The 144,179-nt window shown below is 43.9% G+C and overlaps 1 protein-coding gene and 1 non-coding gene across 2 annotated transcripts; one reads left to right on the top strand and one right to left on the bottom strand.

Annotated features, from left to right (window-relative positions):
- The first annotated feature begins 53,254 nt into the window (after positions 1 to 53,254).
- Positions 53,255 to 128,565, top strand: LOC126210077 (uncharacterized). Its single transcript, XM_049939204.1, has 6 exons — positions 53,255 to 53,345; positions 69,976 to 70,127; positions 84,035 to 84,611; positions 93,218 to 93,355; positions 114,284 to 114,415; positions 127,913 to 128,565. Exons 2-6 carry the CDS (start codon positions 70,040 to 70,042, stop codon positions 128,205 to 128,207), a joined length of 1,230 nt encoding a protein of 409 aa, XP_049795161.1. The 5' UTR covers positions 53,255 to 53,345; positions 69,976 to 70,039; the 3' UTR covers positions 128,208 to 128,565.
- Positions 92,601 to 92,677, bottom strand: Trnas-cga (transfer RNA serine (anticodon CGA)). Its single transcript has one exon. It is a non-coding gene; the product is annotated as a tRNA-Ser (tRNA).
- Positions 128,566 to 144,179: the final 15,614 nt, after the last annotated feature.

Genomic DNA, 144,179 nt, shown 5'->3' with positions numbered 1-144,179 from the left:
GGTAACCAGTTTGGCTAAGCTATCAGCAAGTTCATTCCTCAGAATCCCAACACAGCACAGTGTCCAAACAGAGGTCACCGAGTGTCCACACTGTTCGAGGGCGTACGAGGTATCCCAGCTAGCCATTAACAATGGTCGAGAGTTTGCCGACTGGTTACAGAGTAACTGTAGATGATAAAGCACTCACCAGTGCAGAAACAGATATGCTCGAGAGCCACTGTGAAAACACTGCAGTCGTCCAATAGGGAGCACAATTCTATATGTCCCATATGAGTATAAGCAAAGCCTACGGGACCGGCAACCCCCAGACCGCCAGTATAGATTACTTCTGAACCTCAGAATGCGCCAAGAATGGAGAAAAATTGGTGGCAGAGGGCCTCAGGCTGAAATGAGTATTTTGGAACTCGTGATAGGTCGAGATGAAGTGTGGCCGAGGGGTTCAGTGTGGAGATGTACGTGAGTGGGCCTGGAGGAGAACTGGTAGAAGGAAATGACTGGAGCTCGAGAGATGAGGGACCAGATGCAGGTGGCTAATATAATCCCTGATCTAGACCGCCACTGTTTGGAAAAAGGAGATAGTAGTTTGGATGCTTAGGAGAGCTGCAGAAGTGTGCAGCATACTCGACGAGTTGTTCTCGGCACCCGATCCACAATGAAGGGACCCCAACCTCCAAAAGTAAACTTCTCAAAGGGCTCGACTGGAGACATCTGATAGGCAACATTCCTCGGCATTTCTTCTCTAGCCTTATGTCTACACCATTTTCGAATGAGTCGACAACCAAATATAAAATCACCAATTTTATTTAACGCTCACTTTACAGTTTGTACATATATAAGGGTTAGGGAAACGGCTACATTTTACTGTGATGTTAACCACAACATATTTTGGCCTGTTAAAGTTTTTGGTTTTGTAACTACTAAGTTTCTGAAGTATTTTATACCTATATTTTCTTTCAGCATATTCTTTTACTGCACATATATTGTCTGTAATGTATGTGAACATATATAATTATTCCGTTTTATTTTTTTGTGTTATTTCAAAGCAATGGAAATGGTTGGATGTACCCCCTGACAAGAATAACTTCGAGACTTGCGCCAAATTTAGTCAGAATTGGAAAGGGAACCATATTGCAACTTGGCCGTATGTCAAGTGAAATTGGTAAGTAAGTCTCAGGCTATATAACTTACTGCGAAGAAATTTTAAGTTTCTGAGAAAGAGTATCAGAAATTTTCTGGTATTACTGGTTTTGGCACAATAGACATAATTTAGGAGTAAAGATGACCACTAATTGAAATGAGAAAAAGATTGAATAATCAACGAAAGGATAACGTTTTACGAGTCGGGGCGTGGAATGTCAGAAGCTTGAACTTGGTAGGGAAACTAGAAAATCTGAAAAGGGAAATGCAAAGGCTCAATCTAGATATAGTAGGGGTCTGTGAAGTGAAGTGGAAAGAAGACAAGGATTTCTGGTCAGATGAGTATCGGGTAATATCAACAGCAGCAGAAAATGGTATAACAGGTGTAGGATTCGTTATGAATAGGAAGGTAGGGCAGAGGGTGTGTTACTGTGAACAGTTCAGTGACCGGGTTGTTCTAATCAGAATCAACAACAGACCAACACCGACAACGATAGTTCAGGTATACATGCCGACGTCGCAAGCTGAAGATGAACAGATAGAGAAAGTGTTTGAGGATGTTGAAAGGGTAATGCAGTATGTAAAGGGGGACGAAAATCTAATAGTCATGGGCGACTGGAATGGAGTTGTAGGGGAAGGAGTAGAAGAAAAGGTTACAGAAGAATATGGGCTTGGGACAAGGAATGAAAGAGGAGAAAGACTAGTTGAGTTCTGTAACAAGTTTCAGCTAATAATAGCGAATACCCTGTTCAAGAATCACAAGAGGAGGAGGTATACTTGGAAAAGGCCGGGAGATACGGGAAGATTTCAATTAGATTACATCATGGTCAGACAGAGATTCCGAAATCAGATACTGGATTGTAAGGCGTACCCAGGAGCAGATATAGACTCAGATCACAATATAGTAGTGATGAAGAGTAGGCTGAAGTTCAAGACATTAGTCAGGAAGAATCAATACGCAATGAAGTGGGATACGGAAGTACTAAGGAATGACGAGATACGTTTGAAGTTCTCTAACGCTATAGATACAGCAATAAGGAATACCGCAGTAGGCAGTACAGTCGAAGAGGAATGGACATCTCTAAAAAGGGCCATCACAGAAGTTGGGAAGGAAAACATAGGTACAAAGAAGGTAGCTGCGAAGAAACCATGGGTAACAGAAGAAATACTTCAGTTGATTGATGAAAGGAGGAAGTACAAACATGTTCCAGGAAAATCAGGAATACAGAAATACAAGTCGCTGAGGAATGAAATAAATAGGAAGTGCAGGGAAGCTAAGACGAAATGGCTGCAGGAAAAATGTGAAGACATCGAAAAAGATATGATTGTCGGAAGGACAGACTCAGCATACAGGAAAGTCAAAACAACCTTTGGTGACATTAAAAGCAACGGTGGTAACATTAAGAGTGCAACGGGAATTCCACTGTTAAATGCAGAGGAGAGAGCAGATAGGTGGAAAGAATACACTGAAAGCCTCTATGAAGGTGAAGATTTGTCTGATGTGATAGAAGAAGAAACAGGAGTCGATTTAGAAGAGATAGGGGATCCAGTATTAGAATCGGAATTTAAAAGAGCTTTGGAGGACTTACGGTCAAATAAGGGGGATAGATAACATTCCATCAGAATTTCTAAAATCATTGGGGGAAGTGGCAACAAAACGTCTGTTCACGTTGGTGTGTAGAATATATGTGTCTGGCGATATACCACCTGACTTTCGGAAAAGCATCATCCACACAATTCCGAAGACGGCAAGAGCTGACAAGTGCGAGAATTATCGCTCAATCAGCTTAACAGCTCGTGTATCGAAGCTGCTTACAAGAATAATATACTGAAGAATGGAAAAGAAAATTGAGAATGCGCCAGGTGACGATGTTTGGCTTTAGGAAAAGTAAAGGGACGAGAGAGGCAATTCTGACGTTACGGCTAATAATGGAAGCAAGGCTTAAGAAAAATCAAGAGACTTTCACAGTATTTGTCGACCTGGAAAAAGCGTTCGACAATATAAAATGGTGCAAGCTGTTCGAGATTCTGAAAAAAGTAGGGGTAAGCTATAGGGAGAGACGGCTCATATACAATATGTACAACAACCAAGAGGGAATAATAAGAGTGGACGATCAAGAACGAAGTGCTCGTATTAAGAAGGGTGTAAGACAAGGCTGTAGCCTTTCGCCCCTACTCTTCAATCTGTACATCGAGGAAGCGATGATGGAAATAAAAGAAAGGTTCAGGAGTGGAATTAAAATACAAGGTGAAAGGATATCAATGATACGATTCGCTGATGACATTGCTATCCTGAGTGAAAGTGAAGAAGAATTAAATGATTTGCTGAACGGAATGAACAGTCTAATGAGTACACAGTATGGTTTGAGAGTAAACAGGAGAAAGATGAAGGTAATGAGAAGTAGTATAAATGAGAACAGCGAGAAACTTAACATCAGGATTATTGGTCACGAAGTCATTGAAGTCGAGGAATTCTGCTACCTGGGCAGTAAAATAACCAATGACGGACGGAGCAAGGAGGACATCAAAAGCAGACTCGCTATGGCAAAAAAGGCATTTCTGGCCGAGATAAGTCTACTAATATCAAATACCGGCCTTAATTTGAGGAAGAAATTTCTGAGGATGTATGTCTGGAGTACAGCATTGTATGGTAGTGAAACATGGACTGTGGGAAAACCGGAACAGAAGAGAATCGAAGCATTTGAGATGTGGTGCTATAGACGAATGTTGAAAATTAGGTGGACTGATAAGGTAAGGAATGAGGAGGTTCTACGCAGAATCGGAGAGGAAAGAAATATGTGGAAAACACTGATAAGGAGAAGGGACAGGGTGATAGGACATCTGCTAAGACATGAGGGAATGACTTCCATGGTACTAGAGGGAGCTGTAGAGGGCAAAAACTGTAGAGGAAGACAGAGATTGGAATACGTCAAGCAAATAATTGAGGACGTAGGTTGCAAGTGCTACTCTGAGATGAAGAGGTTAGCACAGGAAAGGAATTCGTGGCGGGCCGCATCAAACCAGTCAGTAGACTGATGACCAAAAAAAAATTGAACTGAAAGTTAGTTAGTATTTTTGGTTTTGTTTTTGCTAATGCCTACTCTTAATAACCTTCTTACATCCGTGCATCTGTGGAGATTTGCACAATTTACAGAGAGGAAATTGGGAGATACACAATAAACTGACACAAACACATACACGTATATCATACCCTACTATTCCGTCACGTCCGTAGCTTCCTGCGAACAGATCGGGATTAGAGCTGACCGCTGCTAAATCCCAGTCGCAGTCTCGCCCGACTCGCAGTCCAGGTGTGTGAAATTACGAGCTGGAATATTTTCAGTCTAGGGAACTTGGTTAAAAAGGATGAAGAAGCTGTGAAACATATCTGAGACTGTGCAAATATATAGGTAGTCTGTGTGTTAGTGCCTTGTGGTATTTGATAGCATTTTATTATCCTAAGTTGTACAATCCTAGATCTGCCCCGTGCAGCAAAGCGCCAGCCTGGAGGCAGAGTAATGCGGACCCGGTGAGCTGCCACCTGAATCCCCCACAGCATCAGTCGTGCTGCTTGTGTAGGCTGTGCTACGAGACACCTACAGAACGAGCGTCAGCCTTGTCACCTAATCCTTCTATCCCAGATTTTTGTTTATCGCCATGTAGTCTTGCTATCACAGCTTAAAAGCACCGTCCATGGCTTCTCGGGATCCCAGTTGCTATTAAGTTTCACTTCCACGTGCACCTGTTGTCAATATTTTAATTGTCTAAAACCGATAGTTATATCTAGACTCATCAGTGCCTGCAATACGACAAATGATTAGCGTGGACTCGAATATTCCTATTCTCTTAGAATGAAAGATGGCAGTTGTCGTATCATCTGTTGACCACTTCATCAGCTGTTCGCCTGTAATATTTTTCTGATATGTTAAATAGTATATGAATACTTTTATGTTATTACTTTTTGTGCCAAATTACTAAATTTTCCATAGAACTAATGTTAATTATGACATTTGCCCTCATAATTAATTTTGTGAACCTGTGCGTGCTTCTATTTGTGTTTGTGCAGTTATTATTCCAAAACTTCATTTTTAATATTACCTTTCTGCATATTTCTCTTTATCACAAAATTATATTCTCCCTAGTTTTATCATTTGAATACCTCGATAATACGAATTTGTTTCATTGCTTTTTCTCCCTTTTACAAAGAGTTAACAGCAATATTTTGTTTATCTAAAATAAATACTTTTAGGCGAGAGATTGTGGAAGCTTCAGCTACCTGTGTCCTACTGCTACCTTTAAAAAAGTCCACTAACAGCAGTTTTCCTCTTCTGACGTTAGGTGTAGCAATTTATATAATAGAATTTATACTTTCAGTTATAGATATGACATTCATTTGGTACTGCTATAAAATTAAGTTATTAATATGTTTTTGAGTATTACTTTTGTCCATATAACGTAGTAACAAATTGTATTAGTGCCCTGTCCAGTTCATTTTGTGAAAGTATCACTTGTTAAAAATGAAAAGTTCACAACAGTGGAAAATGTGCACTCAGGTGTAAATTAGTTTACAATGAACTTGTGATCAACTTTGTCTTGATTTTGTTTTTTGTTCCTTCTATTTCATTTAAAGTGCTAAGTACCAGCTCACTTTGTACTTTTCTATAGGAGTTAATGTAGGTTTGGTTGTTATTGACTGTTGAAAATATATCTCCATTTCATTGACGCAAATATTTGTAATCCACATGAAACACGCTTCTTAATTAATACTAATCCGCCCTGCCCTACAGGACGGAAAAATTGTTGAATCTTTTGTCCACTCTGTTTTGGTGGACACACTGTATAAGGAACAGGTAATGACTGAAAGAACATAACTACAGACCTTGGAGAAACCAATAAATGAATTTATTGGTGTCGTATTGGAGAACTTGATAGTATTGGAAAAGACATTTGTTCATCTGTAGCAAAATTAGTACTACCAAGAAACAGCCTGATGGCAACAGAAATTCCAATTTTAGAGGATTTTTTGGGAAAAATTACTAGTTGAGGTTCCTGAGTTTCATCAGAACAACCAAGTCACTCTAAATCCTTTTGTGCAGCCTTTTGGACCAGCCCAGTTCATGGGTATGATGACATATCAACAAATTTAATTAAGGAATGCGACTGTAAGTAACATATTAAGCTGTCTGTGTATCCAGTAGTTTATCAGTGTAATATTTCATGAATGGTTGAAATATGCTGAAGTTAAGCCACTGTTTAAGAAGGGAGATAAAGAAATAGCATCAAATTTCCGTCCAATTTCACTTTTGCCAGCATTCTCAAAAATTTTAGAAAAGGTAATATACAATTGGGTTTCTAACCATCTTATCACAAATAAATACTCTCAAAGTCGCAGTGTGGATTTCTAAAGGGTTCTGATATTGAGAAGGCTATCTACACTTACAGTGAAAATGTACTTAATTCGTTAGACAAAAAATTGCAAGCAACTGGTACATTTTGTGATCTCTCAAAGGCATTTGACGGTGTAAATCACAATTTCCTTTTAACTAAATTAGAATATTATGGTGTAACAGTAAATGCTGCAAAATGGTTCAAATGTTATATCTCTGGCAGGAAACAAAGCGTGTTATTAGGAAAGAGATATGTACTAAGCTATCAGGCATAATCCAGCTGGAAACTAATTACATGTGGGGTCCCACAAGGTTCCATTTTAGGGCCTTACTTTTTCTTGTGCTTGTGCATATAAATGACCTTTCATCAGTAACATTACCAGATGCCAAGTTCTATTTGTTTGCTGATGATACCAAAATTGTAATAAATATCAAATCAAGTGTAGTCTTAGAAACATCGGCTAATAAAATATTTGTGGACATTAATCACTGGTTCTTAGCCAATTCTTTGTTACTAAACTCTGAAAAGAAAAACACACTACATGCAGTTCAGAACTTGTAAGGGGTGTCCCACGAGTATATGCCTAACATACAATGACAAGCAGATAGATGAAGTGGACAGTATTAAATTATTGGGATTACAGCTTGACAATAAATTCAACTGGTAGGGGTACACCACAGAACTGATGAAGCGCCTTAACAAATCTCTGTTTGCAATGCGAATTGTGTCAGACATATGGGATATAAAAATGAAAAAGCTGGAATACTGTGATTACTTTTATTCCATAGTGTCATATGGGATTATTTTTTGGGGTAATTCATCAATCCAAGCTACCGTTTTCTGGGCACAAAAACATGCAGTAAGAGTTATATGTGGTGTGAACTCAACAACATCCTGCAGAAACCTGTTTAGGGAATTAGGGATAGTAACTACTGCATGTTCTACATCCTGGAGGACCTCCTCACTACGAATCAATTGGAATGAAAGTAAATCTAATCTAATCTAATCTATGCTATAAACTGACGTTTAGAGGTGAACCTGACTTTGAACCACGGATTTTCGTCAGTCAAATGTGATCAGACTTCCCGACGATAATATCTAGGATTAACGTTTATACAACGCAGATTTCCAGGCTAACTCAATCTGAGGTCATTTTCTGTGTTGACCTAAGAGTAAATGCTTTATTAACTGGCTATTAAAGTAATAGGTGAGTTTTGCTACTTGGGCGGCAAAGTAACTGATGATTGTCTAGTAGAGAGGATATAAAATGTAAGACTTGCAGTGGCAAGAAAATCGTTTATGAAGAAGAGAAATGCAACACCAAATGTAGATTTCAGTGTTCAAAAATTTTTGCTGAAGAAATTATATGGAGTGTAGCCATGTACGGAAGTGATGCACAGACAATAAGCAGTTTAGAGAAGAAGAAAATAGAAAATTTCGAAATGTGGTGTCACAGAAGAATAACAAAGATTACTTGGGTAGATCTCGTAAATAATGAAGTAGTACTGAATGGAATTGGGGAGACAAGAAGTGTGTGGCACAAGTTGACTGATTGCTTGGTAAGATGCATTTTGAAACATCGCGGGATGACTGAAGTGATATGTATCACCAACTTATATACCTGAAATTAAGAAAATTATAGATTCTCTCAAAAATACAAGTTAATATGGTTTTGATGTTTTTTCTAATTGAGTACTAAACTTTGTCCCTATGTAATAAGCCCAGTATTATCTGAAATGTGTAACACATCACTGACTAAAGACGTTTCTCCAGAGAGACTCCCCCAGGTGGCTCACCACTGTTCGATGAGGACACGCTCGGCTGCCACGAAGCCCCGACCTTTGGAGCACTACTTGCTCTTTCTGTTCTGTAAACGTACTCTTAGACTATCTCTTACCTCCTCACTTTCTGAGCAGACCCTGCCTGAACACAGTTCACAATTTTGGTCATTGATTTAGGGTCCCCGTTGTTGTGTTGGCCTGCCATCTTTCTCAAATTTTACAGAAGTGTGTGTCGTCCAGGAAAGGTCCCTCACTGTGGTGTCTGCTTTGCGTCAGCCTTGCACCCTGGCACTCTTCCGTCCCGATGTTGTAGTACACCCAAAACCCAGCACGGTAGCCATCCCATTGCCCATTGTGGGATGGTGGGGGGTCGTCAAGTACCTGGATGGTGGTAACCCATGACCATGCACGTATCACACTGTCGATGCCAGCGCTGCACATTCCCCATGGATGCCACAGAGAATGTGCCTGCAACTATTGTGGCACTGGGGTTCCAGGCAGCCTTAGGTGTGCCTTGGTGGCAACAATGGGGATACTCCCATTCAGAGTGGATGGCACTGTGGCGGATAGTTCGTACATTTCCTACTGCTGGTGGTCACATAGCCCCACCAATTTTCGAATGCTGGACTAGACAACCAGAAGCAAGATCCTCCCCCAGTCTCAACCAGCACCTATTGTGACACCTATTTGACCACAAAACCTTTATTTTTTTGTAGAACACATTGTAGACAAATACAAGGGAGTTGCAGCCATCGTTAAGATGAAGGGCTGATCCCTCCTGGTTTAAGAAACCTTTCGTGCCAAGGGATAGGCCGGCTCTGCTCCACCTCATTCAAACCTCTCCTTACACCAGCAGCATTATTGCCAACTTTCTGTACCATCTTGTCACTCAAGTAGTGTTCCCATCTGTCCCCTCTCTTCCATTGTCTGTTCTTACATCCTTGTTTCTATGTGTAGCAGCGTCCCAGAACTCAGTTACTTGATTCGTAGATACATTATTCGTGAAGATGGATAATGTGAGAATGTTTAGTGTAGTTCGAGCAGCAGCCCAGCCTTTCTGAGGCAGCGGCTGTGGCAGCTGTAGCAGCAGCAGCCGTAGACCAGCACCGACAACTCCGATCAGCAGCAGAAGTAGAAGTCGACAATGGTCACCAGGTATATCGCAGTAGTACTGTGTTGCAATATCAAACGGTTAAGGCCGCACCTGGGAACTGCTGTGGGTAGGCGACTTGGCAGGAAAACGTGGAAATGTGTGAATCTTTTCCAGTCTTTATCTTGTAGAGCATCTGCTTGTGTTTGACTGCAAACTGTAAATATAAATCTTCACGGTGTGCGGGCACCAGTATACAGAATCGCTATGGTCTCAATTAAAAACATTGACTGAGAGAACTGTTATTTATTGGTAAATTCCTTCCCAAAATTATATAACTGGGGTGTATAAATGATTGGAAATCTAGGAAAATGCGGCAATGTTTTATCCAGGGAAAAACCTAGGATTTTCAGAACTCCTGAACTCTTTCATATTTTTTTTGTTTTCAGTTAAATTTTTGTAACTTTGCTTGGTATGGTTTGATACTCTAATAAAGAATTGTACTGCAGTCCTCTACTGTAGAATAATAGTGCAACGATAAAAGAAATGAGAGAAAAACAATGAAATAGGCCGCTTACAACAACAAGTGTGTACATGAGTGCCTGCCAGCAGCAAAATAGACTGAAGACATTAGGACAAAGACTGTGCAGTACTTCCTAACAACAAACTGCTAATGATGAGTGACGTCACAACTGTTTACATTTCTAATAGGACGTGGAAAAGTATTGTGAATGGTGGTTTGAGAAGCGGTGCTTTCAAAATAAGATTCCTTTATACAAGAAGAATTGTGTTACGTGTGAGAATGTGCGATGAATTTCTTATATCGATGTGTGGCACTCATTCAAAACAAAACGCAATTATCTGTGAAAGCTTAAGTTTTCTTACAGCTGTCCTGTACGCCAATTAATCTAAACCATTAACTTTGGCTAATTGCGTGGCTGTCGCACTTTTTTGCTACTGCTTTTGGCTAAGTACTATATCACGTGTCCCGCGCTCTGAATGTCTGGTGTCACTGGCTGGTTAGATCACGGGACGTGAGCTACTATATGTTGACAAAAACGGGTTACACGTGCATTCTCAATTTCAGTGCTGCGGAAGACTCCGTGCAGTATTTGGTGGAATTTGTTTGCGTATTTCCACAAACTGCACGATCGACTTGATTCTGGTCAGTATCTACATAGCGACCTGTAGAGGCTATACCACATGCGAATATGGATTCTTGAGAATTAGTGGATACGTGGATCTCAGGACTGTTAGTGCTATTGATCTGGAAATGTAATCACTTCATGAACTCCATAATCCACATGCTCTGTTGCAGCAATAAATATTGAGTGAATTGGGAACCTCTCAGATGTGTACTAACATCTTTTTCCAACAGTGTAGATGTAAAACAAGGTGTAGATGATAGGCAGAGATATGCTGAATGAAGTGCATTTGGTTGTTAAGAGAGCAGCGAGCCAAGTCTTCAGCGGCTACTGTAATAGAACATCGTTTAATACTGTTTCACCAAGTCTGAAGACATTCTGGTCACATGTAAAGGCTGTTAGTGGCACCAGTTTTACTGTCTAGTCACTTTTTGAGACAGGAAGTGAAATTCAGAGTACAAAGCCAAAGCAGAAAAGCTTAATCTATGTCCTTTTGGAAAGAAAATGAAGAGCCCCTATTTGTTCGACGTACAACTAACATCGTCGGTGAAATAAGTGTGTCAAGAAACAGCTGAAATTGCTAGAACCGACAAAGGCTCTAGGGTCCAATTGAATCTCTGTCGGTTTCAATACTGAATTTGCAGCCGAATTAGCCCCTATTCCATTTATAATCCGTCAGAGATCCTCTAACGAAAAACCATTTCCAGTAGTTAGGAGAAAGCACAGGACGCACCTGTTTAGGAGGAATGTAGTAGAAATCATCCACAAAACTACCATCCAATGTTTTCGATGTTTTAGAAGATGTGAAGAAACAGTATTTATTTCTGCACATGATACAAAACATGAAACTCAAATCTTCACTGCGCTTCTGATAAACTGGTCTAGTGTTCTGTGTAAACTTCATACAGAACAGTAAGGAGAAGTGGGCTGCAGAGTGGTGCAGGAAACGTCGTCGTAGGAAACCTGAACGGGAGCAGAAGTGATCGGTGAACAAGATATCACAGTTACCAGAAGATTTACTTAACTTGTGTTTGTCCAAGTGCACGAAGACTCTTTAGAAATAATGCAGTAAGAAACAGTCCAGGTATCACGTTGTGAATCTGGAAAAGACTCTCTGAAGTATGTATGAGCAGTGGTCTCGTGATTAAGTGGCTCACAGTAGTAGTGAGCTGAGTGGCTTGCGCCGGCCCTCGTATATTACAGCGGCAGAGAGCAGCCGGGGCTGTGGCTAGGTGGATGCCCACAATTGTCCATCAGTTCGGCGTCGGACCGAAACTTGGCATTCCGTTACCAGCCTTGATAAGCTGTTGGGTTGTATCGATGCACAATATTGCATATTTCAGAAACTCAATAGTTTTACTGCAGCAAAACACACGATTTCAGGGGATAAAAGACTGTGCATAATAAGTTTGGTTTCTGTGTACACTAGAAAGAAGGTAATGTTGTGCTCTTTTACAAAAAGATATTATAAATCTACTTACTTAATTTCCTCAGTCAGAAGAGTTAGCTGACAAATGCCAGGGAAAAAGGTGGCCTGACAGGAAGAATTGGGGAAAAAAGGAAAAATTGCAGAAGAGACTAACACTGTTCAATCCAGAGGAACTCCCTGTAATTAGAGAACAAATATCCTAGCAGTAAGATGGATTCCTCAACACTGTCATAACTCTTGATTATGTTTCTGTTTCAGTGTGATGTGGTGGCACCCACTCTGTCAGGAACTCTTCCCTTAAAAATGTATCACCATTTCATTCAGGGAAACATTGGTAGTGCACGTCAACTGTGCTTCCTTTTTAATAAATATAAAATGTGCCCTGCCGTATAGGACTGAAAAAAAATTTTGAAACGGTTCTCCACTCTGTTTTGGTGGACACAATGTATAAGGAGTTGGTAATGACTGAAAGAACATAATTACAGACCTTGGAGAAACGAATAAAAGAACTTATTGGTGTCGTAATGGAGAACACGATAGTATTGGAAAAGACATTTGTTCATTCGTAGCAAAATTAGTACTGCCATGAAACAGTCTGATGGCAACAGAAATTCCCATTTTAAAAGTTTTTGTGGGAAAAATTACTGATTTCTACCCAATATGATGTTCCTGGGTTTCACTGGAAGATCCAGGTCACTCTAAATCCTTTTGTGCAGTGTTTCGTACCGACCCAGTTCAGAGTCAGTGTGCAGAGGCTGGTGAATCACCAGACTGGTTTTGACGACTTATTCTTTCAGCTCAGCAGCTAGTGAAAATCTTAGCATCTCCACAGTCGTGGCCATTTAATGCAGTGGTCCAAACCAAATTTCAGGAATGAGCCCCCATGCAACCGAACCATTCAGAATATGTGCAATGGATTGTCCTGAGGATCTGGATTTATCAGATCTCGAAATTCACAGCTGGGGATGGAATGCGTTGCCGCCTCTGTGGCTTTGGATGACCAAAGTGATTTTAAGCTTGATATGGTACAAGAAAACGTGTATTCCAGACTATGTTCTTACAACTCTGTTTTCTTCCATTTTAAGTTTGTACCACAGTTTCATTGATGTTTATGCATATGAGTGCCAGTGAGAGAAAGTCGTTAGTTGTCCCACTGTTTTTCCTGATAGGGTTTTCAAGGTGCGTTTTATGGAACAAGTTACAAATCGTGATGCAGAGTTACGTGGTGTTACGATGGCATTGGAGAGGATTCACAAGTGTCACGATATAAGGTTTCTTGTCTGTTCAGACTTGCTTGGTGCACTACAAGGACCTCTCCGAATGTATCCAGTAGACAAGTTGAATCAATTCATCCACTACTCCTTACAGGGGCTCCAACGCTGTGGCGAGGAAGTGATCTTATACTGGGTACCTGACCACATTGGGATATTGGAAACGACGCGACTGACAAAGCGGCTGAGGAGGCATGTCGGGATGGTGGTCTCTGGAAAGTCCTATCTCGTTGCACACCGTCATCTCATTTTCTGATAGATGCATCGTGGATGCATCAGTGGGAGACTGAATGGTTGCAGGTGACAGAAAACAAACTGCGGTCTATCACATTGACCACACAGGCATGGCGGACTTCATGTCGGCTTTACCACTGGAAGGACGTTCTGCTTACCAGGATGCACATCGGACATAGCCCTTTAACACGTGGCTTTCTCCTCCGACAGAATGGTCCACCACTTTAAGTTAGTGGAGTGCCACTTTCAGTTCAGTTTATTTTGGCGACATGTGTCCTGTATTCTGATATCAGGGCAGGCCTCAATCTAGATGGAGATCTGCCCACCCTCCTCACTGATACTGAGTCCAGTCTTAAGAGTGGTGACATTTTGTGGACTGTCAGGCCTCATCCCTAAAATGGTGGGGAAGGGAGGCAGACTTTAATGCATTACAAACTGCACAGCGTGTGGAGACAGCTGTTGTCCCCACCGGTGAGACTGCCATGCCGACTTTGTCAGGGCGCTGATGACCGTGATGCTGAGTGCAGCTCACCTCAAAACGCCGCCACCGTGTAAATGCATTTGTTATCCACTACAATGTTTGTGGTTTTGTCAGTTGTGTGTTACTTGCTGCAATTTACAACTATTTAAGCAAGATATTGTCACAGTTCGCTTGTTATGGAGATATTTAATAAAATTCGTCAAAGATAGGTTTCACAATATGGCTAAAATTGTTTTTTCTACTGGTGATGCTTTATCCTAATATAAAAATTGTTAAAACATTTCATATTTATACAGTTACACAGAATAGTTTGCAATAAATGCAGAATGGTACGTTTTTTGCAACCTCTCATGGAAAGGGGCCATGCAGTGGTGTTACAGAACTTTCAACAGACTAGCAACTGGAGTAAATCTCAAATGTCCAAGACAAGATCAAATATCATCTTATCAACTGTATCAATGGGCATCAGCAAGTTTGACAAGTGTAACACTGTTTCTTCTGAAGGAGTAGTACAAAGCTGAGGAACAAATGCTTTGTCCTATGTTCGAACATGCTCACATAGTTCCAGGGACCCTAACACATGGGGGCATTCCACTTTAAAAATAATGTTAAAAGACATTATACTTATGCAGCGCGACTAGTTGTGAAGCCCCTTATGTTGTTAAATGGTAGACCGCAAGCCATCACAACCCGAGTACAGTGTGAGCTTGAATATTTATTATCTTTTTCCACATTTCAGCCAAGGGTCTGCAAAAAATGTAATAGAGAAATCAATATACAACAAAGAGGTTCAAACTTATGTAAGTTTAATTTTTATGAAAATTGTTTATGCTAAATACATGGAAGAAAGGGGTTTTCAAACATTATATTAGTTATTGTTATGGTATTGCTGTATACCTTCATAAACATTCAGCTTCAAAATGAATGATATTTGACTGAAATCAGATATAAGTTTTTCGTACATAACATGGAAATCTAGTTCTGCCTTGAGCAAATGCAGTTCTTGTTGTTTTAATACCCAAACGCATTTTCGAGGAGGTTCTCCATCTTCTGTGAGTTCATTTATTCTCTCAGATAATATATAAAGAATTTTTGCATCATAACACACAAATTTTGAGGTTATCATGTTTACATTAACTGCCTTAACTACTACTTATTGACAGCGCAAGGTGGTGTGGTGTAGTGATTAGCACATCCCACTTGAATTCTGGAGGATGGTGATCCAAACTCGTGTCTGGCAATTCCGATACAGGATTCCTGTGATTTCCCTAAATTGCTCCAGGAAAAACTTGTGACGTTTCCTTCGAAAGGGCACGGGAGATTTCCTTCCCTATCCTTGACACAGTCAGAGCTCGACCTGTCCTTAATGATCTCTATGTCGATGGACTTTAAACCCAGTCTTCCTTCCTACTAAACACTGATGTTCGTGTAGCTGCCTGACATTCACAGTACAGACGTAATTGTTGAGCTCCAGTGACTCAGCTGCCATTAATCAGGTTTTTTTCCAATGTTCCGTAATTTAGCAAATCTTTTTTGTGTTCCATAATACAAAATTTTCGCAGGAGACAGGCAACACTGCATTAGCTGTGCTTTTAAGCAGACTTACAGCTGACATAATGAGAAGGGTCAGAATTGAAAACCCAAGTGATTGAGCTGTCACTGTCATAGTTGCAGTGCAACTTGAATAAATAAATGTTTCTCTCTGGGACTGAAGTGTGATCGCCTCTGAGGTAAAAAGTTACAGGTGTGGATGTACAGGCCACGTTCAGAAGCAATAGTACTGACCCTCATGTTACCGGCCATGTTCAGAAGCAATGTCAATGACCCTCATATTACAAAAGTGGTTCAGAACGGTATATGTGCATGTGATTGCGGGGTAAGAAGTGGGATAGAAAGTGTCGGTATACATTGAACAAAAATTGTCAAGGTCTTTTCACGGAAATAAAGGTAACAGGAAACAAATGAATTATACTAACGCTATTACTCTGTAACAAGCTGTTGGAGACTGTGGGACCATTACACAAAGATATTCAGACGGTACCCCTAGACAACGACTGGAAAATTGTCAGAGTTCTTGTTCACCCTGTATATTATCTCCAACCCTGTCAGCTTAGTTGATGTAATGTTTCTGATTCAGAAAAAAAGTAATCAATAGTTACTATTAATATCAGTCTTGATCGCAAATTTATTTTTTCTGGTAACCGGTTTCGACCACACCTATGGTCACCTTCAGACCTAGAAGTCAAATACAAAGTCTGATCAGAGGGCTACGTACATTAAAGAAAATTATATAAAATTACAAAGTTATGAAACGATGAAATACCAAATGCTGGTAGAGCATCTATCGTTTCCATAACAACATGCTGCTGTTCATGGTACGTCGTCTGACGTGACAGGGTTTGCCTCTCGATATTACAACCTCGTTGGAGAGTAGCCTGTTGCCACATATTTGGAATGGCGTCTATACTTACCATGGCAACCAGTAGCTTCTAAATGGTTCTTCAACAGGCCCAGAGAGGGCAACCCATATACTGTTGAAACGATTTTTATTTATCTCAGATGTTCAATATTTTTACGTATTTTATCTGACAGTAGCTGTTGAACCAGCTTAGTTTCATGTATTTTTATTTTTCATTCTTGTCATTGTTATTTTAATTACAAAATTTATGTTGTTACTTGACTTATAACCTGGCCCGCATCTCGTGGTCGTGCGGTAGCGTTCTCGCTTCCCACGCCCGGGTTCGATTCCCGGCGGGGTCAGGGATTTTCTCTGCCTCGTGATGGCTGGGTGTTGTGTGCTGTCCTTAGGTTAGTTAAAGTAGTTCTAAGTTCTAGGGGACTGATGACCATAGATGTTAAGTCCCATAGTGCTCAGAGCCATTTGAACCATTTTTTTTTTACTTATAACCCTTTGCTTAGCGATGGCATAATCCTGTCAATAAGTGGACGGAGCCTCAAGTATGTAAGTAAGACGTGCACTGCTCTATCTAGCAGTGATTTTCCACCAGAAGGAGGCTCCTGCTCATACAGCATTTGGTAATTCATCATTTCATAACTTCGTAATTTTATATAATTTTCTTTAATGAATGTAGCCCTTTGATCAGACTTTGTATTTGACTTGTAGGTCTGAAGGTGACCACAGACGTGTTCGAAACCGGTTACCAGAATGAATAAATTTGTGATCAAGACTGATTTTAATAGTAACTATTACTAATAACAATCATCACTGTATGCTCCCAAGATGTATTCAAAAGTAAATAAAAAGTAATTAGTTATCTTAAACTTCTATAGTTCAGAAATTAAGATATGTTTTCAGGTCACACACAGCACGAAACTACCAGTAGCACCATCCCTTTAATCAACCAACCAACCACAAAGTTACGGCTCGCTAGTTGAGGGAGAGGCTAGAAATAATCTGGATCAGGAATGGACGGTGTAGTTACGCAATGTAGTCACAAAAGTACACACTGTATTGGTTACAAGGGTGAAAACTGATACGAAATTACTGAAGCGTGGCCTGTAGGATTGCCATAAAAGTGAGTATTTACATTCTAAACTGTTAGCATCTTATGTACACAAAACTGAGCAGTAACCAGTTACTGTGGACCTTCCCTCTGTTGGGGTGGCTTGTGTGCCTTAGAGATACAGACGGCTGTACGGCAGGTACTACAACAATGGTGGGGAATCTGTTGAGAGTCCAGACAAATGTGTGGTTCCCGAAGGGGGGCAGTAGCGTTTTCAGTAGTTGCTGTGGCAACAGTCTGCGGGATAAGCAGATCTTACCCTTACATGAACGAAATTAGCCTTGCTGAGCTGGTACTGTAAACAGCTGAAAGTAAGGAGAAACTGCAGTTGTAATTTTTGCCGAGGGCATACATTTGTTCTGTATCGTTAAATGATTGCATCATCTTGGGTAAAATATTTCAGACATACAATAGTCCTCCATTCAGGACTCCAAGCGGGGACTACTGAGGAGGATGTGGTTTATATATATATATAGGGTGGTCCATTGATCATGACCAGGCCAAATATCTCATGAAAAAAGTGTCAAACGAAAAAACTACTGTTCAACTTGCCGCCCCCAGTCGATGGAGGCGCTGATGTCCTCTTCACACAGGGGCCGCTGCTGTCGCGTTGTCGTCCTGGAGGGAGGTCCAGTCAGCGTGTAATTGACTGACCTCTTCTCACAGCCGTCTCCTCTCTATCGTTCCCGACTGGGGTGCCAGCGCTTGACTTTACACTCTAACAAAAAGTAATCTTTTCACTGCTTAATGTCTTAATGAGTAATCCTGCCCCCAAAATAATACACTGCATATTTTGACTGCAGTTAGTTATTAGCTATACTAAACGTTTCAAATGCTGTCTTTCAGTTTAGCGGAGAACGGAGCAGGGGTGCCGGGATGGGGGGGGGGGGGCGGTACAGCTATCAAGAAAAAAGGAATAAAATATCAAATTTCCTGGTCACAAACACAACATAGACATAAAGTAATAAGCAACAAAGACATGCATCTTTATTAAACGTCTACTAACTTAATACATATAAGCATACTGAGAAGTGTTATGTTCTGTTTTCACCTTGTTCGTTATCAAAGCAACGACACGGTATGACTACCAACCAGCTGTCCACCGAGGTGAATGGCCACCGCCGAAAAAGAGCAAAAAATTCTATCCTGTAGCACAGCATACAGCTGAACATAACAAACATGATTTCAATGGCTGCTTCACTACCCAACCCATCTGGATCCATCCCTCCACCACCGGCCTTCCTGAACTATGCAGATGGGAGTTATCGTTACAACACATTCTCAACTCCTGTAAGTATCCCAGCGTCAAGCTATTTGCAGTCTGGGTCAGTCTCTCGTCCCAAAAACACTAACCATTAAAATATTAACCTTGCCACCGAAGGTGCAACTTGATTTTACCTTCTAAGAAAAGTCTTATGGTGAAATGGTGGCAACTTTATATACTAAAATGATCATTTAAATAAAAGCCCATGAAATGCAATCTTATATACAAGGTTGGCCAAACAATAGTTAAGATGCTCTACAGTACACAGATACCGCCTCTCAAGATCATAGGCAATAATATCAAAGTTTCCAAAGATCAAAACATATTTCAGGTACTAGGCCGTTACGCTCCAAGCAATAAATTCGTTAACACTCTAAATCCGACAAACATGACAGAGGCAGGTACTAACGTACGATAGATTGATAGGGAGATTACCGAACAACCCGAACCGCAGGTTGCTCTAACCCGCCCTTGCTCCACAAGGGAAAAACGGACCACCCAATTTATAAACAACCACCTTCCCGCGGTGGGCAAACGGAGAAGAATGGTGCGACGACCCCAAAGCAAAACGGCTGGTGACCTCACCAAGAAAACAAGTAGAATTTAACAAGAGTAAATCAAACAAGATATCACCAATCACTTCTAATAAACTGCGATTTTTCGAGAAGACCTGGAGCAGCACCCCCAAATCGCTCTCCCGAATCGCCCGCTGCCAGCCGCTTCAACGGACGCAGGAAGGAGCGCCGATCTCCCGTCTCACGGCGTCGCAGCTTGCACCGGTCAGACTGATGTCGAGGGTTGACTCCTGTTGCTCTCGAGTCGACCGCGCTCACTACCCCTCGCTATACGCCGCGGCCCATTGGACTCACGTGGCGACCTCACATGCGCCGACGTTCAAGACGGACAAGTCATCTTGTGTCTCAGTGCGCGACCGACCAACCGATCGATCCAACTGCCAGTGACCATTGCCTGAGCAAACTCGAGCAGACTGGCGGCCTAACGCGCAGACTCAGATGCAGGAACTAAGCCCCGACCAGGCGATCACTCGCTGAGTTCTCTTCCTAGCGGAGTGGAAAGACTCTCATTTTGCCGGCTTTAAAGGTTGATCCGAACGTCAGACATACTAGCACTCCGAACGATAGACAGACACTAACTGCCTAACAAATGCGGACGAGAGACTGACTAGCAAGCTGGGGACGAGAGACTGAACCAGACTGACCGACTGGCGAGCTCATCGCGCCCCTTAAATGCACGTGAACAGGCAACCTTTCTCCTTTCCTACCAGAGGGAGACACCAAAGCTGCGATTGCCACAGCGGCGCCACCGCCAGAAACGGAGGGCGACTGCTTCACACTACGCACTGTGGCGCGCTCTTCAAAACAGCAAGTTTTACCACGGCTCAACACTGTCCCCACACCATCCACCCAACAGTTTCCACCCCCTCCTCATTCTCATTTCCAATGCTGTTTATTTGCCATATTCTGTCAATGCATCCAACTGTCTTTCCCAGCTCCTCTCCTTTTTTCCCCACCTACCCGCTCCACAAAATCCTAACGCTGCCCCTGTTTGCTTTCTAGTCCCTGCACACTTCACCAGACAGCATTCGTCTCTCTCGCCTTCCCCGCCCCCTCCACATTGCTGTTGCTTGCATCGGACGTGACTGTTGCATTCCAGCCCGAGATGCTGGAGTTGGTGGCCATGTGTGCATGATGTGTGCTTGCTTGTGTGTTTGAATGGTGTGTGTCTCTCTTTTAGTCATGAAGGCTGTGGCCAAAAGCTTTATGTAAGTGTCTTTTAGTTGTACCTACCTGCAACATAATGCATCTTCTTTACAGTAAGTAGCACTCTGTCTTTTCATACATTGTTGATATTCGTACCTGGAGTTTCCATCGTTTCATTTTCTAATCTTAACTGCTTTGTGCCTCTCCAGTGTCCTAATTTACAAAACAGTTCATCATTTTTACTAGTTCAAATTTGAACTGCCCCTTTTTAACTGCCTCCTTACAAATTTAATTTTAGCAACATGTATAATGCCACCTATAAAAGTTTCCTTGCATACAGCCAACAAATCCGTTGTATGATACCTGTCCTCTCCATTAAAAGCTCTAGCATATCCCCATAGGATCCCCTAACAAATTATCATTTACAGCTAAGTTCAGTTCTTGGCAACAAGTCTGTTCCTCTTGTTCGGATTGTAGGAATACTTATGTCCCAACGCCCTCTGACCCACAGTCTATTACATCAGCTACGACTGACATACGAAAATACAAACGAGAAATGGGCAACTGCTGTCACAGTCTCTTGAACACCTACAGATATACACATTGCAGAATGTGACACCTGCGAATATTGTCTGCGGTGAAGAGACGCGACGGAAACACTGCAGAGACTATATGATGATGTGGTGATGGCAGCACAGATGGTGGTGGCTACAGCGGCAAGTGTGCACGTCGCTGCAGACAGAGGTGGCGCCGGCTCGGAAGGCTGTCCCGAAGAGACGCTGTGCCAATTGTGTGACGGTGTGGAGGTGCTGTGGCATCTGTGCATAGACATTGCAACAGTGGCAGCAGCTGGGTCGAGTCACGGCGGCTGCGACCGGCCAGTGTGCAGACAGTGCAGTGTCGGTGCGGGCAGGTGCGGCAGCTGCCACACAGTTGGGATGTGGCCCAGGCTGTCCGTGCCGTGTGAATGTGGCGATCCGATGAAAATCTGGAGCAGTCACGCGCAGCGGTTCGGATGGCAGCAACACTATCCTCGCGAGCCAGTGAACACTTGCGTAAATGTGTGGTGGCCAGAAACTCTGTGCAGAGACTGTGGCAGAGTGCAGTGGTACAAAATGCGCTTCGATTTCGTGTGTGCTGTAGCCTACTGCTACACTAAATGTGCTCCCATTCGTGACGATTGCACTGCTGCTAACGCTCCTCCTGCTCTTGCAATGCCTGCGGCTCAGAGCCTCCACATTAACTGTTCAAAGCCATTAACATTTACTGGAACACGAGAACTCTAACTAAATCATGCAATGGAATGCAAATTACAGCACTATCCTGGATGAGCCAATCCAATTTCATCACGTATACTATTGGTGCTTTATTTTCTGATGAAAGCTAACCAATTTCAATGTACCATCCGGTTTGTAGCAATGAAATAAAGTGAAGTTAATCGTCAGGAGATTGTTTGCTGCTGACTACAAACTGTTGGGCAAGCACACATCTGTATAGTAAATTTAGTGTTCTCAGCCAACATAGGTGTCTGATTGTGCAGTGGTGCATGTGCCCGTAAATATTCCTTTAAATAATTTTAAACAACCTAAAAAAATCAACAAATTGATTGAGAAGCACAAATAAATATTAAATAAATAAAGCAAACATCGTACATCTGGACAAGGTTTTATCCTGACACCAGAATTGTATTTAATGTCAATTTTGTGCAAGTCAAGAGAACGAGTTACCTGGACAATTAAAGTCAGCAGAGCAAACACATTTAACATTTAATTTGTGACCGCAGTATATTAATTTGTTAATGTAAAAAAAAATTCCCCACGTCTAACGTTTTAACTGCTGTATGTTACTATATGACATATTGTGTTCTTGGTAAGGTGTTCTTAGTTCCCTGTGATCTCTGTGTGTGTCATGTGTTAGTGTTGCTAGTCCTTTCTTGTGACTGGTAATATATATTTGTTTGTTCTTTTTCAATTTGCTTCTTTTTATTTTGTTGTACAGTTGGTTTATTTGTGTTTTCTACTCTTTCTCTCTTGCCGTCTATTATATTATGTATATTTTCCGTGCATAGCTGAGTTTGTCTAGTGGAGTTCTGTTAAGACTGTGCAGCATGAATCTGAAATTTGAGTGTATGTGTGCCAGTGGCTGACTGTATTGTCTGTGGAATTTCTATCAGTTAGTTCGTGTTTTGTAGGCCCCAGTTGTTAATGTGCGCGTACAATTTATGTAGCAGTAGCAGTAGTAGTAGTAGTAGTAGTGTGTGAGTGTGTGTGTGTGTGTGTGTGTGTGTGTGTGTTGTGTGTGTGTGTGTGTGTGTGTGTGTGTGAGTGTGTGTGGCTAGGTGGTAAGATAGTGCATTTTCAGTTAATTAACAGCCTACTTAAACAGTTGTTTTTCTGTATTTATGGTAAACTATTTAGATGGGGTGCTTTGGGAATCTTTTGCGCCATCTTGAACTTCTGTGGAGGTAATTTTGAGCATTTAAGAAGTTTTGTGTGTGTTTTTTTGGTACCTCATGGCTGGGTCACTGATCAATTTAATGATGTTATCCTGTTCTACAAATTTTATTAAACCGTGAACCATCCTTAGCTACCTTGTGCTTTGCTTTCCAATAGTTGTGTCGGTACAGCCACCATTAGTCAGTCCTGATTAGCAGTAGTTTCAAACTAAACTTTTTTACACTAATGTGCACTTATAGGTACACTCACTTAAGCCTGTGCTACATGAATTATCTATGCAGTAGCACCCCAAGTGTTCATGATTAGAGCTGCAGACTGGCTCATGTCATGTCATTTACAAGATACACATGTGATATTTCTCACAAAAATGCGCACGTGTACACTGTGTGTCAATAATGCACAAAACTTGGAGGAAACTGACTTATTTCTTGTAAAGGCATTGATTCAAATTAATAAATTTCTAATAGCTCAAGGTTCCTATTTATTAAGTAATTATTTAATTTATTGGTATTATTATTATTATTAATTTTTTTTATTAAGTAACTGTTGCTCTCTTATGTGGCTATCACAGAATTATGTTGTTACTGTTCTGAACTAAAGGCTCATTTGTTTATGTTATATTATGTTTACAATAGCATATGTTCAACCAAACTTACATGTATAGATGATGCAGTTATTTTTGGAGCTATTGCCCTGGCAGTGTCTACCCTTAGGATTAGGAGAGCAGAACAATGGAAAGCCAATGCTGAGTTCGAGCCTGGCTGGGAAGAAAGGTTGAAGACATCTGTGGGACTTCCAGCTCTTCGTAACTTGTTTTGACAAACTGGGAGGAAGGAATTCACTGGATATGTAGCCACAACTGTAGGAGAGAATTTTACCGGATTGGAAATAAGAATTACACCATTTGGTTATTCATTTTGTGAACTGACTGTTTCACTGATTGTTGACAGTTTCTCGTTCTTGCTATGTTGAAATAAAGCAAAAGATGTAGTGATATCAAACATGAACATTCGTTGAGACTTTACATGTACAAATCGAAAAATCTCATATGAAAAGTTACATGTATTGAGACGCCCTGCTAAACCTGCAGGACAGGACAGGTAGTTTAAATTGTGGAAAGGGGCCAAAATAAGGGGTTGTCAGTTACACTCGAACATGCAATTTTATTATTTGATCAAACATTACAAAAGTCGAAAAAAAAATTTTTTTTAACACACAGATTTAATCTTTGGGACTTAATTACCAGCTGAAAGCCACTTTAAATTAAAAACGGCTGAAGGCCAATAACTTAAAACGCAAGCATAATCAGAAATTTAAAAGGCAAGCCTTATCTTAAAACAGTTCCTTATTTAGGCTGAAGGCCCGAAGAATCTGAACTTTTCAGACCAAACAATTTGAATTCAAAATCGGCTGAAAGCCCAACACTCAAGGCTAAACAACATATTTTTTTTTAAAAAATGGCCTTGCATAAAACAGTTCTTAATTAGGGAAAACTCAACCAAAACAGGAATTTAAAAGGCAAAGCCTTATCTTAAGACAGTTCTTTAGTTAGGATGAAGGCCTAAAGAATCAGACACTTCAAAAGTAAAGAAGTTAAATTCAAATCGGCTGAAGGCCTAACACCTAAAATTCAACAACATTAAAATTTTTAAAATGCCAAAGGCCTTACGTGATACAGTTCTTTAAATGAGGCTGAAGGCCTAAAGAGCAAAATAACTCAAACTCAAAATCGGATGAAGGCCCAACACTTAAAATTCAACAACTTTAAAATCTCTAAAATGCCAAAGGTCTTACGTAAAACAGTTATTTAAATTAGGCTGAAGGCCAAAAGAATCTTATACCTTAAGGGCAAAACAAACTTAATTTTAAAAAAATCGGCTAGAAGACATACAAGTACGAACAACAAGAATAAATAAAAAAAAGGTAGTACACCCAAGGGCACTGAGATGTTCGAGGGTCGGCCTGGAAGTCAAACACTATCACTTGCTTGGGTGAGACAGGCAGTCGGGCCAACCATTCACGATCCGACGACAACCCAACCGACCAACAGTCAACGGACCCACCGACAAGATAACTTCCACTTCACCCGACCAGGGCACAACAGGGAGTTCAGCGGAACAACGTAGAAGATATTGGCGCCCACAGCCAATAATACATGGAACTGTCAAACTACACACCGTGCTGGACAGCAACAACACGATGAGGAAACTACACTGCCTGAAATTTACGTCACCGGCCAGGGTAGGTAACCGGAACGTTAACGGCCACAAGGCAAAAGATTGCGCTGGTGCACTTCAAATAACCAAATACAGTAAAACTCCACCGGGGGGGGGGGGGGGGGGGCGGGTAGAATCTTCCAACTTGAAAACCACGTTGTTGCTCCCGGGAATATCCCAACAGCCGACAACGAACTCCAAACGACATAATGTGAACAGTCTTGACTTAAATCAAACTCAACTTTCGTGTCCAAGGTCGGTGACCCACGGACCTCGTAGGAATGGGAACAGCCCCACACACTCCGACACCACGTAGAGAATGACAGCGGCCCCAGCCAAACTACATCCCGTGGAGAATTCCTCGCTGCTCCACGCCAACTGACCGACTGCTCAGGCCCGGAAATGGTGAAAGGACCAAGTATACGTCGGCCTATGAGACGACCAACCGAACGACCAACCAACGGTCTTCCTGCTCCAATCTCCCTCCGTCGGACAGTTCATGTGTGTCGCCAGCGGTCGGGGAGCATCGGCTGTCGGCGCCTCACCGACGCTGTGTCCCCCGACTTCACGGCTCCTGCGTCCCGACTGCACTGCTGGTCCGTCCCGAACTGACTGCCAGACACACGACGACCCGGAAATACTGTACTATCGGTCGCTCCAGAGGTGGTACGACAGTGCACTTACCGATATGCACTGCTGCTGCCGCTCACGGGCAAGTAGGGCAGGGAGTTAGTGACGCCAGCAAATGGAATAAGAAAAAGACGCGGCAGTACCGTAATAGAAGATGAGAAACAATAAATGGAATAAATACGTGCCGTGCATGGTTCATGTATGTTTACTCAGAAGTAAATGACTCCTGACAGAGCAGGTAATGAGGATTATAGAGGTGCCTTTCCTCACTAAACACCTGTATTAGGATGCTTGATGCTTGTGTAGTGCATTCCATTTCTAGAATACGTAGCAGTCGGTACAAAAAATGCTTTTTGAAAACAGCTTGTGTACAAGACATATGCTGGCAAAACATATTTATTTTCTTTGATTACTGCATGTATGAAAATTTACCCAGGGAAGATTGCATGAAATATTCAATATTCGATGTCTGTTCAAAAAATTCTGGAACATTCGTAGTTTTGCGCCAGTGGTGTGCTGGAGAGAAATGTGGTTGACATCCCTGCACGTGCCTGTGTTTAATGTGTCACTGCTGGAAGTTTCATTGTTTTTCTCTGTTACTTATTGTTCGCTGCTGTATTGACTAGAACGTTGTGTGACACAATTTGCGAATTTTGAGATAGCAGAGTTAGAGGAGCAACACAACTGCATTAAATGTTGCGTGAAACTCAAGAAAACCTTTACATAGGCACACCAAATAACACAGTAAGCCTACAGTGGTGAGTGCTCAAGCAGTACTCGGTCCTGTGAATGCTTCACATGGTTTAAAAATGGCCAGACAGAGGTAAAAGATGACACTCATTCAGCATGTCCTTCGACATTTACTTACACTCATGTCATAAATGTCAACTAAGTTTTGCATTCCCAAGACTGACTGACTGAGAGAGTGCAGAAAAATGTAGTATTTCAGTCTCGATCATGTCATGAACTCCTGACACAGCATTTTGGAATGCATCATGTTGGTGCCAAGGTAATCCCTCGGCTAATAAGTGAATCTGTGAAGAGCTTTTGGATTGTGCAAACGAGCACAAGATGTTCCTTAAAAGAACTGCGACTAGTGATGAGACGTTGGCCTACAATAGGTTGGGAAAGGTTCTCTCAGACCACAAAAAGTTCATCATGTGAGGTCAAATGCCAAAGCAGTGATGATAGTTTTCTTTGACTTTGAAGGATTAGTTCATCATGAATTGATGCCACAAAGACAGACTATTAATCGATAGTACTATCGGGACTTGAGTGGCGCCTGAAAAAAAAATGTGAGAAGGGAATGGCCTGAAATGTGGCGAGACAATTCATGCCTCTTGCATCACAATAATGCACCCTCACATTCATCCCTGTTGGTGCTTGACTATTGCACAGAAACCGAAATCACTGTGCTGCCTTATCCTCTGTACTCTCCAAATCTGGCTCCTATGGACTGTTTTTATTTCCAAAGTTGAAAACCTCGTTAAATGAATGGAGATTTGCGATAGACAAAAGAAAATTTGCAGACGATGCTTCACGTGATCCAGCAAGAGGCGTACCGAGACTGCTGCCAGAAGTGGGAACAGCACTGGGAGCGGTGATTGAGGAGGAGAGTATTTCCAAGGAGACCATGCACAATAGGTGAAAGGTAAGTCTAGAAAAATTTTGTGGCCAAAATTACAGAATTATTTGAACAGACGTCATAAAACCTGTAGTTTGTGCATGACACAGATGTCATCAATAGCAGTAGACCATAAACAGTGACAATCACAGAGCACATTCAGTGTTCACCCTTCTGCACTTGCACCCGTTATCAGTGTCTAGCACGTATGCACGAATTCATGGGTGTTAGAACTGCTGTCTATTTCCACACGGGGATAATGTCTCTGGTATTTCCCTTTGTTCCATCCTGTCTACCGCCGGGTGGCTGTTGGTTTATACATCTGCCATTCTTGGCGGATTGTCCAATAATATCTGGTCAGATCAATAAATCTGTAGCACCCAATCAGCTTGAGTTGACAGTTCCTTATGATGACATGAATCATGAATCTCTGTGAAAGACAGCAGTTGCTTAAATGCTCAAAACAGATGATTTGTAAGTTTCAAATATTCCAGTTTCTCTTAAACTGCTATGTGTGTTTCAAAGATAGAAATGGAATTGAATCCATTTCCATTAGAACCACAGTAATAGTAGCAGAAATTATTGTAATGTAGTTACAGTTGAAAAGCTGAAATTGACTTAAGGATCTCTTTAGTTTAGTGAGGACTTTTACACAGTTCATTTGGATTGAAACTGAATCACAATATCTTAAAACAGGTTCAGAAATATTTGGCATGAACAGCTTATCTGAATCACGCTGTATATTTTCTATCGTGTGATATTGCACTGTTGTGACAAAACTTTATGATGCAGTTTTTTCTGTAGTTCTACAGTATTATCCCCAATGGCACAGAGGACGACGATAAAACTGGACGCAGTGGCAGTCTGGTTACCAGAGTCAGCCTCCCTGCAGAAATTGGCAACACCATACAAGGCACCATCAAGCAGGAAGCATCTGGCGAGATCAACAGCAGTTCATAATATTTTGAGTACAAGTGCAATAACTGCAAAAATACATTTGCAAGAGTTGAAGAAACACAAACCTGTGGAGGGTCATGATTTTCTGCATTCATGCAGTGTGTGTCACAGAACATTCACGAGTAGTGTTGACTTGAAGAAGCAGTCATATGTGCACACAGATAAACATTCCTACAGATGTGGACTGTGTCACAAGGTGTTCATGAGCCATAATGTTCTGGAGATTCACGTACAAGTGCTCACAGGCTCATACACTCCATACGCTTTTTGTGTGTGTCCCGAGACATTCACACAGAGAAGCCATCTCAATGCTCATTTACAACAGCACACAGGGAAAATGCCCTTTTCTTGCACCAATGTCACTAGCAGTTCTGGTATAGCTCTAGTTTGAAGATCCATTTCCGTGTGCACACTGGTGAAAGCCCATATATCTGTGAGCCTGCCACGAGACATTCACACGCAAATTCTGCCCTGAAGGCTCACTTGAGAATGCACACAGGGGAAGAACCCTACATTTACAGACTTAATCATAAGAAATTTTCAAGAAAAAGCGGTGTGAAGAGTCATGATCGTGTTCACACAGGGGAACGCCCATATAGTTGTGATTTGTGTGAGACACGATTTACGAGAAGTGACTGCCTCAGGCAACTCTTGGCAAGTCACACCACTGGCGAACGCCTGTACAGTTGTGATGTGTCAGAAGAGATTCAAAAGCAGACGCGGCCTCTGGATATGATGTCTGCCGCAATACATACTCAAGAAAGATACAAGCCTGATGCGACAATTGCTCCCACACTTGAGATAATGCCCTTTTGGCGGTGACATATGTCATAACAGGTTAAAGACCAAACATTGTATTAAGACTCCCATTGAATCTCACATCTAGAGAGGTGGAAGAGCTCATTTCACGTCTTGAAGTACTATGTAACTTTTTGTAAAGATTTTTCCACGAATAGCTCTTACTTGCATCTCACATAAGGAAAATAAATGTTATAATAAACTATCTGATTTTTGGACTTCAGATGCAGAGCAACTGAGTCATAAGTGTCCAGTCTATTTGCTTTAAATAGAATGAATATCACAAGCTGCAAAATATAAATACAAAATGTGTGAACATTTTACGTTATTGATATGAGCATCTTCCAGGTACAAATTAATCATTTGATATTACTCTTTAACGAATGTCCAGTGCTCAATGACATGTTCCCTCTCAACTCAGTGTAGTGGGGAACGGACTTGTGCCGTGGTGTGCCTGTCCTTGCCTCACACTGCATCAAAAAGTAATTTGAAAGTACAACAATGCCTGATTGACCACTTACCAAAACAGGTGCTATTCTAAAAGATGTTTACACAAAACGTTTACAGCTTGTTTGTACATTCTCCTGACAAAGAAAGTTTATTTATAGAGACATCAAATAAAAATTTTAATGTGGTAATTTGCAGTTGCATTATTGTATGTTACTCTAGTATTTTCTATGTTATGTGTTGGGTACTAGAGTAACACAACTCATAGCACCAGACTCGTAAGGTATCACAAGTGCACAGCTCGAAAAGGCAACAAAGGAAAACTATGATTCATGTGTGAAGCCACTGGTATTACGTTCAACCCCCACCCCCTGCTGTGTCATGAATTTTCTGCAGCCAAGAAAAAAAGGCATGAGAAAGTAATAGCTTATGGTAGTTGATGTACAAAAATTTCTCGAAATATGCTAAAACTTTTCGTATTGGCTTTGTCAATTCTTTTTTAAATGTATAACTTCAGTACCCGTACAAAGTCACGAAAAAAATAAATACAGAAATTATCCAAAATATATTACATAAAAATCTGTGAAGTGCAAAGTTTTGCCTGAATACTCCGTGACAACTTTATACCTGAATGAACAATTATTCATGAGAAATTATTCTTTAGTGAGTCTAACAATATGAATAAAATACGTGTTTTACAATTTTCTTACTTATTAGTTTACCAACATTCAAACAACCTCTTCTTAAGCTTCACAAATTTCAGTTTAAGTAGTTAACTGAATTTTAAGTAATCATGATAAACTCTACATTCATTAAGAGTACACTAATTAATTTTTAGTTTGCAAATTCTGACACTTATGATTGAGGAGCGTTTGTAATAAAAACCGAAATAGTTGATCCAATAAATTTCTTGTACATAAAATACTCTCGCTCAAACCTCTTTCATTGCCAGTACTTTGTATCCCACACAAGATTGCATTCTTTCTTTTACACCACAAAGCACGTCTGTTTCCAAAATAGCTAACAAAACACATTAATTTCTTTGTCCTTTGAGTCTTTAATGGCAATGTGCCTGGATAAAATCTTCAGTGGCACTTTTCCCCTTACACAGATGCAACTGCAGCATCTGCCACTCTGGATATAAAAAGACAGATTTTTACGCTTGTTGGGCAGTGAGAGCAGCAGTTACAAATATGGCGCCAGGCCCTGGCACCACGTGACACTACTGGTTCCACAGGAGACTCTAACTGCTGCGAGCTGCAAAGCTCGCCTTAGATGCAGGCATTATTTTGTGCCTCTCAGATTGGTGCCAGATGCTGCAATACAGCCAATGTAAGTGGAAAGCCGGCCGCTGTGGCCGTGCGGTTCTAGGCGCTTCAGTCGGGAACCGCGTGTTGAGTACCTATTCCGCGTAGTCAGCGCGTACACAACTTTCCCACTAGAGCGCACCCCGCTAAGCACAACAGCGCAAGCGCAGCGCTCGTCCGTCTCCGCACTACAAGATGGCGCTGTCATAGAGACGGACCAAACTCTGCTTCCGCCGATCCGCGTGTTAATATGTAACGTAGCCAATGAGATTGCTAACGTAGAACCTTTTCTCCTCGCGGATCACACTCACGCAGTGATACCTGAACGTGCGAGGTATTATAACGAGTGTACAGACCTGCAATTAGTCAGTCTGCATTAGTCTGTAGTCAAGTTTCAGTCTGCGCCTAATAAGATTATCATATTCCTGTACATAGCCATGTACATAGCCGGATCTCCGGGCGGGGACTACTCAAAAGGACGTCGTTATCAGGAGAAAGAAAACTGGCATTCTACGGATCGGAGTGTGGAATGTCAGATCCCTTAATCGGGCAGGTAGGTTAGAAAATTTAAAAAGGGAAATGGATAGGTTAAAGTTAGACATAGTGGGAATTAGTGAAGTTCGGTGGCAGGAGGAACAAGACTTTTGGTCAGGTGATTACAGGGTTATAAATACAAAATCAAATAGGGGTAATGCAGGAGTAGGTTTAATAATGAATAAAAAAATAGAAGCGCAGGTTAGCTACTACAAACAGCATAGTGAATGCATTACTGTGGCCAAGATAGACACAAAGCCCATGCCTACTACAGTAGTACATGTTTATATGCCAACTAGCTCTGCAGATGATGAAGAAATTGATGAAATGTATGACGAGATAAATGAAATTATTCAGGTTGTGAAGGGAGACGAAAATTTAATAGTCATGGGTGACTGGAATTCGTCAGTAGGAAAAGGGAGAGAAGAAAACATAGTAGGTGAATATGGATTGGGGGGAATAAATGATAGAGGAAGCCGCCTTGTAGAATTTTGCACAGAGCATAACTTAATCATAGCTAACACTTGGTTCAAGAATCATAAAAGAAGGTTGTATACCTGGAAGAATCCTGGAGATACTAAAAGGTATCAGATAGATTATATAATGGTAAGACAGAGATTTAGGAACCAGGGGCAGATGTGGATTCTGACCACAATCTATTGGTTATGAACTGCAGATTGAAACTGAAGAAAGTGCAAAAAGGTGGGAATTTAAGGAGATGGGACGTGGATAAACTGAAAGAACCAGAGGTTGTAGAGAGTTTCAGGGAGAGCATAAGGGAACAATTGACAGGAATGGGGGAAAGAAATACAGTAGAAGAAGAATGGGTAGCTCTGAGGGATGAAGTAGTGAAGGCAGCAGAGGATCAAGTAGGTAAAAAGACGAGGGCTAATTGAAATCCCTGGGTAACAGAAGAAATACTGAATTCAATTGATGAAAGGAGAAAATATAAAAATGCAGTAAATGAAGCAGGCAAAAAGGAATACAAACTTCTCAAAAATGAGATCGACAGGAAGTGCAAAATGGCTAAGCAGGGATGGCTAGATGACAAATGTAAGGATGTAGAGACTTGTCTCACTAGGGGTAAGATAGATACTGCCTACAGGAAAATTAAAGAGACCTTTGGAGATAAGAGAACCACTTGTATGAACATCAAGAGCTCAGATGGAAACCCAGTTCTAAGCAAAGAAGGGAAAGCAGAAAGGTGGAAGGAGTATATAGATGGACTATATAAGGGCGATGTACTTGAGGACAATATTACGGAAATGGAAGAGGATGTAGATGAAGATGAAATGGGAGATACGATACTGCGTGAAGAGTTTGACAGAGCACTGAAAGACTTGAGTCGAAACAAGGCCTCCGGAGTAGACAACATTCCATTGGAACTTCTGACGGCCTTGGGAGACCCAGTCCTGACAAAACTCTACCATCTGGTGAGCAAGATGTATGAGACAGGCGAAATACCCTCAGACTTCAAGAAGAATATAATAATTCCAATCCCAAAGAAAGCAGGTGTTGACACATGTGAAAATACCGAACTATCACTTTATTAAGTCACAGCTACAAAATACTAACGCGAATTCTTTACAGACGAATGGAAAAACTGGTAGAAGCGGACCTCGGGGACGATCAGTTTGGATTCCGTGGAAATGTTGGAACACGTGAGGCAATACTAACCTTACGACTTATCTTAGAAGAAAGATTAATAAAAGGCAAACCTACGTTTCTAGCATTTGTAAACTTATAGAAAGCTTTTGACAACGTTAACTGGAATACTCTCTTTCAAATTCTGAAGGTGGCAGGGGTAAAATACAAGGAGCGAAAGGCTATTTACAATTTGTACAGAAACCAGATGGCAGTTATAAGAGTCGAGGGGCATGAAAGGGAAGCAGTGGTTGGGAAGGGAGTGAGACAGGGTTGTAGCCTCTCCCCGATGTTATTCAATCTGTATATTGAGCAAGCAGTAAAGGAAACAAAACAAAAATTCGGAGTAGGTATTAAAATTCATGGAGAAGAAGTAAAAACTTTGAGGTTCGCCGATGAAATTGTAATTAAAAAAAAATGGCTCTGAGTACTATGGGACTCTACTGCTGAGGTCATAAGTCCCCTAGAACTTAGAACTACTTAAACCTAACTAACCTAAGGACAACACACACATCCATGCCCGAGGCAGGATTCGAACCTGCGACTGTAGCGCCAGAACCGCTCGGCCACCAGCGGCCGGCCCATTGTAATTCTGTCAGAGACAGCAAAGGACTAGGAAGAGCAGTTGAACGGAATGGACAGTGTCTTGAAAGGAGGATATAAGATGAAAATCAACAAAAGCAAAACGAGGATAATGGATTGTAGTCAAATTAAATCGGGTGATGCTGAGGGGATTAGATTAGGAAATGAGACGCTTAAAGTAGTAAAGGAGTTTTGCTATTTAGGGAGTAAAATAACTGATGATGGTCGAAGTAGAGAGGATATAAAATGTAGACTGGCAATGGCAAGGAAATCGTCTCTGAAGAAGAGAAAATTGTTAACATCTAGTATAGATTTAAGTGTCAGGAAGTCGTTTCTGAAAGTATTTGTATGGAGTGTAGCCATGTATGGAAGTGAAACATTGACGATAACCAGTTTGGACAAGAAGAGAATAGAAGCTTTCGAAATGTGGTGCTACAGAAGAATGCTGAAGATTAGATTGGTAGATTACATAACTAATGAGGAGGTACTGAATAGGATTGGGGAGGAGAGGAGTTTGTGCACAACTTTACTAGAAGAAGTGATCGGTTGGTAGGACATGTTTTGAGGCATCAAGGGATCACAAATTTAGCATTGGAGGGCAGCGTGGAGGGTAAAAATCGTAGAGGGAGACCAAGAGATCAATACACTAAGCAGATTCAGAAGGATGTAGGTTGCAGTAGGTACTGGGAGATGAAGAAGTTTGCACAGAATAGAGTAGCATGGAGAGCTGCATCAAACCAGTCTCAGGACTGAAGACCACAACAACAACAACAGCCATGAAGAGAGATGTATAGACACTTTGTCAAGTATCAGAGATATGTGAAAATAAGATTAATGTACCAAGACCAAAGGAACTACAGATTGTCAATTGTAAATAGCATCCAGAATCAAGTTAAGTAAAGTTTATGATTGTTATTATTTTGATAAATGTGTGCGAAAATTAATCAAGTTCTGTTTAAAGTTGGTCACCGTCAATCTGCTACTCTAAGCGTGCAAGTGGCATTTCTATCGTCTGACCTAACGGCAGATAAACACGCCCCGATAACACCACGTGACATATTGCTGACACTCGCCTACTTCGTTAGTGCGACAAGTCAAATAACCTGATGGTGTGTGTACCGTAGGTCTTACAGTACGCACATCACACCGCGTAACCGCTACGGTCGCAGGTTCGAATCCTGCCTCGGGCATGGATGTGTGTGATGTCCTTAGGTTAGTTAGGTTTAATTAGTTCTAAGTTCTAGGCGACTGATGACCTCATAAGTTAAGTTGCATAGTGCTCAGAGCAATTAGAACCATTTTTTTGTAAGTGGAAAACAGTGCCAGCGCTGGTTCAAATGTTTCAAATGGCTCTGAGCACTATGGGACTTAACTTCTGAGGTCATCAGTCCCCTAGAACTTAGAACTACTTAAACCTAACTAACCTAAGGACATCACACACATCCATGCCAGAGGCAGGATTCGAACCTGCGACAGTAGCGGTCGCGCGGTTCCAGACTGTAGCGCCTAAAACCGCTCGGCCGCACCGGCCGGCCCAGCCCTGGTAATCTTTCTTGCCCATGACAACAATGGTTGAGATAGCTGTTGAAAGCTATAGTGTTTTATTGAAAATGAGTGGCCTGAAAACTGACCCCTTATCTGCTGATTTCACATCCGTCTTCAGCCTCAAATCACCGCCGACAGGCAGCAAAGCTAGGGCTGCTGAGGCACGAAAAATCCTAAGTCTCACACCACCAATACTCTCAATACCTCCACAGCCAGGAATAATCATGGCGAGTCATCCATTATCATGGCTAAGTTTATCGTTATTAAAAAGTGCAAAATTCAAAATACCGACTATAAGAACGCAAGAACAGCCAGGAACAATGCCTTTCACCTTCACTTTATTTTTCCTTGACCCCAGTAATAAAAATTCTAAGTCGCACACCACAGGAAACATACAGCTTTGAGTTGCGATACACAATCGAGCTGCGACTTAGAGAGATGCGAAGGTCGCCTCACACAGAGAGCATTCGTGGGTGCTCCTGAGAGCTACAACACCAACAGACTTCTCGGCTTTTGGCAAGACCGATGTGTAGTTTCTTTTGTGTGGGGGGATCAGAGTTCTTCATTTATGATAATATACAGTCAAATCACCAACAAGGCATACATTCAAAACCTCCATAGCGAGGAATAATCATGGTAAGTCATCCCTTATCATGGCAAAATATATTATTATTACTATTGTTGATGATCCCCCCCCCCACCCAACAAAAAAACGAAATACACACTGATCTTGCCAAAAAGTGAGAAGCGATTCTTGGTGTTTTAACTCACAGGGCAACTGGGAATGCTCTCAGTGTAAGGGAGCACGGTGCATCTCTGTGAGTCACAGCTCGGATGTGTAGCACATAGTCCCATAAGATTTCACACACATTTGAACAATTTTTTGAGAAAATATGGGAAATTAGAAGTCAGATTTGCCGATAATCATTTTTCCCACGCGCCATTCGCGAATGGAACAGGGTAAGGGGACCTTATATTGGTACCAGATATACCCTCCGCAATACACCGGAAATTGAAATGCAGATTACAGATCTAGATGTACGCCTGGCTCAAAATGACTTACAAGTACGTGACGCCCTCCATCGATAATGCTGGAATTCAATATGGTGTTGGCCCACCCTTAGCCTTCATGAGAGCTTCCACTCTCGCAGACATACGTTCAGTCAGGTGCTGGAAGGTTTCCTGGGGAATGGCAGCCCGTTCTTCACGGAGTGTTAAACTGAGGAGAGGTATCCATGTCGGTCGGTGAGGCCTGGCAAAAAGTCGGCGTTCCAAAACATCCCAAAGGTGTTCTATAGGATTCAGGTCAGGACTCTGTCCAGGCCATTCCATCACAGGGATGTTATTGTCGTGCATTATGAAGTGCTGCCCGATCGTGTTGAAAGATGCAGTCGCCATCCCCGAATTGCTCTTCAACAGTGGGAAGCAAGAAAGTGCTTAAAACATCAATATAGATCTGTGCTGTGGTAGTGCCACGAAAAACAACAAGGGGTGCAATCCCCCTCCATGCGAAACACGACCACACCATAACATAACCGTGTCCTAATTTTACTGTCGGCACTACACACACTGGTAGATGACGTTCACCAGGCGTTCGCCATACCCACACCCTGGCATGGGATTGCCACATTGTGTAGGGCGATTCGTCACTCCACACAACTTTTTTCCACTGTTCAATCGTTCAATGTTTACTCTCATTACACCAAGTGAGGCGTCATTTGGCATGTAATAGTACTTGCAGTGGATCGTGATGCAGTTTGGAATTGCTGTGTGGTCTGGATAGATGTCTGCCTATTATACATAACGACCCTCTTTAACTGTCGGCAGTCTCTGTCAGTCAACAGGCGAGGTCGGCCTGTACGCTTTTGTGCTGTACGTGTCCCTTGACGTTTCCATTTCGCTATCACATCGGAAACAGTGGACCCAGGGATGTTTAGGTGTGTGGAAATCTCAAAAAAAAAAATTATATATATATATATATATATATATATATATATATATATATATATATATATATATATATATATATATATAACTACAGGGGAATCTCACTTTTACAAGTCACCTACAAAATTCTCTCAACATGCCTGCTGAAAAGAACACAAGAGCAGCTGGAATGCCAAATTGGTGATTATCAAGCAGGCTTCCGCCCCGGTCGCTCATGCATAGAACAAATATTTAATTTAAAGACAATATTAAAACACAAAGCAATTAGAAATGCCCCCATAATTTGTACATTTGTAGATTTTAAGAAAGCCTATGACTCAATTGACCGGCAATCTTTGTTTAACATTTTAGAGGAACTTGGACTTGACTCCAAAACACTAAGGCTTATCAAAGAATCACTGACAGACACTGTATCTAAAGTTAAATTCAGGGGAGAAATCTCTGAACCTTTTCTCATAAAAACTGGAGTACGTCAAGGTGACGGGCTATGTCCACTTTTGTTTAATATAGTCCTGGATAAAGTCATTAAGGAATGGGAAAAAGAATTAAAAAATCAATCCTGCTGGAAACCAATCCATCTTGGTAGAACCAAAGACAACGTGGAGATATCTTGTTTAGCATTCGCGGACGACTTGGCCATACTTGCAGATGATGAAGAAATCGCCACCAAACAAATAGAGATCCTTAAGGAATGCGCGGATAAAGTAGGTTTACAAATTTCGTTTCAAAAGACAGAATTTTTCTGTACGAAATTCCATATACACAGTTTGAACACAAAATATGGAAAAATAAATAGAGTAAAACATTTTAAATACCTAGGTGAAATTTTGGAGCCAACCGGAGGAGAGAAAGTTGCACAGAAGATCAGACAACAGAAAATGAAGAGAGCATATGGTATGACACATGAAATATACAATAAAAAATGCATCTCCTCGAACACAAAAATCAGACACTACTGCGCAGTAATTAAGCCAGCAGCACTATATGCTAGTGAAACGCTCACACTCCACACAAAATGTGATTTAGAAAAAATACTAAAAGAAGAACGAAAAATTATGAGAAAGATTTTAGGTCCAAAATTAACAGAAGAAGGATACCGGATACAATCAAGAAGAACCACAGAAACTATATCAAACCTGGCAGCAGACATAAGAAGGCGAAGATTAAAATTTTATGGACATGTCACTAGACTTCCCCCCACACGACTCACCAACAGAATTCTGACTTACATAGAAAAAGTCAAATCAACAACACCATGGATTAGCCAAGTAAAATTAGATTTACAAAAAGCAAATATTGAACTTAAAGATGTCAAAGATAGAAAAACTTTTAGAAATAAGGTGGAAAAGTGGAATGTATTGTCGGAGAAGGAAGCACTAAAGAGACCAGGAACAAAATGGACAGAAGAAAGAAAAAGAAAACATGGAGAACGAATGAAAGAAGTATGGAAGAAACGACGTCAGAAAGCTTTGCGTGATCCTTCTGGGTCCATTCGCGATAAGTAAGTAAGTATATATATGTTCAAATGTGTGTGAAATCTTATAGGACTTAACTGCAAGGTCATCAGTCCCTAAGCTTACACACTACTTAGCCTAAATTATCCTAAGGACACACACACACCCATGCCCGAGGGAGGACTCGAACCTCCGCCGGGACTAGCCGCACAGGAAATCTCATGTACAGACGTATGACACAAGCGACACCCAATCACCTGACCACATTCGAAGTCCGTGAGTTCCACGGAGCGCCCCATTCTGCTCTTTCAGGTTGTTTAATGACTACTGAGGTCGCTGACGTGGAGTACCTGGCAACACAACGCACCTAATATGAAAAACGTTTGTTTTTGGGTGTATCCGGATAATTTTGATCACATAGTGTAGATGTAGGTATGTAGGTGAGGATATATGCCAAGAAAAACGCGAGTAGGTTACTTGCTGCTAAAAGAAGAAAGTGTAGGTTACGGCTGTTAAAGATTAGAGAATATGTAAACCATGTTACACTGGGCATCAGCTTAGAAATTTTTTATCTTTAATCGGTCTGCCTGCGTACCTTATAAAATAAACGAAATTAGTCGTGTAACGGTCCTGATTTGCTTTAGTAGTTAGTGCAATCATTTTCTGTGCTTTCTTTTCATCCGAAAATCTGACTCGTACGGCCAGTGACTATTCATTTCATGCTAAGAGGTCCGATTTAGTCACCCTTTTCCGCAAAAGGACTTGCGGAACTTTAAAAAAAAAAGTGGCTATTTTTCGAGGGAGAAGACATTTATAACATGTTACATTCCAATGAACGAGATAAGAAGCAAATTATAATAAATAAAATACCAGAAAACAAACACCCTCAAGGATAAGTTCATTCTATTAACAGGTGAGATGACAGGTTGTTCATCACTGTAGGAGTACGTGATATCAAATCCGGACCAAAAGAAACACACGTGTCTCGCCGAAGGCTGTCCAAGCAGCCTCTCCTTTTCACACCGTACCCCCGTCCCCCATCACTGTTGGCAACTCAGGCATGTATTTCAGCATACAGACGATCACAAAGGTGCCGAGTGACATCCTGTGACGGACTGCCCCAAGCATCTTGCGCTTCAGCAGTGCTTCCTGCAGGCCCTGGAGAGCGACTTCATTTCCCGCTGCATCGTGTCACCTATGCGTTCGGTTGGAGACACCTGGTGATCTTACTGGTTAGGCCAGCCGAAGAACACGTTTCTTTGCTACAGCCTTATGTTGTTGTTGTTGTGGTCTTCAGTCCTGAGACTGGTTTGATGCAGTTCTCCATGCTTCTCTATCCTGTGCAAGCTTCTTCATCCCCTACCTACTGCAGCCTACATCCTTCTGAATCTGTTTAGTGTATTCATCTCTTGGTCTCCCTCTACGATTTTTACCCTTCACGCTGCCCTCCAGTACTAAATTGGTGATTCCTTGATGCCTCAGAACATGTCCTACCAACCGATCCTTTCTTCTAGTCAAGTTGTGCCACAAACTCCTCTTCTTCCCAATTCTATTCAGTACCTCCTCATTAGCTATTTGATCTACCCATCTAATCTTCAGCATTCTTCTGTAGCACCACATTTCGAAAGCTTCTAGTCTCTTCTTGTCTAAACTATTTATCGTCGATGTTTCGCTTCCATACATGGCCACACTCCATACAAATACTTTCAGAAACGACTTCCTGACACTTAAATCTATACTCGATGTTAACAAATTTCTCTTCTTCAGAAACGCTTTCCTTGCCATTGCCAGCCTACATTTTATATCCTCTCTACTTCGACCATCATCAGTTATTTTGCTCCCCAAATAGCAAAACTCCTTTACTACTTTAACTGTCTCATTTCCTAATCTATTTCCCTCAGCATCACCCGACTTATTCGACTACATTCCATTATCCTAGTTTTGGTTTTGTTGATGTTCATCTTATATCCTCCTTTCAAGACACTGTCCATTCCGTTAAACTGCTCTTCCAAGTCCTTTGCTGTCTCTGACAGAATTACAATGTCATCGGCAAACCTCAAAGTTTTTATTTCTTCTCCATGGATTTTAATGCCTACTCCCAACTTTTCTTTTGTTTGCTTTTACTGCTTGCTCAATATACAGATTGAATAGCATCGGGGAGAGGCCACAACCCTGTCTCACTCCCTTCCCAACCACTGCTTCCCTTTCATGTCCATCGACTCTTATAACTCCCATCTGGTTTCTGTACAAATTGTAAATAGCCTTTCGCTCCCTGTATTTTACCCCTGCCACCTTCAGAATTTTAAAGAGAGTATTCCAGTCAACATTGCCAAAAGCTTTCTCTAAGCCTACAACTGCTACAAACGTAGGTTTGCCTTTCCTTAATCTTTCTTCTAAGATAAGTCGTAGGGTCAGTATTGCCTCACGTGTTCCAACATTTCTACGGAATCCAAACTGATCTTCCCCGAGGTCGGCTTCTACCAGTTTTTCCATCCGTCTGTAAGGAATTCGCGTCAGTATTTTGCAGCTGTGACTTATATGGAATTGAATTGTCACGCAGAAATGCACTTCAGTTTCCTGTCGAATAAATGGCAGTATCACGGGGATTACTTTCTGCGCAGTACAGCGGCTGCTCTGTAGCAATAGGAATATGACCGCGAGGTGGAACTGACTGGCCTCTACACCGTGTAGCCTGGGGTCCGACCTCTGTATTGTGGGCGAATGCTCTGAACAGGCTGCTCACAGCTCTACACCATACAGTGCTCGTCCCTCACATGCGTACAGACAGAACCTACCCTCATCACTGGAGACAGCAGAGCGCCGTTACACTCTCCAGTCAGCTCTCTCGCGACATCACAGGAGCCGTGACTATTCGTCTAGTCAGTGGTAGCCTGGCCAGATTGACACATGTCCTGATACAATCAGACGGTTCCGAGAGGTCGCTGATGAGGCAGCAGGTGGAACACGTGCCCAGGTTTTGTCCCTGATGTAAGGTTGGCTACGCTGTTCACATAGTGGGTCGATCTCGAGACGCGTCAGAACGCAGTGCACAGCTGTGGGAGTGTTCCACAGAGCAGCGCCGATGCGCTGTGTTCCATATAGGCAGCACTCCCTCCATATACACTACTAGCCATTAAAATCGCTACACCACGAAGATGACGTGCTACAGACGCGAAATTTGACCGACAGGAAGAAGATTCTGTGATATGAAAATAATTAGCTTTTCAGAGCATTCACACAAGGTTGGCGCCGAAGGCGACACCTACAACGTGCTGACATGAGGAAAGTTTCCAACCAATATCTCATACACAAACAGCAGTTGACCGGCGTTTCCTGGTGAAACGTTGTTGTGATGCCTCGTGTAAGCAGGAGAAATGCGTACCATCACGTTTCCGACTTTGATAAAGGTCGGATTGTAGCATATCGCGATTGCGGTTTATCGTATCGGGACATTGCTGCTCGCGTTGGTCGGGATCCAATGACTGTTAGCACAATATGGAATCGGTGGGTTCAGGAGGGTAATACGGAACGCCGTGCTGGATCCCAACGGCCTCGTATCACTAGCAGCCGAGATGACAGGCACCGTATCTGCGTGGCTGTAACGGATCGTGCAGCCACGTCTCGATCCCTGAGTCAACAGATGGGGACGTTTGCAAGACATCAACCATCTGCACGAACAGTTCGACGACGTTTGCAGCAGCATGGACTATCAGCTCGGAGACCATGGCTGCGGTTACTCTTGTCGCTGCATCACAGACAGCAGCGCCTGCGACGGTGTAGTCAACGACGAATCTGGCTGCACGAATGGCAAAACGTCATTTTTTCGGATGAATCCAGGTTCTGTTTACAGCATCATGATGGTCGCATCCGTGTTTTCGCGACATCGCGGTGAACGCACATTGGAAGGGTGTATTCGTCATCGCCATACTGGCGTATCACCCGGCGTGATGGTATGGGGTGCCACTGGTTACACATCTCGGTCACCTCTTGTTTGCATTGACGGCACTTAACAGTGGCCGTTACATTCCAGATGTGTTACGACCCGTGGCTCTACCCTTCATTCGATCCCCCCGAAACCCTACATTTCAGCAGGATAATGCACGACCGCATGTTGCAGGTCCTGTACGGGCCTTTCTGGATAAAGAAAATGTTCGGCTGCTGTCCTGGCTAGTTCTCCAGATCTCTCACCAACTGAAAACGTCTGGTCAATGTTGGCCGTGCAACTGGCTCATCACAATACGCCAATCACTACTCTTGATGAACTATCGTGTTGAAGCTGCATGGACAGCTGTACCTGTACATGCCATCCAAGCTCTGTTTGACTCAATGCTCAGGCGTATCAAGGCCGTTATTACGGCCAGAGGTGGTTGTTCTTGGTACTGATTTCTCAGGATCTATGCACCCAAGTTGCGTCAAAATGTAATCACATGTCAGTTCTAGTATAATATATTTTTCCAATGAATACCCGTTTATCATCTGCATTTCTTCTTCGTGTAGCAATTTTAATGGTCAGTAGTGCATCCATCCAGCTTCCCACAGGTCCACAATGGCGTCAGATTCAAATGTCTGAAGCTGTTGCAGGAGTCTTTACTTGTCGGACAGGCACGGCTGTACACTAGCACGAACGTAGCGAACACCGTTCACCTCTATTCACAGCACAGTTACCTTCTCGAGTGTCGAAACAGAGGACGCATGGACGGCCGTCCTGAGCGTCACCTGGTCGCCGATGGCCGTCACAAGTGAATCACTAACATTAAAAACCCTCCGTATGCACATATAACAAGCTGCTACCACTCAACACACTCTTCGAGTGCCTCGCATTTTTTCGGCAGTATACAGGTGAATTCTAGCTCCTGTATTTTGGTAGTTTCAAGCAATGGACTGGGGTAGTTTCTGCCACCACAGTACTATTTTCTTGTTTTTTAGCAACATACTTGACAGTTTTACCAGAATTCGGCAGCTATACATTTAATGTTCTCGGCCATATACAAAAAAGAATAATTGAAAGGAAAAGGTAAACGAAAAAGACGTTGTTTGGTATCAACAAATGACGATATAGCTCTAAAACTAAGTAGATATATCTGTCTGGTACAAATGCCCACACTACTCAGACATCGCTCACGTGACCCATCGGACACTGGGATTATAGTTCCTAGTTTCAAAGTAGATACAGCTGTTCACATGTGCCTAAAGTTATTAATTTGCATGCAGTACTACTTGACACATAACGGTACACTATCGTACAAAATATTTTAGTAGTGTTCAATTAATAAGTCATTTCTTCATCAATCTTCTGAATGGTTTGATGCGGTCCACGACGAATTCGTTTCCTGTACTAACCTCTTCATCTCAATGTACCGTTTGCAACCTACGTCCTGAATTACTTGCTGGATGTACTCCACTCTCTGTCTTCCTCTACATTTGTATTCTCTACAGCTCCCTCTAGTAAATCTTATAACACACAGCCCACCATCACGGCTCTTCTTCTTGTCAGTGATTTTCACTTCACAAGTTCGGCGGAGTTTCTCCATATCACGTATGTTACAATTCCATGTAATTTTAAGCATCCTCCTATAGAACCACATCCCAAACACTTCGATTCTCCTCTTTTCCTCATTTCCATCATTCCATGGTTCACCACAACGCCATGCTGTGCTCCAAATATAAATTGTCAGAAATTTCTCCCTCGAAGAAAACCGAATTTTGATACTAGTAGACTTCTTTCAGTCTTCTTCGCCTGTGCTATTTAGCTTGTTATGTCCTCCTTGCACCGTGCGTCATCTGATATTTTGCTTGCAGGGTAGCACAATTCCTTCAGTTCGTATTTTTCTTGGGCTCCTATTTTTATGTTAAGTTCATCGCCACTCTCCCTCCTGCTATTCCCTGTAACCCTCGTCTTTCTTCGTTTCACTCTCAAATGCTATGCTCAATATACTCTCCACCTACCTGCTCTATCCTCGGAGTTTAACACTGCTATTCCAATTGCGCTCTTAGTACTGATGTCCTTGCTTTTAATCTGACAGAGGATTATTATCTGCGTGCTGATTTAGTGTTTCTGACGACCGTTCCTTTTTCGATTTCTTCCATTTTCTTGCATACATTTCACCTTGGCTTCTCTGCTATCCCTAGTTACTTCATTCCAAAGCGATTTATATTGCTGTACTTCCAACTTTTCCTGAACATTTTTGTAATTCCTTCCTTCTTCAGTCAACTGAAGTAATTCTTCCGTAACCCAAGGTTTCTTCGCAGTTACCTTCTTTGTGACTATGTTTCTCTGTCCAACTTCCGTGATTGGTGTTTTTATTGATATACATTCGTCTTCGACTTAACTGACTACTTTGGTAGTCAGTATGGCAATTTCTAACGTCTTACAGAGCTTTAATCATATCTCATTATTTCTCAGTGCCCTAGTATCCTTGCACAGTGATTCTTCTAGATGATTGTCTTAAATTCAGACAACTATCACTAAACTGCATTCCGAGTCTATATCAGATCCGAAAGCGTTAAGTTCCAATATCTGATTTCGGGATTTCCATCTGGCCCTGTTACAATCCAGCTGGAATCTTGCCATGTCTCTGGGTCTTTACAAAGTAAACACATTCCTCTTATCTTGAAAATACGAAATTTATTGTAGAACTCATTTAGCCTTTCTCGTTTCTCATTCCTCCTAGCAAACCCATAATCTCCTGCGTCTCCGTCTTCTGCTTCTTCCCATACTATTCTATTCCAAAACTGCATATTTATTTGATGATCATCACCTTTACGTGCTGTATTACCTGTGCAATATCCTCATATACTTTCTCCATCTCTTCATCTTTTACTTGTGACGTTGCCATATGTATCTGAAATATTGTCGTTAGAGTTGTTTTGCTGCCGATTTTGTTCAGAATGACCATATCACTCCACTGTTCACAGTAAGTGACTCTCTGGCTGTCTGAAAGTTTTTGTAAGCTCTTCATTTCCTTTCTTCATGTGCTACGAAGTACGTTCTTTTTTCAAAATCTATCAGATTCGCTTCACCGAATTAGTCGTCTGCGAATAAATCTCGTTTCTACGGGTTCTAGTGGTTCTACGATACAGTTGTTTTGCAAAAGTAATTGACTCTAAATTTTGTTTCTCTGTGACGGCTCAACCGCAAGCCTTGTAGTGTCGGGTAGATTGGAGATGTTTGAGATATATTTAATTCGTCGTCTGGGAGAAATTTTGCATCAGTACAGATTCAAATCGGAATTATTATGATACTGATCTTTCATTATTTTGCGTGTGTACCTAGGAACGTGTCACAAAATTGTGATTACCAATGTCATCGACAGTAGGAATCAGAAGTAGCAGGAAATTTAAATTACCGTGGCGCAAGCAGGATAGAAAACGGGAAGCAGTCGTTCAGCCAATACGACGCGCAATCGCTTCGAGGAAAACACTGTTCAAGCAAGAGGTTATCTCGGGGTCGACGCTGCCAAATACATTCAGGGTCACCTCCTGCCTCTCCAGCGGGAAACTGTGGGACGCTTTTTACGCGCCTTACGCGTGTATCCACAAGAGATGCGGCCTGTATTTGAAGAAGTATCATGATGATCTCTCCATTGGCAAAAGATTCCGGAATAGTCCCCCATTCGGATCTCCGGGAGGGGACTGCCAAGGGGGAGGTTACCATGAGAAAAAGATTGAATAATCAACGAAAGGATAACGTTCTACGAGTCGGGGCGTGGAATATCAGAAGCTTGAACGTGGTAGGGAAACTAGAAAATCTGGAAAGGGAAATGCAAAGGCTCAATCTAGATATAGTAGGGGTCAGTGAAGTGAAGTGGAAGGAAGACAAGGATTTCTGGTCAGATGAGTATCGGGTAATATCAACAGCAGCAGAAAATGGTATAACAGGTGTAGGATTCGTTATGAATAGGAAGGTAGGGCAGAGGGTGTGTTACTGTGAACAGTTCAGTGACCGGGTTGTTCTAATCAGAATTGACAGCAGACCAACACCGACAATGATAGTTCAGGTATACATGCCGACGTCGCAAGCTGAAGATGAACAGATAGAGGATATTGAAAGGGTAATGAGGTATGTAAAGGGGGACGAAAATCTAATAGTCATGGGCGACTGGAATGCAGTTGTAGGGAAAGGAGTAGAAGAAAAGGTTACAGGAGAATATGAGATTGGGACAAGGAATGAAAGAGGAGAAAGACTAATTGAGTTCTGTAACAAGTTTCAGCTAGTAATAGCGAATACCCTGTTCTAGAACCACAAGTGGAGGAGGTATACTTGGAAAAGGCCGGGAGATACGGGAAGATTTCAATTAGATTACATCATGGTCATACAGAGATTCCGAATGCAGATACGGGATTGTAAGGCGTACCCAGGAGAAGATATAGACTCAGATCACAATATAGTAGTGATGAAGAGTAGGCTGAAGTTCAAGACATTAGTCAGGAAGAATCAATACGCAAAGAAGTGGGATACGGAAGTACTAAGGAATGATGAGATACGTTTGAAGTTCTCTAACGCTATAGATACAGCAATAAGGAATAGCGCAGTAGGCAGTACAGTTGAAGAGGAATGGACATCTCTAAAAAGGGCCATCACAGAAGTTGGGAAGGAAAACATAGGTACAAAGAAGGTAGCTGCGAAGAGACCACGGGTAACAGAAGAAATACTTCTGTTGATTGATGAAAGGAGGAAGTACAAACATGTTCCGGGAAAATCAGGAATACAAAAATACAAGTCGCTGAGGAATGAAATAAATAGGAAGTGCAGGGAAGCTAAGACGAAATGGCTGCAGGAAAAATGTGAAGACATCGAAAAAGGTATGATTGTCGGAAGGACAGACTCAGCATACAGGAAAGTCAAAACAACATTTGGTGACATTAAAAGCAACGGTGGTAACATTAAGAGTGCAACGGGAATTCCACTGTTAAATGCAGAGGAGAGAGCAGATAGGTGGAAAGAATACATTGAAAGCCTCTATGAGGATGAAGATTTTTCTGATGTGATAGAAGAAGAAACAGGAGTCGATTTAGAAGAGATAGGGGATCCAGTGCTAGAAACTGAATTTAAAAGAGCTTTGGAGAACTTACGGTCAAATAAGGCAGAAGGGATAGATAACATTCCATCGGAATTTCTAAAATCATTGGGGGAAGTGGCAACAAAACGACTATTCACGTTGGTGTGTAGAATATATGGGTCTGGCGATATACCATCTGACTTTCGGAAAAGCATCATCCACACAATTCCGAAGACGGCAAGAGCTGACAAGTGCGAGAATTATCGCACAATCAACTTAACAGCTCATGCATCGAAGCTGCTTACAAGAATAATATACAGAAGAATGGAAAAGAAAATTGGGAATGCGCTAGGTGACGATCAGTTTGGCTTTAGGAAAAGTAAAGGGACGAGAGAGGCAATTCTGACGTTACGGCTAATAATGGAAGCACGGCTAAAGAAAAATCAAGACACTTTCATAGGATTTGTCGACCTGGAAAAAGCGTTCGACAATACAAAATGGTGCAAGCTGTTCGAGATTCTGAAACAAGTAGGGGTAAGCTATAGGGAGAGACGGGTCATATACAATATGTACAACAACCAAGAGGGAATAATAAGAGTGGACGATCAAGAACGAAGTGCTCGTATTAAGAAGGGTGTAAGACAAGGCTGTAGCCTTTCGCCCCTACTCTTCAATCTGTACATCGAGGAAGCAATGATGGAAATAAAAGAAAGGTTCAGGAGTGGAATTAAAATACAAGGTGAAAGGATATCAATGATACGATTCGTTGATGACATTGCTATCCTGAGTGAAAGTGAAGAGGAATTAAATTATCTGCTGAACGGAATGAATAGTCTAATGAGTACACAGTATGGTTTGAGAGTAAATCGGAGAAAGACGAAGGTAATGAGAAGTAGTAGAAATGAGAACAGCGAGAAACTTAACATCAGGATTGATGGTCACGAAGTCAATGAAGTTAAGGAATTCTGCTACCTAGGCAGTAAAATAACCAATAACGGACGGAGCAAGGACGACATCAAAAGCAGACACGCTATGGCAAAAAAGGCATTTCTGGCCGAGAGAAGTCTACTAATATCCAATATCGGCCTTAATTTGAGGAAGAAATTTCTGAGGATGTACGTCTGGAGTACAGCATTGTATGGTAGTGAAACATGGACTGTGGGAAAACTGGAACAGAAGAGAATCGAAGCATTTGAGATGTGGTGCTATAGACGAATGTTGTAAATTAGGTGGACTGATAAGGTAAGGAATGAGGAGGTTCTAAGCAGAATCGGAGAGGAAAGGAATATGTGGAAAACACTATTAAGGAGACGGGACAGGATGATAGGACATCTGCTAAGACATGAGGGAATGACTTCCATGGTATTAGAGGGAGCTTAGAGGGCAAAAACTGTAGAGGAAGGCAGAGATTGGAATACATCAAGCAAATAATTGAGGACGTAGGTTGCAAGTGCTACTCTGAGATTAAGAGGTTAGCACAGGAAAGGAATTCGTGGCGGGCCGCATCAAACCAGTCAGTAGACTGATGACCAAAAAAAAAAAAACGCTCGACTAGTAAGTGTTTCACTGTTTCACGTAGTGCGACGGTCGGATCAGCATTTCTTCTTGAGCATTCGGTGGTGTTATCTACCTCTACAACCACATGTACGTCTCCACTCTGCGAGTAACCTGACAGTGTCTAGAGGAGGGTACTTCTGCGGAGTGCGATTGTTCTGGAAAACATGTAATTCTCAGGGCATTACGTTTTATCTGAATCACAAATTTTAAAATGTTTAATATTTGAAAGAATCTTATTTATATGAATATTATTCCGTATAAACTATCAGTATTTAAAAATTGTTTATTGCTAATGTACCTCAGCTGAGAGGAAAAGAAAAGTCGTTATCGTGGAATGCTCCCCATCCCCTGTCACTCATCATTAATTTATCAGGACATTCTTCTTTGCATTTTCCATTTTCGAACGGCACTTTAGAAGACTGAATGTCGGTAAAATTACGTACTAGCTCTAATTCCTCGGGTTTTCTCGCTGTGGTCATTTCGCAAGATGCTTTTGGGAGGACGTAACATGTTCTCCTAGACTTCCTGGTACGCACTCTCTCGGAATTTGGACCACAGTAATACAGTATATCCGTGATGCACAACGCCTCTCTCGCAGCGTCTGCCACCGGAGTTCGCTAAGCGCCCCGCGCCGATCAGAAGATACCGTGGCGAAACGCGCCGCTCTCCGTTGGATCTTCTCCAAATCTTCTATCATTCCTACCGCGTAAGAGTCGCACATTGACAAGCAGTGTTCAAAAAAGCGTGAACGAGTTACATTTCCTTAAGATTCACGCTGTGGATCTCAGTCTGCCATCTGCTTTTCGTACTATTTGTTTTACGCTATCACTTCACTTAAGGTGGCTCTGTTACTCCTGGGTATCTTACGGTTGACACTGTTTCCAACAACTTGTCATCTTCAGTGTTGTTGTACAGTAATGGATTTCTTTCCCTGTGTATACGCAGTACGGTACACTTATATGCGTTCAAGGTCACTGCCAGAGCCTGCACCATTCGTGAATGTTCTGTAGGCCATTCCGGAAAGTGATATTGTGTTTTGGCGCTGCTGCTTTCTTATAGATAATCGGATCGTGTGCGAACAGTCTTATAGAGCTTCTGATGTTTTTTACTAGATCATTTATAAACAATGTAAACAGTAACGGTCCTATTACACTTTCTTGGGCAATTCTGGAATTTACCTTTACATCTTTCGATTTTATTCCGTTGAGGGCGACACACTGAGTTCTGTCTGCGAGGAAGTATTGAATCCAGTCACAAATCTGGAAACCTGGTCAGATATTCGGTGAACTCGTTTCCCGCTAAAGGGCAGTGTGGGACGGCGTCAACTTGAACGCTGGTGTGTACAGCCGTGTGGCTCTCACAGAGGAACACAGCGAACTGAATTTCGCAAGACGGCGTTGACTTTTATAGAGGAGATATCTGTTCTTCGAAAACGACGTAATACTTGAGCCTGGAACACGTTCCATAATTCTACAAGAGATCTCAATTTATTCACGTCTCTGGTCGCAAATTTTTTGTCATCACACTATCGGTTTCGGTCTGTAACGACCATCTTCAGGTCTATTTTATAAAAACACGTCCAATATACATCGTCAAATGCTAAACACAAAAGCAGCGGCAGCATCGTCAAATGCGTGTAAATAATGGTATATACAAGAACCATCTCGTCAGCAGCCCTACTGTTTCAAACCAAACTGCCCAAAGGTATATAAATAACAGTATATACTAGAGTAATCAAAAGCACTTCTGTTCAAAGCAATCTGGGCAGTTTGCTTTGAAAAATAGTGCTGCTGACGAGATGGCTCTTGTATATACTGTTATTTATATACCTTTGGGAAGTTTGGTTTGAAACAGTAGGGCTGCTGACGATTTATACACGTTTGATGATGCTGGCGCTGATTTTGTGTTTAGCATTTGACTTTGCTGCTATGGCTCCAGTATATTAGCAAATGTTTCCATAAAACAGATCTGAAGATGGTCATTACAGAACGAAACCGACAGTCTGGTGACAAAAAATTTATGACCCTAGACGTGAATGCATGGAAATTTATTCTAATTTCGGGTCGCTGTTCAATTCGCGACTACGTCGCAGCTTGTGCTATAAGAGATCTGCGTCAGCTATATAGGCCTATAATTACGTCCATCGGTCCTACGACCCTTCTCGTATAGCGGAATGCCCTGCGATTTCTTCCAGTCACCGTGTGCCCTTCAGTGCTCCAGCGTCCCGCGATACGCTGCAGATAGAAGGGGAAGAAGTTCTTTCACATAATCTCTGTAGAACTCGTAGGTGTCGTGTCGGACAGATGCGTTTCGACCACCTATCGATTGTAGCTGTTCTTCCGTTCCACGATCACTTATCACAATATCTGCCACTTCCTCGTTGATGTAGTGATTGAAAGAAGGAACTGTTTTACCGTCTTCCGTGGTGGAACAGTTCTGGAAGACCGAATTCAGTATTTCGGCTTTGAATGTGCAATCTTCAGCACGGTGACTACGTGACTACGTGACTGACTGGACTGTTCAGACCGCTTATGGTTTTTACACTACTGGCCATTAAAATTGCCACACCAAGAAGAAATGCAGATGATAAACGGGTATCATTGGACAAATATAGTACTAGAACTGACATGTGATTAGGTTTTCACACAATCTGTGTGCATAGATCCTGAGAAATCAGTACCCAGAACACCCACCTCTGGCCGTAATAAGGGCTTGATACGCCTGGGCATTGAGTCAAACAGAGCTTGTAAGACGTGCACAGGTACAGCTGCCCATTCAGCTTCAACACGATACCACAGTTGATCAAGAGTATTGACTGATGTATTGTGAGGAGCCAGTTGCTCGGCCACCATTGACCAGACGTTTTGAATTGGTGAGAGATCTGGAGAATGTTCTGGCCAGGGCAGCAGTCGAACGTTTTCTGTATCCAGAAAGGCTCGTCCAGGACCTGCAACATGCGGTCGTGCATTATCCTGCTGAAATGTAGGGTTTTGCAGGGATCGAATGAAGGCTAGAGCCACTGTTCAAAGTGCCGTCAATGCGAACTAGAGGTGACAGAGACGTGTAACCAATGGCACCCCTACCATCACGCCCTCTGATACGCCAGTATGGGGATGACGAATACACGCTTCCAATGTGCGTTCACCGCGATGTCGCCAAACACGGATGCGACCATCATGATTCTGTAAACAGAACCTGGATTCATCCGAAAAAATGACGTTTTGCCATTCGTCCACCCAGGTTCGTCGTTGAGTACACCATCGCAGGCGCTCCTGTCTGTGATGCAGCGTCAAGGGTAACCGCAGCCATGGTCTCCGAGCTGATAGTCCATGCTGCTGCAAACGTCGTCGAACTGTTCGTGCAGATAGTTGTTGTCTTGCAAACGTCCCTATCTGTTGACTCAGGGATCGAGACGTGAATGCACGATCCGTTACAGGCATGCAGGTAAGATGCCTGTCATCTCGATTGCTAGTGATACGAGGCCGTTGGGATCCAGCACGGCGTTCCGTATTACTCTCCTGAACCCACCGATTCCATATTCTGCTAACAGACATTGGATCTCGAGCAATGCGAGCAGCAATGTCGCGATACGATAAACCGCAATCGCGATAGGCTACAACCCGACTTTTATCAAAGTCGGAAGCGTGATGGTACGCGTTTCTCCTCCTTACACGAGGTATCACAATAACATTACACCAGGCAGCGCCGGTCAACTGCTGTTTGTGTATGAGAAATTGGTTGTATACTTTCCTCATGTCAGCACGCTGTAGGTGTCGCCACCGGCGCGAACCTTGTGTGAATGCTCTGAATAGCTAATCATTTGCATATCACAGTATCTTCTTCCTGTCGGTTAAACTTCGCGTCTGTAGCACGTCATCTTCGTGGTGTAGCAATTTTAATGGCCAGTAGTGTATTTAAGACCAAACTTGTTAGGACTCTCGGCCAAATTTTACCGGCGAAGTCATGAAGCGCCGTCACGGTCACGTGACCCCGGCGTCTGCCTTGTGAGACGTCGAGCAGGAGTAGTTGTCGTGTCAGCCGCGTGGAGAGGCGGCGGCGGAGGCGGTGGGGATCGAGGGGCGGAGGGGCGGAGCACGTGGGGGGCGGCACTCGGGGCTCATAGGCACCAGCGCCAGCTCAAGCACCAGCAGTGCACGGGCGGCCGCGGCGAGGGACGTATCTGGTGAGTGGAGTCTCTGCGTGACCTTCCTCTTGTCACTGTTACCGTATCTTGACAGCAGTGGTTGTTACGACGATGCTAAGGACCAAGTTTTATTTCTCTCTCTTTGTCTTTGAAGAAAGATCGCAACACCGAGAAATAATTAACGCATATTAATGAAAAACATGCGTCCATTTTGTCGTACCAGTGCTGGATGTTAGTTTCATCCGTGTCTCTTGCACTCGATCGATCGATAAGGGAACGGTTAACGCTGGTTTTGGTTGACGCTGGAGTTTCGTTCGATGGTGTCTCACATGTGGTCGACTGGAGACAGGTCTGGTGACGTGCAGGTCGAGGCAGCATGTCAACGCTGTACAGCATATTGGGTTACAGCAGTGCTATGTGGGCGAGCGTTAGCCCGTTGGACAACGCTCTGCAGAAAGCTGTTCGTGAATGGAGGCACAACTCGTCGAATCGACAGACTGACGTACGAATTTGGAATCAGTGTGCGTGGGACAACCCCGATAGTGCTCCTGCGGTCATACGAAATCGCTTCCCAGACCATAGCCCCAGGTTGGTTGATTGATTTGGGGGAAGGGACCCAAACATCAGAGCCGTCGGTCCCATCGGATTATGGAAGGATGAGAAGGAAATCGACAGTGCCCTTTCAGAGAAAGTATCCTGGCATTTTCCTGAAGCGATTTAGGGAAATCACGGAAAACGTGAATCAGGATGACCAGACGCGGGTTTGAACCGTCGTCCTCCAGAATGCGAGTCCTGTGTGCTGACCACTGCGACACCTCGCTCGGTGTAACTCCAGGTGTAGGTCCAGGGTGTGTAGCATGCAGACAGGTTGGTTGCAGGCCCTCAGCTGGCCTCGCAACTAACACACGGCCATCACTCACACCGAGGCACAACCAGTTTGCATCAGAGAACACAACAGACCTCCACCCTGCACTCCAACGAGCTGTCGCTTGACACCACTGCAGTCGCAAAAGGTGGTGGTTTAGGGGCAGTGGAATGCACACTGGTTCGGAACTGTCTTTGAAGTGAAATATAACAGTTCCCTGTGTCTCTCTGGTGCACAAATTGCTGCTGCAGATGCAGTACTACTCGCCGAGGGCCATAAGCCGAACACGACCGTCTTCCTTCTGTGCACTGCCATGTGGCCGTCCGGAGCCCGGTTTTCTTCTTACCGTGTTGTTGTTGTTGTGATCTTCAGTCTTGAGACTGGTTTGATGCAGCTCTCCATGCTACTCTATCCTGTGCAAGCTTCTTCATCTCCCAGTACCTAGTGCAGCCTACATCCTTTTGAATCTGCTTAGTGTATTCATTTCTTGGTCTCCCTCTACGATTTTTACCCTCCACGCTGCCCTCCAGTACTAAATTGGTGATCCCTTGATGCCTCAGAACATGTCCTACCAACCGATCCCTTCTTCTAGTCAAGTTGTGCCACAAACTCCTCCCTAATTCTATTCAATATCTCCTCACCAGTTATGTGATCTACCCATCTAATCTTCAGCATTCTTCCGTAGCACCACATTTCAAAAGCTTCTATTCTCTTCTTGTCTAAACCATTTATCGTCCATGTTTCACTTCCATACATGGCTACATTCCATACTTTCAGAAACGACTTCCTGATTCTTAAATCAATGCTTGATGTTAACAAATTTCTCTTCTTCAGAAACGCTTTCCTTGCCATTTACATATCCTCTCTACTTCGACCATCATCAATTATTTTGCTCCCCAAACAGCAAAACTCCTTTACTACTTTAAGTGTCTCATTTCCTAATCTAATTCCCTCAGCATCACCCGACTTATTCGACTACATTCCATTATCCTAGTTTTGCTTTTCTTGATGTTCATCTTATATCCTCCTTTCAAGACACTGTCCATTCCGTTCAACTGCTCTTCCAAGTCCTTTGCTGTCTCTGACAGAATTACAAAGTCATCGGCAAACCTCAAAGTTTTTATTTCTTCTCCATGGATTTTAATACCTACTCCGAATTTTCCTTTTGTTTCCTTTACTGCTTGCTCAATATACAGATTGAATAGCATCGGGGAGAGGCTACAACCCTGTCTCACTCCCTTCCCAACCACTGCTTCCCTTTCATGTCCCTCGACTTTTATACCTGCCATCTGGTTTCTGTACAAATTGTAAATAGCCCTTCGGTCCCTGTATTTTACCCCTGCCACCGTCAGAATTTGAAAGAGGATATTCCAGTCAACATTGTCAAAAGCTTTCTCTAAGTCTACAAATGCTAGAAACGTAGGTTTGCCTTTCCTTAATCTTTCTTCTAAGATAAGTCGTAGGGTCAGTATTGCCTTACGTGTTCCAACATTTCTACGGAATCCAAACTGATCTTGCCCCTTACCGTACATTCCCATTATCATCCTTGCCAGCGAATGATGTGCAGTGGCTACATTCCCGCCACGTGTTTCTACAATATCACAGAACGAAGCTCCAGCTTCTCGTAGTCCAATTACAAGACCTCGTACAAAGTCAGTGAGGCGTTGATGATGTTATCTTTGTCACCTTACAGGCATTCTTGACTAATATCATTTCACCACGTCCAGTCTGTAAGGTGACAAATGCTCATGACAGTTAAGGCGTGTGTTTAAGGCAAACGTTATTTGCATCCTCATAGCGACGCTCCTAGCGCCACTGTTACGTGAATGGCACGAAATCTGAACGGACGTCATCTTCCAGATATAGAAACACGCCTACCTAGTTTCTTTTTTATTGTGAGTCTCCTTGGTGCTGCGATTTTTTCCCCCGTCAGTGTATTGTCCGTGACCTGTGGAGCAGCGAGGCATCCCTGTATCGTCCTGGGGGTGGTCTGGTGTTCCCTGTGCCAGCCTACTGCGTCTGACAGCTTAATTAAAGTTATGTTACTGCTCCTACATACTTACTATTGTTACATGTTGCACGTTTTTTAAACAGGTTCCTGAACGAATGAGTCTCTTACTGTAACAGTAGAAACAGTTGAGTTTGTCGGGACCGCTTCGTAAAGAAGCCACATACACTGCTGGCCACCGTAAATGCAACACCCTGAAGGAAGCATCCGAATCGAGTGAAATTTACACCATGAGTTTGCAGCGATGAGATATGCAACTGATTAGAATTTCAGCGCAGACGCACATCACGCGCGCCTGTGGCTCCACCTCATAGCGCCATTTAAGGCTTGGCGATTTCGACGAGTGTACGTTCGGCACGTGTGTTTACCTTGTGGTTGTTTCACAAGACGATCAGTTATGCCTCGTAGACAACAGCGAACATCGTTTGATCAAGTATCCGAGTTCGACAGAGGAAGGATAGTGGCTTACCGAGATTGTGGATTATCATACAGAGAAATCGCTAGTCGTGTTGGACGTAACCAAACAACTGTAATGCGGATATGTGACCGTTGGATGCAGGAGGGTACGACGGACCGACGTGGTCGATCGCATTCACCTCGGTGCACCACTGCACGTGCTGATAGGCAAATTGTGCGCATGGCAGTGACGGATCGCTCAGTGACATCCCGAACCATAGCACAGCACATTGCGTCTGTAACGCATCATCCAGTGTCTGCGCGTACCATTCGACGCCGTTTACAGCAGGGTGGACTGTCCGCAAGACGTCCATTGCTTCGTCTACCATTGACAGAACCACAGACGTCTCCGTCGCCAATGGTGTGATGACAGACGGATGTGGACGGCAGAATGGAATGACGTTGTCTTTACCGACGAGGCACGCTTCTGTCTGCAGCACCACGATGGTCGGTTTCGAGTGTGGAGACACCGTGGAGATAGGATGCTAGACAGCTGCATTATGCACCGCCACACTGGTCTTGCACCGGGTATTATGGTATGGGGCGGTATTGGATATTACTCTCGCACGCCTCTAGTACGCATTGCCGGTACTTTAAATAGCCGGCGCTACATATCCGAGGTGCTGGATCCAGTTGTCCTTCCTTACCTTCAGGGCTCGGCCACAGCCATATTTCAACAGGATAATGCGCGACCACACGTGGCACGCATTGTCCAAAGGTTCTTCGTCAATAACCAGATTGAATTGCTTCCCTGGCCGGCTCGCTCTCCGGATCTTTCGCCGATAGAAAACATGTGGTCCATGGTTGCTCAACGAGTGACCCAGATTACATCCCCAGCTGCCACACCAGATGATCTTTGACAACGTGTGGAAGCTGCTTGGGCTGCTGTACCCCAGGAACACATCCAACGTCTCTTTGACTCAATGCCGAGACGTGTGGAAGCGGTGATCTCCAGCAATGGCGGCTACTCTGGCTACTGATTCTGGCAGGAACCACATGTCACAGACGTCTGTAAACGTAATCATTTGATACTTGGTCAACATGTTCTCTACAAAATAAATTTTGTTGTGCTACCTCTTGTCTTTCTTGGTGTTGCATTTACGGTGGCCAGTAGTGTATATGAGCTGTATTTGCCAATTCGCAGAACACATCGTACAAAGCGTTCATCATTGTTTTTGCTAAATAAGTAAAAATGTGGAAGAAAGTTTGACATTGGTTGTATTACAGTATACATGGTGACTCTCAAGATTGGGCACAAAGTTGATACAGGTCTTAAAAGACAAGCTTGGGGGTAGGAATTTAAGGTCTTGGAAGGAATCCTGTCACAGGGAAAGCTTTCGATCGTCAGGAACCACACGGACAATCAACATATGCGCTCCTCAAGTTCAGAAAAGATAATGTACTGCCTACTGAACAATTTTGACGTTCCAGGAAGTTTTCATAATGGCGACTTGGTGGAGCGCCTGCACACATTTCTTTGCGTGTTTGAAATCACGTAATGTGAATCAGTGCCCAGTACATATCGTTGTGGGGCCTCATACGTTAGTTTCAAGCCATACTGATGTTAGTTTCGTGCCTGTAACATCCTGTGATTTCTGTTATGAAGTTGAGACACCATCTGGGGAGAAGGGGTGCATTAATGCCAGAACTCATTAGTTTGCCAAGTGGAATAATGTGATCCACACAATCGAAGACTTTGGGAAGGTCACATAATATACGAACAGTATAATTTATCTCGCTTGACTCTGCAGTCGCTTAATTTGCGAAGTGCTGTACTGATTTTTCTGGAGAGAAATATTCACGAAAGCCAAACTGTGAGGCAGTAAAGAAGTTTTGGTCATTTAAATGAGTTAGTATTCTGTCACAGCCACTTTCTCATAGGAGGAGTTAAATAAGTCTGCTATTAAAGATATTTTCCTTACTTGCAGTTTTATAAAGCGCTGTTCCTACGCACATTTATATCTGTAATCATGTCATATGATATCTCTATGTATTAGTCGTTGCTAAATCTATATCATAATGTTTGTATACTGCCCTAGTGCTTACATTGTACGATGCCAAGCTACTGTCTGTATGTTAGCTGTTGACGGGAACTGTTTTCCTTAACACTACATTTGAGGGATCTTTGACTAGCGTAAACACTTGTGTGTGTCTGTAGTTGCAAAAGTCTTTCAAATAGTGGTTCACAAGTTACCGTTGTATAGATAAAGTAACGGAAATCGCTCAACAGAGGAAAGACCATTGCACTGACAGGATACCAATACGTGTCTACGTAGAGTATGCGAATGAATCCATCCCTCTTCTAGCAGCACTATGCCGTAGGTCTTTGGAGCAGCGAAGTGGTTCTGACGATTGGAAAAAAAGGATAGGTGACTCCCATTTTCAGGAAGTGTCGTCAAGAAGACACACAAAACCATAGGCCTATATCTGTGACGTCGGTCAGCTGTAGAATTTGGAACGTGTTTTATGCTCGCGTACGAGAGTAGTTTCAAAAGTTCTCGGAACAGAATAGAAAGAAAGTACTTAGATCAGTGGAACTTCTTCTGTTTTTTAATGTAGTCTGCTTGTAGATAAATGCACTTGGTCCAACGATGTTCGAGTGCCTTGATCCCATCTCGAAAATGTGTTTCCTCCAGGCCTGCAACATAGTTGTCAACTCCGGCTATCAGTTCTTCGTCTGAAGTGAGTCTTCGACCACCAAGCAAAATTTCAGTTTTAGCAAGAGATGAAAGTCTGACGGAACCATATAAGGTGAATAAGGTAGGTGTGGCAACAATCCATACCTTAGTTCGTGTAATTTTGCCTTGCGACGGCACATGTGTGCGGGCGCGAATTGTCTTGATGGAAGATGACTTTCTTTCTTGCTAAACGTGGCTTTTTTTCCCGTATCTTTTGTTGCAATTTGTCCAGGAGTTAGCATAGTATTCTCCAGTAACTGTTTGGCCAGTGGAGAGATAATTTAGGAACAGAACCCCCTTCGCATTCCAGAACAATGATGCCACGACCTTTCCCGCCGAAGGAATTGCCTATGCTTTCTTTGGTGGCGGAGAATCAACAGTTTCCACTACTTTGACTGTTATTTTGTCTCTGGGGTTTCATCTGTGGTCACAAACCGGTGTAAAAAATTTTGTTCGTTTCTCCTGAAACGGGCCAAACATTGTTCCGATGTGTCCATCCTCATGCGTTTTTGTTACAGCGTCAAGAGTCGCGGCACCAATCTAGCAGATTTTTTCATTTATAAATAAAATATTTGCCACCTTTTGGCTGGTCGTCGATCACAGAATCGAGACGCACGAACTGCAGTATTTCTCAAACGATTTTACAGAAACTACATAGTAAAAAAAAGTTTTTGTTTCACTCATAGCTTTATATGCAAGGATCATGATGATGCGCCCATCATTTTGTTAACGGTCATAGTTATTGTGATACTTACATGGAATTAACACACTGTGCGAAATTCGAAAAAGTTTGCAATGAAAAATGGGGGTCGCTATGGTTTTGCGTCTTGTAAAAATTACATAATATATTGCTGCGTATGAAATTTCGCTAACATATCGAATTCTTCTTAAGACTTGGGTGGAGGTCTCTATCTGTCACGAACCTCTAGAAAGTTGATCTGATGTAGCACAGTCATTTGCGATCGCACCACGTCTGCGATGAATCCAGAATGAAATATCCACAACATTCTTCATATTTCATAAACGGTTTCAAATGCTCCAAACGGCTCTAAGCTCTGTGGGACTTAACATCTGTGGTCATCAGTCCCCTAGACTTAGAACTACTTAAACCTAACTAACCTAAGGACATCACACACATCCATACCCGAGGGAGGATTCGAACCTGCGACCGTAACAGCAGCGCGGTTCCGGACTGAGGCGCCTAGAACCGCTCGGCCACATGGGCCGGACATACTGGACTGTAACCACATGTCAGTTCCAGTACGGTTTGAGATATCGAAATGAGATTTTGGCAAATGATAGCACAGAAAGAGGAAGGTATTTTCTCCATTCGGTTATTGTGCAAAAGTTCATTCTCTGCCATGTTATTCCACTAACTACAGACTTACTCGATGAAAGAATGTAATGTTTAGGGGCCATCAATAGCTGTTGAAACGAGAAATTCTATGGGTTTTGGAGCAACATAAGTCTCTATACGTTTATTTTTTTCGAAGATGTGCTTTTTCGATAAAATACTGACATTACTTTTCCTCAGTTCCACACATAATAAGTCACTGTTTAGAATTCTGTCGCAGTTGCCTCTGCACATGTTGGACAGGTGACACTGTGTAGTGACACTGTGTACGTATACTATGCTGTGCTGTGGCAAAATAAGCAACTTCTAACATGGCAACCAGAGAAATGTGTCAAGTATTACTCAAAATTCGCTTCTGTGAAAGGTACAAATGATTAACAAGCCAAGTGAAGATAAATCGCTGTGTTTTCAGGGGAATTCATTTTAGAAGCAGAATTAATACACTACTGGCCATTAAAATTGCTACACTACGATGATGACGTGCTACAGACGCGAAATTTAACCGACAGGAAGAAGATACTGTGATATGCAAATGATTAGCTTTTCAGAGCATTCACACAAGGCTGGCGCCGGTGGCGACACATACAACGTGCTGACATGATGGAAGTTTCCAACTGATTTCTCATACACAAACAGCAGTTGACCGGGCGTTGCCTGGAGAACCGTTGTTGTGATGGCTCGTGTAAGGAGGACAAATGCGTACCATCACGTTTCCGACTTTGATAAAGGTCGGATTGTAGCCTATGGTGATTGCGGTTTATCGAATCGCGACATTGCTGCTCGCATTGGTCGACATCCAATGACTGTTAGCAGAATATGGAATCGGTGGGTTCAGGAGGGTAATAAGGAACGCCGTGCTGGATCCCAACGGCCTCGTATCACTAGCAGTCGAGATGACAGGTATCTTATCCGCATGGCTGTAACGGATCGTGCAGTCACGTCTCGATCCCTGAGTCAACAGATGGGGACGTTTGCAAGACAACAACCATCTCCACGGACAGTTCGACGACGTTTGCAGCAGCATGGACTATCAGCTCGGAGACCATGGCTGCGGTTACCCTTGACACTGCATCAGAGACAGGAGCGCCTGCCATGGTGTACTTAGCGACGAACCCGGGTGCACGAATGGGAAAACGTATTTTTTTCGGATGAATCCAGGATCTGTCTACAGCATCATGACGGTCGCATCCGTGTTTGGCGAAATCGCGGTGAACGTACATTGGAAGCGTGTATTCGTCACCGCCATACTGGCGTATCCCCCGGCGCGATGGTATGGGGTGCCATTGGTTACACGTCTCGGTCACCTCTTGTTCGCATTGACGGCACTTTGAACAGTGGACGTTACATTTCGGATGTGTTACGACCCGTGGTTCTACGCTTCATTCGATACCTGCGAAACCCTACATTTTAGCAGGATAATGCACGACCGCATGTTGCAGGTCCTGTACGGGCCTTTCTGGATACAGAAAATGTTCGACTGCTGCCCTGGCCAGCACGTTCTCCAGATCTCTCACCAATTGAAAAGGTCAATGGTGGCCGAGCAACTGACCCGTCACAATACGCCAGTCACTACTCTTGATGAACTGTGGTATCATCTTGAAGCTGAATGGGCAGCTGTACCTTTATACGCCATCCAAGCTTTGTTTGACTCAATGCCCAGGCGTATGAAGGCCGTTATTACGGCCAGAGGTGGTTGTTCTGGGTACTGATTTCTCAGGATCTATGTACCCAAATTGCGTGAAAATGTAACCACATGTCAGTTCCAGTATAATATATTTGTCCAATGAATACCCGTTTATCATCTGCATTTCTTCTTGGTGTAGCAATTTTAATGACCAGTAGTGTAGTAGATTCCTTGGAATGGTCAGCTTGCAGCTGTGGGCATGGAGCCCCCCCCCTTCCCCCGCCTTAACATTCACAGAAAGTGTGAGCCCAGGCTAGAGTTTAGCTTCCCCTACGGCGGCTGCCGCAGCCCCACGCGTGCCCTGCCCACTCCACATCTGCCGGTCGCAGTACTCTGCGAGATCTGTACCACTTGTGAGACGCAGCTGACACCACGAAAAGGGCAGTACTACTGGCAACCAACAAACAACAAAAGCGTTGATTTCGCTATGGTCAGCCACTTGTCCGCGAAAATTCACTATTTGTAGAAACAGTACAAGAAAATTTGCGATTTTTCATAGCTAGCGTGTATTTAGATATCACTGTAGGTAGTGGGGCCCGGCGTGGTAACTACGACGATAAACCATCACTCGCACTTCTGTCACTCACTATGAATACTTTTATTCTCACAGCGTATGCGCAATGCGTCAAGCAAAGAGCGCGTTCTACAGAGAACTGATCTGGCAAAGATACAGCTGTTCGTGCTGTGGTAGAGCAGCCATATTATTGGGGGTGGGGGAGGGGGGGGGGGGGGGGTACAGCCAGTGGTACTACGTCCCGACATCACAAAACCCATCAAAGACGAACTGAGAAAAACTGACGCCGTGGCAGCGTACAATAAAGGAGTTTGCCGCGCAGGATTAGCCGAGCGGTTTAAGGCGCTACAGTCATGGACTGTGCGGCTGGTCCCGCCGGAGGTTCGAGTCCTCCCTCAGGCATGGGTGTGTCTGTTTGTCCTTAGGTTAATGTAGGTTAAGTAGTGTGCAAGCTTAGGGACTGATGACCTTAGCAGTTAAGTCCCATAACATTTCACACTTTTTTTTTTAACACAAAGAGACAGTGTGGCGGATTGGAGGCGCTAGGACTCACTCGACAGACAGAACAACACTAACGAGAAAAACTTCACACAAGCGACGCTGCGGCAAGTGAAATAAACAAGAACCTTCGTGCCCGGCACTCGAAGCGGAACTGTGCTTATTAGACAGAAATGCCAAACATTACACCACCGCAGCACTACGGTCAGTGTTGCTGACGAACGACAGAAGACCATCATTATCGTAGATAAAGACGAGACTTAAATGTCTCGGGGAAAATCTCTATAAGATCAGCTACGGTATACGATTTTCCCATTACGTCCAATGTCGGGGTGCTATTCCAATTACGGAGAGCCCTGGCAATAGTGGCAATGTACGGGGAAATTAAGATGAAGGTATGAAGTTTGTGTTGGAGAGGGCAGTGGACTTGAGTAGTTCGTGTAGAACTGCTGGCCATAGCGCTGTGGTGGGGTAATGGTTAGCATCTCTGCCTTAGTAAACAAGAAGATTTGGGTTCGCGTGCCGGCCGTGGCAAAAATTTCAGATCCTTTCTTCAGCTTCCGTCATTATCGTAGGGAGACCTTTCTCTTTCGAATTTGTTCAATTACTGAAACGTACATTTTCTTCATGTTGACAGAGTAGAAAACTACGTATTTCGTTGATTTTTGATGAAGCACTTGTTTACATATACGAAATGATCATTCACCCTAGAAATTTATAGGCTGGTTAGTGAATTATTTAAAAAATTAGTTGAGTTAATACATCCAATAGGAATAGCAATGTTTACTAGTGCAGTACTATTGTAATTCGAATGTAGTAAATGTTTATTGAAATTCTGCAAATATCACTACGAAAGTGCACTTGAAAACATCCAGACTCAAGAAGCACTGAAATTTCCTGACAGATTAAAACTGTTTACGAGACCGAGACCGAGACTCCCGAGTTCGAGTCTCGGTCCGGCAAACAGTTTTAATCTGCCAGGAAGTTTCATATCAGCGCACACTCCGCTGCAGAGTGAAAATCTCATTCTGGAAACATCCCCCAGGCTGTGATTAAGCCATGTCTCCGCAATATCCTTTCTTTCAGAAGTGCTAGTTCTGCATGGTTCGCAGGAGAGCTTCTGTTAAGTTTGGAAGGTAGGAGACGAGGTGCTGGCAGAAGTAAAGCAGTGAGGACGGGGCGTGAGTCGTGCTTGGGTAGCTCAGTTGGTAGAGTACTTTCCCGCGAAAGGCAAAGGTCCCGAGTTCGAGTCTCGGTCCGGCACACAGTTTTAATCTGCCACGAAGTTTCATATCAGCGCACACTCCGCTGCAGAGTGAAAATCTCATTCTGTCAAGAAGCACTGTTCCTGCATTTAACACGACGCCGGAGACTGAGACATAATTTACACTAGCTACTTTCGTTTACATCTTGTTGAGAGGAAATGAGTTGTATTTATTCACAAAATTACAGGTTGCTCAAGAGCGTGCAAATGCTGAAGATATTTGGCGCGGTCAATCAAAAACAGTTGTAGCAAAACTGTCTACGTCCATTGCTGCGTCGCTTCTCACAATTGCAAATTTAAATTTCATATAAGTTGGGAAGGAAAACATAGCTACATAGAAGGTAGCTACGAAGAAACCATGGGTAACAAAAGAAATACTTCAGTTGATTGATGAAAGGAGGAAGTACAAACATGTTCCGGGAAAATCAGGAATACAGTAATACAAGTCGCTGAGGAATGAAATAAATAGGCAGTGCAGGGAAGCTAAGACGAAATGGCTGCAGGAAAAATGTGAAGACATCGAAAAAGATATGATTGTTGGAAGGACAGACTTAGCATACAGGAAAGTCAAAACAACCTTTGGTGACATTAAAAGCAACGGTGGTAACATTAAGAGTGCAACGGGAATTCCACTGTTAAATGCAGAGGAGAGAGCACATAGGTGGAAAGAATACATTGAAAGCCTCTATGAGGTTGAAGATTTGTCTGATGTGATAGAAGAAGAAACAGGAGTCGATTTAGAAGAGATAGGGGATCCTGTATTAGAATCGGAATTTAAAAGAGCTTTGGAGGACTTACGGTCAAATAAGGCAGAAGGGATAGATAACATTCCATCAGGAATTCTAAAATCATTGGGGGAAGTGGCAACAAAACGATTATTCACGTTGGTGTGTAGAATATATGAATCTGGCGATATAACATCTGACTTTCGGAAAAGCATCATCCACACAATTCCGAAGACGGCAAGAGCTGACAAGTGCGAGAATTATCACACAATCAGCTTAACAGCTCATGCATCGAAGCTGCCTACAAGAATAATATACAGAAGAATGGAAAAGAAAATTGAGAACGCGCTAGGTGACGATCAGTTTGGCTTTAGGAAAAGTAAAGGGACGAGAGAGGCAATTCTGACGTTACGGCTAATAACGGAAGCAAGGCTAAAGAAAAATCAAGGCACTTTTATAGGATTCGACAATATAAAATGGTGCAAGCTGTTCGAAATTCTGAAAAAAGTAGGGGTAAGCTATAGGGAGAGACGGGTCATATACAATATGTACAACAACCAAAAGGGAATAATAAGAGTGGACGATCAAGAACGAAGTACTCGTATTAAGAAGGGTGTAAGACAAGGCTGTAGCCTTTCGCCCCTACTCTTCACTCTGTACATCGAGGAAGCAATGATGGAAATAAAAGAAAGGTTCAGGAGTGGAATTAAAATACAAGGTGAAAGGATATCAATGATACGATTCGCTGATGACATTGCTATCTCGAGTGAAGGTGAAGAAGAATTAAATGATCTGCTGAACGGAATGAACAGTCTAATGAGTACACAGTATGGTTTGAGAGTAAATCGGAGAAAGACGAAGGTAATGAGAAGTAGTAGAAATGAGAACAGTGAGAAACTTAACATCAGGATTGATGGTCACGAAGTCAATGAAGTTAAGGAATTCTGCTACCTAGGCAGTAAAATAACCAATGACGGACGGAGCAAGGAGGACATCAAAAGCAGACTCGCTATGGCGAAAAAGGCATTTCTGGCCGAGAGAAGTCTACTAATATCAAATACCGGCCTTAATTTGACGAAGAAATTTCTGAGGATCTACATCTGGAGTACAGCATTGTATGGTAGTGAAACATGAACTGTGGGAAAACCGGAACAGAAGAGAATCGAAGCATTTGAGATGTGGTGCTATAGACGAATGTTGAAAATTAGGTGGACTGATAAGGAATGAGGAGGTTCTACGCAGAATCGGAGAGGAAAGGAATATGTGGAAAACACTGATAAGGAGAAGGGACAGGATTATAGGACATCTGCTAAGACATGAGGGAATGGCTTCCATGGTACTAGAGGGAGCTGTAGAGGGCAAAAACTGTAGAGGAAGACAGAGATTGGAATACGTCAAGCAAATAATTGAGGACGTACGTTGCAAGTGCTACTCTGAGATGAAGAGGTTAGCACAGGAAAGGAATTCGTGGCGGGCCGCATCAAACCAGTCAGTAGACTAATGACCAAAAAAAAAAAAAAAATAATAATAATAATAACTGCTCAAAATCGCTCACTGAGGCAAACAGTTGTAGCAAAACTGTCTACGTCAATTGCTGCGTCGCTTCTCACAATTGCAAATTTAAATTTCAAATAACTGCTCAAAATCACTCACTGAGGCTGCGTTGAGAGTATTTCTAATCCTGCTGAAAGCGACGATGTGAGGCTGAGCTCAGTTGAATTACGCCAAGTTCGACGCTTCGCACACGGAAAGCGCTACTGTCAACCCGCACAGCCGCCTCGCCGCCCAGACACGGCCTGCAGGATTACTGCGCATCAGCTCCCCGGAATGACTCGCCGCCAGGAGACACCCCTGCCGAACCCGAACGTCGGGAAGACACGGAAAGCGGAGAGGACGGCGGTCTGCGGCTGTCGCTGCCCTCCGTCACGTCTCACACCGCTGCGTCCCAGTTTGATTCCGAGAGACACACTCGGAATTAAAGCTTGCCTCAAGTAGACATCACATTACAATAACTTTACTTTCATCACTGTCATTTTGTGGCCTCTCTAGACGTGAAATACACAATATTGCGTAAGATATGAACGAGAATCGTGCTCACATTCGGTTTTTAGCACACAGAAAGTACGCTAAGTAAAGTTGTTGTTGTTGTTGTGGTTTTCAGACCAGAGACTGGTTTGATGCCGCTCTCCATGCTACTCTATCCTATGTAAACTTCTTCATCCCCAAGTACCTACTGCAGCCTGAATGTTTCTGATTCTGCTTAGTGTATTCATCTCTTGGTCTCCCGGCCGGCCGGTGTGACCAAGCGATTCTAGGCGCTTCAGTTTGGAACCGCGCAACCGCTACGGTCGCAGGTTCGAATCCTGCCTCGGGCATGGATGTTTGCGATGTCCTTAGGTTAGTTAGGTTTAAGTAGTTCTAAGTTCTAGGGAACTGATGACCTCAGATGTTAAGTCCCATAGTGATCAGAGCCATTTGAACCATTTGAATCTTGGTCTCCCTCTACCATTTTTACCCTCCACACTGCCCTCCAGTACTAAATTGGTGATCCCTTGATGCCTCAGAACATGTCTTACCAACCGATCCCTACTTCTATCAAGTTGTGCCGCAAATTCCTTGATGTGTCGGCAGCTGGGCCAACACCTTGTAGATCGAAGTGGCTTAATGCACGCTAAACTAACGCAGACGGGCGTGAAGTACTGGAACAGGATACGTAATTAATGATATGAAGAAAAGTACGTAGCTGGAATAATATACTTAACTTTAATATCTGGTGTTGTGGTACATCGCACAAAGGAGACTTAAATTACAATCACTGTAAGTCTAATGGCGCCTTGCTAGGTCGTAGCTATGGACTAAGCTGAAGGCTATTCTATCTGTCTCTCGGCAAATGAGAGGAAGGCTTCGTATGTCTAGTCGCAAGCAATGTCGTCCGTACAACTGGGACGAGGTCTAGTCCGTGTCTTGTGACCTGCCATGTGGTGGCGCTAGGTTTGCGATCACACAGTGGCGACACGCGGGTCCGACATGTACTAAGGACCGCGGCCGATTTAATCTACCACCTAGCAAGTGTGGTGTCTGGCTGTGACACCACATTCCTCTTCTCCCCAATTCTATTCAATACCTCCTCATTAGGTACGTGACCTACCCATCTAATTTTCGGCATTCTTCTGTAGCACCACATTTCGAAAGCTTCTATTCTCTTCTTGTCTAAACTGTTTCACTTCCACACATGGCTACACTCCCTACAAATACTTTCAGGAAAGACTCCCTGACGCTTACCGTAAATCTATACTCGAAGTAGCAAATTTCTCTTCTCCAGACGAGCTTTCCTTGCCATTGCCAGTCTACATTTTATATCCTCTCTACTTCGACGATCATCAGTTCTGTTGCTCCCCAAGTAGCAAAACTCATCTTCTACTTCAAGTGTCTCATTTTCTAATCTAATTCTCTCAGCATCACCTGATTTAATTCGACTACATTCTATTATCCTCGTTTTGCTTTTACTGATGTTCATCTTATATCCTCTTTCCAAGACACTGTCCATTCCGTTCAACTCCCCTTCCAGGTCCTTTTATGTCTCTGATAGAATCAAAATGTCATCGGCAAACCTCAAAGTTTTTATTTCTTCTCCATGGAATTTAATTCCTACTCCAAATTTTTCTTTTGTTCCCTTTGCTTCTTGCTCAATATACAATATACAAATAAAGTCATACGAATACATGTGGCAAGCTTATAAAGAGCATCCCTCCGCCCTCCACTCATTTGTGCTTTTAGATTTCACATAGCGTGTAGCATTTGATTTTTATTTAGCAATTTTAGCAATCCCCATTTGCATAAACAATGAACTAATGATTAAATACCATTAAACTTTCAATATTCATCATCTGGAATAGCTAGTAACGGAACTGGATAAGTCATACTGCCTTTCTATTACATTCAGCCGTGGCAAATTCAGAATAATGACACATTTCCCCTACGATACTGTTATAAAATCGGCTGTACTTTTAGATTAACTAATATAAAAGAAATGTGACTTCTATAGTTTTTACAGACACTCTCAGCTTTCATGTGATACCCCATATTCTATGGCAGTTAAAATAGTAGCCATTAATTTTCTATTGCCTGTCACAATATCCGTAATCACAAATATTGGTAACTCTTCTCATATTTATTGCAAAACAAGCTCGTATCGTCGACACAATCTCCGTCGTGTCTTTGTTTCTCTTTCTGTGTATTTAGAGGGCGGCAACAGTCGTACTAGAATCAGCTCTCTGTAGCTGCCAGTATATGCCTCAGGCCGTAGTTTCCCCCTCCACTTTGCGCTGTTCTTGCCTGCTCAAGGCTCGCTGCTGCTTTAAGTAAAACACACCAGCATCCCCTCATCAGCTCGTAATTTCATTTAAGACAATTTCACTCGATGTCATTTCATTTCCGAAATACTTGAGGCAAACGGCTTAGCTGAGGCAGAAACTATGTATTGGGCAGAACGAAGTGAAAATTCATTTTTGAAACAGATCTTATCCACTTTAGCTTTATAGTTTAATTTACACTAGCCACTTTCCTTTATAGCTTGTTGAAATAAAATGACTCATGTAATTGTATTTGTTTATAAAATTACAGGATACCCAACAGCGTGCACGTGCCGAACACATTTCGACGGAGAAGACACTTTTTCTCCTCCATCATGTCTTGCAGAAGCACTAGTTGGCTCATCTGCGTCTTTATGGCAGTAGCCATAGCAGCTGACTACAGTGGCTCGAAGTCCAGGACAGGTAAAAAATTTACTTTTTTCAATTGATACACGCTGAAGCGCCAAAGAAACTGCTATACGCATTTGTATTCAAATACACAGATATGTAAACGGGCAGAATACGGCACTGCGACCGGCAACGCCTGTATAAGACAAATGTCAGGTGCAGGTGTAAGATCGGCTGCTGCTGCTATAATGGCAAGATTTAGGTGAGTTTGAACGTCACGTTATAGACGGCGCATAAGCGACGGGACACAGCATCTCCGAGGTAGCGATGACTTGGGAATTTTCCCGTACGACCATTTAGAGAGTGTACAGTGAATATCATGAATGCAGTAAAGCTTCAAATCTCCGACATCGATGCGCCAGGCCAAAGATCCTACAAGAACCGGACCAACGACGACTGAAGAAAATCGTTCAAAGTGATAAAAGTGCAACTCTTTCACAAATTGCTGCAGTTTTCAGTGCTGCACCACCAACAAGTGCCAGCGTGCGAACCATTCAACTACACATCGTCGATATGGGCTTTCGGAGCCGAAGGCCCACTCGTGTACCCTTGATGACTGCACGCCACAAAGCCTTACGCCTCGCCTGGGCCCTTCAACACCGACATTGGACTGTTGATGACTGTAAACATGTTGACTAGTCGGACAAGTCTCGTTTCGAGTGGATGGACGTGCACGGGAATGCAGACAACCTTATGAGTCCATGGATCCTGCATGTCTGTAGGGGTCTGTTCAAGCTGTTGGAGGCTCTGCAACGGTGTAGAGCGTGTGCAGTTGGAGTGATTGGGATCCCTGATACGTCCAGACGCGACTGACAAGTGACACGTACGTAAGCATCCTGTCTCATCATTTGCATCCATTCATGTCCATTGTGCATTCCTACGGGTTTGGGCAATTCCAGCAGCACAATGTGGCACCCTAGACGTCCTGAATTGCTACAGAGTGGCTCCAGAAACGCACTTCTGAGTTTAAACACTTCCGCTGCTACCAAACTCCCCAGACATGAACATTTTGGGCATATGTGGGATGCCTTGTGACGCGCTGTTCGAAAGAGATCTCCAATCCCTCGTACTCTTAGGGATTTGTGGACTGCCCTGTAGAATTCATGGTGTCAGTTCCCTCCAGCACTACTTCCGACGTTAGTGGAGTCTAGATGCGATTCTGACAAGTGACACGTACGTAAGAATCTTGCTTCAGAACTCTGCGTTCTCACAGGGGTTATCCACAATATTAGTAGCAGTTTCTTTGGTTCTTCAGTATATATCCCGTTATGATAATGATTAACAGATTTATAGTAAATGAAGCTCAGCTTGGATTCAGGACAAATGCAGGAACCCGCGAGGCAATACTGACCCTACAGCTTCTCATAGTAAAGAAAAGGCGAACATATGTTTAAAGCATTTGTATAATCAGAGGAAGCTTTTGACAATGTTGACTGAATGCTTTCTTTGAAATTCTAAAGGGGGCAGGAGTAAAATACAGGCTACGAAAGGCTATTTACAATTTGTTCAGTTATAAGATTCGAGTGGCACGAAAAGGAAGCAGTAGTGGGGAAGCGACTGAGACAGGGTTGTAACCTATCACTAATGTTATGCAGCCTGTAAGTTGACCAAGCAGTAAAGGAAACAAAAGAAAAATCTGTAGTAGAACTGAAAATCCATGGAGAAGAAGTAAAAACTTTGAGGTTTGCCGATGGCATTGTAATCAGATGAACGGAATGGACAGTGCCTTCAGAGGAGGATATAAGATGAACATCAACAAAAGCATAACGAGGATAATGGAATGTAGGCGTATTAAGTCAAGTGATGCTGAGGGAATTAGATTAGGAAACGAGACACTTCAAGCAGAAGATGGATTTTGCTATGTAGGAAGAAAAATAACTCATGATAATTAAGCTACGAAGGATAAAAAATGCAGACTGGCAATGGCAAGAAAAGCGTTTCTGAAGAACAGGCATTTGTTAACATCGAGTATAAATTTAAGTGTCAGGAAGTCCTTTCTGAAAGTATTTTGAAAGGAGTGTAGCAATCTATGGAAGTCAAACATGGCCAATAAATGGTTTAGACAACAAGAGAACGAAGCTTTTGAAATGTGATTCTACAGAAGAATGCTGTAGATTACACGGGTAGATCACGTAACTGATGAGGAGGTACTGAATAGAGCTGGGGATAAGAGAAATTTGTGGCACAACTTGACTACAAGAAGGGATCGGTTGAAAGGATACATTATGAGGCAACAAGGCATCACCAGTTTGGTACCAGTGGAAAGCAAGGGGACGGGGGGAGGCGGGTAAAAATCATTGAGGGAGACGAATAGGTGAGTACTACAGTAAGCAGATTCTGAAGGATGTAAGTTGCAGTAGTTACTCGAAGCTGAAGAGACTTGCACAGGATAGAGTATCATGGAGAGCTGCATCAAACTAGTCTTTGGACTGAAGACCACAACAACGACAGCAGTAAGTGATATAATACAGATCCAATATTTTCTCATTGAGATTTATGTGAATTTCTTTTTTAGGATCTGATCATGCGGTCACAGTCAATAGTTTAAGAATCGACAATCCTGAGAAGTATTTACTCTCCATTTTTCTTAGAGACATTTTATGGTTCAAGATATTCATTTGATGCTGACTTATCTCATTAGGTTAATCTTACCTCTTGATTTAACAACTTCTTTGCCTACAGGTGCAGATGTTACATTGTAAATGTAACGAACTGTAGAACATCATTCACTTTCAGCATATCACTGCTTTTGATGCTGTACACTACACTAGTTGGAATGACATTTACTTACTTGTTGTATACAATTTCCATAGATCATTACAGCGAACTCGTCACTGAGAATTACGTGTGCAACCGATGTCAGTATAGAACGCCAGCAAACAATAGGACTGAAGACGCTACTGTCTTACGAACGCAGTGCTAACATTCATGCATTGCGAACTCTTCCAACATTACGGTTGCACATGTATAACCTATGCAGTGACTCCATAATAAGCACCTTAAGTACACAATAATTACATAGCCAAATTGAAAATACAAAGCTGATAACGGCAATAATTTATTTTGCACTGTTGTTGTTGTTGTTGTTGTTGTTGTTGTGGTCTTCAGTCCTGAGACTGGTTTGATGCAGCTCTCCATGCTACTCTATCCTGTTTAAGCTTCTTCATCTCCCAGTACCTACCACAAGCTACATCCTTCTGAATCTGCTTAGTGTATTCATCTCTTGGTCTCCCTCTACGATTTTTACCCTCCACGCTGCACTCCAATACCAAATTGGTGATACCTTGATGCCTCAGAACATGTCCTACCAACCGAGCCCTTCTTTTAGTCAAGTTGTGCCACAAACTCCTCGTCTCCCCAATTCTACTCAATACCTCCTCATTAGTTATGTGATCTACCCATCTAATCTTCAACATTCTGCTGTAGCACCACATTTCGAAAGCTTCTATTCTCTTCTTGTCCAAACTATTTATCGTCCATGTTTCACTTCCATACATGGCTACACTCCATACAAATACTTTCAGTCGCGACTTCCTGGCACTTAAATCTACACTCGATGTTAACAAATTTCTCTTCTTCAGAAATGCTTTCCTTGCCATTGCCAGTCTATCCTCTCTACTTCGACCGTCATCATTTATTTTGCTCCCCAAATAGCAAAATTCCTTTACTATTTTAAGCGTCTCATTTCCTAATCTAATGCCCTCAGCATCACCCGACTTATTCGACTACATTCCATTATCCTAGTTTTGCTTTTGTTGATGTTCATCTTATATCCTCCTTTCAAGCCACTGTTCATTCCGTTCAACTGCTCTTCCAAGTCCAGTGCTGTCTCTGACATAATTACAATGTCATCGGCGTACCTCGAAGTTTTTATTTCTTCTCCATGGGTTTTAATACCTACTCCGAATTTTCCTTTTGTTTCCTTTACAGCTTGCTCAATATTCAGATTGAAAAACATTGGGGAGAGGCTACAACCCGGTCCCACTCCCTTCCCAACCACTGCTTCCCTCTCATGCCCCTCGACTCTTATAACTGCCATCTGCTCTCTGTACAAATTGTAAATAGCTTTTCGCTCACCGTATTTTACCCCTGCCACCTTCAGAATTTGAAAGAGAGTATTCCAGTCAACATTGTCAAAAACTTTCTCTAAGTCTACAAATGCTAGATACGTAGGTTTGCCTTTCCTTAATCTTTCTTCTAAGATAAGTCGTAAGGTCAGTATTGCCTCACGCGTTCCAATATGTCTACGGAATCCAAACTGATCTTCCCCGAGGTCGGCTTCTACCAGTTTTTCCATTCGTCTGTAAAGAATTCACATTAGTATTTTGCAACTGTGACTTATTAAACTGATAGTTCGGTAATTTTCACATGTGTCAACACCTGCTTTCTTTGGGATTGGAATTATTATATTCTTCTTGAAGTCTGAGGGTATTTCGCCAGTCTCATATATTTTGCTCACCAGATGGTAGAGTTTCGTCAGGACTGGCTCTCCCAAGAATGTCAGTAGTTGTAATGGAATGTTGTCTACTCCTGGGGCCTTGTTCCGACTTAGGTCTTTCAGTGCTCTGTCAAACTCTTCACGCAGTATCATATCTCCCATTTCATCTTCATGTACATCCTCTTCCATTTCCATAAAATTGCCCTGAAGTACATCGCCCTTGTATAGACACTCTATATACTCCTTCCACCTTTCTGCTTTCCCTTCTTTGCTTAGAACTGGGTTTCCATCTGAGCTCTTGATATTCATGCAAGTGGTTCTCTTTTTCTCATAAAGGTCTCTTTAATTTTTCTGTAGGCAATATCTATCTTACCCCTAGTGAGATAATCCGCTACATCCTTACATTTGTCCTCTAGCCATCCCTGCTTAGCCATTTTGCACTTCCTGCTTCATTTACTGCATTTTTATATCTTCTCCTTTCATCAATTAAATTCAGTATTTCTTCTGTTACCCAAGGATTTCTACTAGCCCTCGTCTTTTGACATACTTTATCCTCTGCTGCCTTCACTACTTCATCCCTCAAAGCTACCCATACTTCTTCTACTGTATTTCTTTCACCTATTCCTGTCAATTGTTCCCTTATGCTCTCCCTGAAACTCTCTACAACCCCTGGTTCTTTCAGTTTATCCAGGTCCCATCTCCTCAAATTCACACCTATTTGCAGTTTCTTCAGTTTTAATCTACAATTCATAACCAATAGATTATGGTCAGAGTCCACATCTGCCCCTGGAAATGTCTTACAATTTAAAACCTGGTTCGTAAATCTCTGTCTTACCATTATACACTCCTGGAAATGGAAAAAAGAACACATTGACACCGGTGTGTCAGACCCACCATACTTGCTCCGGACACTGCGAGAGGGCTGTACAAGCAATGATCACACGCACGGCACAGCGGACACACCAGGAACCGCGGTGTTGGCCGTCGAATGGCGCTAGCTGCGCAGCATTTGTGCACCGCCGCCGTCAGTGTCAGCCAGTTTGCCGTGGCATACGGAGCTTCATCGCAGTCTTTAACACTGGTAGCATGCCGCGACAGCGTGGACGTGAACCGTATGTGCAGTTGACGGACTTTGAGCGAGGGCGTATAGTGGGCATGCGGGAGGCCGGGTGGACGTACCGCCGAATTGCTCAACACGTGGGGCGTGAGGTCTCCACAGTACATCGATGTTGTCGCCAGTGGTCGGCGGAAGGTGCACGTGCCCGTCGACCTGGGACCGGACCGCAGCGACGCACGGATGCACGCCAAGACCGAAGGATCCTACGCAGTGCCGTAGGGGACCGCACCGCCACTTCCCAGCAAATTAGGGACACTGTTGCTCCTGGGGTATCGGCGAGGACCATTCGCAACCGTCTCCATGAAGCTGGGCTACGGTCCCGCACACCGTTAGGCCGTCTTCCGTTCACGCCCCAACATCGTGCAGCCCGCCTCCAGTGGTGTCGCGACAGGCGTGAATGGAGGACGAATGGAGACGTGTCGTCTTCAGCGATGAGAGTCGCTTCTGCCTCGGTGCCAATGATGGTCGTATGCGTGTTTGGCGCCGTGCAGGTGAACGCCACAATCAGGACTGCATACGACCGAGGCACACAGGGCCAACACCCGGCATCATGGTGTGGGGAGCGATCTCCTACACTGGCCGTACACCACTGGTGATCGTCGAGGGGACACTGAATAGTGCACGGTACATCCAAACCGTCATCGAACCCATCGTTCTACCATTCCTAGACCGGCAAGGGAACTTGCTGTTCCAACAGGACAATGCACGTCCGCATGTATCCCGTGCCACCCAACGTGCTCTAGAAGGTGTAAGTCAACTACCCTGGCCAGCAAGATCTCCGGATCTGTCCCCCATTGAGCATGTTTGGGACTGGATGAAGCGTCGTCTCACGCGGTCTGCACGTCCAGCACGAACGCTGGTCCAACTGAGGCGCCAGGTGGAAATGGCATGGCAAGCCGTTCCACAGGACTACATCCAGCATCTCTACGATCGTCTCCATGGGAGAATAGCAGCCTGGATTGCTGCGAAAGGTGGATATACACTGTACTAGTGCCGACATTGTGCATGCTCTGTTGCCTGTGTCTATGTGCCTGTGGTTCTGTCAGTGTGATCATGTGATGTATCTGACCCCAGGAATGTGTCAATAAAGTTTCCCCTTCCTGGGACAATGAATTCACGGTGTTCTTATTTCAATTTCCAGGAGTGTATAATCTATCTGATACCTTCTAGTATCTCCAGGCTTCTTCCAGGTATACAACCTTCTTTCATGATTCTTGAACCAAGTGTTAGCTATGATTAAGTTATGCTCTGTGCAAAATTCTACCAAGCGGCTTCCTCTTTCATTTCTTACCTCCAATCCATATTCACCTACTGCGTTTTCTTCTCTCCCTTTTCCTACTATCGAATTCCAGTCACCCACGACTATTAAATTTTCGTCTCCCTTCACTATCTGAATAATTTCTTTTATCTCATACATTTCATCAATTTCTTTGTCATCGGCAGAGCTAGTTGGCATATAAACTTGTACTACTGTAGTAGGCGTGGGCTTCGTGTCTATCTTGCCCACAATAATGCGTTCATTATGCTGTTTGTAGTAGCTTACACGCACTCCTATTTTTTTATTCATTATTAAACCTACTCCTGCATTACCCCTATTTGATTTTGCATATATGACCTTGTATTCACCTGACCAAAAGTCTTGTTCCTCCTGCCACTGAACTCTACTAATTCCCACTATATCTAACTTTAACCTATCCATTTTCCTTTTTAAATTTTCTAACCTACCTGTCCGATTAAGCGATCTGACATTCCACGCTCAGATCCATAGAACGCCTGTTTTCTTTCTCCTGATAACGACGTCCTCTTGAGTAGTCCCCGCCCGGAGATCCGAATGGGGGACTATGTTATCTCCGGAATATTTTACCCAAGAGGATGCCACCATCATTTAACCATACAGTAAAGCTGGATGCCCTCGGGAAAAATTACGGCTGTAGTTTCCCCTTGCTTTCAGGGGTTCGCAGTACCAGCACAACAAGGCCGTTTTGGTTAGTGTTACAAGATCATATCAGTCAATCACCCAGACTGTTGCCATTGCAACTACTGTAAAGGCCGCTGCCCCGCTTCAGGAACCACACGTTTGTCTGGCCTCTTAACAGATACCCCTCCGCTGTGATTGCACCTGCGGTACGGCTATCTGTATCGCTGAGGCACGCAAGCCTCCCCACCAACGGCAAGGTCCATGGTTCATGGGGAGAGGGGGGGGGGGGGGATTTTCTTTCCACTCGTGTTTACAAATTCACGAATGGAGTACAAGAAGCTATCATACAGGAAGAATTGCATTTAGGTAATGCCTTCTCTGTTTCTGACACATTTGAGTCCAGTCGGTGCAGAATTGTGGTACCATTACATCTAAAGTCTTCATTCACCAGCGGCAGATTTTCGTGTCTGTAGTATGTGCCGTTACTGTGGCTCACGTGGACTTTTGCTTTCATATACATCAGAGTTCGTGACAACAATCCTGATAAATTGTGAAACAATGTGAAGAATTCTCAACTGTTAACAGAATCTTCCGTCGATTCTTGGTAGAACTACATTATAATAAATGAAAAGCACCAGTTTGCTTTTGTTTATCTGTTCTTTTATAGAACAAAAGCAAACTGCTGCTTTTCATTTATTAATTCTCAACTGTCTACACGATTCGCACCAAGAGGTCCTTGGACTTATTTTACAAATTATTCTACTCACTATTTTCTACATAATGAAGATTATTTGAAAAAGAAAAGTTTTTCCTTAAAATTATTTAAGCACCACACAGTGGAATGCACACTTTATGACTCCCTGATCACTAACGATATAAAATCAATGAAAAACCAAAATCCATCAGCTATCTTGTTCAGAATGTGGAGTATGATTTGTTTCCTGTTTTGTTTTTAACCTGATGAACTTTTTGCGATGACCTTACCGTACGTAAGTTCTTCTAGATTTTTCTTGCCAGGGAGAAACTGAATGTCGTTGATGTGACTTATGTTGGTTGAAAGGGAGCTTACAGTTAACATGATGGAAAACAGGGAAAAGAAGTTACTGGTGTACGCATCTGACACATTTTTAAACACCATATTGGTCTCATCTGTAAGGAAATAATTGAATTCACAGTTTCATAACGTTGCTGTGAGCGAGTTGCTACCAGAAATTGTAAACAAAAGGAAAGACACGACGGAACACAAAAATACATAACTCCCTTGTCTGATGCCACATAGCGTCGGTTTCAGCGAGACGAGATGTCAGAAGTGTAGCTGATGAGCCACTGACGCTATAGTGTTGAGTGTTTGCTAGTAGCAGTTCGTGACCAACACAGAGCGCCAGTCAAATCACAGCATGTACCTACTGCCAACCAATCTCTAGTCAGGCTCTCTGAGGTATCATTCACAGCTGTAAAGACGAACATCCTTAGGAAAGCCAAACTGTCTTTTTTTTATTAATTATTACAAAACATTCTTCTCGTATGAATTAGTCATTCGCTTAATTTTGAAAAGATATTAAGAATCGAGACGAGTCGGTAATCGGAGGTCCACATAGGTGTTGTACTTTTCGTGTGGTCGTCTTGCGAAACCCGAGAGGTACTCAGGAGTAACACTGCGTTTATTGCCTCAGTGAGGTTCAGACGCTGATTATGATGTGCCGGGATATCACTTCTTCACGCATTGATTGTTGCTGATGTTTCTGTTAAACTTCAGCCTACCCTTCATGATTACTAAATTGTGGTCTGAGTCCATCTGCTCCTGATTATGCCTTACAGGCCAATAACTGATTCGAAATTACTGCCCCACAGTGACGTAATCCGGCTGGTGTCTGCCCGTGCCTCCAGGGCCTCCCCCAGTATACAAGTCTGTCTTCTGTACTTACAGTTACTGATTGAATTTTATTGCAGAACTCAGTTGGTCTTACCTCTGCTCTCATTTCTGCCAACAAACCCGTATCCTTGTGTACGTCTGTCTCCCGTTCCTTCATATAGTAGTACTTCGCTCTAATCCCGCTCTGTTACAAATGTTTCATGGTCCTTCACACACACAGTTACCCGTTCAGTATCCTCTGACTCTCTCCACGTCTTCATCTTCTGCCAGTGATGTCGACACGTATAGCTGAACTATCGTTGTTAGCGTCCCCAGATCACTGTCGACTCTGATAAAAGTCCTGTCTCTCAACTGCTCACAGCAGCTCACTCTCTGCCCTAACTTCTTGTTTGTAGTGAGTCCTGCTACAGCTATACCATTTTCTACTGCAGTTGACGTATCCTACATTCGCAGAAATCTTTCCTTCCATTGTCCTTTACTGAGCCCCGTTATAGCTACGAAGGTTGTTCAATAAGTAATGCCCCACATTTTTTAAAAAAAAGCTATTAATAAACATAGACCAACGTCCTTGTTGGTTCTTCACATTTGATGTTTGTCCTGTGCGCCGGTGAAATTTCGCACCGTTGTGGCAGGTTGTAGAGCCGTACTACAGCGTCAAAGTGGCGTCTACATACGACTCACGTTACATGCAGCGTGGTCTAAGGCGCTGCAGTCATGGACTGTGCGGCTGGTCCCGGCGGAGGTTCGAGTCCTCCCTCGGGTATGGGTGTGTGTGTGTTTGTCGTTAGGATAATTTAGGTTTAGTAGTGTGTAAGCTTAGGGACTGATGACCTTAGCACTTAAGTCCCATAAGATTTCACACACATTTTACATTGTTATTGAATTCTTGTGTATTGGAAAATAAAACCATAGTGAACATCCAAAAACATTTGTGTGCAGTATGTGACGATGCTGCAGTTGATAGGAGTACAGTTGCCGCCCAGTATTCATACTGCGCGGTTTCACGCATTGCGCGGCCCCTCCCGCCGAAGGTTCAAGTCCTCCCTCGGGCGTGGGTGTATGTGTTGTTCTTAGCATAAATTAGTTTAAGTTAGTTTCAGTAGTGTGTAAGTCTAGGAATAGATGAGCTCAGCAGCTTGGTCGCTTAGGAACTCACATACATTTGAACATCTTGAGTACAGTTGGGCGACAGGTAAAGAAAGTTACAGTCTCAGGAAATGAAGAAACAGATCAGCCACGCTCGGAACGTCCTGTCACAGCCACTGCTCCAGACATGCTGAATGGTGCGGATGCCATTATTCGTGCCAACCGGCGCATCTCAACTCGACAATTTCCTCTACAGTTGTCGGCCATTATTGGAAGTGCGTCTGAAATGATCGAGACTCTCGGATATTCAAAGAGGTGCTCACGATGGGTTCCACGAATGCTCACAGCGGACTACAAGATTCACAGAAAGGCCATTTCATCTGCATTGGTGGAGCGTTTTGAGACCGACAGAGAAGCTTTTCTGTCACGGATCGTTTCGGGGGACGAAAGCTGGGTGCACCACTTTGCACCGGAAACAAGAAATGAGTGGCATCATCTTCATTCACCACAAAAGAAGAAAATTCAAGACAGCCCCATCCGCCAAAAAAGTCATAGTGACATTGTGATGACATTCTCGTGCATGTGATGCCAAGAGGGTCAACCATCAATTCAGAGGCATACGTGAGGACTCTGAATCAACTCAAGAACAGTTTCGGACGTATTCGATCGGACAAGAACCCATCAGAAATCTTGCTCAAACACGATAATGCACGCCCACACACAAGTCTGAGAACCCGGGAACACATCGCCAAATTGGGTTGGACATCACTGCCTCATCCACGCTGCAGTCCAGTCCTGGCATCCTTGGACTTCCATGGCTCTGGCTCTGAGCACTAAGGAACTCAACTGCTGAGGTCATACGTCCCCTAGAACTTAGAACTACTTAAACCTAACTAACCTAAGGACATCACACACATCCATGCCCGAGGAAGGATTCGAACCTGCGACCGTAGCAGTCACGCGGTTCCAAAATGAAGCGCCTAGAACCGCTCGGCCACCGTGGCCGGCTGAGATAATTGGTCCTTAGCATTACACACTTCTTAATTTAACTTACACTAAGGACAACACACACAACACACCCATCCCCGAGGGAGGACTCGAACCTCTGATGGGGAGAGCCGTGTGAACCGTGACAAGGCATCTTGGGATGCCTGTGAATGGTGCGAAAATTGGCACTTCACCCAAAATAACAAAAGTGTGAGGTCAACCACATGAGTGTTAAAAGAAATCCATTAAACTTTGGTTACATGATAAATCAGTCAAATCTAAAGGCCGCAGATTCAACTAAATACCTAGGTATTACAATTACGAACAACTTAAATTGGAAGGAACACATAGAAAATGTTGTGGGGAAGTGTAACTAAAGACTGCGTTTTATTGGCAGGACACTTGGAAAAAGTAACAGATTTACTAAGGAGACTGCCTACACTACGCTTGTACTTCCTCTTTTAGAAAGCAGCTGTGTGGTGTGGGATCCTTACCAGATAGGGTTGATGGAGTACATCGAAAAAGTTCAAAAGAAGGGCAGCACGTTTTGTATTATTGCGAAATATGGGAGAGAGTATCACTGAAATGATACAGGATTTGGGCTGGACATTATTAAAACGCGTTTTTCGTTGCGATGTAATCTTGCCTTTCACGGGCAAGCGCTCAACCGTGAGAGCTTCTGTAAAGTTTGGAAGGTAGGAGACGAGGTACTGGCAGAAGTACGGCTGTGAGGACGGGGCGTGAGTCGGGCTCGGGTAGCTCAGTTGGTTGAGCACTTACCCACAAGAGGCAATGGTCCCGAGTTCGAGTCTCGGTCCGGCACACAGTTTTAATCTGCCAGGAAGTTTCATATCAGCGCACACTCCGCTGCAGAGTGAAAATCTCGTTCTGGAAACCTAGAGCTTTTCGAGCAAACAAGCAGTAAATACAATAAACGGTTTAGTTTAAGATTTTGCAGCTGTTCGCCTGTGCCACCTGTTTAAGACATAGAAAAGATATCACACACTTACAGCACAGAGCAACTTTTGCTAGATGTTGATCTGCCTGTGGCTCGAGCAGGTGCAGACGGCACTGTGTAAAGGTCGGGACACACACGTCCGGGCCGTGTCAGGGCCGAGCGTCGGACGAGTGACGGCCGTGCTCCGGTCCGTTCCTGCAGGGGCCACACATGACCGGGGCACGTCCGTGTCTCTGTTGTTCCTTGTAGTGACTCGGACGCGGTGATCTGGGTTTCTGTTTGTGAAATCTGTAAAACATGTTCACTAATTTTCGTAATAGTGAATTAGGACTAGATGGAAAGCACGTAACAATACAGGCTCCAAACAACTCAGTAAGTCTCTATTGGAATTACAAAAGAACATATTCCATTGTGCTTCTTGCTCTGGTTGACCCATGTTATAATTTTATTGCAATAGACGCGGGAGCGTACGGAAAAAACTCTGATGGAGGCATTCTAGTAAATTCAAACCTTGGAAAGTCATTGGAAAACAATACACTTAGTGTCCCATAGAGTAAAACCTTACCAGGAACTGATGTTGAACTTCCAATGGTAATTGTAGGCGACGAAGCTTTTCCTCTCAAAACATACTTGATGGGACCATATCTCGGCAGGAACTTAACAAATGACAAGGCTATTTTTAATTTATCGTTTGAGTCGGGCAAGAAGAATATCCGAAAATGAATTCGGTATATTGCAACAGAAATTTCGAATATTTAGAAGAATCCTTCAGGGAGATCCTAATAACCTTACAATGATTGTGACGGCTGCGTGTGTACTGTACAACTTTATTCGAAAAATGGAAGGTTATAGGGTGCCCGAACAGATGATAGATCAAAAGGAAACTGCTTAGGGATCCGGAAGATCATCAAATCTTCGAAACCTACCTCGAAACAGACGCTGCATTTGCTGTACGAGAACAACTCAAAAAATTCATGAATTATCCACAAGGGACTGTGGAATGGGAAGAACATGTCACCTTGGCGATATAACGATGACATAAACCAAACATCTGTTTGTAAAATAAAAAGTAAATAAATATCTTTCGGGTATTAAAAGTTGTATAGTTTTTTTCTTACCTTTGGCTTGTAGATCTGTTGCAATTGTCTTCCAAACTCTGTCTTTGTACTCGATATTCCTGTAGTTTTCACTTCCCTGATCGTAAAGAACAGGAAACTTACGAACTTCTTCTATTAGTCGTTCCACATCCATGTTTTGTACACAGAACAGTCTTGCGCAGTTGCAAAGCTCACAAGACAATTCTACCGTCAGGCCGTGTCCGTCACTGAAAAGTTAAACACGGCGAATCCCGCCCGGCACGGCTCTGGCCCGTTGACGTTCCCCGTGCACGGCCCGGTCAAGTGGGGCCCGCTACATTCGTTTTAATGATGTATTTCGTTGTCCAGGTGACGGCCGATACTCGGACGTGTCTCGGTACGGACACGGTCCGGACATGTGTGCCCCGACCTTAAGGGAAGAGAGCTGCTCAGTGACGCCGTGTTTCAGACTCGTCCACCGTGTCAGCAGTCGGTGAGGACGGGGAGACGGCGGCCGCGGACCTGGCTGCCCTGCTGGACGCGAGTAGCGGCGCTGTGGTGACTCTGGTGGCGGGCGAGACGCGCCTGGTGGCGCACAGGGCTGTCCTCGCCGCCAGGAGCCCCGTGTTAGCCGCCATTTTTGCTCACGACGCGACGAAGGCCGGCGGCGGCCAGGTCAGCATCGCGGACGTGGAGGGCCCGGCGCTGCGCCACCTCGTGGCCTACTGCTACACCCTCCGGGCCCCCCAGCTGCGCGGCACGGCCCACCAGCTGCTGGCCGCCGCCGACAAGTTCGGCTTGCCAGCTCTCAAGTCTGCCTGCGAGCAGCAGGTGGCCGCGCAGCTGTCCACGGAGACGGCGGCGGCCGCAGCTGTGGTCGCAGTCAGGCACGGCACTGACAGCCACAGGCAGGCCGTCGTGGCCTTCGTAAAGGCCCACCTGCTCCACGTGGTGGCCACCCGGGGTTGGGCAGAGGAGATGCGAAACCACCCCGAGGACTTGCTCGAAGTGATTCGGCTGATGTCTCGTCTGTCAAACGAGACCGAGTAAGCATCCGACGAGCCACCCTTCTGCAGTTTTACAGATGTGTGCATTTCCATACCTACAGTTTTTGCTACTAAGTTTCCCCAGATGAGCCAGTGCTCTAAAATACACCACCATAGATCATTACGGTTTTATCGATATTTCAGTCCGCAGCTCGTGGTCTAGCGGCTAGCATCGCTGCCTCCGGATCGGACGGTCCCGGGTTCGATTCCTGGCCGGATTCCCGCTTTCCTCTGCACAGGGTCTGGGTTTTTGTGTTGTCCTCATCATTCATCATCATTGATTGGATTGGATTGGGTAAAAACTGGACTGTGCAAAAATTGGGACTGTGTAGTTGAGGGCCCTACAAACCAAACATCGCCACTGACATGTCGTAATAAGGTCATCATTACGGAGCAGTGTTTACCAACAAATAAGTTATCAACTGTTTTGATCTACATCTACATCTACATCTACATGATTACTCTGCAATTCACATTTAAGTGCTTGGCAGAGGGTTCATCGAACCACAATCATACTATCTCTCTACCATTCCACTCCCGAACAGCACGCGGGAAAAACGAACACCTAAACCTTTCTGTTCGAGCTCTGATTTCCCTTATTTTATTTTGATGATCATTCCTACCTATGTAGGTTGGGCTCAACAAAATATTTTCGCATTCGGAAGAGAAAGTTGGTGACTGAAATTTCGTAAATAGATCTCGCCGCGACGAAAAGCGTATTTGCTTTAATGACTTCCATCCCAACTCGCGTATCATATCTGCCACACTCCCCTATTACGTGAAAATACAAAACGAGCTGCCCTTTTTGCACCCTTTCAATGTCCTCCGTCAATCCCACCTGGTAAGGATCCCACACCGTGCAGCAATATTCTAACAGAGGACGAACGAGTGTAGTGTGTCTCTTTACTGGACTTGTTGCATCTTCTAAGTGTCCTGCCAATGAAACGCAACCTTTGGCTCGCCTTCCCCCCACAATATTATCTATGTGGTCTTTCCAACTGAAGTTGTTCGTAATTTTAACACCCCAGTACTTAGTTGAATTGACAGCCTTGAGAATTGTACTATTTATTGAGTAATCGAATTCCAACGGATTTCTTTTGGAACTCATGTGGATCACCTCACACTTTTCGTTATTTAGCGTCAACTGCCACCTGCCACACCATACAGCAATCTTTTCTAAATCGCTTTGCAACTGATACTGGTCTTCTGATGACCTTACTAGATGGTAAATTACAGCATCATCTGCGAACAACGTAAGAGATCTGCTCAGATTGTCACCAAGGTCATTTATATAGATCAGGAACAGCAGAGGTCCCAGGACGCTTACTTGGGGAACACCTGATATCACTTCAGTTTTACTCGATGATTTGCCGTCTATTACTATGAACTGCGACCTTCCTGACAGAAAATTACGAATCCAGTCCCGCAACTGAGACAATATCCCATAGGCCCGCAGCTTCATTAGAAGTCGCTTGTGAGGAACGGTGTCAAAAGCTTTCCGGAAATCTAGAAATACGGAATCAACTTGAGATCCACTGTTGATAGCGGCCATTACTTCGTGCGAATAAAGAGCTAGCTGCATTGCATAGTAACGATGTTTTCTTAAACCATGCTGATTACGTATCAATAGATCGTTCCCTTCGAGGTGATTCATAATGTTTGAATACAGTATATGCTCCAAAACCCTACTGCAAACCGACGTCAATGATATAGGTCTGTAGTTCGATGGATTACTCCTATTACCCTTCTTAAACACTGGTGCGACCTGTGCAATTTTCCAATCTGTAGGTACAGATCTATCGGTGAGCGAGCAGTTGTATATGATTGCTAAGTAGGGAGCTATTGTATCAGCGTAATCTGAAAGGAACCTAATCGGTATACAGTCTGGACCTGAAGACTTGCCCGTATCATGCTAGCAGCTGTTCGTGTTTCAAATTCTGGAATATTCCATTCGTCTTCCCTGGTGAAGGAATTTCGGAAAACTGCGTTCAATAACCCTGCTTTAGCGGCACAGTCGTCGGTAACAGTACCATCGGCACTGCGCAGCGAAGGTATTGACTGCGTCTTGCCGCTTGTGTACTTTACATACGACCAGAATTTCTTCGGATTTTCTACCAAATTTCGAGACAATGTTTCGTTGTGGAACCTATTAAAAGCATCTCGCATTGAAGTCCGTGCCAAATTTCGCGCGTCTGTAAATTTTAGCCAATCTTCGGGATTTCGCGTTCTTCTGAACTTCGCATGCTTTTTCCGTTGCCTCTGCAACAGCGTTCGGACCTGTTTTGTGTACCATGGGGGATCAGGTCCATCTCTTACCAATTTATGAGGTATGAATCTCTCAATTGCTGTGAAACTTCCTGGTGGATTAGAACTGTGTACCGGACCGAGACTCGAACTTGGGACCTTTGCCTTTCGCGGGCAAGTGCTCTACCAACTGAGCTACCGAAGCACGTCACACGCCCTGTCCTTACGGCTTTCCTTCTGCCAGTACCTCGTCTCCTACCTTCCAAACTTTACAGAAGCTCTCCTGCGAACCTTGCGGAGGCCCTAGTCACACGACATATATATTTATTTATTCCTTTCCCTCAGCCCATATTCACCTACTACTTCTCCTTCTCTTCTTTTTCCAACTATCGAATTCAAGTCCCCTAGCATAATTAAAGTTTTGTCTCCCTTAACTATCTGAATAATTTCTTTTATCTAATAATATGTTTCCTCAATCTTCTGCTCATCTGCGGAGCTAGTTGTCATATAAAGTTGTACTATTGTGATGAGTGTGGCTATGTGTCTATCTTGGCTACAATAATGCATTCACCGTGCTGTTCATAGTAGCTTATCTGCATTCCTTAATCATTATCAATCGTACTACTGAATTACCCCCATTTGATTTTGTATTTGTAACACTGTATTCGGCTGACCAGAAACATTCCACGCTCTGATGAATAGAACGCCAGTTTTGTTTCTGTTTTGTTTCTCCTGATAACGACATCCTCCTGGGCAGTCCCCCCCTCCCCCCGCTCAAGAGATCCGAATGGGGGTTCATTTTACCCAAGAGGATGCCATCATCATTTACCCACACAGTAGAGCTACATCCCCTCTGGAAAAATTACAGCTGTAGTTTCCCCTTACTTTCAGCCATTCGCAGTACCACCACAGCAAGGCCATATTGGTGGTTTTAACAAGGCTAGATCAGTCAGTCATCCAGATTATTGCGCCTGCAACTACTGGAGAGGCTGCTGCCCCTCTTCAGGAGCCACACGTTTATCTGACCTCTCAACAGATACCGCTCAGTTGTGGTTGCACCTATGGTATGGCTATCTGTATTGCTGAGGCACGCAAGGATCCCCACCAATGCCAAAATATATGGTTCATGGGGAAGATAATACACTACCTAAATTAAATAGAGTCCCTCCAGTAATTCCTGATCGTCATCTACTTCATTGCCTCAGGCTTCACAAATTTTTGAATGGTCAGCTTATTGAAAAAACAATTTCTCATACAGCTTCTGTTCCCATCTTCAGGATCTACGTGATAGGCTTCATGTTGAGTCAATCGTAAATTCGTAGCACAGTAACGTCCCACAGCTTCAATACCATACACGAATGTCTCTAATGGTTAGTGTCATTAAATATTGCTTCTATAGTATTTACACAACTTTTAACTGTTTATTTTCTTTTGCCATGACTATACTGCTTCATTATTAGCACATTCATGAATTATATGTTTAATTATACTATCATCCACATTCATCTTACAGTTGTTTCTGCTTGTCAAAACATTACATACAAACTTCCGTCAAGTGGCTTACTTAGTATAGCTCCCTTGTCAAAAATTCCTACTGTGCTTTTGCACTGCACTGAGAGAATAACTGCCAGTCCCATACTTCGTAACGTCTTACCTCGAACGCATTAGTAGCATTAATTTATTAACTACTGATACAATATATGTGGTCTACTGACAAACCTACAGTAGTCACGTGACTGAGCACACAATATGCACAAACTTATTTTTATATACCTTACAATAGCCACATTCAAATGACACGGGTGAAATGCTGACCTTCAAAGTGGAACTCGAAGCTGCAGCAACTCACGTCTGCAGACCCACAGAGGCGACTACACGACTAAAAGGAAATCGCCTATTTTCGACGTCAACGTGCAACACCCAGGCTGCGGCATAAGCTGTGGAGGGCAAATGAAACGTGTTGAATGAACGAGGAAACAGTACAGTCGCTACCACAGTGTAGAAAGGGAGCGATTTATCTGACGTCCAAACATGCACGAGCATTGGCTTTCCGGCCAAGAAGCATTTTCGAAACTGCCAAGTTTGTAAACTGTATGTGTGCTATCGAGTTATTATTTCCAAAAAGGAAAGTTTTCTCTATTGTGGGTAGTGCTCTTTAGTGGTAATGGAAAAATACATTTTGATAAGAGGAAATTAACTGGAGTGCCATTAATTAAAAGAAGCAGCCAAGTAAAAAGAATGATATGACAGCAAACGATATGTCCGGCAGTCTCGCAGTTCTCCTAACTGAGACATAGACAAGTTGGCAGGCGTGGCTAATGTTGTTGAAATGAAACATTGATTCATATACTGACGATACCTTTACATAGATAAGTACTTTAAACACCTTGAAAATATCTTTCAAGTTCAACTGCCTACCACAAAATCATTCGAGAGAGCGACCATTAAGAGCGATCGACAAGAGCGGAGACACCGGAAGAGAGCGGGCCTCAGGAGAGAGAGATATCGAGAGAGACCGATCCAGACTCCGCTCGTGTTTATATACAAATAGACAACTGAAGGCAACTCCACTGTCATTCTTCCTCAGCCTCTTACTGCTCTGGAAGTCTCTTGCGGGGGAAAATGTTCGAGAGACTTCGCTGCGCACCTTTCCGGTGCGACCGATCGCATCAAATTTGGTTGTTGACGCCGCTTGCGTTGCATTTGATGCATTATTATCAATTAAAAAATACAGTTGCTCTCTTTCGCTAGTTTTGACATCTGTATGCTCTCTCACATTTAAGAATTAATTGCAATTTTACATTATAAGACAACATAGAAACAATACGCGGAATTCATACAAAAATACGACGTTTCTGACGCAGGTTTACATAAATTATTCAGTTTTGGGACTGAAATTTATTTACAAATGAAAAGAAACATTTCACCGTCCTGGTTAAAGCACAACCTGCGTGGCATAATGGCGCAATCCAAAACAGGTCCGGGTTCGATTCCCGGCGGGGTCGGGGATTTTCTCTGCCTCGTGATGACTGGGTGTTGTGTGCTGTCCTTAGGTTAGTTAGGTTTAAGTAGTTCTAAGTTCTAGGGGACTGATGACCATAGATGCTAAGTCCCATAGTGCTCAGAGCCATTTGAACCATTTCCAAAACAGGTGCCAAGGGAACTGTGGTGCATTGCCTGCCATGGATGACAGTGGTGAATGATGGCTGCAGAGACGTGTATGAGCTGACAGATATGCAGCCATTGAGCAGTTGACTGCCCAAATGAACTAAGGGGATATCAACAGTGCTTATTCAGTGATCACTCAGCGAATGTTGGTGCATATGGTCCTGCTGTTCATCAGTGACAAAGGATGGAAGTTGCATGGGAGCACCAGAACTAGGTGTACACTGAATGGCGACAGGTGGCTATTTCGGAGAATGTTTCCGTTGCACTCATTGGATGAACTCGTCATTCTGGAAGGCACAAAGGATCGGCACAAGTATGCATCTACCCTTGGGGATCATGTCCACCCCTACAAGCAGTATTTTTTTTTCCTCGTCATGATTGCATCTACCAGTAGGACAATGCAACCTGTCACACAGCTCGCAATATATGTACATGGTGTGAAGAACATCAGGGTGAGTGGCCTGTAATCCCCTCACCATGAAACTAGCGGATTTCAAACCAAACGAGAATGTACGGGACCACTTTCATCAGACAGTCTGTGCCACGGATTGTCAACTGAGAAACCAAGCACAGACGGCCACGGCATGACAGCAAGTGCCTCTTGGAGCCTTTCGGAACGTCATTGGTTCTCATCCTGCATGTCTCGCAGTTGCCCATGTGGTTATTTACCCTATTCAGTGTTTTGACAGGTGATCATATTAATGTAACTGGACAGTGTTGCATGTATATAACACAGAGTTTAGGGGTACGACTGCAAACATTTTTATTGATGACTGAGGTTAGTGAATGCACAATATTGTGCAGTATTTAATTCATTTGCAGTCTAATAATAACAAATATTAGGAATAATATGGTTTTAGGTTGGTTAGTATGTCCAAGTAGATGTGTCAAGAGCAGCAAGTCAGGTGCTGAAGTGTGGTCATGTGGATGCAAATGTTGAGTCTATACTGGCAAGTGTAGTCCACTTAATGGTGCAGCAGTTGTGGCCATGCGAAAACATCAGGAAGTACATTATGTGACTTATTTTTGGGAATACTGTTAGACACAGAGGAAAAATAACTAGCACACAGGAGTGGGTAGACGTTAAGGTATCAATGATCACAATATCTGCTCTTTATACCCATTGCCAAGCGTAAATGTATATATGCGTTGTCTCTGTTTTCTTTACTGACCTTACTCAGACACTTTGCAGTCAAAGGATATTCAACATTCGCCTGTTCATTGAGGGTACTCGTTGGCTAATATTAATCAAATACAGGCTGTTGTGTACATAGTTCCGTGTAGTCAGCGCGTACACAACTTTCCCACTAGAGCGCACCCCGCTAAGCACAACAGCGCAGGCGCAGCTCTCGTCCGTCTCCGCACTACAAGATGGCGCTGCCATAGAGATGGACCAAATTCTGCTTCCGCCGATCGTCGTATTAATATGTAACGCAGCCAATGAGATTGCTGCTTACGTAGAACCTTTTCTCCTCGTGGATCACACTCGCGCAGTGGTACATGAATGCGCGAGGTATTACAATGAGTGTACAGACCTCCAATTAGTCAGTCTGCATTAGTCTGTACCAGTCTGCCTTTGTCTGCACCAGTCTGTACCAGTCTGCATTAGTCTGTACCAGTCTGTACGAGCTCTACGTTTGTCTGTACCAGTCTATAGTCAAGTTTCAGTCTGCACCTAATAAGATTACCAAATTAGTGTACATATCAATGACGATAAATGTATAGACACTTGTCAAGTAGGCCTATCAGAGATATATGTGAGAATAAGATTAACGTACCAATACCAAAGGAACTTCAGATTGTCAATGGTAAATAGCATCCAGAACCAAGTTAAGTAATTTTTATGCTTGTTATTATTTTAATAAATGTGTGTGAAAATTAATCAAGTTCTGTTTAAAGTTGGTCACAGTCAATCTGCTACTCCAAGCGTACAAGTGGCATTACATCGTCGGACCTAACGGCAGAAGATAAACACGCCACGATAAGACAACGAGACATATTGCTGACACTCGCCTACTTCGTTCGAGCTACTAGTCAAATAATTTGATGGTGTGTGTACTGAAGGTATTACAGTACGCACACCACACAGGCACTGGGAAATGTTTCAATTTCTGTGATAATAATTCTTGCAACAATTAAATGGTTTACTGGAGGGCTTCATAATATCGCTAATTTTGTACCCCTTGCTTCCCTGGACGTCCTCCCCACTAGTTCAAAAGCTGCTCTCCTCGTTTTGCACCTGTGGCTTTACAGCCCGTCCGTGACACATGTGCTGGGAACGTCATTCAGTGACTACAGTGTCCAGTCAGTTTATTTAAAGTTGTTCCAGTTCTAGTTTCTGTTTTATTGTTGTTTTTATGTATTCAAACTGTGCTGTGCAATAGTTATATAACTCCACGATAACTGTTGCCCCTTGTATGTACCTCTCATTTGCATATTATTTTGTACAACATGTATTTTGCTATGCAACGGAATTGTTGTGAGAATCTGAGGAGAAGCAGTGTGTGAAGTAGAACGATATTTTCACTCTGCAGCGGAGTGTGCGATGATATGAAACTTCCTGGCAGATCAAAACTGTGTGGCGGACCGAGACTCGAACTCGGGACCTTTGCCTTTCGAGGGCAAGTGCTCTACCAACTGAGCTACCCAAGCACGACTCACGCCCCGTCCTCACAGCTTTACTTCTGCCAGTACCTCGTCTCCTACCTTCCGGCACACAGTTTTGATCTGCCAGAAAGTTTCATATCAGCACACACTCCGATGCAGAGTGAAAACCTCATTCTGGAAACATCCGCCAGGCTGTGGTTAAGCCACGTCTCCGCAATATCCTTTCTTTCAGGAGTGCTAGTTCTGCAGGTTTCGCAGAAGGGCTTCTGTAAAGTTTGGAAGGTTGGAGACGATGTACTGGCAGAAGAAAAGCTTTGAGGACGGGGCGTGAATCGTGCTTGGGGAACTCAGTTGGTAGAGCACCTGCCTGCGAAAGGCAAAGGTCCCGATTTCGAGTCTCGGTCCGGCACACAGTTTTGACCTGCCAAAAAGTTTCAGTGTCTGAAGTGATTAGCTCGATGGCATTCACCTTTGTGGTCACACTACAGTCGTTGTTCCATTGTTAAGAATGACAATCCGTTAGAAGTAGTTCTTGTAGTGAGGTGCCCCCCGGCCTCCTCGCTAACACGGTGTCTCCCTCTGTCCAGCTCTCCAGCCACTGGAGACAGCAGGGCCACGGCGGCTACCAGCTCCAGCGAGAGCAGCAGCACTCCCATGGCAACCGCGCCACCAGTGGAAGCCGGCACCACTCCACCTCCTGGTGACGCTGAAGTCTCTCGCATGAGGTGAGTTCCGTCGCGACGTCTCTACGTTTTCCACGTTAACAGGGGGCGTCAGCCAGTAGTGACAGACAAAAAATCACACACCATTTTATTGCGTTTTTTAATAAGGGAGAGGGGAGACTCTTAACAGTACTTGTTTCAGTCGATCTCTACATACTTCTTTGCGTTCACAGAGTCAGTAGCATTCAGCTTGAAGATTAAATGTCAACCTTTGAATAACCATGTATATTTCTCAATTCACCATTAGATTAGATTACATCCGTAATTCCGTGGATTCTGTTAAACGCTTTGATAGCTTCAGGTTGGATGAGTCAGATATCATGGTGAGTTTTGACGTCGTTTCCTTGTTTACGAGGGTACCCCTGCGAGAGTCAGTAGAATTGATTAGTCAGACGTTTGACGAGAAGGCCACTGAACTTTTTAGGCATGTCTTGATTTCCACGTATTTTCTTTTTAATGGAGAATACTGCGAACAAGCGGAGGGGTCGTCATGGGTAGCACACTCTCACCGGTGGTAGCGAATTTGTACATGGAGAACTTCGAGGAGGAAGTCCTGTCGTCATCCGAATGGAAACCTACTTGCTTTTTCCGTTACGTGGACGACACGTTCGTCAACTGGCCACATGGTATGGATAAGCTCCTTGACTTCCTTACACATCTAAACTCCATACACCCCAACATCAAATTCACTATGGAGACTGAAACGGAGGGTAAATTACCTTTCCTTGACATCTTGGTCAAGAGAAGGGCTGACGGCACCCTAGGTCATCGGGTGTATCGGAAGACAACGCACACTGATCCGTATTTGCATGCAGACAGCTGCCACCACCCATCACAGAGGAATGGGGCACTTAAAACTCTTGTACATAGGGCGCGCACTATCTCCGACGCAGAGAGTCTACCCCAGGAATTGGAACATCTGAGAACTGTATTTCGAAAAAATGGGTACTCAGAGTGGCAGATTCAACGTGCTCTCCGCCCACCCACTACAGCACAAACTGTGGAGATGGATGAAATCACGAGGGAGGAGGTAGGCACTGCGTTTATTCCATATACAGGCGCACTCTCGGGGAAAATCGCCCGCATTTTGAAGTAACACCCGGTCGGAACTGTGTTTTGTCCTACAAATAAAACTCGTGCATTGGTGGGGAGCGCCAAAGATGACCTCGGTTTGAGGAAGGCCGGCGTGTACCAGGTTCCGTGTCAATGTGGCAAGTCGTATATTGATCAGACGATGCGTACCGTCGAGGATCGATGCCGTGATCACCAGAGGCACACTCGACTGATGTATCCGAGCAAGTCGGCGGTCGCTGAACATTGTTTGTCGGAAAATCACGCTATGGAGTATGAACGCACGAGGATTCTGGTACAGACGTCGAAATACTGGTACAGCGTTGTTAGAGAGGCCATCGAAATTCGCACCAATGACGACCTCATAATCCGTGACTGTGGCTATAATCTTAGCAAGGCTTGGGAACCAGCGATTGGGTTAATCAAGAGTAAATCGAGCAAACGTATAGTTGTGACGACCACGGTGGACAGAGCCATCACTCCGACGTCTTCTCAAACGCCGTCGCAATCTGTTCCACCGCGCGACCGTGGCGCGGGGCGCGGACAGCGGAGGGAGCGACCCGCGGGAGGAGGGTATTTAAATCGGCCGCCGCCGCGACCGAACCCAGTTCCCTCCGAGGAGTCATAGCGTACGGATCTCCGTGCCGGCACGTTCACAGGAGATCAGTCCGTCAGTTCACCTGATGATGGAGACATGTATGATCGCCGAAATATTGTGCCCGTTGGACACTAGACCGTCAGTACGCCCGTGGATATTTTGATTACATTAGATTAGTACTTGTTCCATAGATCATGACTACGACACTTCGTAATGATGTGGAACGTGTCAGGTTAATAAAAGGTGTCTATACAAGATTTTACATTAGACAAAATATTACATGACACTCAATATTTGTAATTATTTTTTGTTGTGGGGTTTGGGAAATTACCCACTTACTATATCCAAAAACTCATCTAATGAGTAGAAGGAGTTGCCATTAAGAAATTCTTTTAATTTCCTTTTAAATACCATATGGCTATCTATCAGACTTTTTATGCTATTAGGTAAGTGACCAAAGACTTGTGGCAGCATAATTTACCCCCTTCTGAGCCAAAGTTAGATTTAACCTTGAGTAGTGAAGATCATCCTTTCTCCCAGTGTTGTAGCCATGTACACTGCTATTACTTTTGAATTCGTTCGGATTGTTAATAACAAATTTCATAAGTGAATATATATATTGTGAGGTTACAGTGAAGATTTCTAGCTCTTTAAATAAGAGTCTGCAGGATGATCTTGGATGAGCTCCAGCAATTATTCTGATTACACGCTTTTTTGCACTGAACACTCTTTTACTCAGTGATAAGTTACCCCAGAATATAATGCCATACGAAAGCACAGAATGAAAATAGGCGTGGTAGGCTAATTTACTCAGATGTATATCGCCAAAATTTGCAATGACCCTAATAGCATAAGTAGCTGAACTCAAACGTTTCAGCAGATCTTCAGTGTGTTTTTTTCCAGTTCAACCCTCATCAATGCATACACCTAGAAATTTTGAATATTCTACCTTAGGTAATGATTTCTGATCAAAGTCTATATTCATTAATGGGGTCATTCCATTTACAGCGTGGAACTGTATATACTGTGTTTTGTCAAAGTTTAATGAGAGCCCATTTGCAGAGAACCACTTAATGATTTTCTGAAAAACATCATTTACAATTTCACCTGTTAATTCTTGTCTGTAGGGTGTGATAGCTATACTTGTATCATCGGCAAAAAGTACCAGCTTTGCATCTTCATGAATATAGAATGGTAAGTCATTAATATATATTAAAAACCGCAGAGGACCCAAGACCGAACCTTGCAGCACCCCATTCTTGATTGTTCCCCAGTTTGAGAAATCACCAGTTTTTTGCATATTATGTGAACTGTTTATTTCAACTTTCTGCACTCTTCCAGTTAGGTATGATTTAAACCATTTGAGCACTGCCCCATTCATACCACAGTACTTGGGCTTATCTGGAAGTATTCCATGATTTACACAATCAAAAGCCTTTGATAGATCACAGAAAATCCCAATGGGTGACTTCAGGTTACTCAGAGCATTTAATATTTCATTTGTGAAAGTATCTATAGCATTTTCCGTTGAACAACCCTTCTGGAAACCAAACTGACATGTAGTTAAAACTTTATTTTTACAAAAGTGTGAAGCTACTCTACAATACATTACTTTTTCAAGAATTTTGGATAAGGCAGTCAGAAGAGAGATTGGGCAGTGGTTGTTGACATCAGACGTATCCCCTTTTTTATACAGTGGTTTAACAATGGCATACTTCAGTCTATCTGGGAAAATACACTGCTTCAGAGAGCTATTACATATGTGGCTAAGAATCCCACTTATTTATTGGGAACAAGCTTTTATTATCCTGCTGGAAATGCCATCAATTCCATGTGAGCTTTTAGTCGTGAGAGAGTTTATTATCTTCCTAATGTGGATGTGTAAACTGCCTCCAAAAATGTTCAAATGTGTGTGAAATCTTATGGGACTTAACTGCTAAGGTCATCAGTCCCTAAGCTTACACACTACTTAAGCTAAATTATCCCAAAGACAAACACACACCCATGCCCGAGGGAAGACTCGAACCTCCACCGGGACAGGCGGCACAGTCCACGACTGCAGCGTTCCAGACCACTCGGCTGATTCTGCGCGGCAAATTGCCTCCCCTCTGTTGTTTTATAGTATGCAATGTTTGTAAACAACATCAGGTCTTGACAGACCATGTTTATCCGTTGCCTGGCCCTTATCCTCGTGGGTCATTAAAGTACCAACACGAAGGAAAAAGGCTTGCTACAGCCAGCTATTGCTTCAGTGGCTGAAACTCGTGGAGGCTGAAAAACTGGCCATGGATGGAAGGTCACTGAAACATAATTGTTTGGTGTTATATTGAAACGTCCCCTTAGAAAAATTTATGAATGACTGTGCTGATAAACCTCTTACGTTATTTGATTTTCAAACAGCTGAGCAGAACTGAAAGTACTCAGACATTTCTCTCTTCACTTATTCTGATCAACACTAAACTGACACAATATTTTTAGCGCAACGCAGTCTGACTTTCAATAATCCCTATAAAAGAATGGCCCTGACTAACATTAACCTATATCTTGCACGAATCACTTACCTCACAAAAATCTTAGTTACTCGAACTACTGCAATACAGCGAGCGCCACTACTGCCAGCTAAATAAAAGATTCTAACTAATGAAGGCACTAACTACTGATAGGCACACTCAGCAAATGAAACATTTTGATAGAGAACAAACAATGTATTTACCTTAATAGTGTTCAAAAGTCATTATATGCTCTCTCTGATGGACACACGTCCAGATCATCTGCTCCGCCACCTCACTCCCCACATCCACCACTGCTGGCGGCTCACCTCCAACTGCGCAACGCTACGCGCTGTTCACAGCCAACTGCCCAATAGCGAATATTACAACAATGCCAACCAGCCACAGATTGCACAAAGCACAACCAGTGATTTTCATACAGAGCGCTAGGTGACGTTACCAACATAAAAACCTAAACAGCCTACTTACAATATATCTGCTTCTAGTGCAGGATAATAGATTTTTTGTATTCTAGGATATGTAAATTGAGACTTTGTTGTTGTGGGAAATGAGGCACAAGTGGCAGGACAGAAATGTCACGTTCGATGGCGCCAGTGTGTTTGCCACGAAAGCAGCGGCTCCCACTGTGCACGGACATAGACGTCACCTGCTTTTTGTGTTGAGTCATCTGGCTGGCCTAGTGGCGCCACCTGTGCAGCCTCTGGGTTGTTTGTCATACGTCCACATCCCAACTGGTGTCCGGAATGCGTGGCGTTTGGCGCTGCCGCCATCTCGGTTCCAGGGGAGAACTGGCTGCAGTCCCAGTATGCTGTCGCGGCACGCAGGTCTCGCTGGCCGTTTCTTGGGTCACCAGTAGTGTCAGGAAGCGACGTCACACAACATCCTATCACTGGTACAATTTACCCATTCGTATTTTTATTTCCCATTTTTTCGTAGTTTGTATTATTTTGCAGTCTTTCTTGCATCCTTCTACAGCCCGGTTCTCGATAGAAGCTGCAGACACCATCGGAAGATCGTAGTACCAGTTAAGTTCATCTAAATGTTCTTGCCGGTCCACCGTGACATTGGATGCCGCCAGGTGGGGTTGCGGGCACGCGATGCGGTAGCAAAGGTATGTAAGCAGAGCAGAAGCGGAAAGGGGAATACACTAGCGACGATAGGGGCTCCAAATGGGAAAATCCGTTGAGACAAGCGACATTGACAAAGAGCAGATTATACTAATGGCCATTAAAATTGCTACACCACGAAGATGAAGTGCTACAGACGCGAAATTTAACCGACAGGAAGAAGGTGCTGTGATATGCAAATGATTTGCTTTTCAGAGCATTCACACAAGGTTGGCGCCGGTGGCGACACCTACAACGTGCTGGAATTAAGGAAGTTTCCAACCGATTTCTCGTACACAAACAACAGTTGACTGGCGTTGCCTGGTGAAACGTTGTTGTGATGCCTCGTGTAAGGAGGATAAATGCGTACCGTCACGTTTCCGACTTTGATAAAGGACGGATTGCAGCCTATTGCGATTGCGGTTTATCGTATCGCGACATTGCTGCTCGCGTTGGTCCAGATCCAATCACTGTTAGCCGAATATAGAATCGGTGGGTTTAGGAGGGTAATACGGAACATCGTGCTGGACCCCAACGGCCTCGTATCACTAGCAGTCGAGATGACAGGCGTCTTATCCACATGGCTGTAACGGATCGTTCAGCCACGTCTCGATCCCAGTGTCAACAAATGAGGACTTTTGCAAGACAACAACCATCTGCACGAACAGTTGGACGACGTTTGCGTGGACTATCAGGTCGGAGACCACGGCTGCTGTTACCCTTGACGCTGCATCACAGACAGGAGCGCCTGCGATGGGTTACTCGACGACGAACCTGGGTGCACGAATGGCAAAACGTAATTTTTTCGGATGAAGCCAGGTTCTGTTTACAACATCATGATCGTCGCATCCGTGTTTGGCGACATCGCTGTGAACGCACATTGGATGCCTGTATTCGTCATCGCCATAATGGCGTATCACCCGGCGCGATGGTATGGGGTACCATTGGTTACACGTCTCCGTCACCTCTTGTTCGCATTGACGGCACTTTGAACAATGGACGTTACAGTCGAGATGTGTTACGACCCGTGGCTCTACCCTTCATTCGATCCCTGCGAAACCCTACATTTCAGCAGGATAATGCACGACCGCATGTTGCAGGTCCTATACGGGCCTTTCTGGATACAGAAAATGTTAGACTGCTGCCCTAGCCAGCCCATTCTCCAGATCTCTCACCAATTGACACTTCTGGTCAATGGTGGCCGAGCAACTGGCTCGTTACAATACCCCAGTCACTACTGTGGTATCGGGTTGAAGCTGCATGGGCAGCTGAGCCTCTACACGCCATCCAAGCTATGTTTCACTCAATGCCCAGGTGTATCAAGGCCGTTATTACGCCAGAGGTGGTTGTTCTGGGTACTGATTTCTCAGGATCTATGCTCCCAAATTGCGTGAAAATGTAATCACATGTCAGTTCTAGTATAGTACATTTGTCCAATGAATTCCCGTTTATAATCTGCATTTCTTCTTGGTGTAGCAATTTTAATGGCGAGTAGTGTATTATTACACAGAGCTTGTGAACGAGTACCTCGGAAACAGTGAAGCTGGTCGAATGTTGACGTTCTACTATTGTGAGCATTTACAGGAAGAGGTAGAAGGACGGTTAAAGTACCACTAGGCGCTAAATGGTTGGTTGTCCACGACCATCCCCAGAACGTGGGGTTCGGAGGCTTGTCTGCTCTGTAAAGTAACGTAGATAGCTATCTGTTGCATCTGTGCCGAAAGAGCACAATGCAGGCGTATGCTCAAGTGCTTCGGAGCACACCATTCATCGTACATTGTTGGACATGGAGTTCTGCAGGAGACCACCCCTACGTGTTCAAATGTTGACCCAGCTACATCGTCAATTACGATAGCAGTGGGCACAGAATCTTAGGAATTCGACAGTCGATCAATCGAAACGTGTCGGCTCCTCGGGTGAATCAGAGTTTTCCTACACGAGGTCCCTGGTCGTCTCCATTAACGCCGTCTTCGAGGTGAACGGCGGCTCGAAACGTGTAGCGCGCTACGGGCGCAGGCTGTTGGGAGCAGTATTATGCTACGGGAGACATTCTCCTGCTCTTGCATGGGGCCTGTGGTAGTAATCGAAGGTGCGCCGACAGCTGCGAACCACCTGCATCCCTTCGTGCTTGCTGTCTCCCGCGACGGCGATGTCATCTTTCAGTAGTATAATCGTCCCTGTTTCGGAGCCATAATAGAGCTGCAGTGGTTTGAGGACCAGCATAGTGAAGCCACGTTGATGCCTCGGTGGGAAAATTCGCTTGATGTAAATGGTGTTGTGTTATGTCCGCACTATAACACAAGAAATATTACGTGATAACCAAATTTATTTGACCTTCTGTCACTCAAAACAAAACAAGTTCGACTACACAACACTTCGCTGGCTGTTGCGCCAAGGAGAAATCAGAGTCACTAGTAGAGAATACAAGTCCAAACCACTGCCAACAAGTAGAGAATACAAGTCCAAACCACTGCCAACAAGTCGATACCCACGCGTCGCAAGTTTCCAGCCAGGGAGGCCACAGTACGGTTCGGTCGTCGTGAATCCAGCAGCCGGATGGTAACACAGTCATCGGCGAAGATTGAACTGGTTAAACGGGCTCAGGGAGCTCGCATAAATCCGCAGGTCCGGCCATTCAGAGTGTTAGTAGATGGCGCCCTTGTACGGTTGCAAGGGCAGCGCCGCCAGGGTAATCCGTGTCGATAGTGGTGTGTACGCTGCCGCTAACCCCGCGACGACGCGTTCACTTGCGCCAGTTGTTGACATCGTGTGCGGCGGCAGCGGTGCTCGCTGTGTGCCGCGCGTGTTGTAGCACGCCGCGCCGAGTTGACGGCTGCTGTGCGGCGGCCGATACGACACCGTGGAAACCATCTGGACCGCTATCAGGCTAGATCACCGCGTTCGCAAATCAGCGGCTGGTTATTTAGGCGAATTTCATGACCTGCGTGCAGACAGCTAATGCCACATACGTCCAAAAACCTACGAACAAACTGATACGCACAATCTGTGTTGTACTCCGGTCCAAAGAAGGAAAAATAACCTATTTTCGGTCATCAGTGTATATTTAGTTTCAGAAAGAAAGTGTACGATATTGGAGGGGAATAGATGGTAGAGGAATGACAAGATGCGAAATAATAACATTGTTGCGAGTGCTGTATCTCTTCTGGTCTAAGAAAGAAAACTACACTGATGGCATAGAACTGTGGACAGCAGGTGGCACAGGTATGGAGATTACGAGAGCTGTGTTGTGCTACAGAAGACTTCTGTTGCTTTTAAACTGTACTTGTTTTGACAACAAGATCGGAAGACAAGAAAGAAGGGTAACTGACAAACTTACAGTATTTCAATAACGAAAATACGACTTTGTGGTTTAAGGAGTGACTAGCGAAAATCAGTGTGGCTACACGGAGCAATGACGTCCAAATGTTCCACCATAAAATGACTCCCCATTTAGAGCTAGTCCAAGTACTCATCGTAAACATGCACGCCAGGGTAAGCTCCCGCGCTCTCCTCAGGATTCCAGATGGGCACGACTCGTGACTATGTTGACGGGTGACTGCTTCCGCACTCCAGTTCCACTGGCCGCCGGAATGTCAGCCCGTGCGTCCTCGCAGTACACCGAGAGCCGGCTGACTACTCGCGGTGCTCCGTGCTTTGCCTGCCCTCTGTCACTGCCGTCAACCTACTCTCTTCACCTCGTGAGACGTGGCCGTCCTTCACAGAGGGCGCTAGCCAACCAAGACGCCGCAAAGCGCGTAACTATCCTGCCGAGAGCATCGCGAGAAGTCACGGCTCATATAACAAACGTAGCGAGGTTTCAGGAGTATTTGTTCTTTTGTTCAGCATATCCCGGACAGGATGAAAGGAGAAAATACAAAAATGCACTAAATGAAGCAGGCAAAAAGGAATACAAACGTCTCTAAAATGAGATCGACAGGAAGTGCAAAATGGCTAAGCAGGAATGGCTAGAGGACAAATGTAAGGATGTAGAGGCTTATCTCACTAGGGGTAAGATAGATACTGCCTACAGGAAAATTAAAGAGACCTTCGGAGAAAAGAGAACCACTTGCATGAATATCAAGAGCTCAGATGGAAACCCAGTTCTAAGCAAAGAAGGGAAAGCAGAAAGGTGGAAGGAGTATATAGAGGGTCTATACAGGGGCGATGTTCCTGAGGACAATATTATGGAAATGGTAGAGGAAGTAGATGAAGATGAAATGGGAGATATGATACTGAGTGAAGAGTTTGACAGAGCACTGAAAGACCTAAGTCGAAACAAGGTACCGGGAGTAGACAACATTCCATTAGAACTACTGACAGCCTTGGGAGAGTCAGTCTTGACAAAACTCTACCATTTGGTGAGCAAGATGTATGAGACGAGCGAAATTCCCTCAGACTTGAAGAAGAATATAATAATTCCAATCACACAGAAAGCAGGTGTTGGCAGATGTGAAAATTACCGAACTATCAGTTTAATAACTCACAGCTGCAAAATACTAACGCGAATTCTTTACAGACGAATGGAAAAACTGGTAGAAGTCGACCTCGGGGAAGATCAGTTTGGATTCCGTAGAAACGTTGGAACACGTGAGGCAATACTGACCCTACGACTTATCTTAGAAGAAAGATTAAGAAAAGGCAAACATACGGTTCTAGCATCTGTAGACATAGACAAAGCTTTTAACAATGTTGACTGGAATACTCTCTTTCAAATTCTGAAGGTGTTGTTGTTGTTGTGGTCTTCAGTCCTGAGACTGGTTTGATGCAGCTCTCCATGCTACTCTATCCTGTGCAAGCTTCTTCATCTCCCAGTACCTACTGCAACCTACATCCTTCTGAATCTGCTTAGTGTATTGATCTCTTGGTCTCCCTCTACGATTTTTACCCTCCACGCTGCCCTCCAATGCTAAAGTTGTGATCCCTTGATGCCTCAAAACATGTCCTACCAACCGATCCCTTCTTCTAGTCAAGTTGTGCCACAAATTCCTCTTCTCCCCAATTCTATTCAATACCTCCTTATTAGTTACGTGATCTACCCACCTTATCTTCAGCATTCTTCTGTAGCACCACATTTCGAAAGCTTCTATTCGATTCTTGTCCAAACTGGTTATCGTCCATGTTTCACTTCCATGCATGGCTACACTCCATACAAATACTTTCAGAAACGACTTCCTGACACCTAAATCTATACTCGATGTTAACAAATTTCTCTTCTTGAGAAACGCTTTCCTTGCCATTGCCAGTCTACATTTTATATCCTCTCTACTTCGACCATCATCGGTTATTTTACTCCCTAAATAGCAAAACTCCTTTACTACTTTAAGTGTCTCATTTCCTAATCTAATTCCCTCAGCATCACCCGACTTAATTTGACTACATTCCATTATCCTCGTTTTGCTTTTGTTGATGTTCATCTTATATCCTCCTTTCAAGACACTGTCCATTCCGTTCAACTGCTCTTCCAAGTCCTTTGCTGTCTCTGACAGAATTACAATGTCATCGGCGAACCTCAAAGTTTTTACTTCTTCTCCATGAATTTTAATACCTACTCCGAATTTTTCTTTTGTTTCCTTTACTGCTTGCTCAATATACAGATTGAATAACATCGGGGAGAGGCTACAACCCTGTCTCACTCCCTTCCCAACCACTGCTTCCCTTTCATGCCCCTCGACTCTTATAACTGCCATCTGGTTTCTGTACAAATTGTAAATAGCCTTTCGCTCCCTGTATTTTACCCCTGCCACCTTCAGGATTTGAAAGAGAGTATTCCAGTCAACATTGTCAAAAGCTTTCTCTAAGTCTACAAATGCTAGAAACGTAGGTTTGCCTTTTCTTAATCTTTCTTCCAAGATAAGTCGTAAGGTCAGTATTGCCTCGCGTGTTCCAACATTTCTACGGAATCCAAACTGATCATCCCCGAGGTCGGCTTCTACCAGTTTTTCCATTCGTCTGTATAGAATTCGCGTTAGTATTTTGCAGCTGTGACTTATTAAACTGATAGTTCGGTAATTTTCACATCTGTCAACACCTGCTTTCTTTGGGATTGGAATTATTATATTCTTCTTGAAGTCTGAGGGTATTTCGCCTGTCTCATACATCTTGCTCACCAGATGGTAGAGTTTTTTCAGGACTGGCTCTCCCGAGGCCATCAGTAGTTCCAATGGAATGTTGTCTACTCCCGGGGCCTTGTTTCGACTCAGGTCTTTCAGTGCTCTGTCAAACTCTTCACGCAGTATCTTATCTCCCATTTCATCTTCATCTACATCCTCTTCCATTTCCATAATTTTTTCCTCAAGTACATCTCCCTTGTATAAACCCTCTATATACTCCTTCCACCTTTCTGCCTTCCCTTCCTTGCTTAGAACTGGGTTTCCATCTGAGCTCTTGATATTCATACAAGTGGTTCTCTTCTCTCCAAAGGTCTCTTTAATTTTCCTGTAGGCAGTATCTATCTTACCCCTAGTGAGACAAGCCTCTACATCCTTACATTTGTCCTCTAGCCATCCCTGCTTAGCCATTTTGCACTTCCTGTCGATCTCATTTTTGAGACGTTTGTATTCTTTTTTGCCTGCTTCATTTACTGCATTTTTATATTTTCTCCTTTCATCAATTAAATTCAATATTTCTTCTGTTACCCAAGGATTTCTATTAGCCCTCGTCTTTTTACCTACTTGATCGTCTGCTGCCTTCACCACTTCATCCCTCAGAGCTACCCATTCTTCTTCTACTGTATTTCTTTCCCCCATTCCTGTCAATTGTTCCCTTATGCTCTCCCTGAAACTCTCTACAACCTCTGGTTCTTTCAGTTTATCCAGATCCCATCTCCTTAAATTCCCACCTTTTTGCAGTTTCTTCAGTTTCAATCTGCAGTTCATAACCAATAGATTGTGGTCAGAATCCACATCTGCCCCTGGAAATGTCTTACAATTTAAAACCTGGTTCCTGAATCTCTGTCTTACCATTATATAATCTATCTGAAACCTGTCAGTATCTCCAGGCTTCTTCCATGTATACAGCCTCCTTTCATGATTCTTGAACCAAGTGTTAGCTATGATTAAGTTATGCTCTGTGCAAAATTCTACAAGGCGGCTTCCTCTTTCATTCCTTCCCCCCAATCCATATTCACCTACTATGTTTCCTTCTCTCCCTTTTCCTACTGACGAATTCCAGTCACCCATGACTATTAAATTTTCGTCTCCCTTCACTACCTGAATAATTTCTTTTATCTCGTCATACATTTCATCTATTTCTTCATCATCTGCGGAGCTAGTTGGCATATAAACTTGTACTACTGTAGTAGGCATGGGCTTTGTGTCTATCTTGGCCACAATAATGCGTTCACTATGCTGTTTGTAGTAGCTAACCCGCACTCCTATTCTTTTATTCATTATTAAACCTACTCCTGCATTACCCCTGTTTGATTTTGTATTTATAACCCTGTAATCACCTGACCAAAAGTCTTGTTCCTCCTGCCACCGAACTTCACTAATTCCCACTATATCTAACTTTAACCTATCCATTTCCCTTTTTAAATTTTCTAACCTACCTGCCCGATTAAGTGATCTGACATTCCACTCTCCGATCCGTAGAACGCCAGTTTCCTTTCTCCTGATAACGACGTCCTCTTGAGTAGTCCCCGCCCGGAGATCCGAATGGGGGACTATTTTACCTCCGGAATATTTTACCCAAGAGGACGCCATCATCATTTAATCATACAGTAGAGCTGCATGTCCTCGGGAAAAATTACGGCTGTAGTTTCCCCTTGCTTTCAGCCGTTCGCAGTACCAGCACAGCAAGGCCGTTTTGGTTAATGTTACAAGGCCAGATCAGTCAATCATCCAGACTGTTGCCCCTGCAACTACTGAAAAGGCTGCTGCCCCTCTTCAGGAACCACATGTTTGTCTGGCCTCTCAACAGATGCCCCTCCGTTGTGGTTGCACCTACGGTATGGCCATCTGTATCGCTGAGGCACGCAAGCCTCCCCACCAACGGCAAGGTCCATGGTTCATGGGGGGGATTCTGAAGGTGTCAGGGGTAAAATCTAGGGAGCGAAAGGCTATTTACAATTTGTACAGAAAGCAGATGGCAGTTATAAGAGTCGATGGACATGGAAGCATTGGTTGGGAAGGGAGTGAGACAGGGTTGTGGCCTCTCCCCGATGCTGTTCAATCTGTATATTGAGCAAGCAGTAAAGCAAACAAAAGAAAATTTCGGAGTAGGAATTAAAATCCATGGAGAAGAAATAAAAATTTTGACGTTCGCCGATGACATTGTAGTTCTGTCAGAGACAGCAAAGGACTTGGAAGAGCAGTTGAACGGAATGGACAGTGTCTTGAAAGGAGGGTATTAGATGAATATCAACAAAAGCAAAACGTGGATAATGGAATGTAGTCGAATTAAGTCGGGTGATGCTGAGGGAATTAGATTAGAAAATGAGACACTTAAAGTAGTAAAGGAGGTTTGCTATTTGGGGAGCAAAATAACTGATGATGGTCGAAGTAGAGAGGATATAAAAAGTAGACTGGCTATGGCAAGGAAAGCGTTTCTGAAGAAGATAATTTTGATAACATCGAGTGTTGATTTAAGTGTCAGGAAGTCGTTTCTGAAAGTATTTGTATGGAGTGTGGCCATGTATGGAAGTGAAACGTGGACGATAAATAGTTTGGACAAGAAGAGAATAGAAGCTTTCGAAATGTGGTGCTACAGAAGAATGCTGAAGATTAGATGTGATCGCTCTAAGCTTGTTGATACCAGTGCCTACCAATTTTAATTGTACACTCCTGGAAATTGAAAAAAGAACACCGTGAATTCATTGTCCCGGGAAGGGGAAACTTTATTGACACATTCCTGGGGTCAGATACATCACATGATCACACTGACAGAACCACAGGCACATAGACACAGGCAACAGAGCATGCACAATGTCGGCACTAGTACAGTGTATATCCACCTTTCGCAGCAATGCAGGCTGCTATTCTCCCATGGAGACGATCGTAGAGATGCTGGATGTAGTCCTGTGGAACGGCTTGCCATGCCATTTCCACCTGGCGCCTCAGTTGGACCAGCGTTCGTGCTGGACGTGCAGACCGCGTGAGACGACGCTTCATCCAGTCCCAAACATGCTCAATGGGGGACAGATCCGGAGATCTTGCTGGCCAGGGTAGTTGACTTACACCTTCTAGAGCACGTTGGGTGGCACGGGATACATGCGGACGTGCATTGTCCTGTTGGAACAGCCCGTTCCCTTGCCGGTCTAGGAATGGTAGAACGATGGGTTCGATGACGGTTTGGATGTACCGTGCACTATTCAGTGTCCCCTCGACGATCACCAGTGGTGTACGGCCAGTGTAGGAGATCGCTCCCCACACCATGATGCCGGGTGTTGGCCCTGTGTGCCTCGGTCGTATGCAGTCCTGATTGTGGCGCTCACCTGCACGGCGCCAAACACGCATACGACCATCATTGGCACCAAGGCAGAAGCGACTCTCATCGCTGAAGACGACACGTCTCCATTCGTCCCTCCATTCACGCCTGTCGCGACACCACTGGAGGCGGGCTGCACGATGTTGGGGCGTGAGCGGAAGACGGCCTAACGGTGTGCGGGACCGTAGCCCAGCTTCATGGAGACGGTTGCGAATGGTCCTCGCCGATACCCCAGGAGCAACAGTGTCCCTAATTTGCTGGGAAGTGGCGGTGCGGTCCCCTACGGCACTGCGTAGGATCCTACGGTCTTGGCGTGCATCCGTGCGTCGCTGCGGTCCGGTCCCAGGTCGACGGGCACGTGCACCTTCCGCCGACCACTGGCGACAACATCGATGTACTGTGGAGACCTCACGCCCCACGTGTTGAGCAATTCGGCGGTACGTCCACCCGGCCTCCCGCACGCCCACTATACGCCCTCGCTCAAAGTCCGTCAACTGCACATACGGTTCACGTCCACGCTGTCGCGGCATGCTACCAGTGTTAAAGACTGCGATGGAGCTCCGTATGCCACGGCAAACTGGCTGACACTGACGGCGGCGGTGCACAAATGCTGCGCAGCTAGCGCCATTCGACGGCCAACACCGCGGTTCCTGGTGTGTCCGCTGTGCCGTGCGTGTGATCATTGCTTGTACAGCCCTCTCGCAGTGTCCGGAGCAAGTATGGTGGGTCTGACACACCGGTGTCAATGTGTTCTTTTTTCCATTTCCAGGAGTGTATATTACAGCACTGAGGATGGTCACTAAGTGACCGAAAATCGATTTTGCGGATAATAAACAAAAAAATACGACCAATGCTCTTTCTCCTTCCAATTGTTGTGCACAGAATACTCCATGGAGTCACCAATCAATTAGATGAGTAGATCACATAACTAATGAGGAGGTATTGAATAAAATTGGGAAGAAGAGGAGTTTGTGGCACAACTTGACTAGAAGAAGCAATCAGTTGGTAGGACATGTTCTGAGGCATCAAGGGATCACCAATTTTGTACTGGAGGGCAGCATGGACTGTAAAGTCCGTAGAGGGAGACCAAGAGATGAATACACTAAGCAGATTCAGAAGGATGTAGGCTGCAGTAGGTACTGGGAGATGAAGAAGCTTGCACACGATAGAGTAGCATGGAGAGCTGCATCAAACCAGTCTCAGGACTGAAGACCACAACAACAACAACAACATGAGTGCTGTCGAGTTATTATTTCCAAAAAGCAAAGTTTTATCTATTTTGAGTGGTACTCTTTACCGGTAATGTAAAAATACATTTTGATAAGAGGAAATTAACTGGAGTGCCATTAATTAAAAGAAGCAGCCAAGTAAAAAGAATGATATGATAGCAAACGATATGTCCCACAGTCTCGCAGTTCTCCTAACTGAGTCATAGGAAAGTTGGCAGCAAGGTTAATGTTTTTGAAATGAAACATTTGTTCATATACTGACTATACCTTTACATAGATAAGTACTTTACACACCTTGAAAATATCTTTCAAGTACAACTGCCTACCACAAAACCATTCGAGAGAGCGATCATTTAGAGCGATCGACAAGAGCGGAGACACCGGAAGAGAGCGGGCCTCAGGAGAGAGAGAGATATCGAGAGAGACCGATCCAGACTCCGCTCGTGTTTATATACAAATGGACAACTGAAGGCAACTCCACTGTCACTCTTCCTCAGTCTCTTACTGCTCTAGAAGTCTCTTGCGGGGGAAAATGTTCAAGAGACTTCGCTGCGCACCTTTCCGGTGCGACCGATCGCATCAAATTTGGTTGTTGACGCCGCTTGCGCTGCATTTGCTGCATTATCATCAATTATAAGATACAATTGCTCTCTTTCGCTAGTTTTAACATCTGTATGCTCTATCCCATTTAAGAATTAATTGCAATTTCACATTATAAGACAACTTAGAAACAATACACGGAATTCATACAAAAATACGACGTTTCTGACGTAGGTTTACATAAATTATTTCAGTTTTGGGACTGAAATTTATTTACAAATGATAATAAACATTTCACCGTCCTGGTTAAAGCACAACCTGCGTGGCATAATGGCGCCACCCAAAACCGGTGCCAAGACAACTGTTGTGCACTGCGTGCAATGGATAAGAGTGGTGAATGATGGCTGCAGAGACGTGTATGAGCTGACAGATATGGAGCCATTGAGCAGTTGACTGCCTAGATGAACTAAGGGGATATCAACAGTGTTTATTTAACGACCATTCAGCGAATGTTGGTACGTATGGTCCTGCTTTTCTTCAGTGACGAAGGATGGAAATTGCATGGGAGCACCAGAACTAGGTGTACACTGAATGGCGACAGGTGGCCATTTCGGAGAATGTTTCCGTTGCACTCACTGGATGAACTCGTCATTCTGGAAGGCACAAAGGATCGGCACAAGTATGCATCTGTCCTAGGAGACCATGTCCATCCCTACAAGCAGTTTTTTTTTCCTCGTCATCACTGCATCTACCAGTAGGATAATGCAACCTGTCACACAGCTCGCAATACATGTACATGGTGTGAAGAGCATCAGGGTGGGTGGCCTGTAATCCCCACGCCACGAAACTAGCGGATTTCAAACCAAACGAGAATGTACGGGACCACTTTGATCAGACAGTCTGTACCACGGATTGTCAACTGAGAAACCCAGCACAGATGACCATGGCATGACAGCACATGCCTCTTGGTGCCTATCAGAACGTCATTGGTTCTCTTCCTGCATGTCTCGCAGTTGCCCATGCGGTTATTCACCCTATTCAGTGTTTTGACAGGTGATCATATTAATGTAACTGGACAGTGTTGTATGTATATAACACAGAGTGTAGATGTACGACTGCATATATTTACACTCCTGGAAATTGAAATAAGAACACCGTGAATTCATTGTCCCAGGAAGGGGAAACTTTATTGACACATTCCTGGGGTCAGATACATCACATGATCACACTGACAGAACCACAGGCACATAGACTCAGGCAACAGAGCATGCACATTGTCGGCACTATTACAGTGTATATCCACCTTTCGCAGCAATGCAGGCTGCTATTTTCCCATGGAGACGATCGTAGAGATGCTGGATGTAGTCCTGTGGAACGACTTGCCATGCCATTTCCACCTGGCGCCTCAGTTGGACCAGCGTTCGTGCTGGACGTGCAGACCGCGTGAGACGACGCTTCATCCAGTCCCAAACATGCTCAATGGGGGACAGATCCGGAGATCTTGCTGGCCAGGGTAGTTGACTTACACCTTCTAGAGCACGTTGGGTGGCACGGGATACATGCGGACGTGCATTGTCCTGTTGGAACAGCAAGTTCCCTTTCCGGTCTAGGAATGGTAGAACGATGGGTTCGATGACGGTTTGGATGTACCGTGCACTATTCAGTGTCCCCTAGACGATCACCAGTGGTGTACGGCCAGTGTAGGAGATCGCTCCCCACACCATGATGCCGGGTGTTGGCCCTGTGTGCCTCGGTCGTATGCAGTCCTGATTGTGGCGCTCACCTGCACGGCGCCAAACACGCATACGACCATCATTGGCACCGAGGCAGAAGCGACTCTCATCGCTGAAGACGACACGTCTCCATTCGTCCCTCCATTCACGCCTGTCGCGACACCACTGGAGGCGGGCTACACGATGTTGGGGCGTGAGCGGAAGACGGCCTAACGGTGTGCGGGACCGTAGCCCAGCTTCATGGAGACGGTTGCGAATGGTCCTCGCCGATACCCCAGGAGCAACAGTGTCCCTAATTTGCTGGGAAGTGGCGGTGCGGTCCCCTACGGCACTGCGTAGGATCCTACGGTCTTGGCGTGCATCCGTGCGTCGCTGCAGTCCGGTCCCAGGTCGACGGGCACGTGCACCTTCCGCCGACCACTGGCGACAACATCGATGTACTGTGGAGACCTCACGCCCCACGTGTTGAGCAATTCGGCGGTACGTCCACCCGGCCTTCCGCATGCCCACTATAAGCCCTCGCTCAAAGTCCGTCAACTGCACATACGGTTCACGTCCACGCTGTCGCGGCATGCTACCAGTGTTAAAGACTGCGATGGAGCTCCGTATGCCACGGCAAACTGGCTGACACTGACGGCGGCGGTGCACAAATGCTGCGCAGCTAGCGCCATTCGACGGCCAACACCGCGGTTCCTGGTGTGTCCGCTGTGCCGTGCGTGTGATCATTGCTTGTACAGCCCTCTCGCAGTGTCCGGAGCAAGTATGGTGGGTCTGACACACCGGTGTCAATGTGTTCTTTTTTCCATTTCCAGGAGTGTATATTGATGACTGAAGTCAGTGAATGCACAATATTATGCCATATTCAATTCTTTTGCAGTCTAATTATAACAAATATTACGAGTAATATGGTATTAGGTTGGTTAGCACGTCCAAGTAGATGTGTCAAGAGCAGCAAGCCAGGTGCTGAAGTGTGGACATGCGGATGCAAATGTTGAGTCTATACTGGCAAGTGTAGTCCACTTAATGGTGCAGCAGTTGTGGACATGCGAAAACGTCAGGTAGTACATTATGTGACTTATTTTTGGGAATACTGTTAGACACAGAGGAAACATAACTAGCACACAGGAGTGGGTAGACGTTAAGGTACCAATGATCACAATATCTGCTCTTTATACCCATTGCCAAGCGTAAATGTATATATGCGTTGTCTCTGTTTTCTTTACTGACCTTACTCAGACACTTTGCAGTCAAATGATATTCAACATTCGCCTGTTCATTGAGGGTACTCGTTGGCTAATATTAATCAAATACAGGCTTTTGTGTACATAGTTCCGTGTAGTCAGCGCGTACACAACTTTCCCACTAGAGTGCGCCCCGCTAAGCACAACAGCGCAGGCGCAGCGCTCGTCCGTCTCCGCACTACAAGATGGCGCTGCCATAGAGATGGACCAAATTCTGCTTCCGCCGATCGTCGTATTAATATGTAACGCAGCCAATGAGATTGCTGCTTACGTAGAACCTTTTCTCCTCGTGGATCACACTCGCGCAGTGGTACATGAATGCGCGAGGTATTACAACGAGTGTACAGACCTCCAATTAGTCAGTCTGCATTAGTCTGTACCAGTCTGCCTTTGTTTGCACCAGTCTGTACCAGTCTGCATTAGTCTGTACCAGTCTGCACGAGCTCTACGTTTGTCTGTACCAGTCTATAGTCAAGTTTCAGTCTGCACCTAATAAGATTACCATATTAGTGTACATAGCAATGACGATAAATGTATAGACACTTGTCAAGTAGGCCTATCAGAGATATATGTGAGAATAAGATTAACGTACCAATACCAAAGGAACTTCAGATTGTCAATGGTAAATAGCATCCAGAACCAAGTTAAGTAATTTTTATGCTTGTTATTATTTTAATAAATGTGTGTGAAAATTAATCAAGTTCTGTTTAAAGTTGGTCACCGTCAATCTGCTACTCCAAGCGTACAAGTGGCATTACATCGTCGGACCTAACGGCAGAAGATAAACGCGCCACGAAAAGACAACGAGACATATTGCTGACACTCGCCTACTTCGTTCGAGCTACTAGTCAAATAATTTGATGGTGTGTGTACTGAAGGTATTACAGCACGCACACCACACAGGCACTGGGAAATGTTTCAATTTCTGTGATAATAATTCTTGCAACAATTAAATGGTTTACTGGTATGGCTTCATAATATCGCAAATTTTGTACCCCTTGCTTCCCTGGACGTCCTCCCCACTAGTTCAAAAGCTGCTTTCCTCGTTTTGCACCTGTAGCTTTACAGCCCGTCCGTGACACATGTGCTGGGAACGTCATTCAGTGACTACAGTGTCCAGTCAGTTTATTTAAAGTTGTTCCAGTTCTAGTTTCTGTTTTATTGTTGTTTTTATGTATTCAAACTGTGCTGTACAGTAGCGATATCGCTCCACGATAACTGTTGACCCTTATATATACCTCTCATTTGCATATTATTTTATACAACATGTATTTTTGGTATGCAACGGATTGTTGTGAGAATCTGAGGAGAAGAGGTGTAAGAACTGATTAGCTCGATGGTAAGGGATTCACCCTTGTGGTCACAGTACAGTCGCCGGCAGTGTGTGTTCCATTGTTTAGAATGACAATCCCTTAGCAGTAGTGCCTGTAGTGAGGTGCCCCCTGGCCTCCTCGCTAACACGGTGTCTCCCTCGGTCCAGCACTCCAGCCACTGAAGACAGCTGGGCGACGGCGGCCGGCACCTCCAGCGAGCAAAGCTGTACTCCCGTGGCAACTGCACCACCAGCCTGCCCCACTCCACCACCTAGTGACGCTGAAGTCTCTCGCATGAGGTGAGTTCCGTCGCAACGTGTCCACGTTTTTCATACTCACAGTATGAATTACGGGGGCGTCAGCCAGTAGTTACAGACAATAAATCACACACCATTTTATTGGATTTTTCAATAAGGCAGAGGGGAGACTCTTAACAGTAAAGCACTTGTTTCAGTCGATCTCTACATACTTCTTTGCTTTCACAGAGTCAGTAGCATTCAGCTTGAAGATTAAATGTCAACCTTTGAATAACCATGTATATTTCTCAATTCACCATTAGATTAGATTAGATTAGATTAGATTAGTACTTGTTCCATAGATCATGAATACGACACTTCGTAATGATGTGGAACGTGTCAGGTTAATAAAAGGTGGCTATACAAGATATTACATTAGACAAAATGTTACATGACACTCAACATTTGTAATTTTTTTTGTGGGGTTTGGGAAATTACCCACTTAGTATATCCAAAAATTCATCTAATGAGTAGAAGGAGTTGCCATTAATAAATTCTTTTAATTTCCTTTTAAATGCTATATGGCTATCTGTCAGACTTTTTATGCTATTAGGTAAGTGACCAAAGACTTTTGTGGCAGCATAATTTACCCCCTTCTGAGCCAAAGTTAGATTTAACCTTGAGTAGTGAAGATCATCCTTTCTCCCAGTGTTGTAGCCATGTACACTGCTATTACTTTTGAATTCGTTCGGTCTGTTAGTAACAAATTTCATAAGTGAATATATATATTGTGAGGCTACAGTGAAGATTTCTAGCTCTTTAAATAAGTGTCTGCAGGATGATCTTGGATGAGCTCCAGCAATTATTCTGGTTACACGCTTTTGTGCAATGAACACTCTTTTACACAGTGATAAGTTACCCCAGAATATAATGCCATACGAAAGCACAGAATGAAAATAGGCGTGGTAAGCTAATTTACTCAGATGTATATCGCCAAAATTTGCAATGACCCTAATAGCATAAGTAGCTGAACTCAAACGTTTCAGCAGATCCTCAGTGTGTTTTTTTTCCAGTTCAACCCCTCATCAGTGCATACACCTAGAAATTTTGAATATTCTATCTTAGCTGCCGATTTCTGATCAAAGTCTATATTCATTAATGGGGTCATTCCATTTACTGCGTGGAACTGTATATACTGTGTTTTGTCAAAGTTTAATGAGAGCCCATTTGCAGAGAACCACTTAATGATTTTCTGAAAAACATCATTTACAATTTCACCAGTTAATTCTTGTCTGTGATAGCTATACTTGTATCATTGGCAAAAAGTACCAGCTTTGCATCTTCGTGAATATAGAATGGCAAGTGATTAATATATATTAAAAAACAGCAGAGGACCCAAGACCGAACCTTGCGGCACCCCATTCTTGATTGTTCCCCAGTTTGAGAAATCACCAGTTTTTTGCATATTATGTGAACTGCTTATTTCAACTTTCTACACTCTTCCAGTTAGGTATGATTTAAACCATTTGAGCACTGCCCCATTCATACCACAGTACTTGAGCTTATCTAGAAGTATTCCATGATTTACACAATCGAAAGCCCTTGATAGATCACAAGAAATCGCAATGGGTGACTTCCGGTTACTCAGAGCATTTAATATTTCATTAGTGAAAGTATCTATAGCATTTTCCGTTGAAAAACCCTTCTCGAAACCAAACTGACTTGTTGTTAAAACTTTATTTTTCCAAAGGTGTGAAGCTACTCTACAATACATTACTTTTTCAAGAATTTTGGATAAGGCAGGTCTCGCTGGCCGTTTCTTGGGTCAAGTAGTGTCAGGAAACGACCTCACACAACATCCTATCACTGGTACAATTTACCCACTCGTATTCTAATTTCCCATTTTTTCGTAGTTTGTATTATTTCGCAGTCTTTCTTGCATCCTTCTACAGCCCGGTTCTCGATAGAAGCTGCAGACACCGACGAACGATCATAGTACCACTTCAGTACATCTAAAGGTTCTTGTCGGTCCACTGTGACATTGGATACCGCCTGGTGGGGTTGCGGGCTCGTGATGCGGTAGCAAAAGTATGTAAGCAGAGCACACGCGGAAGTGGAAATACGCTAGCGACGATAGGGGTTGCAAATGGGAAAATCCATTGAGACAAGCGACTTTGACAAAGAGCAGATTCCACTATTGGCCATTAAAATTGCTACACCATGAAGATGACGTGCTACAGACGCGAAATTTAACGACAGGAAGAAGATGCTGTGATATGCAAATGATTACCTTATCAGAGCGTTCACACAATGCTGGCTACGGTGGCGACACCTACATCCTGCTGACATTAGGGAAGTTTCCAAACGATTTCTCATACAAAAAACAGCAGTTGACCGGCGTTGCCTGGTGAAACGTTGTTGCGATGCCTCATGTAAGGAAGAGAAATGCGTACCATCACGTTTCCGACTTTGATAAACGTCAGGTTGTAGCCTATCGCGATTACGGTTTATCGTATCGCGACATTGCTGCTCCCCTTCATCGAGATACAATGACTGTTAGCAGAATATGAAATCGGTAGGTTCAGGAGGGTAATACGGAACGCCGTGCTCGATACCAACGGCCTCGTATCACTAGCAGTCGAGATGACAGGCGTCTTATCCGCATGGCTGTAACGGATCGTGCAGCCACGTCTCGATCCCTGAGTCAACACATGGGGACGTTTGCAAGACAACAGCCATCTGCACGAGTAGTTCGACGACGTTTGCAGCAGAATTATCAGCTCGGAGACCATGGCTGCGGTTACCCTTGACGCTGCATCAAAGACAGGAGCGCCTGCGATCGTGTACTCAACGACGAATCTGGCTGCACGAATTGCAAAACGTCATTTTTTCGGATGAATCCAGGTTCTGTTTACAGCATCATTATGGTCGCATCCGTGTTTGGCGACATTGTGGTGAAAGCACATTGGAAGCGTGTATTCGTCGTCGCCATACTGGCGTATCATCCGGCGTGATTTTATGGGGTGCCATTGGTTACACGTCTCGATCGCCTCTTGTTCGTATTGACGGCGCTTTGAACAGTGGACGTTACATTTCTTATGTGTTACGACCCTCACTTGATCCCTGCGAAACCCTACATTTCAGCAGGATAATGCACGACCGCATGTTGTAGGTCCTGTCCGGGCCTTTCTGGATATAGAAAATGTTCGACTGTTGCCCTGGCCAGCATATTCTCCAGATCTCTCACCAATTGAAAACGTCTGGGCAAAGGTGGCCGAGCAAATGGCTCGTCACAATACGCCAGTCACTTCTGTGGTATCGGGTTGAAGCTGCATGGGCAGCTGTACACGCCATCCAAGCTCTGTTTGACTCAATGCCCAGGCGTATCAAGGCCGTTATTACGCCAGAGGTGGTTGTTCTGGGTACTGATTTCTCAGGATCTATGCACCCAAATTGCGTGAAAATGTAATCACTTGTCAGTTCTAGTATAATATATTTTAATGGCGAGTTGTGTATTATTACACAGAGCCTGTGAACGAGTATCTCGGAAACAGTGAAACTGGTCGAATGTTCACATTCTACTATTGTGAGCATCTATGGTAAGAGGTAGAAGGACGGTTAAAGTACCACTAGGCGCTAAATGGTTGGATGTCCACGACCGTCCCCAGAACGTGGGGTTCGGAGGCTTGTCTGCTCTGTAAAGTAACGTAGATAGCGATCTGTTGCATCTGTGCCGAAAGAGCACAATGCAGGCGTATGCTGAAGTGCTTCGGAACACACCATTCATGGTACAATGTTGGACATGGAGCTCTGCAGGAGACCACCCCTACGTGTTCAAATGTTGACCCAGCTACATCGTCAATTAAGATAGCAGTGGGTACAGAATCTTAGGAATTCGACCGTCGATCAATCTCAACGTGTCGGCTCCTCGGGTGAATCACAGTTTTCCTACACGAGGTCCCTGGTCGTCTCCATTAACGCCGTCTTCGAGGTGAACGGCGGCTCGAAACGTGCAGCGCGCTACGGGCGCAGGCTGTTGGGAGCAGTATTATGCTACGGGAGACGTTCTCCTGAACTTGCATGGGGCCTGTGGTAGTAATCGAAGGTGTGCCGACAGCTGCGAACCACCTGCATCCCTTCGTGCTTGCTGTCTCCCGCGACGGTGGCGTCATCTTTCAGTAGTACAATCGTCCGTGTCTCGGCGCCGGAATAGCGCTGCAGTGGTTTGAGGAGCAGTATAGTGAAGCCACGTTGATGCCTCGGTGGGCAAATTCACCTGATGTAAATGACACGGAAACCATCTGGATCGTATCAGGCGACATCACCGTGTACGAAAATGAGCGGCTGGTTATCTAGGCGAATTTCATGACCTGCGCGCAGACAGCTAATGCCACATACGTCCAAAAACCTACGAACAAACTGGCGGATCCCTGATACGCAGAATCAGTGTAGTACTTCGGTCCAAAGACGGAAAAATAACTTGTTTTTGGTCATCAGTGTATATTCAGTTTCAGAAAGAAAGTGTACGATATTCGAGTGGAACAGATGCTAAAGGAACTACAAGATGCGAAATAATAACATTGCTGCGAGTGCTGTATCTCTTCTGGTCTAAGAAAGAAAACTACACTGATGGCATAGAACTGTGGACAGCAGATGGCACAGGTATGGAGATTACGAGAGCTGTGTTGTGCTACAGAAGATTTCTGTTCCTTTTAAACTGTACTTGTTTTGACAACAAGAGCGCTAGACAAGAGAGAAGAGTAACTGACAAACTTACAGTATTTCAATAACGAAAATACGACTTTGTGGTTTAAGAAATGACTAGCGAAAATCAGTGTGGCTACACGGAGGAATGACGTCCAAATGTTCCACCATAAAATGACTCCCCATTTAGAGCTAGTCCAGGTACTCATCGTAAACATGCACGCCAGGGTAAGCTCCCGCGCTCTCCTCAGGATTCCATATGGGCACGATTCGTGACTATGTTGACGGGTGACTGCTTCCGCACTCCAGTTCCACTGGCCGCCGGAATGTCAGCCCGTGCGTCCTCGCAGTACACCGAGAGCCCGCTGACTACTCGCGGTGCTCCGTGCTTTGCCTGCCCTCTGTCACTGCCGCCAACCGAGTCTCTTCACCTCGCGAGCCGTGGCCGTCCTTCACAGAGGGCGCTAGCCAACCAAGACGCCGCAAAGCGCGTAACTATCCTGCCGAGAGCATCGCGAGAAGTCACGGCTAATATATCTAAATAAGCGAGGTTTCAGGGGTCATCGTTCTTTTGTTCAGCATATCCCGGACAGCAATAGGGGAAAGGAATACAGTAGAAGAAGAATGGATAGCTTTGAGGAATGAAATAGTGAAGGCAGCATAGGATCAAGTAGGTAAACAGACGAGGGCTAGTAGAAATCCTTGGGTAAAAGTAGAGATACTGAATTTAATTGATGAAAGGAGAAAATACAAAAATGCACTAAATGAAGCAGGCAAAAAGGAATACAAACGTCTCAAAAATGAGATCGACATGAAGTGCAAAATGGCTAAGCAGGGATGGCTAGAGGACAAATGTAAGGATGTAGAGGCTTATCTCACTAGGGGTAAGATAGATACTGCCTACAGGAAAATGAAAGAGACCTTCGGAGAAATGACAACCACTTGCATGAATATCAAGGGATCAGATGGAAACCCAGTCCTAAGCAAAGAAGGGAAAGCAGAAAGGTGGAAGGAGTATATAGACAATCTAGTGTTAACATATGGTGTAAGAAAGCCTCTCCTTCGCTCTCATAGCGCTCCAAGTGCGTCTGAGCAGCGTCGAAACGCATCCATTTCTTCATTTCCGTCAATTCATGCTGAACCCATCCTGATGCAATTTTTCGTATGCCCAGGCGTTCCTTCAGCACCCGAAGCACCGTCGTATGCGCTAATCCGGCTTCATGGGCGAGCTCACGAATCGTACGGCGTCCATCACTGCTCACTAACGCGGCTACAGCATGCACTTCTTCTTCTGAGACGCTAGGACTATCTGTCCGATGCATGTCTGCCACAGTTTGCCGACCTTCGTTGAAGGCTTTTACCCAACGTGGCACTGTTTTGAACGGCAATGCCGATTCCCCGCACGCCTCTTGAAGACCTTGATGACATTGTCGCGCTGTACGAACTGTGGCACATTCAATCTTGATCCAACTCCGTGCGCATGCCGGTGACGTGGGACGGGCGAGTCCATTTACTCGGAGGTAAGGTAGGTATGTCAACAACGTGTGCTATCAGCGACAATAGTAGATTCCATTGCATAGTGTCTCGACAGCAGTGTTGGCACTATTTAAGTTCCAGCCTACGTATTAAGCTGCAGGTGCAACGTTTGCACTGGCATCATTTCATTTCAGTGCACATTCACTGGTTCCATCGCCAAAGACTTATTCGTCAGTTTTCAACGCATTAAAATGAGTTCACTTATATTACTGCTTGTGTAAGGTACCGCTTCTCGGTACAACTCAACACAACTGAATGATATCTTAGCGTTTGATGCCTGTAATTATGACAGCAACAACTGTATAACATTCTACACTAGTGTAGAGAGGAAAACTTGAGCCATACTTTATAAATGAAAAAAAAATTGTTCCCAGAGTATCATCAATTTTTTATGTAGTGTTCTTGGTACTTTTTCTGATGAAATCCTAAGATACACCCATCTCGTATTAGTGTTCCTACATACATTAAACCAAATATAGCAGAGCCACCTGGAATATGTACACTCATGTTCAGAGAAAACAGAACATCTTGAGCGACTACAAGTAGGACGTTCATATTCACAGGATATGTACGTTACTATGTTCTGCAGACACGATTAGCATTTGAACCATGTCGGCCAGCAGGTTCAAGGCCAACATCGATATCGCGTCGCAACACCACCTACCGGTAAAGTATGCCTGCCGCTCTCGTTGTCGCTATAAAATAAACGTAAAGGATCAGTGTAACATGATCAGACGTGCAGGACGCCTCGCAGACGTATGAGCGATCCGTACCGTCAAATCAGTGAGTTTGAAAGAGGGCGCATTATTGGTGAGAGAGAACGTGATGCATCAATGCGGGAAATTTCTATTCGTGTGGCAATGCAGGACAGACCTGCATCCTTCTCGGCTCCGCATCAACAGTGGAAAAGTGTAACAAATCGTACACTACCAGAGGTGACAGACCGTCGCCGTTTATTACAGCATGAGTTACGTGCGCGTCGTCCACTTTTCTGCCTGTCTTTGACGAATGTGCAGAAAGGTTCTAGACGTGAATGATGCATGGACCGACGTCGCTGGCGACAAGAATGGCATCCGATAGTGTTTTCTGACGAATCTAGTTTCTGTTTGTCTGAAAGTAATGGCCGCATTTCGGTTCGCTCCAGAGAGGGGGAGGCGGCATCACAGTGACTGCATTGGCACGAGACTTTCACGGCCGACTCGAGGCCTTATGGTGTGGGGGTGGTGTTGGGTACAGCCATAAATCACAGTTTGTGTGTGTCCAGCACACTGTGACTGTAATGCCACTTCCTCGGACGAGAAATAAAAAATCAAAAATTAGCTCCCAATACCCCAAAGATTTCCCCCCAAGCCCCAAATTCCCAGAAAAGTGAATAAGCGAACGAAGTTCCATTTATCACTATGATTAGGACAATAACAAGTAATTAAATCAGGAATCAAAGACTTGACAATTTAGCAATCTACGAAAGAAAGATTAAATTTCAGTAAAATTAAAATCAAAATCATAATAAATCGCAGAATTAGCATAAATTAACATTCGCAAAGTAGAACCAACGATCCCAAAGAATGCTCCGTGTGAGTGCTCTTTGGGAATCGTGAGTAATGACTAAGTATAATTCAATGCATTGTCACTACGTTACGAGAGTTAGCCGAAAGAGGTCATATATCTGAATGCTCGTACATGTAGGCGCGCTTAGAATGTTTTTGAAATTGAATAATTGCGATCTATTATGACGCAGTAATACGATCTTCTGACTTCAAATATCACGGCATTATAATTCGAACGGAGGACTTTTATCCACTACAATAAAGTGAAATTTTAACTAGATAATTGAACTAAACATTACTTAGACAGTGATTTAGGCAACGAACACTGATAGACAATTTTCATTCATAATAGCCAGTGGTTTATGGAACTTCAGGGATAGGTCCGAAGCATATAATTTGAATCCCCCCAACACCTGGGAAAGTTTTCTTCTCAAGGCTCGGTTAGGAAGTGTCTGATATTGTGCAATAAAACATCCTCTCGTGCCAAGTCGTGCATTTGTGATTTAAAATTCTATCAAATTCTTGACAAGAAATTCCCGAGTAATAATTACGCGCGGCGATAATATTTGACTGTAGCGTTCGGCACTTGTGTAGAATCTTTGACTCAAATAACAAGCCCACAGTTACGATTTCTTAGATACTTGAAATTACGACCAGCTTGTAGGGAATTTGTTGTGGATGTGACTGTATTGGTTTTATCATTAATATTTCATCATTAATCAGTTAAACATCGATTACGAACGATTAATTACGATTATTGGTGAAGTAAATATCTCACGCACGTCGACATTTCGTTTGTGTACCGTCGTCATCGTAACTTGATAACGATCTCAACACTGTACCGACTGTCGCCGAGTTTTAGCCGAGTCCAAGTACAAATCAAACCAAATCATAAAGAAGAAGAGCCGTTATATGACCTTCGTGAATGACATTCTGCGACCCATAGCTGTACTCTTTGTACACACTGCCCCAGGCACCATTTTCCATCGAGATAACGCACGACCACATTTTGCTGCATGAACGTGTGCCTTCTTGGTGCCGCAGGATGTCAGCCTTTTGCTCTGACCCGCCAGATCAGCAGTCTTGTCGCCAATCGAAAACGTGTGGGATGTGGTGAAGCGACGGGCGCAGCGCCATCACCCAGTGTCGACCACCATAGATGAACTTTGGAACCAGGTGAATGAAGTGTGGATGGCTATGCCACAGGACGCCATTCCCGCCTTATATGCCTCGATGCCATCACGCATGGAACAAGTTATCAGGGCCCATGGCGGACCCTGTGGCTACCAGGCAGCAGGACATGTGCTGAACTCAGGCGACTGAAATGCTAATCAGTTCTGCAGTACATACTAGTGTACATGTCCTATGAATATCACATCTCTAATCAATGCGGGAAATTTCTGTTCGCGTAGCACTGCAGGACTGACCTGCATGCTTCTCGGCTCCGCATCGACAGTGGAAAAGTGTAACAAATCGTACATTACCAGACGTGACAGGCGTTCGCGTCTTACAGTTTTTAAAGCAATAGACAACATTTCTATTACTACCAAGGATTTCGTAGACGCCCAAGTCATCTTGTATGGTCCATCGGTGTTTTGCGGTGGAGTTTTGAACTTCACTCTCGCTAACAAGGACACGAATGAACACTGTAACGGTTGGGTCACCGTTGCTCTCTTTTCTGCGCACGAGGGTACAAGCATACTGGTCATTACAATGTAATATTTTGGACTGAATCATTGTTACTAATGAAGTTGATATCCATGTGGTATCTGCGAAAATTTTTACAGAAAGTGCTAAGCAACCTCTCAATCTAAGAATTTTCATTTTTATACGGTACATACACTACTGGCCATTAAAATTGCTACACCACGAAGATGACGTGCTACAGACGCGAAATTTAACGGATAGGAAGAAGATGCTGTGATATGCAAACGATTAGGTTTTCAGAGCATTTACACAAGGCTGGCGCCGGTAGCGATACCTACAACGTGCTGACATCAGGAAAGTTTCCATCCGATTTCTCATACACAAACAGCAGTTGACCGCCATTGCTTGGTGACACGTTGTTGTGATGCCTCGTGTAAGGAGGAGAAATGCGTACCATCACGTTTCCGACTTTGATAAAGGTCGGATTGTAGCCTATCGCCATTGCTGTTTATCGTATCGCGACATTGCTGCTCGCTTTGGTCGAGATCCAATGACTGTTAGTAGAATATGGAATCGGTGGGTTCAGGGGGGTGATACAGAAAATGTTCGACTGCTGCCCTGGCCAGCACATTCTCCAGATCTCTCACCAATTGAAAACGTTTGGTCAATGGTGGCCGAGCAACTGGCTCGTCACAATACGCCAGTCACTACTCTTGATGAACTGTGGTATCGTGTTGAAGCTGCATGGGCAGCTGTACCTGTACACACCATCCAAGCTCTGTTTGACTCAATGCCCAGGCGTATCAAGGCTTTTATTACGGCCAGAGTGGGTTGTTCTGGGTACTGAATGGAATCATCGGACAGGAACTCAAACCCGGATTTCCCGTTGTATCGGGAGCGGTCGCCTCACCATTTGGCACGACTCAGGACCAGCCCCAAACCCACATATGTCGTCAACCTCGCGTCTACGACCTGTACTCGTACATCCGTTATTTATATTCCCGCTTGCCCGGTATCGGCGGATAAATATGATACTGCAGTGCGCGTGTTACTCTGATTACGAGCAAAGTTCCTTTGGAAATGTTTGCAGGTCTGGAGGAATGTCGGCGTTCTGGCTTTGATCTCTGTCAGTGTGTTTTAAAGCTATGTGGCACCATTACTAGTATTCTGTGTCAGACTGTGGGTCAGTGTTGACAGTAATTCACATCAGAGGCAGGCAGAGGTGCATGGTCTCACCTTTTAAAGCACTGTGCAACCTTTCGTCGTTGGCCACTGTAGAGGCATCGTGAATTTACATTTTTTGCTTCGTCAGTGAATAGGAAAGATGAAGAATCGAGAAACGAACAGCTGTGAGAACACTACGATCCATTTTGAGTATATGCAGTGTACGACTTTCACTTGAAACAGCGGCATCAGCACTTTCATTTGGGCATTATATTTTATACCAGTAAAAAGTGGCCATTTGATTGGCTGACTGAGGGTGGGTTTCTCATGTGCAACACTTCACTCGGCAGAGTAACAAAATAAATTTGCTGTTAACTCCATTCACTTATAAAGAATTTGTTACATTTTACATCTGAGGAAAAGCAACACTCAGCTGTTACGGTCGTTGCACAGGGGGCTTCACATACTGATGACATGACGTCCATCTTTTCTCAGTATCTACAGCGGCGTGAGAGATCTCCGAGGTGTTCAGGAAGCTCAGATTCACTTCGAGCAAATTTTCATATCGTAAATTAGACAAATGAATGAAATGTGCATTTACTCTTATGACCTACATGGTTTGCTGTTACCTTGAGAGGCATTGCCATCACAAGAATTAAGGCTGCAAGTCTGTCTGTGTGTGTGTCCTATTATTGTGCAGACGCTTTTATCTGTGCAAAGTGCACGTGTGCATGCGGCAACATGTGTGTTTGCGGAGGGATAGTAGAGGAGAGTTAGTATTGTTGCTAAATGTGAATCATTTTGGCTAAATGGTTTCTTGTATCCCTGATGATGGTGTGTCAAGATATTTGCGAATAAAGGAGCTGATTTTTTTTCTACCACGACAGAATAGTTTTTGTAAAAACCTGGAGATGTGATCAGCTTCGTCACATTTCCAAGTGTCGTAAGGGATTACTACAGGCAGTATCGGCTGCGTGCTCTTTCACTGGAGGCCAACGACTGCTTAACAGTGACATCCAGAGGGCAAAGGAACATAGTGGCAGCAATCAGCATGACAAAAGTGGGACAACTGAATTAGATGGAATGTAGGACTTTTCAGCGTAGAGTGGATGAAGAATTTGTGAGGGAGATACATTTGTACCTTAATATACAGAGGAAGTCCCAGTGCTCTGCATCACTGAAGGGAGAGAATTGTAGATTCATCGTTTGTCACTGCAGATGTATTGGTTGATTGGTTGATTCGGGTTAGGGAACTAAACAGCGAGGTCATCAATCTCTACGGATCAGGGAAGGATGGGGATGGAAGTCGGCCATGCCCTTTCGAAGGAACCGTCCGTGCATTTGCCTTAAGCTACTTAGGGAAATCACGGAAGACCTAAATCACAATGGCCGGGTCAGTGTTCGAACCGCCGTCCTCCCAAATGCGAGTGAAGCGTGCTAACCTCTGCGACACCTAGCTCGGTTTGCACATGTGTGCTTTTACACTACTGGCCATTAAAATTGCTACACCAAGAAGAAATGCAGATAATAAAGGGTATTCATCGAAAAAATATATTATACTACTATTGACATGTGATTACATTTTCACGCAATTTGCGTGCATAGACCCTGAGAAATCAGTACCCAGAACAACCACCTCTGGCCGTAATAACGGCCTTGATACGCGTGGACATTGAGTCAAACAGAGCTTGGATGGTGTGTACAGGTACAGCTGCCCATGCAGCTTCAACATGATACAGTTCATCAAGAGTAGTGACTGGTGTATTGTGACAAGCCAGTTGCTCAGCCAACATTGACCAAACGTTTTCAATTGGTGAGAGATGTGGAGAATGTGCTGGCCAGGGCAGCAGTCGAACATTTTCTGTATCCAGAAAGGCCCGTGCAGGACATGCAACATGCGGTCGTGCATTATCCTGCTGAAATGTAGGGTTTCGCAGGGATCGAATGAAGGGTAGAGCCACGGGTCGTAACACATCTGAAATGTAACGTCCACTGTTCAAAATGCCGTTAATGCGAACAAGAGGTGACCGAGACGTGTAAACAATGGCACCCCATATCATGACGCCGGGTGATACGCCAGTATGGCGATGACGAATACACGCTTCCAATTTGCGTTCACCGCGATGTCGCCAAACACGGATGCGACCATCATGATGCTGTAAACAGAACCTGGATTCATCCGAAAAAATGACGTTTTGCCATTCGTGCACCCAGGTTCGTCGTCGAGTACATCATCGCAGGCGCTCCTGTCTGTGATGCAGCGTCAAGGGCAACCGCAGCCACGGTCTCCGAGCTGATAGTCCATGCTGCTGCTAACGTCGTCGAACTGTTCGTGCAGATGGTTATTGTCTTGCAAACGTCCCCATCTGTTGACTCGGGGATCGAGACGTGGCTGCACGATCCGTTACCGCCATGCCGATAAGATGCCTGTAATCTCGACTGCTAGTGATACGAGGTCGTTGGGATCCAGCACGGCATTCCGTATCACCCTCTTGAACCCACCGATTCCATATTCTGCTAACAGACATTGGATCTGGACCAACGCGAGCAGCAATGTCGCGATACGATAAACCGCTATTGCGATATGCTACAATCCGACCTTTATCAAAGTCGGAAACGTGATGGTACGCATTTCTCCTCCTTACACGAGGCATCACAACAACGTTTCACCAGGCAACGCCGGTCAACTGTTGTTTGTGTATGAGAAAACGGTTTGAAACTTCCCTCATGCCAGCACGTTGTAGGTGTCGCCACCGGTGCCAACCTTGTGTAAATGCTCTGAAAACCTAATCATTTGTATATCACAGCAGCTTCTTCCTGTCGGTTAAATTTCGCGTCTGTAGCACGTCATCTTCGTGGTGTAGCACTTTTAATGGCCAATAGTGTAGATCTGTCCGTAGTTCTGCTTCCGTCATCAGATGTGTGTATGGTAACGTGTGAGAATGTCTTTTTTTTCGTGCAGGAGACTTTCGGGAAGAGAGAAGGGCAGGAGGCTGCTGGAAGCTGCTCAGCAGTCACGAATGTCAGAAATGCGAGCCCTTGCTGGCTGCAGGTGCGGACGTAGGGGTGACGGACAGCGACGGTTGGACCGCCCTGCACTGGGTGGCAAGAAATGGAGAGGTGGATATGGTCAAGTGTCTACTGGCTGCAGGGGCAAACGTCGAGGCCAGGGGTCAGTGGAAATGGACCGCCCTGTTCTGGGCAGCACGACAGGGGCAGGTGGAGGTGGCGAAGACTTTGCTTTCCGCAGGGGCTGACCTGGGGGCGAGGGACATGTGGCAGAACACGCCCCTGTTCCTGGCTGCAATGACTGGACACACGGCTGCCGTGCGCTTTCTGGTGGCGTCCTGTGCCGACCCCAACGCCACGGAGGAGAATGCGACGACTCCGCTGCACTGGGCAGCGTACAATGGGCACGCAGATGCAGCAGCTGCACTGTTGGAGGCAGGAGCCGACAAGGGGGCCAGGAATAGATTTGGCCGCACCCCTCGGGATGAGGCCAGGAGATGGAACGACCGGCAGCTGATAAACATGCTTAGCTGAAGCCAGCACTCCAGAAAAATGTCTGTTGTGTATAAACATCTGCGTTTTTTTGAAATAAATTATACAAAAATATTAACCTGTTCTCAATATTTGCACCCACATTTACATAGTACATGTGTGTAACAAGATGGCAACAAAAGGGACGTAGGAGATTTCTATTTCTTGGTTCTAAAAGGGCCAATGTCAAGAATCTTAGTTTTATAAGTTTCTGAATATTTTCTGTCATTTTCTGACAACTATTAACAGTATGAAACTTCCTGGCAGATTAAAACTGTGTGCCCGACCGAGACTCGAGCTCGGAACCTTTGCCTTTCGCGGGCAAGTGCTCTACCATCCGAGCTACCGACCGAGCGTGAGTCGTGCTTCGGTAGCTCAGATGGTAGAGCAGTTGCCCGCGAAAGGCAAAGGTCCCGAGTTCGATTCTTGGTCGGGCACACAGTTTAATCTGCCAGGAAGTTTCATATCAGCGCACACTCCGCTGCAGAGTGAAAATCTCATTCTATTAACAGTGTATTTGGGGCTAGTTCAAAAATGGTTCAAATGGCTCTGAGCACTCTGCGACTTAACTTCTGAGGTCATCAGTCGGCTAGAACTTAGAACTAATTAAACCTAACTAACCTAAGGACATCACACACATCCATGCCCGAGGCAGGATTCGAACCTGCGTCCGTAGCGGTCGCTCGGCTCCAGACTGTAGCGCCTAGAACAGCACGGCTACTCTGGCCGGTTTTTTTGGCTATTTCTTACCATCATTATAGTAAATCATCTTAAGTAAAGCTTATTTTTAAATAATAAATTTCTAGAATATTCAACTTCAGAATTAAACGACTGCTTTAAAATCATGAACTTACTTAAATTATTTGACATTGCCCATTTGGACATCAGGGTCAGGTACACTGAATAACCAGAAACAGGTAATTTTAAGATTAATTAAATCACTTTATTCATTCCTCTGCAATTTAATAACTGATAGCAACTGTTACATGTTCCAAAAGTCACATTTTATCTCCGTAAATCATGAAAACACTGTTTGGTCTCGTAAGCAGCGAGGAAACTTTATTCAAAATTCTTAATATCATTCAAATAATTTGGATACACTATGGTTGACACTATAGAAGGGGAGACAGAAAAAACATATCACTCGGTTCCGTCGTCACCATCCTCATCCTCCCTTCGTAAGATATCTGTTTATCTCTTTCATCTGACTGTCTATTGGCTCTCATTTGATTGATGAACTGCATGTAGAATGGACGACTGCTTACATTGATGTACGGAAAGAGATCCCTTAAGTCCTATAATTTCTTTTCTGAAATGGGTATGATGTCGTCAGAAATAGGTGCAAGTTTTGGCATAGACAAGCATCGAGTTTCTTTCTGTTCAGATTTATAATCCTGAATGGTTCTTCTGAGGAGTGACTGTGTTTATAGGAGACAATTCCTGGCATACCTGAGTGATACTTCATATATTTTATCTTTTTTCAAACAATAGGATTCCTTCTGTGTTAATTTTCTTGCAGATAATGACTTCTCATCAGGTCTTTAAATTTGTAGAGGTCCTTTTGTTCCAGGTCTATTGCAGTTATGGGTGGCTTTCGGGGAACCATGCGTATTAATTTGGCCCAGTCTCTTGGCAGTTCTACTTCAACAGTTGTTGTTTTCTTTGTCTTCTCAATGACTGCGTGAATTGAGTCAACTTCCAAGTCAGTATGTCCAAATTCAAGAAACTTGTAGTTGATTTCCAAACGTCTTCCCTGAATCATGAATTCTTCCACTACTCTCAGAAACATGATGGCAATAAAAATATTACTGTTTTGTGTGGTCCATGAATCGCTGTACAGGTGTACCTTTCGTTGGCCAGTTTCATCAAATAAGAAGCTATTTCTTGGTCACTTCTTCCTGCCACTGTTTCATTCCAAATGTAACATACTGGAGAACATTCTTTATGTCTCTTTACTTAGATGGGCAAGCTGAAGGTCCAAAGTTGTCTTTTGTAAAATGCCACTCCACAACGTAGAAAAGGAGTGGGTAGACATTTCTGCAAATCAAAGGCCAGGGTTACTATATTGGAATTCTGCTCAGCTTTCTTTTTATTACTGTCTTTCTGATCGTAAGCAGCCTGGGATAAATCCAAATGTTGCTGTCCCATTTCAACCTTACAACTTTCAGCATCATCAGTACAATTCTCGAGCATCATAACGTGTTTGTCACATTTTGCACAAGTGTCAGTCTTCGGTTTGTGGAAGCTAAAATTGAAACAGGTCAATAAAACTCTTCGGTAACACGCTTCACTTCTTGGCTTCATACCTTTGGTTTTGAAAAATTCTTGACACAGCCGGTACCTACATTGCTGAAATATTCAAGTCTGGAGACAAATATTTTTTAGAAGAATGAGATCGAGAATAATGGCTTTCGCAGGAAGGAAACAGGTTAATGTGTTCCTTTATGAAATCAATGTCGTCAGATGGAACTTTCGGATGATTAGAATGTTTACCACGTCCATCTCCAGAACATACTCCTCCTTCAGAGCCGCGTCTTTTCTCCTCGATTATTCTTACCTTCTGTTGTGTTAAAAAAAATGTGCTAAGGAACATATCCTGACATACTTCTATCTTAGTCTGCAAAGAAGGACTGTAAAGAAAGTACTTCCCGGAATATTTTCGCCTGCTTGCAGTTCCTTCAGGTTTGTTCCTTAAACGCTCCACATGTTTCTTTTCCTCAGACACATATAACTGTGAAATGATTTTGAGCTTCTGGGGACAATTCGTAATATTCTATGAACATTTTCTCTCTCTCATCGTCATTTACTTTTCCTCCACAATTTTTCCTGGACTTGCACGATGGTTTCAGAACTTTAGCAGGTATAACTTTCATTTCGACGTTTTTTATGGCTGATCCTCTGGACCACATTTCTTCCTCCCCCTTCCACTGAACTTTGTTATTTCATTGCCAGGCTGCGGTTGAATTAGATAAATTTCTTGGTCCTTGAAGATTTTTTAACTTTTTGTACGGCTATATTCCCTCAATCATTGCTTACATCACTACTTTCGCCACCACTTGGAACATATTCATCAGAATCTTCAAAAACATCTTCATCAGAACTTGAAATCACGTCTGCCAATAATGACGACCATGAATTTCCTTCTGACTGGGATGACCTTAAAGAAAATAAAAATGAAATAAATTTAAAAGGCGGTTGATAATATTTTAGATTGGTATTAAATAGAGATACCAGTCAATTTATGGTCTTGTTTTGGAAAAATTAGGGATTAATGCTCCTGATACTGGTTTATTTTAGTAAACTTACCTTCAAGGCAAAGAATGACATCAGCGGTGATATTTCAGATGTAGTTTGTTCCTCAAGTTCTTCCTTATCGCCTCTGTGAAACATGTTTGTGTTCACCATGACTGTCTAGACTCCTCACTAACAATGTGCCGAATGGTAAGGGGAATTGTTGAAGGAACAACTCTTATTATTGTGTATTCCCGCCAGATTTAAGTCCAATGCCACAGCACTGTTTCAGTTGTTGAAACCATCCGTCAGCAAAAAAGGCCAAGGGCAAGATTGGCCGTTTTATGCCGATTGGAAACTTAATAAAACACTTTGGGGCTTACAACTTAAAACCCCTAGTATCTCTCATCCCATAGGGCTTAGACATTGGCCGTTTTAACAATATGAAGGGCATGTGAAACTATATAGCGTACACCAATAAAACCAGTTTTGACGAATATTGACATTGGCCCTTTCAGAACCAGCCACGGATTTATAAGAATTAATGTAAAAACAGCCAGGCTACCTGTTTTGAAAACATCAAAAATGTGTGAGTACTCAATTACTAACAAACACTGGTTTTCTACGTACAAAACTTGTTTACTGAAAACTAGTTGCCAATAGCTTGTTTGGTGCCATGTCAGACTACTAAAAAATGGCTCTGAGCACTATGGGACTCAACATCTTAGGTCATAAGTCCCCTAGAACTTAGAACTACTTAAACCTAACTAACCTAAAGACATCACACACACCCATGCCCGAGGCAGGATTCGAACCTGCGACCGTAGCAGTCCCGCGGTTCCGGACTGCAGCGCCAGAACCGCTAGACCACCGCGGCCGGCTGTCAGACTACTGTAGTGGTATAGGTATGGGCATTCTAGCACAGCTACAATCCATACAGACACAATCTTGAACTCAGTCATGGAGCTTTTTTCAAGATCATACATGTTACTACTAATGACCTCAGATGGATGGCTTTATAAGTTCTATTATCGTCCATATCAGTGGGAGACCACAACCTCTGCCCCCTCCTCAGCCATGGTGCGCCTTTTCTGGCACCCCAGATCTTTGGCACGACTATCGAGTACCCGGGTGTACTACGTCCTTTGCCTCTGTTGTGATCTGGTGGCGGGTATTTGTGGTTGGGGAGTTGGAAGTCGGACTCGTTACGACTTTCTAAGTCACAATTAGTAGCAGAGCGTGGTATCGATCCACGGACATCTACATCCATACTCCGCAATCCACCTGACGGTGTGTGGCGGAGGGTACCTTGAGTACCTCTATCGGTTCTCCCTTCTATTCCAGTCTCGTATTTTTCGTGGAAAGAAGGATTGTCGGTATGCCTCTGTGTGGGCTCTAATCTCTCTGATCTTATCCTCATGGTCTCTTCGCGAGATATACGTAGGAGGGAGCAATATACTGCTTAACTCCTCGGTGAAGGTATGTTCTCAAAACTTCAACAAAAGCCCATACCGAGCTACTGAGCGTCTCTCCTGCAGAGTCTTCCACTATCATCTCCGTAACGCTTTTGCGATTACCAAATGATCCTGTAACGAAGTGCACTGCTCGCCGTTGGATCTTCTCTATCTCTTCTATCAACCCAATCTGGTACGGTTCCCACAATGCTGAGCAGTATTCAAGCAGTGGGCGAACAAGCGTCCTGTAACCTACTTCCTTTGTTTTCGGATTGCATTTCCTTAGGATTCTTCCAATGAATCTCAGTCTGGCATCTGCTTTACCGACGATCAACTTTATATGATCATTCCATTTTAAATCACTCCTAATGCGTACTCCCAGATAATTTATGGAATTAACTGCTTCCAGTTGCTGACCTACTATATTGTAGCTAAATGATAAGCGATCTTTCTTTCTATGTATTCGCAGCACATTACACTTGTCTACATTGAGATTCAATTGCCATTCCCTGCACCATGCGTCAATTCGCTGCAGATCCTCCCGCATTTCAGTACAATTTTCCATTGTTACAACCTCTCGATATACCACAGCATCATCCGCAAAAAGCCTCAGTGAACTTCCAATGTCATCCACAAGGTCATTTATGTATATTGTGAATAGCAACGGTCCTACGACACTCCCCTGCAGCACACCTGAAATCACTCTTACTTCGGAAGACTTCTCTCCATTGAGAATGACATTCTGCGTTCTGTTATCTAGGAACTATTCAATCCAATCACACAATTGGTCTGATAGTCCATATGCTCTTACTTTGTTCATTAAACGACTGTGGGGAACTGTATCAAACGGCTTGCGGAAGTCAAGAAACACCGCATCTAATTAGGAACCCGTGTCTACGGCCTTCTGAGTCTCGTGGACGAATAGCGCGAACTGGGTTTCACACGATCGTCTTTTTCGAAACCCATGCTGATTCCTACAGAGTAGATTTCTAGTCTCCAGAAAAGTCATTATACTCCAACATAATACGTGTTCCAAAATTCTACAACTGATCGACGGTAGAGATATAGGTCTACAGTTCTGCACATTTGTTCGACGTCCCTTCTTGAAAACGGGGATGACCTATGACCTGTGCTCTTTTCCAATCCTTTGGAACGCTACGCTCTTCTAGAGACCTACGATACACCGCTGCAAGAAGGGGGGCAAGTTCCTTCGCGTACTCTGTGTAAAATCGAACGTATCCCATCAGGTCCAGCGGCCTTTCCTCTTTTGAGCGATTTTAATTGTTTCTCTATCCCTCTGTCATCTATTTCGTTATCTACCATTTTATCATCCGTGTGACAATCCAAAGAAGGAACTACAGTTCAGTCTTCCTCTGTGAAACAGCTTTGGAAAAAGACATTTAGTATTTCGGCTTTTAGTCTGTCATCCTCTCTTTCAGTACCATTTTGGTCACAGAGTGTCTGGACATTTTGTTTCGATCCACCTACCGCTTAGACATAAGACCAAAATTTCTTAGGATTTTCTGCCAAGTCAGTACATAGAACTTTAATTTCGAATTCATTGAACACCTCTAGCATAGCCCTCCTCACACTACATTTCGCTTCGCGTAATTTTTGTTAGCCTGCAAGGCTTTGGCTATGTTTATGTTTGCTGTGAAGTTCCCTTTGCTTCCGCAGCAGTTTTCTAACTGGGTTGTTGCGCCACGGTGGCTCTTTTCCATCTCTTACAATCTTGCTTGGTACGTACTCATCTAACGCATATTGTACAATGGTTTTGAACTTTGTCCACTGATCCTCAACACTATCTGTACTTGAGATAAAACTTTTGTGTTGAGCCGTCAGGTACTCAGAAATCTGCTCTTTGTCACTTTTGCTAAACAGAAAAATCTTCCTACCTTTTTTAATATTTCTATTTACTGCTGAAATCATCGATGCAGTAACCGCTTTATAATCGCTGATTCCCTGTTCTGTGTTAACTGTTTCAAATAAGTCGGGGTTGTTTGTCACCAGAAGGTCTAATATGTTATCGCCACGAGTCGGTTCTCTGTTTAACTGCTCAAGGTAGTTTTCAGACGAAGTACTTAAAAAAGATTCACTGGATTCTTTGTCCCTGCCACCCGTTATAAACGTTTGAGTCTCCCAGTCTATATCCGGCAAATTAAAATGTCCACTCAGAACTATAACATGGTGGGGAAGTCTACTCGAAATATTTTCCAAATTATCCTTCAGGTGCTCAGCCACCTCTGGGTTATGGGCCCAGCATGCTCCCACTGCGCCACTCTGACTTTTAAATGTCAAGCCCCAGTAATGTCACTCCTTAAACACAACTAATAAATAAATAAATTAACAATTTATTCAAGACCACATTTATAAAACAGCTAACATACAATCAACACGTGGCTGTCTTAAAAACTATATCGAAAATGACTAATAGTTTCCTTCTCAAGAAAGCAGAAAATTAGAATTACTTAATGAACAATAAATCTGAAGTAATTTCAAAAGGTGGATCAGATAAAAATTTTCTCTGAGCAATAACGCAACCAGCACAATAAGTTACACTTAATATAATTCATTGGTAAACAAAATTAAAATTATTTTTTTAAGTACATGAGAGATGATAAATGTTTATCAAATGGGCAGTGATGCGAGGGTGCCCTGGGCAAAAGGTGACTTAACTTAAAATACCGGAAGTAGCAGATCAGCCGTCCAAAACAACACCTAAACGCCACGGCCCATTAGACGGCACGTCACAACTGTTGTGCACCGAAGCGGAACGTGGCGCCGCTCCCACACACCCCAACTCGCACAAAACACGGCAAACACCTAGCAAACATCAATTAATATAAGTTAAGAGATCAATAAACAATGTTGTTGTTGTTGTTGTGGTCTTCAGTCCTGAGACTGGTTTGATGCAGCTCTCCATGCTACTCTATCCTGTGCAAGCTTCTTCATCTCCCAGTACCTACTACAGCCTACATCCTTCTGAATCTGCTTAGTGTATTCATCTCTTGGTCTCCATCTACGATTTTTACCCTCCACGCGTCCCTCCAGTACTAAATTGGTGATCCCTTCATGCCCCAGAACATGTCCTGCCAACCGATCCCTTCTTCTTGTCAAGTTGTGCCACAAACTCATCTTCTCCCCAATTCTATTCAATACCTCCTCATTAGTTATGTGGTCTACCCATCTAATCTTCAGCATTCTTATGTAGCACCACATTTCGAAAGCTTCTATTCTCTTCTTGTCTAAACTATTTATCGTCCATGTTTCACTTCCATACATGGCTACACTCCATACAAATATTTTCAGAAACGACTTCCTGACACTTAAATCTATACTCGATGTTAACAAATTTCTCTTCTTCAGAAACGTTTTCCTTGCCATTGCCAGTCTACATTTTATATCCTCTCTACTTCGACCATCATCAGTTATTTTTCTCCCCAAATAGCAAAACTCCTTTATTACTTTAAGTGCCGCATTTCCTAATCTACTTCCCTCAGTATCACCTGACTTATTTCGACTGCATTTCATGATCCTCGTTTTGCTTTTGTTAATGTTCATCTTATACTCTTCTTTCAAGACACTGTCCATTCCGTTCAACTGCTCTTCCAAATCCTTTGCTGTCTCTGACAGAATCACAATGTCATCGGCGAACCTCAAAATATACACTCCTGGAAATTGAAATAAGAACACCGTGAATTCATTGTCCCAGGAAGGGGAAACTTTATTGACACATTCCTGGGGTCAGATACATCACATGATCACACTGACAGAACCACAGGCACATAGACACAGGCAACAGAGCATGCACAATGTCGGCACTAGTACAGTGTATATCCACCTTTCGCAGCAATGCAGGCTGCTATTCTCCCATGGAGACGATCGTAGAGATGCTGGATGTAGTCCTGTGGAACGGCTTGCCATGCCATTTCCACCTGGCGCCTCAGTTGGACCAGCGTTCGTGCTGGACGTGCAGACCGCGTGAGACGACGCTTCATCCAGTCCCAAACATGCTCAATGGGGCACAGATCCGGAGATCGTGCTGGCCAGGGTAGTTGACTTACACCTTCTAGAGCACGTTGGGTAGCACGGGATACATGCGGACGTGCATTGTCCTGTTGGAACAGCAAGTTCCCTTGCCGGTCTAGGAATGGTAGAACGATGGGTTCGATGACGGTTTGGATGTACCGTGCACTATTCAGTGTCCCCTCGACGATCACCAGTGGTGTACAGCCAGTGTAGGAGATCGCTCCCCACACCATGATGCCGGGTGTTGGCCCTGTGTGCCTCGGTCGTATGCAGTCCTGATTGTGGCGCTCACCTGCACGGCGCCAAACACGCATACGACCATCACTGGCACCAAGGCAGAAGCGACTCTCATCGCTGAAGACGACACGTCTCCATTCGTCCCTCCATTCACGCCTGTCGCGACACCACTGGAGGCGGGCTGCACGATGTTGGGGCGTGAGCGGAAGACGGCCTAACGGTGTGCGGGACCGTAGCCCAGCTTCATGGAGACGGTTGCGAATGATCCTCGCCGTTACCCCAGGAGCAACAGTGTCCCTAATTTGCTGGGAAGTGGCGGTGCGGTCCCCTACGGCACTGCGTAGGATGCTACGGTCTTGGCGTGCATCCGTGCGTCGCTGTGGTCCGGTCCCAGGTCGACGGGCACGTGCACCTTCCGCCGACCACTGGCGACAACATCGATGTACTGTGGAGACTTCACGCCCCACGTGTTGAGCAATTCGACGGTACGTCCACCCGGCCTCCCGCATGCCCACTATACGCCCTCGCTCAAAGTCCGTCAACTGCACATACGGTTCACGTCCACGCTGTCGCGGCATGCTACCAGTGTTAAAGACTGCGATGGAGCTCCGTATGCCACGGCAAACTGGCTGACACTGACGGCGGCGGTGCACAAATGCTGCGCAGCTAGCGCCATTCGACGGCCAACACCGCGGTTCCTGGTGTGTCCGCTGTGCCGTGCGTGTGGTCATTGCTTGTACAGCCCTCTCGCAGTGTCCGGAGCAAGTATGGTGGGTCTGACACACCGGTGTCAATGTGTTCTTTTTTCCATTTCCAGGAGTGTAAGTTAAAAAACCGGTAAGTGCTTTCAATAGAAACTACTTAAATTTTGCAGCAATATCAATGCTGTAAAACATTTAAACTAAGACTTGTACACAAATGCAATGCTGTAAAATAATATGAGACCTTTACACTCATAGTTTACCCAACAATATTTACACATATGATTAAGGCCGACAATGTGTACAAATAGGACACGGAAATAATTTAAAGATAATATTACATTATTCAAATGCACAACTGCACAACAAAACTAGGTTTGAGCACTTTAATTTGGTTGCATAGGTCTGTAATGTAACTGGCAATTGTGTAAGCTTGGTATGCATAAAATCAGAACTAGACTATGAGCTAGTATCTTCAATACCTTACAGTTACTACATATTTTGGGGACGCTGGTGTCCTTAAAGGAGGTAGTGACAGCTGGTCTCCATGCGATCACACACCTTGCTCTTACTTCAACAGCACATACATTAGAGCAACCAACAAGTGATAGTCGCTACAACGCAAAGGCACCAAAACCACTTCCACCTTCAATGGAGAAGCGTTGTTCGAGATAGTCTCGTGGAATGTGTCTGTCCGAGAAAACAGGCACCAACGCAATGCGACGAGCATCTCCCGGAGTTGACATCAGGCAAGGGCCACACAAATTCCTGACCGTCCTGCAAGGTAGACCGCTGCTGGCTGCCCGTGTTTTACTCCTTCGTCCCCTCAAGCACGTCCTAGCGCCTCATAGCGAGTCCGACGACCAACTCCCTGACCGCAGATACCCACCACCAGATCACAACAGCGGCAAAGGTCGTAGTACACCCGGGTAAGGCCGGTATTACACTATCAAATTTCTTTGTCAAAGATTTGATCAAGGATGTGATTAAATATTTCGTCAAATATATTTGACAAAATCTTTGACGTAGCGCTAGAAGGGGTATTACACTCTCATCATATTTTTCGTCAAAGTTCAAGATGGCTGACAACAACAACTTGTTATTAACCGCAACAGTTGCATGTACCGCAATTGCACTGTGTGCATACGCAGAAAAGAAACAGGGGAAAGAAAAGGAAACATACCTGGGTGAAGCCGTGGGTTTTACGACGACACGATAAAAGCATTCAACAAAACTTGTTACGTGAGCTTATAGTGAAGGACGTCAAGTCGTACATCAATTACTCAAGAATGGATGAGCATACATTTCTGTATGTGCTCAATGAAGTGTATCCTCATATCACAAAGCACAATATACACTTAAGAACTGGTACATCTGCAGAAGACTCTGATTCCTTGCTACAGGAGGGTTAGGTTAGGTTACATCAGGTCTCCAATCTTCGTAATCTATTTTTGTATTCAGCGTGCCTCACTTTGTAAAGTGCCTCATCAGCTTCATACATCTCTATTAATTTTGTAGTTGTCGGCACACATCAATTGTATTTACCCGCAATGTTTATAAAAATACTACAGATGACAGAATGCAGCGATGCTAGCGCTCCATGTGGTAACATGTCACATTGCAGTGAACAGAAGACAAGCGACTTATTTGATCAAATCTACAACGAGGCCCTAGATTTGATCAAATATTGGACGACATTTGACAAAGTTCCCTATTACACCATCAAATATCTTTGACAAAGATATTGGACAAAGATGTTTGACATAGAAATTTGATAGTGTAATACCAGCCTAATGGATAGTCGTGCCAAAGACCTAGTGTCCCAGAAAAGGTGCACCACGGCTCAACCTCCCCCGCTCAAACCTGACCAGCCTCCTCCCCCTTTGTCTTACCACCACAAAAAGAAGGAAAAGAGACTTATCTAACAGGCTTGATTTGACTAAGGTGCACTCTGAACCTCTTCCCCATTGCAAGCTCCTTAACGAACAACTTAACAGGACCTAAGATTCTAGTGACAACACATGGTCCCAAGTAACGCTGCACAAATTTACGAGTTCCCATACCACGAGCTTTCCGACCAACGATGTTCTTTATAAACACCTTATCCCTGGTCTTAGCCTGAAAAACTCTTCTGCCTTGGTTATAACATTCGGCTTGCCATCGCTGAGCTAACTCCATGTTGTTTCGAGCACGTTGCCAATTTTCCCTAAGGGTATCCGGAGTAATGGAAAACGGCAACAAGTTATTGATCTGCCGAAGATTGGATAGAGGCGAATTGACTGGATATGCCAACATTAACTCAGCCGGAACTACCCTAGAAGTTTCATGCTGGGCCGTGTTGAAACCGGAATTTAACCACGGGTGTGTAGTATCCCACCTACTGGGGGATTTGGTGTGATAAATTATAAGCGCTGCCTTTAGGTTACGGTTAACCCTTTCTGCCAAGGATGCTTGGGGATAATAAGGGGTAGTAGTAGGGGAAGGTTGGGGAATCACACGCATATGGGTAATCCCACGCAGGCTGATTTATGCAGTTTGAATGGCGCAAGCTCTTCCCAGTTGGTGCTACACCCTGCTGGCAGGAGTAACAACTACTACGCAGCTTACACCAGCCATTTTCCAGTGGCATTGTTGGAGCAGTGAAGTATTGCTTATTTTTGGCGTGTCTCATGTAATTTTGGTCAGCTGTATTTTGCAAGGTAAGTGCAACTATAAGTTGCTTTAATGTAATTTTTGCATATCAACAACTAACCCTAGATGAAACCTTTAATTTAATTGTAGATTTGTCCCGCTATTTGAATTATGTGCCAAGCTATGATTAGGTTAGTCATCGAACTTACAGTGGGGTAATGCCACGCAGCTGTTGAAGTGCGTGGTATTCCCCCTTGCAGGTTATATTTTCAATACAAACGAGTTTTTTTTTTTAAATTTCAGATGGGTAGATATTATAAAAGAAAAACCCAGAAAGCAAAATGGACGCTAGAGGAACTTTGTAAGGCTGTTGATGCCATCAAATCTGGAAGAAAAATAAGAGAAGTATCAAGAGCTTTCGTGATTCCTGAAGCTACTCTGTGAACGAGAATGAAGGTTAAAAATACGGAGGGTCCAAAACTTGGAAGAAACCCAACATTTTTGACAGAACAGGAATATGAGATTAGGGATCATGTTATTACAATTGCCAAGCTGTTCTATGGCATTACATGCATCCAGCTGCGAAAGATTGCATTTGAGTATGCAGAGGCTAACAACATTGCAAACAATTTTGATAAGTCATCTAGGTTAGGTGGAAAGGATTGGCTAGCTCTATTTTTAAAACGAAACCCAAGTATTAGCATGAGAAAACCTGAAGCAAGTAGCATTAACGGAATACAGGCATTTAATGAAGAGGTTAATGCCTACTTTAAAAATTTAGAAAATGTCTTTGAAAAATATTAATTTTGAAGAGGGGAAACTGTTCAACGTCGGTGAAACGGGCATAAATACTGTACAAAAGCTCGAGAGAATTTTAGCTCCTAAAGGTGTTAAACAAATAGGTGGGGCCACATCTTGGGAAAGGGGGAAAAACGTGACTGTGATATGTTGTTTCAGTGCTGCTGGTTCCTACATCCCCCCTATGTTTATTTTCCCCAGGAAGAGGATGTCAAATCTCTTAGGTAAAGGTGGACCAGTTGGAGCAATATATGGTTGTTCCGTCAATGGCTGGTCCAATGAGTCATTATTTTTCGAATGGATCCAACATTTTCAGAACAATGAAAAATCAACTATTGATGACCCTGTGCTGCTGATTTTAGATAGTCACAGCAGCCACATTTCACTTGATATTCTTGAATTTTGTAAAAAGCATTCTATTGTCATGGTAACCATACCTCCACACACTTCTCACGAGCTTCAACCACTAGATGTTACATTATTTTCTTCTTTGAAATCAGCCTTCAACTGTGAATGTGACATGTATATGAAGTCACAGGTGTATCAAAAAATTACACCATATGAGTTAGCAAAACTTTTAAATAAGGCATATATTAAGGTCGCTACCATGGACGAAGGGCAGTCAGGGTTTAAGGCATGTGGGATTTGCCCTTTCAATCCAAACAAATTTCAGCATGATGACGTACAACAATGTGAGATCTTCAGAGATGTTGTCCTTGAAGATGAAGAGGTTCCGAATGCAACAAATGGAAATGAAGTGGTTGCACCTACAAACGAGCCACATGTCTCCCAATGGAGTCAAGAACAGATTCCTGGATCTTCAGCACAAGATGTTCCACGTCTAGTAGGCCTAGAAGAGGTCACAACATCAACTAAAAGTACATGTGTCAAGCACGTTAGTGTATTTGACATATCTCCTGTTCCAAAACAAAAATAAGTTCTTCCTAAGACGAAACAAGCCAATGGAATGCGTAAGGGAAAGTCAGTGATCCTTACAGCAACTCCAGAGAAGAATAAACTGCTAACAGAGTTATCAATAAAGAAACAAAGAAAAACCATGAAAAAGAAAGCTGAAGGAAGCAAGAAAAGAAATCTTAAGGATAAAGCAGATAAGTGCAGAAATCTGCAACTTAAAAAAGTCTCGAAGAAGAAACAGACATTATATAAAAAGAAACACCACCAAGAAAGTGAAAGTAGCAGCGAGGATGGCCTAAATCTGGACTTGCAGAACATTTGTGATGACGATGAAATACGAGGTGCATTCAAGTTCTAAGGCCTCTGATTTTTTTTCTAATTAACTACTCACCCGAAATCGATGAAACTGGCGTTTCACAACGCTGACGCCATGATTCCATGGCAGCGGCGAAGGCTTCTTTAGGAGTCTGTTTTGACCACTGGAAAATCGCTGAGGCAATAGCAGCATGGCTGGTGAATGTGCGGCCACAGAGAGTGTCTTTCATTGTTGGAAAAAGCCAAAAGTCACTAGGAGCCAGGTCAGGTGAGTAGGGAGCATGAGGAATCACTTCCAAGCTGTTATCACGAAGAAACTGTTGCGTAACGTTAGCTCGATGTGCGGGTGCATTGTCTTGGTGAAACAGCACACACGCAGCCCTTCCCAGACGTTTTTGTTGCAGTGCAGGAAGGAATTTGTTCTTCAAAACATTTTCGTAGGATGCACCTGTTACCGTAGTGCCCTTTGGAACGCAATGGGTAAGGATTACGCCCTCGCTGTCCCAGAACATGGACACCATCATTTTTTCAGCACTGGCGGTTACCCGAAATTTTTTTGGTGGCGGTGAATCTGTGTGCTTCCATTGAGCTGACTGGCGCTTTGTTTCTGGATTGAAAAATGGCATCCACGTCTCATCCATTGTCACAACCAACGAAAAGAAAGTCTCATTCATGCTGTCATTGCGCGTCAACATTGCTTGGCAACATGCCACACAGACAGCCATATGGTCGTCCATCATCATTCGTGGCACCCACCTGGATGACACTTTTCGCATTTTCAGGACGTCATGCAGGTTTGTGTACACAGAACCCACAGAAATGCCAACTCTGGAGCGATCAGTTCAACAGTCATTCGGCGATCCCCCAAAACAATTCTCTCCACTTTCTTGATCATGTCGTCAGACCGGCTTGTGCGAGTCCGAGGTTGTTTCGGTTTGTTGTCACACGATGTTCTGCCTTCATTAAACTGTCGCACCCACGAACGCACTTTCGACACATCCATAACTCCATCACCACACGTCTCCTTCAACTGTCGATGAATTTCAATTGGTTTCACACCACACAAATTCAGAAAACGAATGATTGCATGCTGTTGAAGTAAGGAAAACGTCGCCATTTTAAGTATTTAAAACAGTTCTCATTCTCGTCGCTGGCGGTAAAATTCCATCTGCCGTACGGTGCTGCCATCTCTGGGATGTATTGACAATGAACGCGGCCTCATTTTAAAACAATGCGCGTGTTTCTATCTCTTTCCAGTCCGTAGAAAAAAAATCGGAGGCCTTAGAACTTGAATGCACCTCGTATATGATATTGATCCATTGGCGATTTCAGAAGATGTCTGTTTAGTTTGTGGAGAGTTTGGGAAAGATGGAGAACT

The sequence above is a fragment of the Schistocerca nitens genome, chromosome 10 (genome assembly GCF_023898315.1).
Source record: "Schistocerca nitens isolate TAMUIC-IGC-003100 chromosome 10, iqSchNite1.1, whole genome shotgun sequence".
NCBI classification, from domain to species: Eukaryota; Metazoa; Arthropoda; class Insecta; order Orthoptera; family Acrididae; genus Schistocerca; species Schistocerca nitens.
Note: the sequence above shows the minus strand (reverse complement) of the source record. Positions and strands in the feature narration are given on the sequence as shown.

Coding starts and splice junctions, on each gene's coding strand:
- LOC126210077 (XM_049939204.1), top strand. CDS start 70,040: ATGTCTTGCAGAAGCACTAGTTGGCTCATCTGCGTCTTTATGGCAGTA. Junction 70,128..84,034: donor TGGCTCGAAGTCCAGGACAG/GTAAAAAATTTA, acceptor GCCGTGTTTCAG/ACTCGTCCACCGTGTCAGCA. Junction 84,612..93,217: donor CGTCTGTCAAACGAGACCGA/GTAAGCATCCGA, acceptor CCCTCTGTCCAG/CTCTCCAGCCACTGGAGACA.